At 39.4% G+C, this 144179-nt stretch overlaps 4 protein-coding genes and 2 long non-coding RNA genes across 14 annotated transcripts in view; 1 reads left to right on the top strand and 5 right to left on the bottom strand.

The window, feature by feature from the left end:
* gins4 (GINS complex subunit 4 (Sld5 homolog)) overlaps positions 1-11173 on the bottom strand; it is a 12496-nt gene extending 1323 nt beyond the window's left edge. Inside the window, exons 1-4 of the mRNA XM_061906720.1 lie at positions 10886-11173; positions 10692-10778; positions 4622-4735; positions 4443-4540 (exon numbers count right to left, since the gene is read on the bottom strand). Coding sequence (XP_061762704.1) covers positions 4443-4540; positions 4622-4735; positions 10692-10778; positions 10886-10978 — 392 coding nt within the window. The 5' untranslated portion in view covers positions 10979-11173. The remainder of the gene's footprint in view (positions 1-4442; positions 4541-4621; positions 4736-10691; positions 10779-10885) is intronic.
* Positions 11174-13729: 2556 nt separating this feature from the next.
* Positions 13730-43307, bottom strand: arid5a (AT-rich interactive domain 5A). The gene is given in 9 exon segments (XM_061906721.1): positions 13730-16774; positions 21650-21809; positions 21890-21987; positions 24616-24668; positions 24740-24769; positions 24772-24889; positions 40422-40480; positions 41510-41624; positions 43045-43307. Coding segments are annotated over 9 exon segments (1716 nt in total). The 5' UTR covers positions 43063-43307; the 3' UTR covers positions 13730-15709.
* On the top strand, positions 35603-41295 carry LOC133556614 (uncharacterized). The gene is made up of 3 exons (XR_009807555.1): positions 35603-35705; positions 38604-38743; positions 40433-41295. It is a non-coding gene; the product is annotated as an uncharacterized LOC133556614 (long non-coding RNA).
* Positions 43308-56462: 13155 nt separating the features above from the next.
* On the bottom strand, positions 56463-80068 carry dbnlb (drebrin-like b). Of its 7 annotated transcripts, none has more exons than XM_061906723.1 (15): positions 79873-80068; positions 73728-73783; positions 73390-73502; positions 73239-73313; positions 72898-73047; positions 71802-71879; positions 71469-71620; positions 71333-71387; positions 66092-66163; positions 65257-65380; positions 64947-65063; positions 64545-64700; positions 64318-64373; positions 64165-64249; positions 56463-57771 (listed from the first exon to the last, which is right to left on the bottom strand). In XM_061906723.1, exons 1-15 carry the CDS (start codon positions 79953-79955, stop codon positions 57635-57637), a joined length of 1509 nt encoding a protein of 502 aa, XP_061762707.1. In that variant the 5' UTR covers positions 79956-80068; the 3' UTR covers positions 56463-57634. The 7 variants fall into 7 exon arrangements, with proteins under 7 accessions (XP_061762707.1, XP_061762706.1, XP_061762708.1 ...); XM_061906722.1 differs by having other exon boundaries at positions 64318-64376; XM_061906724.1 differs by lacking the exon at positions 64947-65063 and having other exon boundaries at positions 64318-64376; positions 79873-80067.
* LOC133556616 (uncharacterized) lies at positions 66514-71326 on the bottom strand. The gene is made up of 2 exons (XR_009807556.1): positions 67682-71326; positions 66514-67387 (listed from the first exon to the last, which is right to left on the bottom strand). It is a non-coding gene; the product is annotated as an uncharacterized LOC133556616 (long non-coding RNA).
* A 3188-nt stretch (positions 80069-83256) lies between the features above and the next one.
* On the bottom strand, positions 83257-98837 carry ube2d4 (ubiquitin-conjugating enzyme E2D 4 (putative)). 3 transcript variants are annotated; one of them, XM_061906729.1, is made up of 7 exons: positions 98506-98837; positions 90564-90684; positions 90435-90466; positions 90277-90354; positions 90068-90173; positions 85965-86058; positions 83257-85867 (listed from the first exon to the last, which is right to left on the bottom strand). In XM_061906729.1, the coding sequence occupies exons 1-7, from the start codon at positions 98527-98529 to the stop codon at positions 85822-85824; spliced, it is 501 nt and encodes a 166-aa protein (XP_061762713.1). In that variant the 5' UTR covers positions 98530-98837; the 3' UTR covers positions 83257-85821. The 3 variants fall into 3 exon arrangements, with proteins under 3 accessions (XP_061762713.1, XP_061762714.1, XP_061762715.1); XM_061906730.1 differs by having other exon boundaries at positions 90621-90684; positions 98506-98833; XM_061906731.1 differs by lacking the exon at positions 98506-98837 and adding an exon at positions 95993-96048 and having other exon boundaries at positions 90621-90684.
* Positions 98838-144179: the final 45342 nt, after the last annotated feature.

Below are 144179 nucleotides of genomic sequence, written 5' to 3' on the forward strand. Positions count from 1 at the left end.
GTAAGAACCAAATAGATAATAGGCCCGGTCGATAAAAAGTACCAATGATTGTCACACACACACTAGGTGTGGCGAAATTATTCTCTGCATCTGACCAATCACCCTTGATCACCCCCTGAGAGGTGAGGGGAGCAGTGGGCAGCAGTGGTGCTTCGCCCGGTGATTGGTCGATCGGAAATCTCTTTTGCATATCTTTCATTACTTCCATTTTTTTTTGAGAAATCCAGTTATGTCCTTTTTTTCCTGCGTTTTACTGCTTCCGTTTTGCTACTGCAATGCTCAAGCCTCTGCCCGCAACACTCCGGAGTGTGGGCTCATCAAAGGAGCACTGTGAGTGTAGTGTTCTGTGGTTCCATCAAAAACAATGCCACTGAGACGGTTGCACATTAAGATGACTGAAAATATATCCCTGCCAAAAATCTTAACTTTGTGCATTCTAATACTTTCTGTAATATCCAGGAAGAAATTATGTAAACCAGCTTAAAACATGTTTCATCCATACACTACATGAAGCAGCCTAAAACAGATTTTATGTAAATGTTTGCAATTTTCCTTAGACAAACCTAATAAAGATGTTTGTAAAATGTCCTGATGTTTGTTGGTGCTAAATTAACCACAACATTAGAACCACAATAAACATTATGCTGCTACTGGTTTGACATTTCCTCAAAAATAATGTTAAAAAACCCCAACTTAAAGCACTGTCAAGCTGTTTACTGACAAGCTATTCATTCTTAAAAGGGGAACTGCACTTTTTTTTTTTTTTTAATTGTGCCTATTGTTTACAATCCTTATGAGAGACAAGAAGACAAAAGCTTTTTTTTTTGCATTGTAATTTGTAATAATCGGCTCGTTCTTGGTGGCAGGCAATGCTGTTGAAGCAATCCATTCTGCCTTTAAATCACTATAAACATGCATCCAAAAACCGCCAACAATACTGTATTTACATTCCGTAACCTGTGTAATAACCAAGCTGTAGCGACATTGTTATTGTGAGAGCGAACATGGAAAAACTCTTTCCACATCGGCATGCTCGGGCTCTATGGAGATGATGATTTTATTTTCCAGCATTATCTGCCAAAACCACCAGTAACTGGTGTACTGACCATGGCATTACTGTCCTCGATTGGCCTACCAACTCCCCTGACCTGAACCCCATTGAGAATTAGTGGGGTATTGTGAAGAAGAAGCTGAAAGACACCAGACCCAATAATGCAAATGAGCCAAAGGCCGCTATTGAAGCATCCTGGACATCCATAACGTCTCAGCAATACCACAGGCTGATTGCCTCAATGCCACGCTGCATTGATGCAGTAATCTGTGCAAAAGAATTCCCAACCAAGTACTGAGTGCATTATTTGACATTTTCAAATGTTATATTGTGTTTTGCTGTTATAAATCTTTTTTTCTACTTGGTCTGAGGAAATAGTCTAATTTTTTGAGATAGGATTTTTGAGCTTTCTTAAGCTGTATGCCATAATCGGCAATATTAAAATAAAAAATGGCTTGCAATATTTCAGTTGATGTGTAATGAATCCAGAATGTTTGACATTTTTATGTTTTTAGTTGCATTACAGAAAATAAAGGACTTTATCACAACGATCAAATTTTCTACGGCAGTCCTGTAGGTATCGGCCCTGAAAAACAACATATCCGTCTATCTTTAGTCAGTAACCCTCTCTTTGTACAGCAGATGGCTCCCTTATAAAGGTCATGTTAATTTTGGGCTCATATGGCCCTGAGATGAGATGGTGACATGTCCAGGGTGTACCCCGCCTTCTGCCTAAAAATAGCTGGGAAAAGCTCCAGCACTCCCCACGACCACGAGAGGGACAAGCGGTAGAAAAAATGGATGGATGAATTACTTGTATAATGCAAAGGCTATACTACATATTGTATGATACATTGAGAGTCTGACAGGTATCATGGGGGAAGGGCTGTCTTCTCTCTTTATTTAGAACCATCAATAAAAGTGTATACTTTGGGGTAGAGCTACACAATTAATACAATTTTAACTAGAATCCCGATTTTGGCTGTCACAATTAAATGAGTCTGATCATTGCCAATATTAATAATTAAAAAACCGGCCCCACTGCATCTGTGCATGCGTATGAATCAGGAGAGTGCATAAATGTAATAGCACATTGAAGGACCATTTTACATCAGTACAACACTAAATAACGCTATATTGTTGTATTTAATATACATGTTTCACACTACAAAATAACACGCAAGCCACTTTCGGAATGTGGCTATTTTTGTATGGCACTGGGAAAAAAAATATAAAAAAATGAAAAAATATGGAGGAGGAGATGAGGGGAGGCATCAAGTAATGAAAAAAAATATAGAATGTTCAGAATTAGAGAGGTAACAATAAACAGTATTAATAATAAAACTCCCAACGCTGAGTATTACTATTTAAAATTAAAATGATTGAAAAACCGTGATTGATAACAGCACTTTGATAAACTCACAGATAGACAGGTGCCAGCTCGCTAGCTTAAATGCTAACATGGAAACAAGAGACATGAACGTTTTTACCCATTAAGAAATGACATTGCCCAATCTAATCTTTTATAAACACATCGCTGTCTGAACAACTAAATAATATTCAATTTTGTACATTGAAGCTACAAATTGTACCCTCTTAGAACAGTGATCGTTCCATACTCAGAAATACGAGACAGAGGTATTTTACGGTGCGTTCAGGCACTGCTGAACTAAGTAGGATGCCACAACGCCTGCCAGAAATAATAAATAATAATAATAGATTTAATTTGTTATGCACTTTTCATTTAAATAAATCTTAAAGTGCAATACTACAAACCAATATTTAAAACAATACAAGCTTAGCCATTAAAAAATAAAAAATACTAAGACTAAAACACTTTCAGTAAAGCATAAGAAATGCAAAACATGCCAAATAGTGAGTGTTCTATGTGTCTTACGTAATTTAGTTACCGTATTTGAAAATATTTCAGTGAGTGTATGAATACTTTTTGAGCACTCTCGATACCGCAATAATGATAATCGTGATCATTTTGGTCACAATAACCGTGATATGACTTTGTCACATTGTAACATCGCTATAATGAACAAAAACTCCGAAGGTTTGTCTTTGCATGAATAGATATCCTTTATTTATCTGGCCTGTTACTAGACTTTTTCTTTACAATTTACACAATGACCTTACGTTCATGTTTGTTATGTTATCAGAATTATTGGTATAAATGCATATTTCTTCAGATCCACCCGATAATTATCTATCTGCCAGATATTTATTGTACTCTCCGACTATTTAACAGTTGTTTCCATGGGAGGACTTGTTTGAAGCAGCGTCCATGCGGCTCAAAGTGTAAGACAACCTTTTTTTTTTTAAAGTACATTCTCTCACTGTGGTGAATGTGCAGAGACTAAACAGAGGTGACTTTGCAGTGTGCATGCCATTTTTCTTCATTTAGAATTATCATAGCTGCTCACAGCTATTAGGGCTGCGAATCTTTGGGTGTCCCACAATTCAATTCAATATTGATTCTTGGGGTCACGATTCGATAATATATCGATTTTTTCGATTCAACGCGATTCTCGATTCAAAAACGATATTTTTACGATTCAAAACGCTTCTGTATTCATTCAATATATAGGATTTAGGCAGGATCTACCCCAGTCTGCTGACATGCTAGCAGAGTAGTAGATTTTTTTTTAAAAGCTTTTATAATTGTAAAGGACAATGTATTATCAACTGATTGCAATAATGAAAATTAGTTTTAACTATTAAACGAACCAAAAATATGACTTATTTTATCTTTATGAAAACATTGGACACAGTGTGTTGTCAAGCTTATAAGATGCGACGCAAGTGTAAGCCACTATTGTTCTTTTTTTTTTTATATAATTGTCTAATGAAGTTATAACTAATATTGATACTATTGTTGATAATATTAATTTTTGTTTCACTACTTTTGGTTTGTTCTGTGTCGTGTTTGTGTCACCTCTCAATTGATCTGTTTATTGCAGTTCTGAGTGTTGCCAAGTCAGGTTTGGTTTTGGAATTGGATTGCATTGTTATGGTATTGCTGTTTATTGGTTTGATAAAAAAAATAAAAAATGAAAAATATAATAATAATAATAATAATAATAATATATATATTTTTTTTTTTTCAAAGCGATTTAAAAAAAAATGAGAATCGATTCTGAATTGCACGACATATTCGAAACGATTTTTTCCCACACCCCTAGTAGCTATATTGAGCTTTTACATGACATGCTGAACCGTAATACGGTAACATCATCCGCGATGTCATGCATGGGGACAAATCGACCTACAGTTAAATGTCCGACTTTAAGGCATACTTTTCTTGAACGTTAGGGTGAAATCAAAATTGTACCATTTTAGGGGCATTCAACTTTGAATTCTGTATTTTAGGGGGTCTACCACTCACTCTTTGGCAAAGGCAAACTCCTCAGGCGAAAGCAGTGATGGTTCTCCATCGCTGCGAGACTTCTCTTTTTCAAGTACATGAGGGAAGAACTTTTCAATCTGCACGTACAAACAAACAAAATGCCATGAAATCAAACAGACCAAAGACCTGACAGGTGCTCTAATGACGGCCTGTCTGACCTTCTGCAGACGAGAGCGTAAATAGCTGCACAGCACAAAGCGGATGCGGTCGATCTCCATGCGATGGATGCTGGCTTTGGCGTCACCTTTCTTCACCCTCAGCAGATTCTCTTCCTGGCGGAGGAAAAATGATGAGGAATAACAGAAGAAGAGATGTCGTCATTCTAAAAACTCATTTTGCATCAAAAGTAACATCGGTTGACTATTTCCCCAGGCATCAATTGTGAGTTTGCTGAAATCAGCTGCGCTGTGCAGGCATTCACCAGTCTCTGCTTACCATTTGCATGCTTGATAAGAAACAAGCGAAATAGTGTCAACGCTTTAAAATTTGTCACCTGCAAATTAAAAGAATGGGTGACTAATCTAGGTAACCCTAAAAAAAGGAATCAGATCCAGAATGCTAACAAAAATAAAGCCAAATGTGCGGACGGGCATTTCTCTTTAAATAATATAATAATAAATATGGTTCAATGATGCTATCTGCAGGGAGAAAAGGTGTGCTGCAGCTATGAATCCAACTGAGGGCGATGTCTCACAGGTAATTTCACTAAATACTTTCCAGCGAGATGATGCTTCAAACAAACATAACGTCTAACAGTGTAACCGCATGTTTTTTAAGTAAACTACTCTATGCCTGTATTGGGTTCTTAATGTATATACACAAGGCTACTATATGGGGTGAAAGGAGTGTAAATGTGACTATATGGTGTTATTTCACATTCATCCATCCATCTTCTACCGCTTGTCCCTTACGGGGTCGCGGGGGTGCTTGAGCCTATCTCTGCTGCACATGGGTGGAAGGTGAAGTACACCCTGGACAAGTCGCAACCTGATGCAGGGCCAACACAAAGAGCTCTAATTATTAGGGGTGTGACTCTTTGGGCACCCAACGATTTGATCCGATTCCAATTCCTAAGGGTGACTGTTTGATTCATAATCTATTCTTGATTCAATCCGATTTTCGCAAAGTATTGTTTCGTATAACAGAATGACACTTTCTCAAAACATGTTATAGGTTAAAAACAACACTTCTGGTTGTATGGATATTACTAAAAATGTATTTAAAAAAAGTATTCATATATAAAAAAAAGTGTATATTTTTTAATCGATTTAGAATCGGAATGAATAAGAATCGCTATTTAGATCAGAGTCAATTTTTTTGTGCACCTCTACAAAGTATTTTAATAAAACGTGTTTACAAGGTTGTTAAAAGTTTTTTATGCTGTTGCTATGAAAATATATATGTATTAATAATCCTACTTTGCAGAAATTCATTTACCAAAGTAAACAACGGACGACTGTACAGCTTCATATTACCATACACATCAGTGGTATTCATCCATTATTTGATAATGATAACATTGTTTACTTTTAGTGTGCAGTGTAAAAACAGTATGGGTTTTTGGAATTATAACATTTTAAGACAACATTGTGCACTACAATAGGCTCCAGCCTCTCTGCGCCTCAGAGGGACAAGCAATAGAAAATGGATGGATTATGAGCATTTTAGGCTAATTCTCGGAACAAAATTCCATGCTATAAAAATTTGGGAGTAATAAAAGAACAGAAAAATCGTCCAAGTGTTCCTTCTACAAAGGTCCGTAATTAGTCTGTAAATGCACAGTGTTGTGATGAAATTGTACCATGTACACATGCATCAGAAAACACTTTTGATACACATTTAATGACTGCAGCTTCCTTTTGTGGGACAATTTGCTCCAAACCCAAACTATTATGTTCATTAGTTAAAGTGGACAACGCTGTAGAAAATACTATGTATGTATGTATGTTTATACATGTGTATGTATGCATGCATGTACAGTATGAATGTGTGTGCATGTATGTACAGTACAGGCCAAAAGTTTGACACACCTTCTCATTCAATGTGTTTTCTTTATTTTCATGACTATTTACATTGTACAGTTGTGATCAAAATTATTCAACCCCCACACAATTTTGGTGTTTTAGAAAGTTGGACATTTATTCCGTATTCTGTTCATAGTCATAGTCTTTGTCATGAAAACGGGACGTTTTTGTCATGAAAAAGGGAGGTTTTTGTGGTTGGTGCACTAATTGTAAGTGTATATTGTGTTTTTTATGTTGATTTAATAAAAAAATAAAAAATAAATAAATAATTTTTTTGAATAAAAATGAATAAAAAATTCTTCTGCGGCCCGGTACTAATCGGGCCACTTTACTGGGCCGTGGCCCGGTGGTTGGGGACCACTGACTTAAGGCATCAAAACTATGAATGAACACGTGGAATTATGTACTTTAAAAAAAAGGTGAAATAACTGAATACCTGTTTTATATTCTAGTTTCTTCAAAATAGCCACCCTTTGCTCTGATTACTTTTTCGCACACTCTTGGCATTCTCTCAATGCACTTTGAGAGGTAGTCACCTGAAATGGTTTTCACCTCACAGGTGTGCTTGAGGGCTGCACGGTGACGGAGGGGTTAGTGCGTCTCCCTCACAATACGGAGGTCCTGTGTTCAACCCCTGGCTCAGGATCTTTCTGTGCGGAGTTTGCATGTTCATTCAGAGAAATATGTTCATGCACCTGGGGATAGGTTGATTGGCAACACTAAATTGGCCCTAGTGTGTGAATGTGAATGTTGTCTGTCTATCTGTGTTGGCCCTGCGATGAGGTGGCGACTTGTCCAGGGTGCAGCTGAGATAGGCTTCAGCGACCCCCCGTGACTTTGAAAGGGACAAAAGTGGTAGAGAATGGATGAATGTAAGGTGTGTTTAAAAGCCTACTGAAACCCGCTATTACCGACCACGCAGTCTGATAGTTTATATATCAATGACGAAATCTTAACATTGCAACACATGCCAAATCGGCCGGTCTAGTTTACTAAATTACAATTTTAAATTTCCTGCGGAGTTACTTGTTGAAAACATCGCGGAATGATGATGCGTGTTTGTGACGTCAGCGGTTGTAGCGGACATATTAGCCCAGCACCACTTAAAGCTAAAAGTCGTCTCTTTTCATTGAATAATTACACAGTAATTTGGACATCTGTGTTGCGGAATCTTTTGCAATTTGTTCAATTAATAATGGAGATAATAAAGAATAATGATGTTGGTGGAAAGCGGTGGATTGCAGCTGCCTTTAGCACCGAAACACAGCCTGTGTTTCTTTGTTTGTTGTGAAGCTTTAACACAGAGCGGTCAAGCGAACATGTTTCTCTACGTCAACCAGCAAGTTTTTGGATGGGAAAATTGTGATATTAAGTCAGCTCTTACCGGAGAATTCAGTGGATTATGGGACCTCATCCTGCACCTCATAAAGGCAGCTTTGATCTTGGCTCCTCGGCTTATCTCAAAGACACTGGCGTTCACCGCAGCCCTCCGACTTTCAGGTATGACTTTACAATCTCACTAAAACACTATAAAAGCAATTAGCAGATTAGGGATCTTCCAGAATTAGCTTAGTAGTAAACGTGTCTAATTACATCTGAAACGCTCACACTGCTGCCACCCGGAGCAGGCGCCTTTTCTTTCTTTTTTTTTTTTTTAGTGCCTCACTCTAACTTTCCTCATCCACGAATCTTTTATCCTCACTCAAATTAATGGGGAAATCGTCGCTTCTCGGTCCGAATAGCTCTTGCTGCTGGAGGCTATTGTTATAAACAATGTGAGGATCCCTACAACCAGTGACGTCACACGCACATCGTCTGCTACTTACGGTAAAGGCAAGGCTTTTTTATGAGCGACCAAAAGTTGAGAACTTTATCGTCGTTGTTCTGTATTAAATCCTTTCAGCAAAAATATGGCAATATCGCGAAATTATCAAGTATGACTAGGGGTGTAACGGTACGTGTATTTGTATTGAACCGTTTCAGTACGGGGGTTTCGGTTCGGTTCAGAGGTGTACCGAACAAGTACATGCTAGCAGCGACCGGGCTAGGACAACATGTTAAAACCAGAGCTGGAAGACCCTCCTGCCTCGTTAAGATCTCCCGTTTGGGAACACTTTGGCTGCGCGATACAACAATGAAGGACGGAGGATTGTTCAGCAGCTGCTTCTGACAACACGTCAAACATGTGTTGCGCCTTTCCTGCTCCCATAGTGTCTCCCTTGCGCGCACAACCCTTCACTCTACCTGGCAGTGGGTCTCCACAGCTCCGGACTCCAGGGTAAATGAAGAGTCCAGCTATTAGTTGCAAATCGTGGATTTATTGAAGACTTGCACGCAGCCAATCCAACAAAACACCTCACACACTGACTGACGTCACATGCGTCACATAATAAAGGGCCACACACACACACACACACACACACACACACACACACACACACACACACACACACACACACACACGCTACTCTCATAACACAGTGGTTCTCAACCTTTTTTCAGTGATGTACCCCCGTGAACATTTTTTTAATTCAAGTACCCCCTAATCACAGCAAAGCATTTTTGGTTGAAAAAAAAGAGGTAAAGAAGTAAAATACAGCACTATGTCATCAGTTTCTGATTTATTAAATTGTATAACAGTGCAAAATATTGCTAATTTGTGGTGGTCTTTCTTGAACTATTTGGAAAAAAAGATATACAAATAGCTAAAAACCTGTTGAAAAATAAACAAGTGATTCAATTATAAATAAAGATTTATACAAATACAAGTAATCATCAACTTAAAGATATTGCTAATTTGTAGTTGTCTTTCTTGAACTATTTGGAAAGAAAGATATACAAATAGCTAAAAACCTGTTGAAAAATAAACAAGTGATTCAATTATAAATAAAGATTTATACAAATAGAAGTAATCAGCAACTTAAAGTGCCCTCTTTGAGGATTGTAATAGAGATCCATCTGGATTCATGAACTTCATTCTAAACATTTCTTCACAAAAAAATAAATCTTTAACATATTTATGGAACATGTCTATAAAAAAACAGCGGGCGGTGTTGATGAACGTGGACCCCAACTTAAACAAGTTGAAAAACTTATTGGGGTGTTAGCATTTAGTGGTCAATTGTACGGAATACGTACTGTACTGTGCAATCTATTAATAAAAGTCTCAATTAATCAATCAAAAACAGCACTTTATATGTAGAAAAGTTTTATTAAGAAACCATTCTGAGCCTTAACTTATTTAGTTTTTATTCTATATGTTATATATGAAGGGCTTCACAGTGGAAGAGGGGTTAGTGCATCTGCCTCACAATACGAAGTTCCTGCAGTCCTGGGTTCAAATCCAGGCTCGGGATCTTTCTGTGTGGAGTTTGTATGTTCTCCCCGTGAATGCGTGGGTTCCCTCCGGGTACTCCGGCTTCCTCCCACTTCCAAAGACATGCACCTGGGGATAGGTTGATTGGCGACACTAAATTGGCCCTAGTGTGCGAATGTGAGTGTGAATGTTGTCCGTCTATCTGTGTTGGCCCTGCGATGAGGTGGTGACTTGTCCAGGGTGTACCCCGCCTTCCGCCCGATTGTAGCTGAGATAGGCGCCAGCGCCCCCCGCGACCCCAAAAGGGAATAAGCGGTAGGAAATGGATGGATGTTATATATGTATTAAACCTGGCAATGGACCCTGTGGGTATATGTATGTTATGCCATTGTTTACAAATTTGGTAAATAAATAACCAAAAAATTTATATTTTGTTGTTTTCTTACTGTACCGAAAATTAACCGAACCGTGACCTCTAAACCGAGGTACGTACCGAACCGGAATTTTTGTGTACCGTTACACCCCTAAGTATGACACATAGAATGGACCTGCTATCCCCGTTTAAATAAGAAAATCTCATTTCAGTAGGCCTTTAAAGCTAATCGGGAGAATGCCAAGAGCAAAGTCATCAGAGCAAAGGGTGGCTATTTTGAAGAAACCAGAATATAAAACATGTTTTCAGTTATTTCACCTTTTTTTTGTTAAATACAAAACTCCACGTGTTCATTCATAGTTTTGATGCTTTCAGTGACAATCTACAATGCAAATAAAGACGACACATTGAATGAGAAGGTGTGTCCAAACTTTTGGCCTATTCTGTATATATGAATACATTTGTGTACGCATGTATGTATACAATATACATCTCTGTAAGGTATATAAGTGTACCATGTGAGTGAGCTGCTCCATGACACACTCCACCACCTCGGACTGGTTTGCCAGCAGCTCTGGTGAGAACTTCTCATTGAGCCAAGCCTGTGACAGACACAACCGTTACGATGGTGGCCATTTAGTCAAATATGTTACATTGCATTTTAGGTTTATTATTTGTATCTTTATGACAAAAGGCTGACGTCACTCACGTCCTCCAGCTTGGCGATGAGCTGGGCCGGAGTCATGTCGTCCTCCTGACTTTCTTCTTGGCTGACGTCGTTGTCAGCGAAGGAGTCCGACATGACTTCACTTTGGCGAAAGAGTCACAAAAATAAAGTCCTACGCGTACATTAATTGTTAGTCGGGTGAATTTCAGCCTGAAATGGAAGTAAGCGAGTTCCGAAATTTGTGTCACTTTTCGGTACTTTTGCACACCGGACTACTGTGTACAGCCCCTTGTTTATTCCCGCCACTGCAGCAGTTCTCGCGAGATGACAGACATCTCATTGTCCCTTTATAATGACTGCAAGGCAAAGTAATGGTTGTTCTGGTCCGTCGACAATTGACACATTTCAAACGTGTGTATCCTTATCATCTTAATATATTAAATTCATATTGTATGTCAATGTTTGCTATTGACATCAAAATTGGTGTCTTTGTGAAGAAAATTATTTACCCGTATCTTTCCTGCGTATCACAAATTAGGGCTTACTATACCTAAGGCATGTTTTTTTGGCCAACTTTTTAAAGACGCTGCTGGCTGCCATCGTAGTTAGTTTATTTATAATATAATTGTATGATGTAAAATATTATACAACACCCAAAGTAATTGTATACAATACAGTGAAAATTATTTTTTCCGTGTTCAAGTCAGTATCTGAATAGCTGTGATGGAAATTCTGGCTGTTTTTTTCCCTCGGAACTTTATTTCAAAAATAATTTCATACAAAACTTCACATCCAAAACAAACAGCTTCATACAGAACGGCACCAATATGAACATGAAGATGAACATATTCTTCTATATTTTTTCAAAATGTGTATAGACAAATAATTTCACAACACGTTGCGGACAATAATCCGAGATATTAAAAAAAACTACTTAAAAAACAAATTAAATTAGATAACTTATAAATAAGAAAACAAGGGAAAACACTTGACAGAGAACAAAACAAAAAAACAAATAAAAACATCATATTATGCATTACTTTTTAAATGTGTCTGTGGAGGGGGCCATGGCCTGCGGGCCTGCCACGGAACAGGGTGCGCCAGGACCGGCCTCAAAGACAGTGACAGGTGATCTAATGGCCCAGGTGGACCTCTGCGAGCGCCACCGCTGTGGCCAGGTTTTGGGGCCGGTGGTAACGGACCCAGGTCACCGTCCGCGCTGGGACCGCCTCCAAGGAACGGCTCCGTGTCCAGCCGCTCCATCACCTGGTTATCATCTTTTTTTGGCTGCAGCCAATGTGTCGCCACGTCCCGAAGTTGCTGTCCAAGCACGAACGAGCGTTCCTCCTTCCCCAGACGCCTCGCCCAGAACCGGCGTCGGTGGTCCTCGGCAGAGAAACCAGTCCGGTCCAGCACCGCCCTCCTCAGGTTTGGGAAATGCACGTGGGAGGCCGCCGGTAGGCTAAGCGCCGCTAGCTGCGCCTCCCCCGCCAGCAGCTGGCATACCTGCTTTTGGATCGCCTCCAGCTGTCGCTGACTGGCCGTCGTCACCGCCGCCAGAATACCCATTAATGCTGCCAGTGGGTCGGCTTCCATCTTCTCCAATGATCCGGCTTGTTGGGCGCCAAATTGTGGAGGTCGCCCTCCAGTGGGTCCACCACACACTGCCAGGACAGCCGGAATTCAGGGTATAACACTGTTTTATTTTCATAAATAGTACGAGTGTTTTGCTTTCCAGCAAAATGTTTGTCTGAGTTTTGTGTCTCTCTCACTCTCTCTGTTTCTCACACCAGCTCCAACAACGTGTCTCATACTGGCTGCTGCTAATAAAGGCGACAGGTGATTAGATAACAAAGCCCACCTGGGCCATCCACTCACTGTCGCTGTTTTCGAGGCCGGTCTTCGAGGAGTACATGATATTACTCCTAGTAGTTGGCGAGTGTTTATGACATTCTGACTATTGACGGAGAGATGGTTTACTACAGTTGGGCTCACAAAAAGAGTTTCTATTTCGGCTCCAAAGTAGAAAATTACTTTTTTAAAGTTAATTGTTGATTTATTAAGAACAAACAAGTAGTTATTTTTAAAATGAATAAATATTGGACAAAACATAAATTAGCGCTACGGGTTTTTTTTCTGTAAAAAATATATTGTGGGAAAAAAGTCAAACTCTTACTTTATGACAAAACTAAGGATTTCCAAAGTGTGGCATCGGGACCATTCGTGGTCCATTGTAAATATTGCAGAATATTTTAAAGATACTATGACTGATAAAACACATACAGAGTGGAACAGGTATAATGTGACAATACATTTTTAAAAGGAAGGCTGTATTTTTCTTTGAACAAATCTATATATTGTATTGTTTTTTAAAATGAAAAACTTGAAAGTGCATTTCATTTTTCAGTATGTGGTCCTCAGTGAAAAAAAGATTGGATTCCCTGGGGCTTAACATTTAAAAAAAAAAATTAAAACAAGGATTTTCCTTCTGAGTTACCAATAAAGGCTAATTGTAGTATAGAAAGCAGCTGAGATAGGCTCCAGCACCCCCCGCGACCCCAAAAGGGACAAGCGGTAGAAAATGGATGGATGGATGGAAAAACAATGGTGAAACTGAAACAAACATTCAGCAAAGTACAATTTATTGCTGTAAATTAGTTTGCACGTGTCTGTAATAAATATATTTTGGCGTATTAGAAGTATAATTTTAATATTTTCATACCTCGAACATGAAAAAAACATTTTTTTCTACATTATAAATATTATATACTCAAGACCAGTGCTTCTCGAACTTTACATTCTCAGAAAAAAACGTGGCTCTCCAAATTCCACAATTATAACCTACATTAAATCACATGAGCATAGTCGACATACATATTCAATACAAACAAGGCAGAGGTTTTTATTTAACAAGTATAATTAATATTTGTGGCCACTGTTACATTACAGTCAGTTTGTTTGAATACAGGAAAATAAAACACTGTACTTTATTTAAGGGATTCTTTGGCGTACCACGTCGTACACATACCACAGTTGGAGAATCCTTGCTCTGACCATAAAACAACACCCTTTAATCACCTTTACACATTTTTAATTCTGTATACTAATGCTGCTTGAGGATGAGCCAATCAGTGGATTCCATACTGAACCGCTTCACTATTATACCTAAAAATGCTTAATTTAGGGCAAAAATGTTGTGGAATCTGCACAATGTCAAGGAACCGCCATGTATGAAATGGCGAGGGACGACTATGTGCATTTTTTTATAAATTAAAATGATCATTTAGATCATTGATAGTCATTGAGATTTAATTCAGGTTTTATTCAGCATTCAGTCACACACTCGTTAGATTTATCCCCATTATGTCATTTTTTAATCAAAGTTAAAGTACCAATGATTGTCACGCACACATGAGGTGTGGTGAAATTATTCTCTGCATTTGACCCATTACCCTTGAGGGAGCAGTGAGCAGCAGCGGTGGGCCGCGCCCGGGAATCCTTTTTGGTGATTTAACTCCCAATTCCATCCCCTTGATGCTGAGTGCCAAGCAGGGAGGTAATGGGACCTATTTTTATAGTCTTTGGTATGACTCGGCCGGGGTTTGAACTCCCAACCTGCCGATCTCAGGGCGGACACTCTATACTTGCCAACCCTCCCGATTTTTCCGGGAGACTCCCGAATTTCAGTGCCACTCCCGAAAATCTCCCGGGGCGACCATTTTCCCGAATTTCTCCCGATTTCCACCCAGGCAACAATATCGGGGTGTGCTATAAAGCAGGGGTAAGGAACCTATGGCTCTCGAGCCAGATGTGGTTCTTTTGATGACTGCATCTGGCTCTCAGATAAAGCTTAGCTGACATTGCTTAACACGATAAGTAATGAATAATTCCGCTGGTAAATACAGTTGTGATTGATTGATTGAAACTTTTATTAGTAGATAACACAGTACAGTACATATTCCGTACAATTGACCACTAAATGGTAACACCCGAATAAGTTTTTCAACTTGTTTAAGTCGGGGTCCACGTTAATCAATTCTTGGTACATGTTAAAATATTAAAAACAACATTGAAAATATAAAACATTATCATGGATTTTAATCCATCCATCCATTTTCTACCCCACCTGTTCAAGAAGTCGCATTAATGTTAAGAAGTATTTTATTTCTTATTGGTTAGCTTTAGAATAACAATGTTATTAAAAAGAATAAGAGACTTACTATACTCTAAAAATGTTCGTGTTACTTAAAAATGAACGCATTTAGTTGTATTCAGTGTTAAAAAATATTATATGGCTCTCACAGAAATACATTTTAAAATATTTGCCTTTCATGGTTCTCTCAGCCAAAAAGGTTCCCGACCCCTGCCTTAGAGGCACTGCCTCTAACGTCCTCTACAACCTTTCGTCACGTCCGCTTTTCCTCCGTACGTACAGCGTGCCGGCACAGTCACATAATATTTGCGGTTTTTACAATCACACATGAGCGAAGGCAATGCACACTTGGTCAACAGCCATACAGGTCACACTGAGGGTGGCCGTACACACAACTTTAACACTGCTACACATATGCGCCACACTGTGAACCCGCACCAAACAAGAATGACAAACACATTTTGGGAGAACATCCGCACCGTAACACAACATAAACACAACAGAACAAAGACCCAGAACCCCTTGCAGCATTAACTCTTCCGGGACGCTACAATATACACCCCGACCCCACCCCATCTCTCAAATTTGGAGGTCTCAAGGTTGGCAAGTATGCACTGAGTAGGTAAGTAAGTTTAGCATTAACATAGTACACTACTAAAAAAAAGGAGAAATATTGCGTAAAATGAATCTGCCCAGAGGCAAAATGGAAAGAATCACAGTTTGTGAGTGTAAAATGTGCCCAGAGTGGGGAGGGCATATGCAGCGTGGGGCCCCCACAGAGGGATGGAATATGGGTATGGATAAATGAGAGTGGAAGGAGACGCGCTGCCAGAAACATGGCGGTACATGAGCTGGGACTGAGGTATTCTCACCCTGGGGAGGAAGGCTCGCTGGTGCAGCGTTGTCTGCTGATGAGAGTCTGATTTGTCCAAAAGGGGCGGAGCATAGGCGGCGTGGGTGGAGCGGGCTAGCATCTGCTGGGCGGCAGGAACCTTTGCGGGCGGCGGCCTGAGCGCGTCCCACTTCTCAGTCTGATAGAGCCACGGATGCTGAGGGATGTTTTTCAGAGCCGAAGCATTGCGATGCGTCAAAGCGGCCTGTTGGCTTCCGTAACCCGGTCGGATAGGGGCGGGCCGTGCGATTTGCGTCGACTTCGGAAGAACTTTGACGAAACCCGGCTCGGATGTAACTTTGATAGACGAGTAAAAAGGATGCATGAGGTTGATATCGCCTCGTTTTGTCTTCTTGTCTTTAATGTAAGCTTTGACTTTTTGAGGGCTGACAGGAGCTCTGCTTCTGTTCTCTCCTGCCGCGTCCTCGCTTAGGTTGAGTGTGCTGGAGGAGGTCAAGTCGGGTCGGCGTTCACCGCCTGCAGGGGCATCCTCTGATGAGACAGAGCACGGGGAGGCGCTCCGGGAGGACGAGGAGGAGGACGGAGGGTAAGGCGAGCCATCGGAGGAGATGCACTTGTGGCCGGAAGAGGACGGAGATCGGCGGATGACAGAAGGCCGGTCTCTCTCCTCTCTGTCCTCGCCCTGTGGAGTCCCTTGAAGGCTGGCCTGGGCTACTCGCTTCTTTTTCTCCAGAGGAGAGATAACCTCACCGGCCGCCGATGACAAGTTCGCCGGCCAGGGGGTCGCCGGAGGGCCATGCACCAGGCGGGGAAACGTGTAAGAGGTCAGGGGCCGGTCTGGCTGGGAGGAGTCCAAATGGTGTCTTTCAGCGGCACCCGGCCAGGGATTAGATTGATGAGGATGACTGGCGGCCTCTGGAATCCTCTGTTGAAGAACACACTTATCATTAGGGGAGGGATTCATGGCTCTCTCCAAGGATCTTTGAAGAGTGGTTCAAAAGACCGGCTCTTGTTTATTTATTGTGAGAATTTTGTTCACAAGTTACAAGGTTTTATCATCACTGTTAGCAAATATATCAAAATATTTTGGCTCCGAATAATTCTAATACCGTATTTCCTTGAATAGCCGCCGGGGCGCTAATTAATTTAAAACCTCTTCTCACTCCTGCGCTTATTCAAGGCATGCGGTAAAAGTAAGCAGGCGCTAATAATTTTAAAACCTCTTCTCAACCCTGCGCTTACCAATGGCATGCAGTAAAAAATTTAGTGTGATGTAAGGATACCATCATGAAAAGCACATTTAATTAAAAAAAACATTGTTATGGTTATTATTTTCAGCACCGAAGGGTTGGAATAACCTACAATCGAATATTCAACTTAAAACCCTTGTTACATTAAATGAGTTTAAAGCTTCTGTGAAAGGATTGCAGTCTACCTTGTCTGTATGCACATGTGTCATATGAGCAAGTTTTAATGTTGTAAATGTGATGTTTTATGTGTTGTTTACTGTTTTTAATGTAACCTTGCTGCTGCCCTCTTGGCCAGGTCTCCCTTGGAAAAGAGATCTCTGATCTCAATGGGACTTTACCTAGTTATAAAGGCTACCGGTAAATAAAAAATAATTGAAAAATGGTCTTACCTTTACTTATAAATGAAATCCATGCCAGCTCCTTCTGATCAAAAGCATTGATAACTTGTTTATAGAAGTATTCCTTATCTTTCTTCAGTTTTAAAAAGTCTCTCAGAAAACTGCTATCAGACCGCTGCTATCAGTTAGCTCAGGTGTGGGCGACTTCCCCTCTCGTTCTGCTCCGTGGGTGATCTCTTTATCCCAGGACCACCAAGAAAGGACATGGCTTGAGCAGTTTGACTTTGTTTATTTTTCAATAAAACCTCAGTCCAGGTCGCTCTTCCGCTCGCTCGCCTGTATCTTGGGCACGTCTGCTACAGCTAGCAGCTACAGCTAGCGTGCCCTGCCTGTCTGTCGGACCATCGGCTCCACAGGTGGTACCGGTATATTAATAAAACATAGCTGCTTACAGTAAGTAAGTCGAACACATTTCCAGTGAGGGTTGGACTCCGCCAAGGCTGTCCTTTGTCACCGATTCTGTTCATAACTTTTATGGACAGAATTTCTAGGCACAGTCAAGGCGTTGAGGGGTTCCGGTTTGGTGGCCGCAGGATTAGGGCTCTGCTTTTTGCAGATGATGTGGTCCTGATGGCTTCATCTGACCGGGATCTTCAGCTCTCACTGGATCGGTTTGCATCCGAGTGTGAAGCGACCGGAATGAGAATCAGCACCTCCAAGTCCGAGTCCATGGTTCTCGCCCGGAAAAGGGTGGAGTGCCATCTCCGGGTTGGGGAGGAAACCCTTCCCCAAGTGGAGGAGTTCAAGTACCTAGGAGTCTTGTTCACCAGTGAGGGAAGAGTGGATCGTGAGATCGACAGGCGGATCGGTGCGGCGTCTTCAGTAATGCGGACGTTGTACCGATCCGTTGTGGTGAAGAAGGAGCTGAGCCGGAAGGCAAAGCTCTCAATTTACCGGTCGATCTACGTTCCCATCCTCACCTATGGTCATGAGCTTTGGGTCATAACCGAAAGGATAAGAACACGGGTACAAGCGGCCGAAATGAGTTTCCTCCGCCGGGTGGCGGGGCTCTCCCTTAGAGATAGGGTGAGAAGCTCTGTCATCCGGGAGGAACTCAAAGTAAAGCCGCTGCTCCTCCACATCGAAAGGAGCCAGATGAGGTGGTTCGGGCATCTGGTCAGGATGCCACCCGAACGCCTCCCTAGGGAGGTGTTTAGGGCACATCCAACCGGTAGGAGGCCACGGGGAAGACCCAGGACACGTTGGGAAGACTATGTCTCCCGGCTGGCCTGGGAACGCCTCGGGATCCCCCGGGAAGAGATAGACGAAGTGGCTGGGGAAAGGGAAGTCTGGGTTTCCCTGCTTAGGCTGTTGCCCCCGCGACCCTACCTCGGATAAGCGGAAGAAGATGGATGGATGCTTACTGTTCTTTTTAGCATACCGGTATTCAATAGCTTGGACCTTAAATCGTACTGAATAGCTCTTACTCTTCTTCCCTTTATGCGATTTCAAATTGTTGAATTAAGCCTCCTCCAGTTTGAAAATGATGACAGGGGAAGTGTCACTAGTGACGTTACGAATTTGACCCGGCGGTAATAGTAAGCATGCGCTAATTATTTTGCGAAGCGAGTTTGACCTGGCAGTAATTCAAGGCAGGCGCATATTACATGCCCAGCGGCAATTCAAGGAAATACGGTACTCCAATTTATTCTATGTTTGTGAAAAATATGATTAGAATTTACCTGGATTCTGTTTTTATTGTAAACATTTCACAAGGTGGTACCTTTAACAGAGAGACAGGGCTCGGGGTGTCCAAGCTATTTTTTTTACCAGCCTGTACTACATTCTAAACATACTATTACAAAAAAAAAACATTAAACATAAAAAATTGGAACAAAAGAGCAAACTGGAGTTATGTAACAATAAAAAGTTGACGTTAATAACACAAAGCTGACATGCAAGCAGTTTTTTTTTTTTTAAATGTACAAAGTGTATTCTTTTTGAAAATGAAAAATATCAAAATGGCCCCCGCATGATTAGTGGGATAAAGTGAAGTGAATTATATTTATATAGCGCTTTTCTCTAGTGACTCAAAGCGCTCTAGATAGTGAAACCCAATATCTAAGTTACATTTAAACCAGTGTGGGTGGCACTGGAAGCAGGTGGTAGGGTATCTTGCCCATGGACACAACGGCAGTGACTAGGATGGCGGAAGCGGGGATCGAAGCTGGAACCCTCAAGTCGCTGGCACAGCCACTCTACCAACCGAGCTATACCACCCCATCTATCATAAGTTTGGACATCCCTGCAGGGAGATTATTTTGAAACTTTGTGGCACATTAAAATCTACAAACGATACAGATAACCTCCATATAAATACATTTTACTGAAATGAAAAAAAGAACATCAGCCTCAAAGACACTTTTTACAGGTTTAGAAAAAACAACAGTACAATAAAATACACACAAAAGGCACAGATAACAGAACAAATGCATGCAGAAAGCAGCGTTGAAAGATTATAACGTAATGTATTGCTGACTGTGAAAGTTAGGGACGTGCTGATACAGTGTCGGACAATTTTTTTTGAAAAAGTTGACTGATGCATTTTAATGTCGATCAAAAATACCAATCCCCTCTGGCGGACGCAGTTTTTATCTTTAGTCCCCCTGCTGACAAGCCACTAGCAGCTAATTATGTGTCTCAGTTGTTAAAATAATCATGTACATATATTATCACACAACTTTACTATGGTTAAAGTCTGCTGCTATAGTTATTAGCTATTGTGCTTAGGCTGCATTTTTTCTATCGGTGCAAGGACAAAACTTATTTTCTGAGGGGTGGCCTTAGCCGCAGATGTTATCTTTGTTTTAGCCCGCTAACAGCCAAGGACTTCAATGACCTCAACGAAGATAAGATGGCAGCAGGCAGTTGAAGCAGAAACAAGGAAATCACAAGGCCCAGCACATTCTGTCAAATATCGTGCGTACTGGATCTGCTTTGCATAATATATGTGACTACTCCTTTTAGAGGCGGCCTCAGTGATGTTGACTATGGAACTCCTGAATAAATAGAGGGACGCGGGAGCTGAACCTTAGATCGTAGAGCGAAACGGTGACTAAGTGTGCAGCTCCATGCTTTCTCCTCATGAGCTAAATTGAACTCTGTCTCTCCATGGTTCCTTGCTTCTTGTCTGATTAATAGATGTCATCGGAGTTTGAACCTGACAACAGTGTGGAGCCTCGACCTTAAACTAATAATGATCACCTGCATTTCTTTGCATATTGAGAATAATGTTCAAGTATGTTATCAGTGGAAGATGAGGCTAAACATGTGGGCGTAAGCCAAAAGCTAAGTTAAGAGCTGAACTAGCTTTAAACAACACCAATAAATAAGTTAGTAAAGTTTAAGAAGTGTAGATTAAAAAGTGGAAAGTAAGCATTTGTTAACATGAAGTTAAAGGGGAACTGCACATTTTTGGGGGATTTTTGCCTATCGTTCACAATCATGAAAGAAATGACAGATGGATTTTTTTTTTGTAATGCATCCTACCTCGTAAATAAACTTTTTATATGTATATGTATATATATATATATATATATATATATATATAAATATATATATATATATGAATAAATATATATATACATACATATAAATATACAGTATATACACACATACATGTATACATATATATATATATACATGCATACATATATATATATATATATATATATATATATAGATACATATAAATATACATGCATATATACATACATATACGTGTGTATATGTATATATGTGTGTATATATATATAAATGCATATATATTCATGCATGTATACATACATATATGTGTGTATATGTATATATGTGTGTGTATATATGTATATATTATATATACATATATAGTGCCATCCATCCATTTTCTACCGCTTATAGTGCATATATATAATATATGTGTATGTATATATATAAATATATATACATATACTATATATATATAGATATATACCTGCACGCCTACGTATATGTATATACATATACATACACATATACATACACACGAGTATGTAATTTTTTTACATTTGATTTTACTTGTTGGGGGAAAAATAGCATTTGATGTATTTGTGTTTACTTTTGTCAATTGTCTTGGAAAACCCAATTAAAAAAATGTTTAACAAAAACACAGATTATGAGCTGTTAATATAATACCTCACAATCGTTTCCTCTGTCGGCCAGGTTTCCTTTCCCCTTCCACTCCGCTTTGTTCATCTTCCCTTCCGAATTCCTCTTATAAGGCTTCCTTGGTTTGCTGAGAAGCAGAGGTTTGTCATCTTCTCCTTTGAGGTGCCTTTCAAAGGGTAACACCAGCCTGCAGCATGAACAACATTGTCTCATAAACCATTTTATTTCATGATATTTGTCGTCAGCTTGGAAGAGATGAATGCATACCTCTCGTAGTGTCTGCGGGTGCACGTAGCCGCACTGGTGCTACCGGGGCTCCCGCCCAGCTCATCGTACACTTTTTTCCACAGGCGCCGTGCCGTCACCTGTTGATGACATTACCTTGTCAAAAACGTCACCATCGTTATCAAATAAGCATTAGTGCAGTACCTGAATGCGCCATCATAAAAGTTCACTAATTTTTACACTTAGAATTTAATATTGCTTTAATATACATAAATATAATTTAATACACTTGTATCATGGCCTTCTTAAAATGCTTTTGAATGAAATGAAAGGTGTTAACAGTTTGATCCTCGTTTGGACTTGAATATAAATTCCCTTGGGAAAATTTGTTCACGGGAAAAAACAAAACAAAACAGAAAATCAACCGTCAAGGGAAGGATTGTGTTTGACCGTAAAGCTACTACTATATCTGTTGTGTACAGTACATGTAAAACTAATGTGCTCATTCAAATATGATATATAGTGTGTAAATAAATGCCTCCCAGCATTCAAATACACCAATAATTGATCATAAATGAAAGTGTAAATGCATATATATATATAGGTATGTCTCACTAATAAAAACCACAAGAAGCCATTTTCTACTTGCAGTACCCTTGTAAACCCAGCAGATGGTATTGTTGTAGCACAAACAAAGTACTTTTTTCTTTCAGCGTGTAAATAAACTAGTTTTGGAGGGAGGTGCCAGGTGTTTGTCCGTTGATTGATTAATTGATTGATTGAGACTTTAATTAGTAGATTGCACAGTACAGTACATATTCCGTATAATTGACCACTAAATGGTAACACTCAAACAAGTTTTTCAACTTGTTTAAGTCGGGGTCCACGTTAATCAATTCATGTCTGTGTCCTTTATCGTGTGAGGCAACGCAGCATTCCACCCTAAGTTACAAAAAGCACATAAATTGACTGCGAGAGACAAAAATACTGTTGTTGTTGTGGCATGTACAGTACCGTGCAAAAAGGCCACAGTGGACACATACAACTAGAGTGCAGACCTTGGCCAAGACCAAACTGTGGACAATGTGCAAAAACAAAACCAACAGTGAGTGTGTTTGTGTGTGTGTGAGTTAGTTGGCACACTACTTACTCATTTATGGAGATTGTGACATTTTAATTCTTGTAGCTGACACAAATAGAACAAACCGAATTCGCTACTTTTATAGGTACCGACCAAAGCCAGTCAGTACTACCGCGTACCGACTCACGTAAAATCTAATCATATTTTGGTACTTTTGTTTGTAAACTCGGCTCAAGCACTTGGCTGGGGAACAAGCTGCCATACACTCAAGAGCGGACTCAGCCAGACTGCCTCAAGGTTACCATTTTCCATGCCAACAAAGCAAGAAGAAGGCATTCAAAAGTACAGTAGGGCTCCACAAAATGTGCTAGCAGGATTTTAACTTACATTGAATTTGCCATATGCTAAATTAGTCATTTTATATGGCCAACACCAACAAATTTGGTAAAGAAAACTACAACAAAGATGCATTTTACTGTGTATTAAATACACACAGTTTAATCACTTGTAAGACTTAAGAAAATCAGAGAATGGCACATTCAACTTGATGGCAAAGACTACTTTCTGACTAAGGCAACACATTGTAGCTTATTCAATACTGCCATCTCAAGTCTTGGCATTGTAACTGCATGCAAAGTCTACAATATGATGCTGCACAATACAGTACTTGCACAGAAGTGTAAGAAAACAAGATGATAAATGGACAGTTGAAAACAAATGGAAAAAAATATATATATATTTTAGTGAAAAAGTAACATTTATTAGCACATTTAACACACTAATGTAGCGAAAATTCATACTGTTGTGTGCCGGTATCGATTCAAATGCGAATGGTACTCATCCCTGATTTCTAGAAGTATATTTATCCACATTCTCACTTAATGATATTGACTCACAAGTAGGTCGACCGGATCCTAATTCAGGATCTGACTACCAATGCAACAAGGTAGTCTAAAATAATTTTAAACAAATATACATTTCTATTCTTTTTAACCTATAAAATCACGATGCTTTGCGATGAATGTTGATTTAAAATCAACAGCAAAATCAACTAAAGTATATCCTATTTAAATGCATTTTTCTCAAGCTATCCAATGTAAGAGTCCAAAAAACAACTACAAAACAACGCTGAAGAAGACTGCAGATGATAGTCGAAAAATGTCAGGTAAAAATTCCATCTAATCTACAGAAATATTGTATGACTAATAGAACATTTGAAAAGTAAACAAAACTACTTTTCGGGGCGCGGCCACCGCTGCTGCTCACTGCTCTCCTCACCTCCCAGGGGGTGATCAAAGGTGATGGGTCAAATGCAGAGAATAATTTCGCCACACCTAGAGTGTGTGACAGTCATTGGCACTTAACTTTTTAACTTTAGAAACAGGAAGTACGGGATGTATAATATTGTAGCAATATGCATGTTCAAAATTAACTGGCTTTTGGTGAGTTGTCAGAAATAATGCATTTAAAAAAAAAATAGATGTTCCATAAATGTTTGAAAACAAGAAGTGGTTACTTGTCACCAAAACAGCAATGTCATGTTTTTTATGCAGACTATTCTGTTTAAAATGTGAGGAAATAAATACAACAGTACTCGCACATGGATTGAGAGGTGAAAATGTGTCCAAGGTTGTTTGCTGCAGAAAATGATACACCAACAGATGAGTGACTTTCATGATCTACTTACTGAATTGTAGCCACCGAGTTTCTCAACAGCCTTGTAGATCATCCAAAGGTTGACTGAAAGTATAGAAATACATAAGTAGGAACATAAGTATAGATTGTGTCTTTACTGTGTTGATCTGACTTACTTTGTTTGAAGCCCAAATGTGGGATCCTTCAATGGGCGAGCCTCTTTTCTTCATGAAGGAATGCAGACTCGATACAAAAGACTTCTCCTCCATCTGCTGCACGCTGCATCGCTCTTCTTCCTCACATCCGTCATCCACATCAGGAGGCGTCTAATTGGGAGAAAGCGTTAGGAAGTTTTGTAAAGTTTAAACAATGCATTGCACAATTTAAATAATAAAGGGCTTTGGCACACATTTCATAGTTCTGAACCTAAAAATCAGAATCAGAAATACTGTATTAATTCCCGAGGAGAGATTAATATTTTCAGCACAATCCCATTCAAGAGCAAGGAGACAGGACAGGATCGCTGACTGGTCTGCCAACTTCCGGCGGCCCTTACAAAAAAGGTGACAAACAGGTAAACACTTGGGGATTAAATAAAATTTCAGTGTAAGCCTGGGTCCTTGAGAAGGGGTCCAGACTGAGGCCAAGGGGGAAAAAAACTCATAGCCATTGCACACATAAACATGTGTGTAAGAGGGAAACATCAAAGAACACAAAGGACATTAAAAGAGTAGAGCTGATGCAACCAGACATTTCTACATACAGCTACAAAAGTAAAACAAAGACAACAACAAAAAAACATATACACTGTGGTGGCCTCTGCGGTGTTCCATGCCATCGTCTGCTGGGCATACTTGCCAACCTTGAGACCTCCGAATTTGGGGGAGGGAGGGTAGTTGAAGTGGGAGGGGGTTGAGGTTGGGGGGGCGGGGTTTGTATATTGTAACATCCCGGAATAGTTAGTGCTGCAAGGGATTCTGGTTATTTGTTCTGTTGTGCTTATGTTGTGTTGTGGTGCGGATGTTCTCCCGAAATGTGTTTGTCATTCTTGTTTGGTGTGGGTTCATAGTGTGGCGCATATTTGTAACAGTGTTAAAGTTGTTTATACGACCACCCTCAGTGTGACCTGTATGGCTGTTGATCAAGTTTGCCTTGCATTCACTTATGTGCCGAATAAATTATGTGACTGGGCCGGCATGCTGTTTGTATGGAGGAAAAGCAGGTTGTAGAGGATGCTAAAGGCAGTGCCTTTAAGGCACGCCCCCGATATTGTTGTCCGGGTGGAAATCGGGAGAAATTCTGGAGACTCGTTGCCCTGGGAAGGGCACTGAAATTCTGGAGTCTCCCGGAAAAACCGGGAGAGTTGGCTGGTATGCTGCTGGGGTGGGGGGGAGCATGGCCAGAGACAGGAGCAGACCCAACAAAGCAACCAAGAAAGCCGACTCCACCCTCGGCCGGCCACTAACTCAGCCAGTGTCCAGTCCGCATGGATGAGCGAGGATACGTCCAAGGAGACCGAGCGAGGTGTCCGATACCTGCTCATTCAGCCAAGATACAAAGAAGCTTGTCCGTCCCGGCGCTCAGTGCTAGCTCCTTAGCCCTGTCTCTTCATCCGCATCTCCTCCAGTCTCTCCAAACGGACTCTGGTGTGGCAGAGACTCAGCAGCTGGTCTCCATGGCCAAAAAGCTACCGGGAGGCAGATCCAGAAGCCCACAAAAAAGCACCGCAGAAGTCACAAAAGTGCCACTCCTTGTCACACAGTCCCCAAAGGGTAACCCAACCAAAAGGCAAAAAAAAAAAAAAACCTCATGAAAAGAAGAGGGAAACATCAGGAACACAAAAGGATGACACAAGAGCACAGAGCTTCTGCCAGCGGCGCAATTTTGGGAAAAAAATGATGTCTACAGACTTAGTAGGGATCTTAGGCTTTCTTTTTAACGATTTTCAGCACATTTTGGAACACCAGCTTTGAGCTCCAAAATGTGGGCGGGCATGCACCAGCCTCCTGACGTCACCTATAAGACTAGAAGGCAATATCCATCCATTTTCCACTGCTTGTCCCTTTTGGGGTCGCGGGGGGTGCTGGAGCCTATCTTAGGTGCATTCGGGCGAAAAGCGGGGTACACCCTGGACAAGTCGCCATCTCATCGCAGGGCCAAAACAGATAGACAGACAACATTCACACTCACATTCACACACTAGGGCCAATTTAGTGTTGCCAAGCAACCTATCCCCAGGTGCATGTCTTTGGAGGTTGGCTTTGCAATTTCATTATGCAATATGTCTGCCAAATGCATTGTTGCATGTTGTAGCATTACAACTAAAAAAATGGGTCAACCTGCATACATTTTCCAATACGAGGAAAGTAAGGACCACTCCAGTCAAATTCACCCTCACAAATTGGGACGGACCAAGCGAGAAAAGTGTAATTTGCAGATATTTCAATGATTGTGACTGCAAGAATAAGTGTTTCGGTCGGAGTCGGAATGGGAAAGTTTGAAGAGACTCAGGAGCATCCTCAAGGGGAGACAGACCGAGTCAGAACCTGTTGAAAAATTGTGAAAAAAAGAGCAGCAGGTAGTGAAGAAAGTAGTATTCTATTTTGCATCCGCTTCTCCTGACGTTTTCCTCAAGATGCTTGAAGAGATGCTGAAAGAGCGTGAAGAAACAGGCTAGGGTGTGTATGGAAGAGAAGATGGAAGGTGATTTTCTTACACTTTTTGTTTTGAAACTTGTAACTGTGAGCAAGTTGCAAAGAGCACCTTCAAGTGATTAAAATAATGTCTTTATTATTGTGAAAAATGACTGCCGGATTCATTTTTAGAAGGAAAAAAAACGCATAGACGCATCCGGACACAATAGGTCCTTAAAGGCCTACTGAAACCCACTACTACCGACCACGCAGTCTGATAGTTTATATATCAATGATGAAATATTAACATTGCAACACATGCCAATACGGCCTTTTTAGTTTACTAAATTGCAATTTAAAATTTTGCGCGAAGTATCCTGTTGAAAACGTCAGTATGATGACGCGTGCGTGTGACGTCTCGGGTTGTAGCGGACATTTTTTTTCAGCCCGATCCCAGCTATAAGTCGTCTGCTTTAAACGCGTAATTACACAATATTCTGGACATCTGTGTTGCTGAATCTTTTGTAATTTGTTCAATTAACAATGGAGACGTCAAATAAGGATGATGTAGGTGGGAAGCGGTGTATTGCGGCTGGCTTTAGCAACACAAACACAGCCGGTGTTTCCTTGTTTACATTCCCGAAGGTGAAGCTTTATTATGGAACAGAGCGGTCAAGCAAACATGGTTCTCTACCACATATCAACCGGCAGGTTTCGGTGAGAAAATTGTGGTAATAAGTCAGCTCTTACCATAGACATGAGCGGAGCTTGCGTCGTTCCTCGTGCACCTGTCAAAGAGGCAACTGCGGACTCTCTTGCCTCCTCCGACCAGCCTCCCCCGAACGTGGGATGCTTCCACCGTGGAGGAAGGGAAAAAAAAGCTCAGCCCGGCCCGACTGGCTGCCTTCGCCTCGCCTCGTCGAGAAACGTGGCTTCCCTCAGAGACACTGGCGGTCACCACACTCGTGGCCACACCCCTCCGACTTTCAGGTACGACTATATAATTTCACTTAAACACTAGTCACACAATAAGCAGATAAGGGATTTTCCAGAATTATCCTAGTAAATGTGTCTAATAACATCTGAATCGCTCCCACTGCCCTCGTCTTTTTTTTTTTCTTCTCGTCCTTCACTCTCACTATCCTCATCCACGAATCTTTCACCCTCGCTCAAATTAATGGGGAAATCGTCGCTTTCTCGGTCCGAATCGCTCTTGCTGCTGGTGGCTATGATTGTATTTTAATAGCGACCAAAAGTTGCGAACTTTATCGTCAATGTTCTCTACTAAATCCTTTCAGCAAAACTATGGCGATATCGCGAAATGATCATGTATGACACATAAAATGGACCTGCTATCCCCGTTTAAATGTGAGAGAAGAGTCTATTAAAAAAAGATCTTATTTTTCTATATTATATTCTTGCTGCATCTGTGACACATTTTTACGGCCCTCAATTCTGGGTACTAAATTTACAATGTCACTATTTGTGGTGCGCAAGAAAGGAGAAATGAAACAAGGAGATCTTGCAGAAAATAAAACCCTCTTCCTTGAAGAGACGCGTCTAAATGAAAGTGCACAGGTCATTCCGAATGTGAGGCGGCGGCAAGTGTTGCCGGGCAGAGATGAGCATCTTTGACCGTCAGTTATGTTGCTATAGTGAAAAAAGATGACAATATTCAAACACGAAACCTCACATCGCAAATCAGACCGTCACTTTCGATTGATTGGATGTCTGAAAAACCGCCGGCGATATTTTTGTTTGACTCAGCTCATGCAGACTGTTTTTTTTTTTTTTTGTCTTCTATGGCAGCTCAAGGTGGTTTCATCTTGAATCAAGTTCCTCTCTGTGGTTCCTGGTTCCGAGAAGTCGGCCTGTGCAGTGAGTAATAGCGAAGGTGCGGGCCGCTGGCCGTGCTTCGACTGAGTCAGCCGTCATCTGCTGTTTCCAGCTTTGACGTTTCACTGTTTGAACCCTTCGGCGGTGCTTTTCTCTCACGGCAGATGAAACCTTGTCTGAGAATTTTCTGCATTGCTGCACCACTGTGGTCTGCTCGCGAGTGTGGAATAGTAGGCTATGAAACCATAATTGTGTGTATTTGCATGTGCTGCACCAGGGGGACTTCTGTTTCCACTCATTGATTTTCTCATCAGATTCACAACGCGTTTCCTGTCATAGCGCTCCTTCATTTCCCGTCCGTTTATCAATCCATCTATCTGTTGCTGCTGCATCATACTTCACTTTCAGTTGATGCATGTGCATACCGAAACAAATTGTTCAATTATCTTTTATTATTTGCACATCAGGATTTGATCCCAGTACGACGGTATACCAGCCCGACAGTAACACTGTGCGCCATTTTTTGGGGAAGTTTGACATTATTTTTTCTACCAGTGATGGAGCAGGAAGGAGCTGAGAATATGTTTGCAGTTAAAAACAATAAGCGCACTGTCATTCATTATTGACATTTTACAGGCGCTTATTCTCGCAAAAAAAGGGAACCTCACAGATCGCCGTATCTGTCCATCCATCTATTACGTTTAGGAATGATGACCGAATTTGCTACTAAAGTAGGGACTAGTGTTTTCCCGATATTGATATTTTGGTACCGGATACCAGTACTTTTCTAAATAAAGGGGACCACAAAAAATTGCATTATTGGCTTTATTTTAACGAATACTCTTAGGGTACAATAAACATATGTTTCTTATTGCAAGTTTTTCCTTAAATAAAATAGTGAACATACAAGACAACTTGTCTTTTAGTAGTAAGTAAACAAACAAAGGCTACTAATTTAGTCTGCTGACATATACAATAACAAATTGTGTCATTTATCATTCTATTATTTTGTCAACATTATTAAGGACAAGTGGTAGAAAATTAGTTATTAATCTACTTGTTCATTTACCTTTAATATCTGCTTACTTGCTCTTTAACATGTTCTATCTACACTTTTTAAAAAATGTAATAATCACTTATTCTTCTGTTGTATGATACTTTTCATTAGTTTTGGATGATACCACAAATTTGGGTGTCAATCTGTTACGTTCCACGTAGTGGTGGTTTGTGTTTGTGTTTTTTTCTTCTTTTGTTTGAACAGGTCACACTCAATCATGACCTCTGCTGCCAATCAACCGGTTCCTGTTCCCAGCTGCTCCTCATTTCACCTGTTGATCAGCCAGCCAATCCCGGTCCACCATTCATTCTCCTGACCTGCTTAAAACCACCTTTTAGCCACTGGATTGAGGGAATTCTTTTTTGGGGATTGGACGATCGGAAAAACCGGAAGCGGAAGTGTGAGTTGGTGAGCGGAAAAGTTGGCGGAACTACCAAACATTTGGAGTGAATTTGGCGGCGGCGAGAGTATCTAAATCTGTTTTGGCGGTTGAGCATAAGCTGTTTTGTGACTGGATCGAGATGGAAGGGGATAGTGACGGGATGTATGAGGATAGTATGGAAATGGATAGGACTAGAGTGGAGAGAGGAAAGAAGGGGAGAGGAGGGAGTGAAGGAAAGGCGAGTACTAAAAGAGTGCATGAAGACGATGAAGAGGTTGATAAGAGGAAAAGGGTTATGATGGATGAATATAAGATAATTTATACATTTAAATCAAACCAAGATATGAATGACATTAGTTTGATGACTCTGGTTAAGGGATTAAAGAAGGACATTGGAGAGGTGGAGATAGCGAAGGTGCTCAGGGACGGACGGCTGTTGATTAAATGCAAAAATGGAGAGCAAAAGAACAAAGCAATGCGATTGCAAAAACTGTGCAACAAAATAATAAAGGAAAAAATCGAAGTGGGAGAACGGAAGGGGGCAAGAGGAGTCGTGACAGGAATCCCAAGAGGAGAAAATTTAGATGATCTGAAAAGAGAAATAAAAGGAGGAACTGTCACTACGATGAAAAGATTGATGGCATTTAGGAACGGTGAAAAGACTGAGAGCGAATCCGTGCTAGTGCAATTTGCAGAGGAGGTCCTACCAGAGAGAATCATGATTGGGTATCTAAGCTTCTATGTTAGAGCTTACGTGCCACCCCCAGTACGTTGTTTCAAGTGCCAACGCTATGGGCACATAGCTAGTGTGTGTCATGCTAAAATGAGATGTGGAAGGTGTGGAGGGGAGCATGAATATGGACAATGTGGAGAAAATGAACAGGTCAAGTGTTGTAATTGTGGCGGGAATCACACAGCAGCGTATGGGGGCTGCATCATAAGAAAACAGGCAACAGAAGTACAGCAAATTAGAGTTGAACGAAATATTACTTATGCAGAGGCAGTTAAAATAAGAAATCAAGAAAGTGCAGAACAGGACAGAAGTGAAAATAGTTCAAGAAATAAAAAACAAGAGGCAGCAAATACAGGAATTTCCATGGATAAACTAGTTGTATTCCTGGCTTATGTAATAAATTGTACAGAACAGGCTAGAAACAAGACTGAGAAAATCAAAATAATTGTCAAAGCAGCAGCAAAGTTTTTAAATTTAAAAGAATTATCCTGGGAACAGGTGCAAGGTGAGCTACAGAGAGTAGACGAGACCGAGTCATGTTACCACAATCCAACGCCATGTTAATTGTTCAGTGGAATGCCAGAAGTCTGATAGCAAACGGACAGGAATTAAAGGGATATATTAATAATATGAAAAATAAACCACATATAATATGTATTCAAGAAACATGGCTGAAGCCAAAATTAAACTTTATAATAAAAGGATATATAACGATACGTAAAGATAGGAATGATGGGCAAGGAGGAGGATGTGCCATATTTATTAAGGAAGATATGCATTATTCAATATTAAAAGTAAAACAAGAACTAGAGATAGTAGGAGTAGAAGTATGGAATAATAAAGAAAGATACAAAGTACTAAACTTCTATAATCCATGCAAGAAATTAGAAATTCACCAACTAGAAACAATAATGGAGCACTGGAGTGGCAATATTATTTGGTGTGGTGACTTTAATGCACATAGCACAATGTGGGGTGAAAGGGATGACTGGAATGGGGATACATTGGAAGCACTTTTGGAGGAAAAAGAACTGGTGTGTGTGAATGATGGGTCGGGAACAAGGTTAGATGTCGTCACGGGTAAAGAAACAGCAATAGATTTAACACTAGTGTCACAAGGGTTAGCAGGAAAGGTGGAGTGGGAAGTAAATAAATACAGCACAATGGGAAGTGATCACTATCCAATCGTCATTCACATAAACATAAATCATAGGACAGAAAGCACTAGGATAGAAGGAAGATGGAAGTATAATCATGGTGACTGGGAGAAATTTAGGGAAATTACCGACATAACTTTAAAGGAAGTAGATATAAATCAAGATATTGAACAATTAAATACAGATATTACAAAGTGCATAATAGAAGCAGCCGAACAGAGCATACCAAGGAATAGTATAGGGAGAAGAAGGAAGATAGTGCCGTGGTGGACACAAGAGTGCACAGATGCAATACAAGAACGGAATAGAGCATTTAGAATATTGAGAAGAACACATAATTTCCAAGACATGATCCAGTATAAAAGGCATCAAGCTAGAGTAAGGTATGTTATTAAAAAAACAAGAAAACACCATTGGAGAACTTTTTGTGAAACACTAAATAGAACTACTCCTTTAAGCCAGGTGTGGGGAATGATCAAGAGAATGTCAGGGCTCAGAAAAGAACATAAAAATCATGTGATGAAAGATGGAATGCGGAGTGTGGTAGGAAATAAAGAAAAAGCAGAACTTTTAGCAAAAACCTTTGTTAAAGTGCACAGTAATGATAATTTGAAAAATGTAGAAAAACAAAAGAGAGAAGAAACAATTAGTGTAAATATTGAGGAAATGAAGGAAGACAACGATAATAGTTTTATCAACACTGTGGATATGACATTTTCTTTGGATGAAATGGTTCGAATTTTAAAAAAAGTTAAAAATACGACGGCAGGGAAAGACCTGGTGAGTTATCAAATGATCAAAAATTTAGGTAGCATCGGCAAAGAAGTGGTCTTGAAATTATATAATAGGGTATATGAAGAAGGAAAATTACCAGATGAGTGGAAAACAGCTGTAATAATTCCAATATGCAAGCCAGGGAAAGATCCGGAAGAGGCAGGAAATTATAGGCCGATTGCATTGACCTCAAATTTGGGCAAAGTAATGGAAAAAATGATTAATGAAAGATTAATATATTATTTAGAGTCAAAAGAAATTATAAAAAACTACCAAAGTGGTTTTCGCAAAGCAAGAAGCACAAATGACCCAGCAGTGCAGCTGGAAGAGGAAATTAGAAAGGGACAAATAAATAAAGAAAGTATAATTGCGGTATTTTTTGACATAGAGAAAGCGTATGATATGTTGTGGAAACAGGGGTTGCTGATGAAACTAAATAGGATTGGGATTAGAGGAAGAATGTACAGATGGATAAAAGACTTTTTAACAAGTAGAACATTATTAGTAAAGATAGAAAATGAATATAGTAGAGAATACAAAGTGGAAAATGGGACCCCACAAGGGAGTATAATAAGTCCAGTACTATTTTCCATCATGATAAATGAAGTTTTTAGTGAAGTGGAAGGGTTAGTGGAGGTGGCATTGTTTGCTGATGATGGAGTGATGTGGAAGAGAGGTAGAAATACAAATTATATAGAAAAGAAGATTCAAAAAGCGGTAAATAATGTTCAAGACTGGGGGACGGCTTGGGGTTTAAGATTCTCTGTTGGAAAGACAAAAGTCATACATTTTACGAAGAGGAAAATACAAAACAAGCTCCAAATAAAACTCTATGGAGAAAACATAGAAGAGGTACAAGTTTTTAAATATTTAGGAATATGGTTTGATAAAAATATTAACTGGTCAACCCACATCAGCAAGATAATGGAGAAAAGTAAAAAGGTGTTAAATATAATGAGGGCTTTGAGGGGTAAAGATTGGGGGGCTGATAGGTTAACATTGAAAACAATATATATCACTTTAATTCGGTCTGTTATCGACTACGGATGCATTATTTATCGATCTGCTTCTAAAACTCTACTTGAGAAAATAGACCGGATCCAGTCGCAGGCGTTAAGATTATGTTGTGGAGCTACTAAATCTACTCCAGTGGCAGCATTACAAGTAGAAATGAATGAAAAACCTTTGGACATGAGGAGAGATCAACTCTCAGCAGTTTATTGGGCAAACTTAAAAGGATCCAAGCAAGGACATCCAACCCGTCAAGTGCTAATAAATTGCCAAGAAAAAGGGAAGAAAAAAATGAATAGTTTTGGGTGGATAATAGGAGATATATGTAAAAAAACACAAATTGACAATATTAAAGTGAGCCCTACAGTACCAATTCCTGCAATACCACCGTGGATGTATGAAAACCCAAAGGTAGACATGCAGTTACTGAAGAATAGACATTTAAATAGTTACCAAATAGAACAACGGATTGAGGAAATGTTTTTTGATAATATTATGATATACACAGATGCATCAAAAACTATAAATAGTAAAGTAGGAGCTGCTGCAGTTATCCCACAGAGAAATATAGTGTTGAATAAAAGAATTAGTGATAAACTATCTGTTTTTACGGGGGAATTGGTAGCAATTTATATGGCAGTTAACTGGATAGAGGAAAACAAAGCTAGGAAAGTAGTCGTGTGCTCGGACTCCAGCAGTGCATTGACGAGCATAAAAAACATAACATCAGAAACAAGACTAGATATAGTTTATGAAATAGTTCAGGCAATCTACAGAATAAATAAAGCGGGAGGTGTGGTAACATTTCTCTGGGTTCCTGCTCATGTAGGAGTTGAGGGAAATGAGTTAGCTGATAGATACGCAAAACAAGCAACCACTAAAACAGAAGTAAACATGGAGATTAAGCACAGTAAAGAAGAAGTGAAGAGCATAATTAAGATAGAACACAATAAAAAGTGGCAGGATAATTGGAATAAGGAAACAAAAGGTAGAGAGTTTTACAAAGTCCAGAGGAAAGTAGGTGTAATGAGAGGAGGGGGTAGAAATAGGAAGGAAGAAGACATTATGACTAGAATGAGATTAGGGCATACATATCTAAATAGTTCACTAAAATTGATAGGCAAACATACTACAGGGCTGTGTGATTTTTGCCACCAGATAGAAAATGTTGACCATGTCTTAATACAATGTAGGAAATATAATAGAGAAAGAGAAATACTGGAAAATAAGTTAGCAAAAGAAAATATTAGGTTAGAAGTGGGAGATATATTAGGATTGCATTCAGAAAACATAGGATATAAAGCAATATACACATATTTAAAAAACACTGGGTTAAGTAAAAGAATATAGAGTAGGGATCCACCTCGGTCCACACTCCATTACAGTAGGTGGCGGTAATGCACACCAGAAGGTTGCTTGCCAACCGCCATAAAAACAAAAGAAGAAGAAGGAAGAAGAATTCTTTTTTGACATTCTGTCTGGAGTTCTGAGAGACCCTACTTTGTCTTTGGCGACACTTTTTTTCTCTTCAGTTTTTTTTTTTGGACCTTTCAACCTTTGTGAGTATCTGCAGCCTAGTCTTGGGAAAGGTTAGACAGAGGCCTCAATACATTACACACGTAGGATAAATGTTTGTGTATAGAGACACCAGGCTTAGTGGTGACTGTCACCCTTGTATGTTTTGGAGCCCCTCTTTGGTTAGAATAGTTAGGTAGGTTTTTGGTTTATGCTAATTAAATAGCTTTAGTTAGTCAGCTTACCTTTCTTTTCTAGAGGTGTATTTTGGTATGTTTTGTTAATTTCTTTGACAGCACCAGTAGTCCCAAGCTAGGCTAGCGTTGTGTCCTTGTTGTACCCGCCCCACCACCTGGTCACTTTTCAATACACTAGTTTTTCTTTTCAATTCTAGGCTTCAGTGTCTTTAATTTACAACTCATTTGATTTATACACTTTTATGTTGCGTTCTCCTATGATCCCTAGACTTCGAGCCATCTGGAACGTAACACAATCCGATACCAAGTAGTTACAGGACCATACATTGGTCATATTCAAAGTCCTCGTGTGTCCAGGGACATATTTCCTGAGTTTATAAACATAATACAACAAATTTAAAAAACAAAAGATTTTGTGATGCTAAAACATATCAACGTAATCATAGTAGTATCAGACTAGATATGCTACTGTACTTGGTATCATTAGAGTGGATGTTAGGTGTAGATCCACCTATGGTCGGAAGATTTGGTGCTGTATGGAATTCTGGGAATTTTTTCTGTAGTGTTTATGTTGTGTTGCGGTGCAAATATTCTCCGAAAATGTGTTTGTCATTGTTGTTTTTTATGGTTTCACTATATGGCACATGTTTATGACAGTGTTGGTGTTTATACTGCCACCCTAAATGTGACATGCATGGCTGTTTACTAAGTATGCCCTTCATGTACTTGTGTGTGTAGTGTAATTAAGTTATAATGGTTATTTTGATGGTTAGTGGTCAGAGATATTGTGTTCTTGTCTTGACTTTATCAACCAGTGACCATTTCTACCACAGCCAATGTTATGTCTGGTATGCTGTTTTCAGTGTTATAACTTCACCTTATCAGTTTTTAAGCCAAAATGTTTTCTTTCTCCTGTTTCTGTCTACATACTCTGTCTTCTTGTAAGTACTCCATGATTGTGCACGCATGATGCAACGTGACGACAACAGGTGGGGGACTGTTACTTTTTAGAGGCGGTATAGTACCGCATATGATTCATTAGTATCGTGGTACTATACTAATAACAGTACACCGTATAACTCTAGTATAGACCAACCGATCAATTCAACATAAAATTAAACGGTGCCATATTTCGAATAGTCACGTCCTACTCAGTGGCCTCGTGGTCAGAGTGTCCGCCCTAAGATCAGTAGGTTGTGAGTTCAAACCCCGGCCGAGCCAAGCAAAAACTATAAAAATGGGACCCATTACCTCCTTGCATGGTGGTGGTAATATTGTGATCTGGGCCTGTTTTGCTGCCAATAGAACTGGTGCTTTACAGACAGTAAATGGGACAATGAACAAGGAGGGTTACCTCAAAATTCTTCAGGACAACCTAAAACAGTGGTTCTTAACCTGGGTTCGATCGAACCCTAGGGGTTCGGTGAGTCGACCTCAGGGGTTTGGCCGAGGTCAAAACACATCAGACTCTTCGTGAAAATACAAACTTCTCCCTGTTGGCATATTATGGATACGGCAACAGCTGACTGATTGGCAGGTGCTTAATTTGTTGTGAGTTTATGCACTGTCTAGGTTTTGTTGTTTGAACAAGGTGATGTTCATGCACGGTTGATTTTGTGAATGTGGAAATACTGTCATAGCGCTTTGGGCTCTTTAAAAAGGGGTAAAAAGCGCTATACAAGTACAACCATTTAGTATGGGGAACATATTCACCATTAATACATTGCTTATTAACATGCAAATTAGTAACATATTGGCTCTTAACTAGTCATTAAGTACTAATTAATGCCTTATTCGGCATGGCCTTATTATAACCCTAACCAAATAACTCTAAATTAAATCTTTATTACTTAGAATATGTAGTAGTGTCCAAATAACTCTAAATTAAGTCTTTGTTACTTAGAATATGTCCCGCTATACTAAAGTGTTATTAAAAACATACATCTTTGTCTTGAATTTGAAAAACATTTTATTTTTCACTAAATAATGGTTCGGTGAATGCGAATATGAAAATGGTGGGGTTTGGTACTTCCAACAAGGTTAAGAACCACTGACCTAAAATCATCAGCCCGGAGGTGGTGTCTTGGGCGTAGTTGGGTGTTCCAACAGGACAATGACCCCAAACATACGTCTAAAGAGGTAAAAGAATGACTAAATCGGGCTACAATGAAGGTTTTAGAATGGCCTTCCGAAAGTCCTAACTTAAACGTGTGGACAATGCTGAAGAAACAAGTCCATGTCAGAAAACTAACAAATTTAGCTGAACTGCACCAATTTTGTCAAGAGTGGTCAACAATTCAACCAGAAGCTTGTGGATGGCTACCATCCATCCATTTTCTACAGCTTATTCCCTTTGGGGGCGCTGGTGTCTATCTCAGCTACAATCGGGCGGAAGGCGGCGTACACCCTGGACAAGTCGCCACCTCATTACAGGGCCGGATGGCTACCAAAAGTGCCTTATTGCTGTGAAACTTGCCAAGGGACATGTAAGCAAATATTAACATTGCTGTATGTATACTTTTGACCCAGTAGATTTGGTCATATTTTCAGTAGACCCATAATAAATTCATAAAAGAACCAAACTTCATGAATGTTTTTTTGTGACCAACAAGTATGTGCTCCAATCACTCTGTCACAAGAAAATTAAGAGTTGTAGAAATCATTGCAAACTCAAGACAGGATGACCTTATGTTCTTTACAAGTGTATGTCAAATTTTGACCACGACTGTATGTAATTCTCTACAGGTAACTCTTGCTTTCCTGTTACACAATATTGTCCGAGGTTGTGTATTTAGGGGGAACCACACACACAGGTGATGTCAGTGCGAAAGGTGGATGCCACTGACAGTTCAGATGTCGCCACCGAAACCACCTGCCTGAGAAAGGTAACGTACTGTGTTTCTCACATTCAGTCATCAAAAAAAAAAAGTGGTATTGCTAATCAAATTGTTCAGTTTCAGTTTATTCGGAACATGCATACAATAGTGCATCTCACAGTTCCGGTTGTTTCATTACAGCACGTCCGAAAAGGAGTAGGCAGAAGCAGATCTTATTTAATCCTACCCCTTTTTCCTACCGTAGCAATTTTATCCAATTTTCTTGTTCTCTGTAACAGAACATACATAAATAATATACTATTGTAAGCATAATATAATTAAATACATAATCTCGCCCGGAAGGTTGGGGAGGAGACCCTGCCCCAAGTGGAGTTCAAATACCTAGGAGTCTTGCTCACCAGTGAGGGAAGAGTGGATCGTGAGATCGACAGGCGGATCGGTGCGGCGTCTTCAGTAATGCGGATGCTGTATCGATCCATTGTGGTGAAGAAGGAGCTGAGCCGGAAGGCAAAGCTCTCAATCTACCGGTCGAGCTACGTTCCCATCCTCACCTATGGTCATGAGCTTTGGGTTATGACCGAAAGGACAAGATCACGGGTACAAGCGGCCGAAATGAGTTTCCTCCGCCGGGTGGCGGGGCTCTCCCTTAGAGAGGGTGAGAGGCTCTATCATCCAGGAGGAGCTCAAAGTAAAGCCGCTGCTCCTCCACATCGAGAGGAGCCAGATGAGGTGGTTCGGGCATCTGGTCAGGATGCCACCCGAACGCTTCCCTATGGAGGTGTTTAGGGCACGTCCGACCGGTAGGAGGCCACGGGGAAGACCCAGGACATGTTGGGAAGACTGTCTCCCGGCTGGCCTGGGAACGCCTTGGGATCCACCAGGAAGAGCTGGACTAAGTGGCTGGGGAGAGGGAAGTCTGGGCTTCCCTTTTTAGGCTGCTGCCCTTGCGACCCGACCTCGGATAAGCGGAAGAAGACGGATGGATGGATCTTTGTCTCAATTAAAGCAAAAAGGGTTTAAAAAGTTAATCATAATTCTTGTTCTGTGTACTTTGTGAACACTTGTAGTTTGAACAGTCTCTTAAACTAAATCACATCGGTGCTTTGTTTGATTTATTTACTTAATCCATTCTGTAATATAATTCTACATACTGATATACTAAAGGTTTTAACTGTTGTACGTGCATACACGTTTTAAATGAGATTTAAGGTTATATTTCTCTTCTGTTGAGAAGAATTGTTGTACATTCTTGGGTAGCAGGTTGTTTGCTTTGTGTATCATTTTAGCTGCTTGCAAATGCACCAAATCGTTGAATTTCAATAATTTTGATTTATTAAGTAAAGGGGTTTGTAAGTTCTCTATTATGTATATGCAGGGGCGCCGCTAGGGATTTTGGGCCCCATGAAAAGAATCTTTACAGGGCCCCTCTATTATAATTTCATCATCATTAGGGGCCTCTCTGGGCCCCCCTCCATCATGGGCCCCTAGAATCCGTCTCCTTTACCCCCGTGTATATGTGTCATCAAAAAATAATCATTCTCATTTTATAAGATGAACCAAGGCGTACGGTCAGCGCTTCGAATTTGGACACTTGAAATTGGGCAAAAAGGGAAATGAAAATGTGTGTCATGTCTGCTACACACACACACACACACACGCATACACATACACACCAACTGTAACCGATAGAAATGAGGAAAACAGAAAAAAATTTTGTTTTGTTTACCTTGTCTGCAGTCCTGTTGTCTTCTTCCCTGACCACCGTGGCACTGGGGTCCTCGGGAGCTGAAGGACAACAAGCACATGCAATAATGTCAGATGATACAATATAAGTTGTCAGAAAATCCCGATGGCTGAAGTATGAACATATTGTCGAAAGCTTCTGATATGAAACCACATGTAGGAAACCACTTCCTGCTCTTGAACACTGGCGCTAATGTGCAGCACTGCGTGATATTTTGGATATTCATGCAAGGCAGCACATACACAATGGATTATGAGTCAATACCTTTATCTTTGACACTTTTAGTTGTTTTATTTGACATTTGTTTTATCGTAGTTGTTTCTTGATCAGACATGCAGACTATTCAAAATACCAGTGGACCAAATTAAGGGATACAGAAACAATGTTTTTCTTTGGATTTTAAAACAAATACTTTTTTTTTGTTTTTGAAGAGTCACCTCCCAGCTCTGCATGCTGCGGTATTTATCGTTTGTGCGTAAAACCAATATGCTCTTGAGATCGCTTGCTTCCTGTGCTGCGGCTTCAAATTCAAATTCTGCTTTCAATATAACCGCCGACTTCTCTATTTCATGCATACTTTATTATAGATACACTAAATATATTTCACGTGCTGACAGACGACTTGTACTTAAATGAGAGAGACCAATTTCAATCATCTATTGTATACTGTAACAAACAATGTCAACTTTTTGGATTTATTCTTGTACTTGGTGTTATCAATTCGTTAAAGGAAATTAATAAATGCGTTCATTAAATAAGCTCTGCTTCTTCCTACTCCTTTTCACACTTGTTGAAATGGGGAACTGTAAATATTTGATGTACTATATTCTAATTACGTACATGTACTTTTTTTTTAATAGATACAACTTTTACATTGTGTAGAATTAGTATACTTTTTTGTATTTATCCAAATATTATTTTTTTTAATAAATACAGCACTCATGACCAAATGTGTACACACACATTAATATATCATACAGTGTAAGAAGCTTTTCTTAGTATACAAAATGTTGTGATAATGATATTTACGGTTCATTAGTAATTATAGTTCAATTCAAAGTGATTCTTACCCATCTCCAGAGGTCTTGTAATGGGCGGCGTCTCTTCGTATTGTGACAGTAATTCAAGTTGCAGCATTGACAGACGCACAAAAAAAGTGCTTTCCCCAAGGCTCACTCCCATTGGCTGACAGCACACATACAATGTGACATATTATCTCATGACATGATTTCCTGATATTCGAATTCCTGTACTCTCTATACACCAGTGACGTGCGGTGAGGTTCATGGCTGGTGAGGCGCTGACGTGCACAGTCAGATTTATAAACATATGAACCTTAAAGCAGTGGTTCTCAAATGGGGGTACGCGTACCCCTGGGGGTACTTGAAGGTATGCCAAGGGGTACATGAGATTTTTCTAAAATATTCTAAAAATAGCAACAGTTCAAATATCCTTTATAAATACATTGATTGAATAATACTTCAACAAAATATGAATGTAAGTTCATAAACTGTGAAAAGAAATGCAACAATGCAATATTCAGTGTTGACAGATTTGTTGTGGACATGTTCCATAAATATTGATGTTAAAGATTTCTTTTTTTTTGAAGAATTATTTAGAATTAAGTTCATGAATCCAAATTGTTCTATATGTTGTGTTTGTATTCTCCCTGACTCCTCATCTGGTTTGTCAGATTTTTCCCCCAGTCTATTTGCCCTCAACTAGGCACACCTGATGCCAATCATGTCCCGGTAGTATTTAAGCGCTTCACCGCCAGCTGGTCCCTGCCAACTATTGTTCCTGAACTCCGTTCTGACATGTGCTTCTCGTATTCAGCTCCCCTGGTATGTTGCTCTCGTATATTCTTGTATTTTGACCTTGTGTGTTTGTTTTTCCTAGCCTCCTTGTTTTAAGGACTAGTTTTGCCACGCTGTGTGCGTCCTGGCCTTTTCCCTGCCAGCCTCTGAGAGAGACCACCTTTGTTATATTTCCCATGGTGTGCACGTTTGCCCCATCTTCCTTAGTTACCATTTTGACTTATTAAATATTTTATTTTAACTATCGCTAGCCTTGCCTCCATTCTCTGCATCTCGGGGTCCACCCTTGATTTATATATATTCATATATAATCGTAACACTGTTACAATCCCCAAAGAGGGCACTTTAAGTTGATGATTACTTCTAAGTGTAGAAATCTTGATAATTGAATCACTTGTTTACTTTTCAACAAGTTTTTAGCTAGTTTTATATATATTTTTCCAAATAGTTCAAGAAAGACCACTACAAATGAGCAATATTTTGCACTGTTATACAATTTAATAAATCAGAAACTGAGAGTGCTGTATTTTACTTTATCTCTTTTTTTTTTTTTTCAGCCAAAAATGCTTTGCTCTGATTAGGGGGTACTTGAATTAAAAGACTGTTCACTGGGGGTACGTCACTGAAAAAAGGTTGAGAACCACTGCCCTAAAGAGTATCTTATTCACCATTTTATTGGCAGCAGTTAACAGGTTATGTTTAAAAGCTCATACCAGCATTCTTTACACAACAAACTGTAGCACACAAAAAAGCACATTTAATAAAAAACAACGTTGTTATGGTCTTACCTTTACTAATAAGTCCATGTTCCGCTCCTTCTGAAAGCATCGATAACTTGTTTATAGAAGTCTTCCTTATCATTTTTCGGTTTTAAAAGTCTCTCTGTCACGATGGAGATCACTGTCTGAAGCTAACCTTTTAGCTTCGGCCGTGGTCTTCCTTTAATTATTACCTCCGGCTGCGATTGAAAGTCCAGTTTAGAAAACAGTTTTATTTTAGATATGGATTCATCCATGTTAAAAGAGGACAAAATAAACGATCGCTCCAGCTGCAGGGTTGACTTGCTAACTGTACTTTGTTGTCACTTCTTCTGAATTTGCAAGAATGATCACTACCGCCCTCCACCACCAGGAGGCGGGATTACTGCGAGCCTCACACAGTCCGTCTTCGCAGGCGTTTTATGATTGCATAGCACAAGAAATACGTTACACACAACATCCATCCATCCATTTCTACCGCTTATTCCCTTTTGGGGTCGCGGGGGGCGCTGGCACCTATCTCAGCTACAATCGGGCGGAAGGCGGGGTACACCCTGGACAAGTCGCCACCTCATCGCAGGGCCAACACAGATAGACAACACTCACATTCACATTCACACACTAGGGCCAATTTAGTGTTGCCAATCAACCTATCCCCAGGTGCATGTCTTTGGAAGTGGGAGGAAGCCGGAGTACCCGCATGGAACCCACGCATTCACGGGGAGGACATGCAAACTCCACACAGAAAGATCCCGAGCCTGGATTTGAACCCTTCGTATTGTGAGGCAGACGCACTAACCCCTCTGCCACTGTGAAGCCCTACACACATACAGTTGTTGACAAAATACACTGTACATTATATACCTCAGCTAACTAAACTATGGAAATGTATAATAATTCATATAGCAATAGGTTTCAGTGAAACCTATTGCTATATGAATTATATTATACATTTCCATAGTTACCATGGCAATGATTTGCTGCTGACTGCTTTGCTGTGCAGTGAAACCGTTTCACTGCACAGCAAAGCAGTCAGCAGCAAATCATTGCCATGGTAACCGGGAGGCTTAACTAGCTGCTGACTCACCTCAAGTAATTTTTGAACAGCAAATGTGCAAATTCAGCGATTTTGAACAAAAATGATCTAAATCTGGTGAAGCTAAATGGAAAATAACTTTATAAAGTATAATCACTGGACACATGTAACAATTTCATTTTTTTTTTTTCTTTTTACATTTTTTTTTCTTTCCACGTCACTGCTATACACCGACATGCTGAGATAATTTCCTTATTTGTATTTCACATGCTTTCGGTAAAAAATGACAGTATGAAATTCAATAATTAATAATAAGGCCGTGAATTTTCGTGCAGAAAACGATTTGATTCTTGGCGTAACGATTCGATTCAGAATCAATTCTTGATTCAAAATCATCCATCCATCCATGTTCTACCGCTTATCCCTTTCGGGGTTGCGGAGGATGCTGGAGCCAATCTCAGCTACGATCAAAATCAATACTTTTTTAATAACATTGGGTGCCAGTTCTATGATTAACTACTTTCCTCCATAAAATAAACAGCTGTGATGAATGTCTATATTACTAACACAACTTGTTTTGTTTGATAACATTCTACCCAAACATTGGCTGGAAGGGACACATTGTACTTGCTTGTTTTATATATATACATACACACACACACACACATATATATATATATATATATATATATATGTGTGTGTGTGTATATACATATTAGGGCTGTGAATCTCTGGGTGTCCCACCATTCAATTCAATATCGATTCTTGGGGTCACGAATCGATAATATATCGATTTCTTTCGATTCGGTCCTCGATTCAAAAACGATATTTTTCCGATTCAAAACAATTCTGTATTCATTCAATACATAGGATTTCAGCAGGATCTACCCCAGTCTGCTGACATACTAGCAGAGTAGTATATTTATTTTAGAAAACTTTTATAATTGTAAAGGACAATGTTTTATCAACTGATTGCAATAAAGTACATTTGTTTTAACTATTAAACGAACCAAAAATATGACTTATTTTATCTTTGTGAAAACATTGGACACAGTGTGTTGTCAAGCTTATGAGATGCGATGCAAGTGTAAGCCACTGTGACACTATTGTTCTTTTATTTTTATACATGTCTAAAGATAATGTCAATGAGGGATTTTTAAACACTGCTATGCTGAAATTATAACTAATATTGATACTGTTGTTGATAATATTCATTTTTTTTTCACTACTTTTGGTTTGTTCTGTGTCGTGTTTGTGTCTTCTAAATTGTTCTGTTTATTGCAGGGTCAGGTTGGGTTTTGGAATTGGATTGCATTGTTATGGTATTTCTGTGTAGTGGTTTGTTGGATTGATTAAAAAAAAAAAATCGATTTTTTAAAAAATGAGAATCGATTCTGAATCACACAACGTAAATGATTCGATTCATGTTTTCCCACACCCCTAATACATATACATATACATGTATGTATGTATGTATGTATGTATATATATATGTATGTATGTGTATATATATATGTGTATGTATATATGTGTATGTATATATGTGTATGTATATATATGTATGTGTGTGTAAATATATACATATGTATATACACACACATATATATATATATATATATATATATATATATATATATAACATAAACATATACTGTATATACACATTTAAACACACGCATATATAACATATGCACGGATATATATACATACATAAACATATACTGTATATACATATACACATATATATATGTATATGTATATATATGTTTATGTATATATATGTGTATATATATATATATGTGTGTATATATATATATATGTGTGTGTATATATATATATATATATGTGTGTGTATATATATATATATATATATATATGTACATATATATATGTATATATATGTATATATAGGGCTGGCAAACAATTGAAATATTTAATTGCCATAAACGCATTTTGTTCATAGTTAACTCAAAATTCATCGTGATTAATTGCAGATAGGTATCATTTTTCATCAATAAGTGTACCCTATTTTTAGATTTAAAAAGGAATAACATTTAATTGTGATTAATCTGATTTAAAAACATTTGACAGCACAATTATTAACATTCTGGTTGTTTACTGGTAGTTATAATCTGCAATTAAAGAGCTGGATAAATATAATTTGTTGGTTTGACAGTGACTAGACTACAATTATTCAAATCCTGGGGATTTTTAGTAGTTTGTTCTGTCTCGAAAAGGCAAAATCACTGTGACAACATGCATTCATTTTGTCGCCTTCACAAGCTCTGTTTGACACTGACTGACCGCTACCAGAATTTATGTCTCCTATTTTTAAGGAAGAGAAAATGATCACTTCTTTAAAAAGTCTTTCAACAGGCCTTTGTCCAAATGCTAAAAATATGAGCTCAGGACAATGCAGAAGCAGCAATTTGTAATAAAAGCATTTTCACTGTAGGGCCAGCAAACCTGCAAGGATGACAGCCTTCAGAAGAAGCAGGTCATTTCTGGCAGGCCCTAATGTTTTAAATGCAGATTTTTCTCAAGACCACATTGAGCTAAGGCACGCACGAACGCACAAAAAAGCACATATTTCCTTTGCATGCATTTGATCTGTGACAGAAAGGGGATGCCCTCTACTGCAGATACTCAGTGACATTTCAAATTAATCATATTAGTCAAAACTATACCAAATTTGTGTTGTATCAACCGTCTTACAGGAAAATGGGTTTTTCCTTCTCACTTGTTTTGGTGATATTTTCTGCACAAGCATGCTTTTATCTGACATTCTTCTTGACGCAATAGAAAGTGTATTTTAAATTGCACATGATATGCATATGGATTTTCCCACTATGCCTATGTTTTAATCACTGCTTCATGATATTTGCTGGAAATACACAACTCTTTTTCAACTACTAAATGACTCTGGTGTTGCGTGCGAAGATATTGAAGAACGTATTGAACACTTAACTGGGTTCTTGTCTTGAAGTGAGTCACCTTCTTGGGAATTGAAAGCACTGTATTTCATATTCCTGTCAAGGCCACAAACTGACAATGTTTTTTTCCACGATAAGACCTATTATATGGAGAATAAAAATATTTTAAAAAGTCTTAAAGCTCTGGTTAGGCCGTAGGACTTAAAATATTTCAACAATGTAGTTTGTAATTATTTTGGTGATTGCAGTTTATAGTCGTATTTTTAGCATCTCATTAAATTCGAAAAATGTAACAAATCTCAATATCGTGAACAAACGGTTCACGCTCTGTTACCTGAATACTAAAGATTCACTTTTTTTTTTTTTAAATCAAGAAGTTTTTTTTAATTTTCTCTGAAAAAAAAATGAATCATGCATTTAATTTAGTCTTGCAATTTAATCATCTTCTAGAAGAATACATATTTGAAAGTACAGTTTTTTAGGTCACATGTATGCAGCCAAGAGGAGCTTTGTAACCTGAATGTCACGTGGATGCATGCGGCGTCACCCCAGGATGCACGAGGACCAAAACAGGCAGGAATTGCAGGTAAGAGCTTGGTTTAATACAAAATTATAAAAGAACACTGACACAAAAGGCAAAAGAAAGCGCGTGCCAACGGACTTGGGGAGCTAGGCTAACACTTAGCACTGAGACAAAGTCCAAAAAGTGGCGTGCCGAACGCACGAGAAGCTAAAACGAAACTTAACACAAGTATTGACATTGAGAATATACTACAGTGAGTGTTGCATAAAGCAAATAACGGCTCAAAAAAGAACTGAGGTAGAAGGCAGGCTTAAATACTAAGGCAGAAATCAAAACCCAGGTGAGCGTCAAAAGCAGAGCAGGCGGAACAAATGTGAAACCATGGTAACAAGAATAAAACAAGGAAGTGCACAACTAGGGATCGTAAGAGTCCAAAAATAATCAGGAAAAACAAAAATTAGATTAGATAGATTAGATAGTACTTTATTTATTCCTTCAGGAGAGTTCCTTCAGGAAAATTACAATTTTCAGCACAATCCCATTCAAGATCAGACCAACATTACAGGGAGACAGAACAGGATCGCTGACGGGTCTGCCGGCTTCCAGCGCCCCTTACAAAAAAGGTGACATACAGGTAAACAGGAGGGGTATGGGAGAAAAGAATAGAAGATTAAAAAAAAAAAAAAAAAAAAAAAAAAAATCGGTCTTAGCCTGGGTCCTGGAGTGGGGGTGCAGACTGAGGCCAGGGGAAAAAAAAAAAACAACAACAACTCAGACTTAAAAACTTAAAAAAAGACTTAAAAACCAAAACAATGTATGATCCGGGCGGCGGATCATAACACTGAAACCTTATTTTGAAAAGGTTTAATTAGAATTTGTATACACATTTATATCATAGAATTGTTTTGAATCGAATCAGAATCAAACCGTGAATTGTAAAAAAAATAAAAAATACTTTGTATGGTTTTGCTGCCATTGGAGCCTAATCTCCTCAGCGACACGCCCTGGGGGTCAATACAATTCTATCTATTGTAATTTACTGAGATGTCTGAGTACAAAACAAAATTCAAATCGGTTGCTATATTTCAATCAGTCACAATTTATTTATAAAGCCCTTAATGATACCCGGGCGCGGCCACCACTGCTGCTCACTGCTCCCCTCACCTCCCAGGGGGTGAACAAGGGGATGGGTCAAATGCAGAGGTTAATTTGACCCCACCTAGAGTGTGTGTGGTACTTTTACTTTAACTTTAATCACAAATGACTAAAAGGGCTTCACAAACCACATTCACATTCAATAATCTGAACCCATAGTTCACTCAATAGAGTCGTTTGGAAAAACTCGACTCCTTCCCAAATGGCACATCCCTACCAAACTAAGACCTGGGTCCACGACCCCAGTTAGAAATCGCTATTGTAAAGGTTCATCTTGGCCAGGGGTGTCCAAAGTGTGGCTCGGAGCTGGATTTTCATTCACAGAAATACGACAGATACACTATATTGCCAAAAGTATTTCACCACCCATCCAAATGATGAGAACCGGGTGTGCTAATCACTTGGCCCGGCCACAGGTGTATAAAATCAAGCACTTAGGCATGGAGACTGTTTCTACAAACATTTGTGAAAAAATGGGCCGCTCTCAGGAGCTCAATGATTTCCAGCGTGGAACTGTCATAGGATGCCACCTGTGCAACAAATCCAGTCGTGAATGTCCCTCGCTCCTAAATATTCCAAAGTCAACTGTCTGCTTTATTATAAGAAAATGGAAGAGTTTGGGAACAACAGCAACTCAGCCACGAAGTGGTAGGCCACGTAAACTGACAGAGAGGGGTCAGCGGATGCTTAAGCGCATAGTGCAAAGAGGTCGCAGAATTTCTGCACAGTTTGTTGCTACAGAGCTCCAAACTTCATGTCACCTTCCAATTAGCCCACGTGCAGTACACAGAGAGCTTCATGGAATGGGTTTCCATGGCCGAGCAGCTGCATCTAAGCCATACATCACCAAGTCCAATGCAAAGCGTTGGATGCAGTGGTGTAAAGGCCGTTGCCACTGTACTCTAGAGCGGTGGAGACACTTTTCCATCTGGCAATCTGATGGAAAAGTCTGGGTTTGGAGGTTGCCAGGAGAATGGTACAATTCGGACTACATTGTGCCGAATGTGAAATTTGGTGGAGGAGGAATTATGGTGTGGGTTTGTGTTTCTGGAGTTGGGCTTGGCCCCTTAGTTCCAGTGAAATGAACTTTGAATTCTCCAGGATACAAAAACATTTTGGACGATTCCATTGCTCCTAACCTTGTAGGGAACATTTTGAAATGGGCCCCTTCCTCTTCCAACATGACTGTGCACCAGTTCACAAATCAAGGTCTATAAAGACATGGATGACAGAGTCTGGTGTGGATGAACTTGACTGGCCTGCACAGAGTCCTGACCTGAACCCAATAGAACACCTTTGGGATGAATTGGAACGGACACCGAGAGCCAGGCCTTCAGTGTGTGACCTCACCAATGCGCTTTTGGAAGAATGGTGGAAAATTCCTATAAACACACTACGTAACCTTGTGGACAGCCTTCCTTGTAGAGTTGAAGCTGTAATAGCAGCAAAAGCTGGACTAACATCATATTGAACCCTTTGGATTAGGAATGGGATGGCACTTCAAGTTCATATGTGAGTCAAGGCAGATGGCCAAATACTTTTGGCAATATAGTGTATATTTGTTAAGATACTACATGAGCTGATTTGTCACCTCCGGCACAAATCCAAGTTGTGGACTATTTGTTCAGTGAGTTTAGCATATATTGATTTAATATTCAGGGGCAGACACAACCCGTTGACATTTCTTACAATTCTTTATTTTTTTGTCCTAATTTTTGCACTTTAAAATACACAAAAATTCCGGGTCAATCATGATCGTTTAGACAGCTCCTTCCTCCTTTTCTATTCATCCATCCATTTTCTACCGCTTGTCTCTTTCTGGGTGGCGGGGGGTGCTGGAGCTCATCCCAGCTGCACTCTGGCGGAAAGCAGGGTATACCGTTAGACAAGTCGCCACCTAGTCACAGGGCCAACACATATAGACAACATTCACAATTACGTTCACACACTACAACCAGTTTCAGTCAATCAACTTTTCCCCAGGTGCATCCGCGCAGACTTGAGTCCGAACAACAAACCCTGAGAAGCTTTTATAAAGACATAGCAGAGTTACCAGTGATGGGCAGTAACAAGCTACATGTAGCCAAGCTACGTAGCCTAACAACATTCCCCAGTAGCTTAGCGGTAGCATAGCTACTTTTTTTAACAAGTAGCTTTTCCTTTAGCTTAGCTTCTTTTAGACCCATGTAGCTTACATCAAAGCTACAAGCTACAAAGAGAGAAAACGGTTTACAACCCAGATCAAAAAATAAATAAAAGTACCTGGATAAATGAGAACATCCATGATGACTGGTTGGTGTTTGTATGATGAGTCACAATTGGCTAAGGTTAGGGCAAAACACTACAGACCGACCAATCAGAGACAAGATAAGGCGGTTCATCTAAACGAGCAAGCAAAATCATAACAGTTGTGCACTTATTGTCACATGACAACGAGGGAGACCCAGGTACGCTTTAAGTGAGAGGTGTCAAATTAATTGGAGCTCAGGGGCCGCATGGAGGAAAATCTATTCCCAAGTGGGCCGGATTTGTAAAATCATGGCATGATAACTTAAAGGCCTACTGAAATGAGATTTTCAAATTCAAACGGGGATAGCAGGTCCATTCTATGTGTCATACTTGATCATTTCGCAATATTGCCATAATTTTGCTGAAAGGATTTAGTAGAGAACATCGACGATAAAGTTTGCAACTTTTGGCCGCTAATAAAAAAGCCTTGCCTGTACCGGAAGTAGCAGACGATGACGTCACCAGTGTGAAGGCTTCACACGTCCTCACATTGTTTATAACGTGAGCCTCCAGCAGCTAGAGCTATTCGGGCCGAGAAAGCGACAATTTCCCCATTAAATTGAGCGAGGATGAAAGATTTGTGGATGAGGAAATTTAGAGTGAAGGAATAGAAAAAAATAAAAAAAATAAAGGCGATTGTATTGGGAGCGATTCAGATGTTTTTAAACACATTTAGTAGGATAATTCTGGGAAATCCCCTATCTTTCTATTGTCTTGCAAGTGTGTTAGTGAGTAGTACCTGATAGTCGGAGGGGTGTGTTGACGCCAGTCTCTGAGAGAAGTCACAAAGCTGCAGCAGGACAGAAGCTCCGCTGATCTCCGGTAAGAAGCGACTTTTAAACCACAATTCGCTCACCAAAACCTGCCGGTTGACAAGTGGTCAGGAACCATGTTCGCTTGACCGGTCTGATCCATAGTAAAGCTTCACCTCCGGGAATTTTAAACAAAGAAACACCGTGTGTTTGTGTGGCTAAAGGCTAAATACTTCCCATCTCCATCTTTCTACTTTGACTTCTCCATTAGTAATTGAACAAATTGCAATAGAGTCAGCAACACAGATGTCCAAAATACTGTGTAATTATGCGATGAAAAGAGACGACTTTTAGCCGCAACATGTCCTCTCCAATAACGTCACAAACGCGTCATCATACATGTCATCATTCCGCGACATTTTCAACAGAAAACTCCACGGGAAATTTAAAATTGTAATTTAGTAAACTAAACTGGCCGTATTGGCATGTGTTGAAATGTTAATATTTCATCAGATATATAAACTATCAGACTGCGTGGTCGGTAGTAGGGTTTCAGTAGGGCTTTAAAAATATAAACAATTCCAGGTTATTTTCTTTGTTTTACTTTGTCCAAAAATAGAACAAACACATCCTGAAAACTTACAAATCACAAATAATCGTCTGGACAAAACACTTCAAGTTTGTTGGAAATTTTGAGGAAATTGGTGCAGCTTCAAAAACACAATGAGCTTAGACTTTGTCTCAGTGTATCTAGAAAGCCAGGATTAAACTTTAAGTCAATCTTTCTGGGATTGAACAAAAAACACATGTAAACTCTTTGAGGTATCAAATACTTCCTTATCAACCCTCTGCTAACTCAACAAATCGTAAGAAACGGATGTAAAAACTATTCAAAAGGGTTAAGTTCACTTTTCTCGTGTTTGACAGAGACATTTTAGGGGAGTGATGTTGCCAAATAACGAAGTGTTCGAAGCAGAAGACATAAAATGGCAGGTTTTAAGTTTGATATGTGTCAAGGAGGAGGAGCCACAGTCACCCTTTACTGTGACTGTGGCCCTGCTTGGCCCCGGTACAAACTGTTTGCTTGCCTAACAGAATTGCTATCGTGACACCCAGTGGACACATTTAGAACAGCAGTTTCTTTCGTTAAAAAAAAACCCCAGCTCATTTTAATACTTTGCAAGCTCATCACGCGGGCCAAAAAAAAAAACCTGTTTGCGGGCCTTATCCGACCCGCACGTTTGACACCCCTACTTTAAGCTGACTAAAAAACAAAAACATTCATGAAAATGGCAGAAGAATTCTCTACCGCAGAATAGATGTTTCCTTCAGTGATGAAGACGACAATAAGGTGTGTCCTTGGCCATATTTACACAAATGTATGCGTTAAGAGCAAACAATCCCAAAACTTTAGTTTAAAGAAATCATAACCATAGCTGCTCTCTTTATCTAAGGCAGGGGTGTCAAACATACAGCCCGAGGGTCGGATCAGGCCCGCGAACAGGTTTTATCCGGCCCGAGGGATGAATTTGCTAAAGAATAAAAATTATCCTAAAATTTTTGAATGAAAGTTACTGCTGTTCTAAATGTGTCCACTGGATGTCGCAATAGCAATTCTTTGTATCTTTGTAGATGAAGCTATATATGTACAAAATAAACCACATGATGTTAGTACATCAGTCAAGAAAAATGATCAATCTACATAAATAACATACTGTAATTTTATTTTGATATAATTTTTTTATCTTGATGGATTGAAAATGAACACCAATGAGTTGACTGATGATCATCACATGTTTTCAGAAAATATAAATAACGACAAATAAAGATAGAATACTATTAACCACAACATGTAAGTGTAAAAAAAAAAAAAAAGAATAGTTGCCTTTATTTTTAAGTTATAGTGCCGTGATTTTACCAGTTTGGCCCATTTGAGAGTAGATATTTCTCCATGTGGCCCCCGATCTAAAATGAGTTTGACACCTCTGATCTAAGGCGTCCAACACATTAAAGAGAACACAAATAAGGTGAGTTGAGTTCATGAAAGGTTTTACTGCACATTGCCATGTTCCCAAACATTGTTTTTTTGTCAAGATATAGATACCGTAGATCAGGGGTCACCAACGCGGTGCCTGTGGGCACCAGGTAGCCCGTAAGGACCAGATGAGTAGCCCGCTTGCCTGTTCTAAAAATAGCTCAAATAGCAGCACTTACCAGTGAGCTGCCTCTATTTTTTAATGTTTATTTATTTACTAGCAAGCTGGTCTCGCTTTGCTCGACATTTTCAATTCTAAGAGAGCCAAAACTTAAATAGAATTTGAAAATCCAAGAAAATATTTTAAAGACTTGGTCTTCACTTGTTTAAAAAAATTCATTTTTTTTTTTTACTTTGCTTTTTATAACTTTCAGAAAGACAATTTTAGAGAAAAAATACAACCTTAAAAAATGATTTTAGGATTTTTAAACACATATACCTTTTTACCTTTTAAATTCCTGCCTCTTCTTTCCTGACAATTTAAATCAATGTTCAAGTAATTATGTTTTTTTATTGTAAAGAATAATAAATACATTTTAATTTAATTCTTCATTTTAGCTTCTGTTTTTTCGACGGAGAATATTTGTAAAATATTTATTCAAACTTATGATTAAATTTCCCCAAAAATATTCTGGCAAATCTAGAAAATCTGTAGAATCAAATTTAAATCTTATTTCAAAGTGGATTTTAAACTATTTAAAACATGTTATCAAAATTCTAAAATGGATCTTAATCAGGAAAAATTACTAATGATATTCCATAAATTATTTTTTTTCTAAAAGATTCAAATTATCTAGTTTTACCCTTTATTTTTTTCAGTTGAATTTTGAATTTTAAAGAGTCGAAATTGAAGATAAATGATAAATGGGTTGTACTTGTACAAGATAAATTGTTTCAAAATTTAATTATTTTTTTTTGTGTTTTGTTCTCTTTTAAACCATTCAATTAAGTGTTTTTTTCATCATTTATTCTCTAAAAAAAACCTTCCGTAAAAGGGAAAAAAAATGTACAACGGAATGACAGACAGAAATACCCAATTTTTTTTTATATATATATATACAGTATATATATAGATTTATGTATTAAAGGTAAATTGAGCAAATCTATTTCTGGCAATTCATTTAAGTGTGTATCAAACTGGTAGCCCTTCGCATTAATCAGTACCCAAGAAGTAGCTCTTGGTTTCAAAAAGGTTTGTGACCCCTGTTGTAGATGCTGTTTCTAATACTGTAGGCAGAGAAAATGAATACCATGATAGAAGTGGGCCAAAGAAAATGCAAACTAAATATATACAGTGGGGTGCGAGGATCCCTAGAGATGGTTGTAGGGTATCCCCAGCTAAATGATAAGATACTTAATAGTAATGGATCCTTATTGGGACCATTTGTACACCCTCTGTTACATTAAAACTGATATTATATATTTGGGCTCATAGATATGTGGTTAAATGCAGCTTTGAAGTAGCAAGCTACTTTTTCTGTGTAGCTTCCCCTTTACCTTAGCTACATATAATGGAGAGTAACTTGTAGCTTAGCTTAGTACGTTTTCCAAGTAGCTTACCCATCACAGAGTTACCCAGGTGGAACCAAGAAAGCAAATAGTTTTTCTTAAAAAGGACCTGTTATACAAAACCAACTTGTCTTACCCATTGGTACCTGCTGTTGTGTCTTTGGAATCTGCAGATGAGCTGCAAATTTGAAATGAAATGGAGGCATGACAGAGATATTTATAAAACAATCTGGCTTTCCTTCATGCTTTCTCCAAATGAGCCATATGAAATTTGCAAAATTTGTGACAACATTGGATATTTCCATATTTGGTAGAAGTTAACCAGAAGAGCTTTGCGAGAGTTCGCCATTGTAGTCTGACGCTATAGTCAATGAGCTCTTTCTTTATCTAAATCCTCTTGTGGGGCAGACTGGCTCATACATGCACATGCATCCTCCGCTGTTGCCACTTCTAAAACTAAGTAGCGTGCAGTTCTAACTTAACTCGCTATTGAAGCGCTTAAGTTTTTAATACTTAAATGCAGTGATTCTTAAACTGTGGTACATGTACCACTAATGGTACACCGAAGAATACCTTGATAAAGTACAGTGTTTTATTTTCCTATATTCAAACAGTGTTACTGTTCAAACTGTGTATTGTTTCAATGGCCAAAACTATTAAATATACTTGTAAATAAAACATCTGCCTTGTTTTAATAAAAATATTTAAATGTAATTTAATGTTGGACATTGTGGTGGTGTTTTCAGGAGGTGGAACCACGGATTTAATGAATGGGAAGAAATAGGCACATTTCTCATACAGGGCACTTGAGCACCACTAGGATGTATGTGCCCTGATGTATGTGGTTGGAGTTTCATTTGCAAGAAATAGGATGAAAGTGTATGTTGTAGAGTAAGTGTTGGAAATGTGCAGCGTTCTCATGCACATATACTGCTAGTTGATCAACATGAGGATGTGTGGAAAACACCATGACATTGAAACAGGCACACGCTCGTTATGTCGTATTCAAGTACTTCAAAGCAGGTAGTAGAGGTAAAGAGTGTATTTCAAGTGAAATGAAACCAACTCACTGCTGGGTAAAGTCCCCAGGTCGTATTTCATTCCAGGAAGCTGATTGAAGAGGTTTTATCTCAACAGCTGGGTTCCAGTTAACTTCTGAAAATCCCTTTTATTTATTTTGTGGTAATCTAAAATGTGAAAAGATATGACCACAAAGTGTATTTGTTTGTTTTATTACAAAGGATGCATCACAATAGACTTTTCATGATAAACAATGCTATAGTCCAAATGTGGTTTCTTTTGGTCAGCAGATCGCAAATCATACTTTCAAACGCTACAATGTTGTTTCAAAATCAAATACATTTTGTGATCTTCTAAAATGTCACAGAAGGCTTTTTTTTTTGTTCCCCTTAGTCAGAACTGGCCTTATTACCGCAACGAAACATCTACAGATAAGCCTAAAATGATTCATGCACGGCAAATTTAGGGTTAAAGTGATTTCTTTTATATTATATGAACGGGTATCTTTTAGATGTACGAAGTTGAAATATGGAAAAAATACATGTTTTGCATTTTGAAAATATATTCTAAAATGATCCAGGCAACTTCTAGCATACACTAAAACATTATTACATTTCTCCAGGACATTGATTAAGTCTGTATTGAGAATGTGGTTTTAAAAAAAGCAAGATATCAAAGAGATATAATTCACTTTAACTCAAAATTTGGACGAATAATTTAGGCTTAAGTGCATGAAAAAACATCCTGATTTAAACATGTTTGTCTCATAGCTCATCTTAGAAAAGATGATTGAAAGGAAAGGACACAAAAGGTAATTAGGTATTCAGTCAGCACCACCTCACGTCAAAACAGTCAACTACCCAAAGGAAACCATAAAATGTCTTTTTTTTTGTCCTTTAAATATTCACTTCAATCAGTCTGAAAGTTTGAAATGCATACATGATCTAAGGTCAGTCACATCAAAGGAACATTTGGTCTTGTGAAGAAAAAAAAAGGCAACAATAAAAAAAAAAAAAAATAGGATTAAGTTCAATTAGTACCTCCATTTTTGAATATGTTTTCCTGTATCACACAGGAGATGCTGATGTTGCTACGACAAGAATCAAATAATACCTGACTGATAAGTCACTTTGAACGGGATGTGGAACGGAAAAACAGTTTATGCTGACAACTGTTTCAGGTATCAAAAAAAGGCTAAAGTCACATTTAGAGGTAAATTGATAAGGGGTCGTTTACCTTTTTTAAAACACGTACATAGAGCTGGCTTGAAATGATCATCAATTTGAAATGGTCTGGCCAAAGTTTGCTGTCCATTCGTTGGTCCGTCATGTGGGAAGTTCCCTGTGTGATCTACAGACGTGTGCAGGCTTACACCAGCTCCACATAGTTGGCTGGGAACATTCCAAAATTGCCATCAGGGCCGTAACCTCTCCACCATCCCTCGTCTATCATCTCGATGCCTGTGATGATATCATCGGGATCGAAGGAAATCTCAGTGTCGTCCGCTGGGAAACAAGAAAAAAAAAAAATAATTTCAATGTTTTCTTTTTTTTAAATTTGTTTCTCATTATCTTTAAAGCCAAACAACATTGGTGTGATTGGCAAAGGACAAAAACGTAGGAAAATGTATGATTAGTGGATGTTGAGAACAACTCTCCAATGGACATCATGAGAACATTTCTCTTATTTACCTCACTGTGGCGCCACACCGGTAAAACATGACGGACTGCTACAAATAAAAACTACATCTGACCATCCATCCATTTTCTACTGCTTGTCCCTTATGGGGCTGCGGGGGGTCCTGGAGCTTACCCCAGCTGCACACAGGCGGAAGGCGGTGTACACCTTGGACAAGTCGTCATCTCATCGCAGGGCCTAGATCTGACCAATGTTGACTAAATATCAAGGCTGACTTGGACATGGAGTGTATGATTGCAACTCCACCTCCCCTTGACAAAGATAGTAGATGACAGGAGGGCTCACTCCATTTAATTTTATTTTCGCTTCGGAACAAACGCTGCCGGGTGCGAAACTCGATGCCCCGAGTGAACTCTTAAATGCGACTGTTTAACGGCGAGACACGAGGACAACAAACATGCATGGTCCTTATTGAGGCCTATATACAACTCACACAAACTACCATTTTGGCCTAAAAAACAAACAAAAAGTAATGTCTTTAAATTTTTAAAAAATGCAAACACATTTTGGTTTAAATATTAATCAATATTTTTTTAATTAAACTTCAGTCCTAAACAAATATATTAAACATTCAGTTTTATTTTGATTTTGACTAGGGTTGCACAAAAAAACATTTCTTGAATCAACAGTGTTTCGACAGGTATCAGCCAATCTAATTTAATGCTTATTAATGTTATTTTTAGTACCACTTAAAAAAAATTGGATGCCCATGGTTAAAAGCCTACTGAAATGACATTTTCTTATTCAAACGGGGATGGCAGGTCCATTCTATGCGTCATACTTGATCATTTCACGATATTGCCATATCTTTGCTGAAAGGATTTAAAAGAGAACATCGACGATAAAGTTCGCAACTTATGGTCGCTAATAAAAAAGCTTTGTCTTTACCGGAAGTAGCAGACGATGGGCGCGTGACGTCACGGGTTGTGGAGCTCTTCACATCCTCACATTGTTTACAATCATAGCCACCAGCAGCTAGAGCTATTCGGACCGAGAAAGCGACAATTTCCCCATTAATTTGAGAGAGGATGAAAGATTCATGGATGAGGAAATTTCGAGTGAAGGACTAGAAAGTAAAAAAAAAGTAAATAAAGGCGATTTCAGTGGGAGCGATTCAGATATTAGACACATTTACAAGGATAATTCTGGTAAATCCCCTATCTGCCTATTGTGTTGCTAGTGTTTAAGTGAGATTAAATAGTACCTGAAAGAGGGAGGGGTGTGGCCACGGGTGTGTTGACGCCAGAGTCTCTGAGGGAAGTCACGGCAACTGCAGCAGGATGGAAGCTCCGCTAATGTCTCCGGTAAGAGACGACTTATTACCACAATTTTCTCACCAAAAACTGCCGGTTGACATGTATTCGGTATCCATGTTCGCTTGACCGCTCTGATCCATAGTAAAGCTTAATCTTCGGGAATTTTAAACAAGGAAACACCGGCTGTGTTTTTGTGGCTAAAGGCTAAAAACTTCCCACCTCCATCTTTCTACTTTGACTTCTCCATTATTAATTGAACAAATTGCAAAAGATTCAGCAACACAGATGTCCAGAATACTGTGTAATTATGCGATTAAAGCAAACTACTGATAGCTTGGATCGAGCTGGAAAATAATGTCCGCTACAACCGGTGACGTCAAACGCACGCGTCATCATAACGCGACGTTTTCAACACGACACTTGGCAGGAAATTTTAAATTGCAATTTAGTAAACTAAAATGGCCGTATTGCTATGTGTTGCAATGTTAATATTTCATCATTGATATATAAACTATAAGACTGCGTGGTCGGTAGTAGTGGGTTTCAGTAGGCCTTTAAAGTTATTATATATAGTCAAAAGCATACATTTGACTGTATACACACATAATTGTAACCAATTGACAATAATAGAGTTGAATAATTAAAAAGTTTACATGAAATGTTACCATCTAGTGAGTTTTGACTGGCTCGCAAGACTGTTTTATTTGAGAATGTGTTTTTATTTATTTATTTTTCTATCATGACTTCATGCACAGCCGTAGACAATTGCCAATTAAAAAGTTATGTCTGTCAATAATCACACTGGGCATTCAAAATTATTAAAGAGGAACTGCACTTACGCCTTCTAAATAAACATTCAATTTTGAATTAGCTGATCAATATAATATACCGTATTTTTCGGAGTATAAGTCGCACCTGCCGAAAATGAATAATAAAGAAGGAAAAAAACATATATAAGTCGCACTGGAGTATAAGTCACATTTTTGGGGGAAATTTATTTGATAAAACCCAACACCAAAAATAGACATTTGAAAGGCAATTTAAAGTAAAAACGAATAGTGAACAACAGGCTGAATAGGTGTATGTTATCTGACGCATAAATAACCAACTGAGAAGGTGCCTGGTATGTTAACGTTACATTATGGTAAGAGTTATTCAAATAACTATAACATATAGAACATGCTGTACGTTTACCAAACAATCTGTCACTCCTCTTACGTGAATGAACTAAATAATATTATTTGATATTTTACGGAAATGTGTTAATAATTTCACACATAAGTCGCTCCGTAGTATAAGTCGCACCCCTGGCCAAACTATGAAAAAAAAATGCATTTTATAGTCCGAAAAATACGGTAAACCGAAGCAACATTTCGTCAGAAGGTGCGCGCTTGTGCACTACTGATGAGTCTTCTGTGCACAGTAAATCTATGTCGCGCACAAATTAAAATGCAATCCGAACTGTAAACAAAATAAATATTTGTTCTGTACTATTTTGCAATGGAACTGTGAGTGACAGGTGATGACAAGCGGCCCTAACAGATAAAACAATTATCGTCAACACTGTTCATTGTGACGTCTTTCAAGACGCTTTAAAGAGGACGTCAAATCCATCGATGACTTTTACGGAGCAAAAACTTTTTATTTTCGGCCGTAACCAGAACAATAGCATTAGTACAAAATGTAAATCGAGCAAAATTGGTCATTTTGTGTTCTTATTCTACTGTCATTTATTAAAAATGTTGATTTAGGGATATTATTCATGAAATGCTGTTACTAGATTACAGAAACGCTCATAAAAAGATATATCTTAGACAGAAAGTTACAGGAATGTACACTCTATCCCATGTTTACATTTCATTGTGCAACATGAGAATGTTTTAAGGGGAATTAAAATGAGATCTCTGAAAGGGGTGAAGATTATTTCCAAAGTAGGACCCCCAGCCAGACAAGCTGGTGCATACTAATGAAAAACAAGATTTTTTTGGTTATTTTCATTGTAAGTGGGCCAAATCACTTAAATTAGAAAATAATCTCATGAAAATGACTTCTGTTTCATTTGATTATCATAATAAGAGATTTGATTTATTAAGTCAGGTTTGGGACAGGTGTGAGGCTGGTGTGGCCACGGTATGCACATCTGTTCACACTGTGTTCCTGAAGTTCTTGCATTTGCTTAGAGACAACAAAAATTAGAGGGAACATTGCCCAGAAGCCATTTTTTAAAAACTTTAAAAATGTGCTGTAAAAATTGGTATCTTCTAAAATATGTCTTTAAATAGCCACAAACTAGAAGACATTTTTTTTTCAGGATACCATTTATTTAAATTGTTAAAATGTTTTATGTAATAATAAATGAACATCATACTAGGAATGTAGTAAATGATGCATGTGTTTGGAGAAGGATGATTAACATTTTTTTTTTTAAAGACATGTCATGGAATGATATTTGGAAAAATGCCAATACAACCTTAAGATGCATTAAAAATAAACTGAGTTAATTTATAATCTTGAATAGATTGTATTTTACACTGTCACAGTTGTTTAAAAGGGAGCTGAAGGAACTCTTTATTTACAGTGGAAATCTCAGAAAATAGCAACTGTGCTCTATTGTGCTAGGTCACGTGAGGTGTCTGTCACTAGAGTTAGCAAAGTTATCTCATGTGTGTTGAAGTGGAGACGGAAATAAAGAAGTTGTGTATGAAACAAGCTCAGCTTCCTCATTAACATGACATGATGTAATAGTTAGAATAGAATAGAAAGTACTAAGGACTACAGTTAAGGACTACACGCCTACGGTGGCGAAAGAATGACAAAGTTTGGGCCCCCAGAACTCTTTGATTTTGCCATCCAGCAAAGTGTCCGCTATGGAGGCAACACTTTTCTCACTTTTTACCTTAAACAACCTTTTATCCAGAAACACACAAAGATGTAGCAATTTATCAATGACCGCAATGTTACTAAGTTAATTTTCATTGAATAGGCCAAGTCCTACAATTGCATTACATTTTTTAATGCCTATGGACATCATATTTAAGGCTTTTTAATGCCATCTGAGGCCTTAATTTTAGCAAAATCAATTTAATGACTTCTAACTATATTATTGCCCCGCAGAAACCCTGATCAACTAATCTGTTGATTTTATTTATTTTTATATCCGTTTTTAGTGTAGTGGAACGACAAATTCTACAAAAATATATCCGCCAAAATACATCAACAATTTTCTTGCATGTAGAAACTTTAAATGCATGTACAGTCGTGGTCAAAAGTTTACATACACTTGTAAAGAACATAATGTCATGGCTGTCCTAAATTCCCAATAATTTCTACAACTATTATTTTTTTGTGATAGAGTGCTTGGAGCACATACTTTTTGGTCACAAAAATACTGATGAAGTTTGGTTCTTTTATGAATTTATTATGGGTCTACGGAAAATGTGACCAAATTTGCTGGGTCAAAAGTATACATACAGCAATGTTAATATTTGGTTACATGTCCCTTGGCAAGTTTCACTGCAATAAGGCACTTTTGGTAGCTATCCACAAGCTGCTGGCAAGCTTCTGGTTTAATTTTTGACCACTCCTCTAGACAAAATTGGTGCAGTTCAGCTAAATTTGTTGTTTTTCTGACATGGACTTGTTTCTTCAGCATTGTCCACACGTTTAAGTCAGGACATTGGGAAGGCCATGCTAAAACCTTAATTCTAGCCTGATTTAGCCATTTGATACCACTTTTGACGTGTGTTTGTGGTCATTGTCCTGTTGGAACACCCCACTGCGCCCTAGACCAGAACTCCGGGCTGATGATTTTAGGTTGTCTTGAAGAATTTGGAGGCAATCCTCCTTTTTCATTGTCCTATTTATTTACTCTGGGATTAAAGGTCTCACCTTTTCTCCTCCAAACATATTGCTGGGTATTGTGGCCAAACAGATCATTTTTGTTTCATCCGACATCACATGGACAAAGATAAGACCTTCTGGAGGGAAGTTCTGTGGTCAGATCAAACTAAAATTTAGCTGTTTGGCCACAATAACCAGCAATATGTTTGGAGGAGACATGTAGACAATGCTGAAGAAACAAGTCCATGTAAAAAAAACAACTATTTTAGCTGAACTGCACCAATTTTATCAAGAGGAGTGGTCAAAATTTCAACCAGAAGCTTGTGGATGGCTACCAAAAGTGCCTTATTGCAGTGAAACTTGCCAAGGGACATGTAACCAAATATTAACATTGCTGTATGTATACTTTTGACCCAGTAGATTTGGTCACATTTTCAGTAGAACCATAATAAATTCATAAAAGAACCAAACTTCATGAATGTTTTTTGTGACCAAAAAGTATGTGCTCCAATCACTCTATCACAAAAAAATAAGAGTTGTAGAAATCATTGGAAACTCAAGACAGCCATGACATTATGTTCTTTACATGTGTAGGTAAACTTTTGACCGAGACTGTAGTTGGGTCTGGGATACAAATGAAAATAACTTAAAGAGCCATTTTACTTCCTCCACTTGGATTGGATCGATTGGAACACCACAGGTGGAATGTTTTTGTCCGTCTGCGGCCATTTCTTCTAAACGATTTGATACGGGGTACATGGTGTCAACTTCGTATTTCTGTCACTATTGACAAATCGTCCCGGCCCAAATTTTTAACCTTTTGATCAGATAAGTGGCAGGTTTGAAATAGTAAAATAACTCAGGTCATGCAAATGTATATTAACTGCAAACTGACATAATTTAGTATAAGGCCTTCAAAATGTTAAATAAAAAAATTTAATGTTTAGTGCTGAAGTTAAGTAAGCGATCTGAGCAAAAAAAGTAAAAAACAAATACTGAATGTTTTTTTTGCTAATAAAAAGAAATACAGCAAAAAAAAAAAAATGACAAAAACGGCAGCATTTGTCCCAAGATGGGCAAGATGAAATGAGAATTGCCGCCTACCAGCCTGGTAGTCGTACAAGGCCCGAGCAGAGATGCTTTTCTCGGACGACTCGTTAGCAGTCACCTCGGAGTTGTTCTCTTCAACCTACAGGATAACTCAATGAGGTCATTGCCTTCATAATATACTTTTTTTTGTGGAAAAAATATAAAGACCTGAGCAGGCTCTTCATATACAGGGTCCTTGGCACAGACAGCGGCAGCTGGCATCTCCTCTGTTTAAAAAGGTAAACAAATATTTCTTGTTACGTGTGTCTACCACAAGATGGCAGCAGATCCTAACAACTGCCAGAGAGGCTCATGAGAGGAAGTGCGGATGACAAATGTTTATAAAGCCAATGAGAGGCACGGTTTAGTGGTGAAGACTACAGCTGGTGCCCCACCTTTCAAGTGCTCCTCAGGGGCCGCCTCCTGCACTTCATACTCAGGGGGCGCCCCCTGTGCTTCATATTTAGGAGCCGCCTCCTGCTCTTCAAACTCAGGGGCCGCTTCTTGCGCGTCATACTCACACCTGGACTGTCCATCATCCACATCTGGTTCTTATCGCCCAAAAACACAAGCACAGACATGCATGGACACTCAGAAACTCACACAGGATGGAAACCACCACCAGTAGAAGACGTGAGGGCATTGATGGCCAACAAAAATGTCCGATTGATTGAAATGGGAAGTTGATTGTACAACAATGACATGAAAATGACAGAAATAAAAAGCAACTAAAAAGCAAGGAGCTGGAGTATGGTGAGTTTGTGTGCGTGTGTGTGTGTGTGTGTGTAAGCTCACACCTGCGGCATGGACAGGGGACGCGGAGCCTGCCGGCACAGGGGAAGGTTGGCGCTGAGGAGAGCTGGCCTGCTCAGGTTGGTACGTTGGCTTAGAAAGAAAAGGGCTTTGCAGACGCCCTGAGTGGGTACATCCCAATCATGCACAAGTGCAGGAGAAAAAAAAAAGGAGACACATGATGGAGACAGACACGTAATCATGGACAGGTAAGAGCTCTACAAAAGAATACAGGTAGAAGCCTCCACTACTAGAGAGTGGAAAAGAAGGAATGACTGACATTTAAAGCAATGGCGGCGTATACGGTGGGGATACCTGGGTGGGCGCTCGCGGGGGCAACACAGGGCACATTTGACTCATCGGGAGTTATTCCTCTCTCTCTCTGCTTGAACATCTCTCTGGGGTTCATAGCTCGCTGAGAGATGAGAGAGGCTGCCTCCTAAAGAGAAACATGGCTATTAAGAAAAACAATAAAACAAGGGTGTACCCCGCCTTCCGCCCGATTGTAGCTGACATAGGCGCCAGCACCCCCCACGATCCCAGAAGGGAATAAGCGGTAGAAAATGGATGGATAGATGGATAATACATTTACAGTGGAACATCTCAAAACCTTAAAATGGTTGAAACAAACGAGAACTTAGAAAGTGGTCGTGCATCACAAAAAGCGAGATGTCAGCATGTTTTAATGAATTACCTTGGCTTGTGTGTGCTTGGCCTTTTCTTTGACTCATACTACAAATGCCAACACAAGTAATAATAAGCCAAAGTAAAAATATGAGGGCTAGGGAAGTGACTTTTTTGTAAGGTGGTACACAGATCCTTTGTCCTCGCTGTTTAGCACAATATGACAAAGTAGAGTTCTCTTTTTCCAATAGTGGACATATGTTTACACTGATTTAAAACATTGTCTGTACAACCACCAAAGGTTTTATATAGCAGTATAATCAATACACTTTCTTAATAAAACTCAATACCCCGTGACATATTATTGTTGTTTACAGAAAATAGTACATTTTCTCCACCAAAAGCCAGTTTCTTCAGAGGTTCCACTGTACATATATTTGTTCCACAAGAAGAAAGTAGTAGTGAGAAAAGCCCCTTTGAAAGATAAACACAGAAGAGAGCACTTTTGAGGCAAGGGGCGACTCACGTTGGCTTTTTCCCCTGATTCATCTCGCCTGACTGCATTCTTCTGGTCTGCCTGGTTCTCTTCCTGCTCCTCCTGATGGTGGCGACATTCATGTTGACTCTACTGATATTTTCATGAAAGCCCATGCACAACTTGCACAGATTTAGTTACAAAGTCCCCTAATATGTAGGGAGCCACCGTCCTCTTCAGTGGACATTTGTGTGTTGCGTAAAAAGACCATTCCCCCCCCCCCACACATTTGTAACAAATTTAAAAAAAAATTTACACTGCAAGAGATGGTTGTTCTAGGACTGGGTCACACCAAGGTACCTTTTTGTTATGCCATTCCAATAATCAGTGTCCTTAAGCTTGTTTTTGACCACCAAATGAAAAAAAATGGATCCCTCAGTTGTGATTTTTAAGGATCATGGTGTCATAAAGAATTCAACTTAGACAAACTTTAATGATCCACAAGGGAAATTGTTTCACAGAGTAGCTCAGTTACAAAGGATGGAAAGGATAATGCAGGTGTAAAGTAGACTAAAATGTACTGTAGTAGCAATATAAAATATGTAATAATTACATATATAGTATTAGATAGACAGATAATAAAAAGGGTTTAACCTCTTTCCTCATGGACATATGGCCTCTGACACGCCCATAGCTCGATGTACCTAGCCCATGTATACGCCCACTCCTTAACAGAGGACAACTTTGTTAGCCCACCCAAAAAAGCCAGGCTTCGATAAACATCTTAAAATAAAGCCTGGAGCTATGTCAGCTATAGGTGTGGAAGCTGTAAGTTTTATCTTTTTTTTTTTGTGTGAATATGTTAAAATTGGGGCTTCACGGTGGAAGAGGGGTTAGTGCGTCTGCCTCACAATACGAAGGTCCTGCAGTCCTGGGTTCAAATCCAGGCTCGGGATCTTTCTGTGTGGAGTTTGCATGTTCTCTCCCCGTGAATGCGTGGGTTCCCTCCGGGTACTCCGGCTTCCTCCCACCTCCAAAGACATGCACCTGGGGATAGGTTGATTGGCAACACTAAATTGGCCCTAGTGTGTGAATGTGAGTGTGAGTGTTGTCTGTCTATCTATGTTGGCCCTGCGATGAGGTGGCGACTTGTCCAGGGTGTACCCCGCCTTCCGCCCGATTGTAGCTGAGATAGGCGCCAGCGCCCCCCGCGACCCCGAAAGGGAATAAGCGGTAGAAAATGGATGGATGGATGTTAAAATTGTGTGATTTACCAATGTGACTAAGTGTGTGTCCTCGCCCTTTCCCGAATGTTATGTTGAATGTAATAGTCCAAGGGTCGGCAACCTAAAATGTTGAAAGAGCCATATTGGACCAAAAATACAAAAACAAATATGTCTGGAGCCGCAACGAAATAAAAGCCATATGACATACAGATAGTGTCGTGAGATATAAATTAAATCAAGAGGATTTAAAGGAAACCAAATGAGCTTAAATATAGCAACAAATTAGGCATAATGATGCAATATGTATATGTAGCTAGCCAAATAACATGTTAGCATCGATTAGCTTGCAGTCGTGCAGTGACCAAGTATGTCTGATTATCACTCCACACAAGTCAATAACGCCAACAAAACTCACCTTTGTGCATTCACGCACAGCGGTAAAAGTTTGGCGGACAAAATGAGACGGAAAAAGTGGGATAAAACACGTCCTCGAAAGTCGGAGAACGTTATACATGTAAACAAACTCCGGTGAGTTCAAGGACCGCCAAAATTAATAGGACAAAACGGCGCTCGCCAAATACTCGAATCAGTGAGGCATGTTTAAAACAAACAGTGTGCTTTATAACAATTAGGGAGGTTTGTGTCATGTTTGTCCTCCTATAGAAACTATATTAAAACAAAAAATATATTTTTTATATTTTATTTCCTCTCATCTTTTTCCATTTTTCATACATTTTTTAAAAAGCTCCAGAGAGCCACTAGGGCAGCGCTAAAGAGCCGCATGCGGGTTGCCGGCCCCCATAATAGACGCTGTATGGCGTCTATTACATTGGACAAGTGCAGAGTTGTGTGTATATGTAGACACACAACTGTACACAACTGAGCTGTGAGAATGAGAGGATACATACAAGTGCGCAAAAGTGCTTCTCGTACTTTCTGACAAACACCACACATTAGCAAAAAAGCTACACACAAAAAAATTGCATGTTTTTGGTAGCGCCGACTACAATCACTTTTAAACAATTGTCCGCACGCAATGAATACTCTACTGTTGGAAATTTAACAACTTGAACATAGTGTCAAACTCAAGGCCTGGGGGTCACATCTGGCCCGCCATTTTATGTGGGTCTGTGAAAGCCTGCAAATGATGTGCGACAAAGGTTGGGCAACGACCATCAAAGAAAAACGGATCTTAAAATCCGATGCCTGACAAACCGTCCAAATTCTTAAACATCAATTTCTATTTATGATGCACATTCTATAGAGGCGGCTTAGCACGTATCTATCTCCATACATCGTGTGGAATTGCTCCCTTAAATCAATAATTCTCGAATGATGTAAAAAAAAGTTTCCTTTTTAAGGCACTTGTGTGAAACTCATGGCCTGTCACATTGTTTTATGTGGGCCGCGAAAGCATGGACAATTATGTGAATAAATAAAGCACTTTTTTTTTTAAAACAAATTAGGGTTTTTGGACAGAAAAATTGCATGCACTGTGTAAAATGCATGTCTTTTAAACTGTAATATCTGTTCACGGCAAAAAACGTAATATTAACGTATATTCTCCCCAAAATTTGTCTAGATAAAAAAAACTAAATATCTGCTTATGATTTAAAAGCAAGTTAACCATTTTGTTAAACATAATCAATAATCAAATGCATAAGCAATTGTGTAATATCATTAAGCAATGATTTTTTTTCCTGAGGGAACTCTCCTGAAGGAATCAATAAAATACTATCCATCCATTTTTTGAAAATCATTTGTTAGAGGCGGCCCTCTGAGAGCAGCTATTTCTGTAAGGTGGCCTTCAATGAAAATTTGTTTGATTATAGTCACTGGAGGACGAGGCTAAACAATTTACAAGCATTAATCTATTTGTTCATTTATTGTTAATATCTGGTTACTTTCTGTTTTAACATGTTCTATCTACACATCTACAGGCATGTGATTTGACCACAATGAAAAAGACTGAAAACATTTCCAGGGGTCTGGGGGCCTTCATCCCCCAGACAGCTCCTGGTTTTTCACCAATTTAACATGCTAAAATTAACAAAGACAGCACCATTTGAAGAAAAATATTTTAGTGTTTAAAGACATGAAAACATCATTAATAGAACATACATACCCCAATTATCCTAATGAATCACTGTATATGGTTCAGTCCCAACAGTATTTAGTCACTAATATTTACATCTTGTGTTCATTTCACATCCACAGGTGTCACATTGATCAGTGTTATTATCTACAGTTTATTTACAGTATTACCACGGTACAGATCGATTGTCTGGATAAAATCGCCGAACAAAGTCGTAACTTCCTCCTTCCCAACAGTATCAGTGATTTCCCTTTCCATCCAGTGCCATCGAAACTTATTTTTGAAATGTTTATCAATTTCTTTTACTCGTGAAGCGTCCTTTCTCTCGAGAACCGACATCGTTTACATTTAGAAAATGCCGGTAATAACGTCATCGTTCATAACAGATGTCCTGATTGGTCACAAGGAACATGTCGACCAATCAACTATGGCGTAATATAAGCTACGTCTCGATTACAAAAGACGAATCGGCAAGTAAACGAATCTTGTCTTAGGGTCGGAAAAAAAAAACGGAAAAACGGAAGATTATTTTTTTCCCCCCCGAGATTAAAAAAGACGGAATTCCGACTTTAGATGGAAAAATCACATGTCTGCTTCTATTAAAATGTAATAAGCACTTATTCTGCTGCTGTTCGGATAATTTACGTTTTGGTTGATACTAAAAATTTGGTTATTGATCCAATGCAAGTAGTTACAAGGTCGTACATTGGTCATACTTTAAGTTGTGCCGTGTCCAGGGAAATATTTTCTGACTTTATATAGAATAAAAAAATAAAGACAAAAGTTTTGTAATGATAAAAAATATCAGTGTAATCATTGTAGTATCGACGAGATACAGCTCCTGTACTTGTTATCATTACAGTCGATATTTGTATCGACCCCCTCATTCGTTTACATTTAGGACTGCTAGCTTGCTGTGAGCGGTTAGCTACTGTGTCCTCCTACCGTGTGTAATGAAGCATGTTTAGCAGGTCCTCGTCTTATGTAGGGAAGATACTTGTAAAAAATGTAGTTTATTTGAGGCGTGGTTTAGTGATTTAGAAGTAGCTAAACACTGTGGACGGATGTTAACTACTAGCTAGCTACCGAGCAATGTTTTAAAGCACCGCAAGCAGAGTGGCGCCTCAGTGTTTATAGCTTCACCTTTCGTCGTTAGTTTTAAAGCCAAAATACGTCCATTCTGACTCTGTCTTCATGCTGTATCTGCTTGCAAATGTTGTGTGCGTGTATGTTGACTAACATGTGCTTCGGCTGATATTACCAGCAATATCACCACAACGTGCTGTCATGGCATGAAAAAAAAAAGTATATTTGCAAAAAGGTATTTTTCAAAAGGCAGCATATTTGTAATTCATATATACTGGTATACCTTACAACTGTAATTTATATAATACTTGAAAATAGCCTCGTGAGAATTGCATGTATACTTTTGACACTGCTTCTTAATAGAACGGAATCGAGAATCACTGGGAACCAGAATTGAAACGAGGAACAGGGATCGGAACTGTCCAAATTCAGACCTTGGTCAATCCTGTGTGTCAATAAAGCATTTCATCTTTCTTGATAAATGCATTTGAATCTTGACAGAAAAACAGATGTACTGCATGCAAATGCAACTCGATATTATTTAATGCTACAAGCTATTCCAAGATTTTTTTTTTTGTTATTGGAACCCTTCTTGATATAAATTCTAAACTAGTTGAACTTTAATATCTTCTTGTTATTTTGACATGTGATTCCAAAGCCAGTTTTCTGTCAGTTTGTTGGTAAATTGTGTAATAATATCATTAAACGACGCTTTGAGGGCTACCGTAATTGCAATGTGGCCCACGGAAAAATGAGTGTGACGTCCCTGCCCTAGAATATATAAAAGATTAACTGCTGCGGTCATCCAGTTGAAATTTTGGTTCGGTTCCTTTTTTCACATCCAAGAGCATTTATTGCCTAAAGTAAGAGCAGGCTGAGACTCACCCTGCGTTGTTTCTGTTGCTCTCGGCTCTCCACCTCCTGCTTCTGCTGGTACTTCCTGTAACACAACAACCGTTTTAAAGTAGGCCCAATTTAGATTTTAAAAAACAATCAATTCTCTCACTGGGTTTCTCCTTACTTTTGTTGCTCAATTTGAACAGCCCTCTCTTTGTCCCGTTTGTCCCTCTGTACTGCCTCCTTGACTTCCCGGTCTTTACGCTCTTTCTCCAGGTGTTGGCGCTCCTCCTCCGCCTTGCGCCTCTCTTCCAAGCGACGTCTCTCCTCCTCTTTCTGGAAGGCAAAAGAAAAGACATGGACAAATTATTCCTGTTCTGGGAACGACACTTCTTGTTACAAAGGACAAACAAATGCAATCTGAGACATGATGTATTTTATGCAGTATTACAATACCGTTGTCTAAACACGTCTCTGATAAAGAGGTTGTAGGTGAACACCCGATGAGCAACAGTACCTCTGCCTGTGCCCAGAATGTATCCTTGTTGGTCTTCCTGATTTCTGACATAGCGTTGGTCTTCTGGTACACAGAACCCTAGAACAAGCAGAACTAACGTGAGTGAAGAAGGGAAAAAACACATTGGAATGCAACCTATTCTGTTATCAAGTTTAACTGAACACATATCAGGATGCAGTACACATTTGTGATGACCACCTAAACCTTATTCCAAAAAGGAAACTATTCCACCAACTACACTTTCAAACACAGTGCGTAATTAATAAAGTGGAAAGACACAAGCTCAGAGGCGCACCAGACAGATCTGAGCTAAATGTTTTCAAATACAGGTGCACACACCTGTAACTGTAACAGTAATGGATACAGATAGACACAGATACAGACAGATCAAATTAATGTGTATTATATTTATCCATGACAGCATTTTTGTTGTAAATTGTGAGGTGTGTGTGTTGAAATCATGGTTGTTTTTGTTGTTTTACAAATGATGACAGATGTGAACAAGAGCATGTATTGTCTGTGTGATGATGTAAATGAGATGTGGTTGTATTGTATATTAAGTATGTGTCCATGAAAGGGCATTTTATGACTTTTTAAAAATTTGATTATGTGAAATGGTATGATTTTATTGTAATTATTTTATTGCATGATTTTTGTAGCTCTTTAGTCTAGGTAGCCAGGGACTGTAGATGGAAATTAGCTATAATCTGTTAAAGAACATATCTGTCTTTGAACTTAATGTTTCTGTGCATTGTCCCTTTAAATAAAGACTAAACACATTACCAAAATAATTGATAGCTGCAACCCTAATTGCTTAATTTAAAATCAAACCAAACTTTACACTCCTTTAATTTCTCCTTCAGTCAATGTAGCCTGCAAACGGTAACCCCTTTTCTACTCGATAAGGCCAAGAGACCTCCAACACAACCTTTTGATTCATAATAAATAAATTAACAATTGTTTTCAACACAAAATCAGCAAAGCAGTCGTGTGGAATGTTGACGCCCATTAAATTGACTAACACAATTAAATGTGTTTAAGTGTAAACATGCTAGCATGTTAAAGAGGTTAGAAGAGATGGAGGCATATGCAGTACCACGGGACCCTGAGGGCCGCTGTCCTGGAAGCGGCCGGAGGCTTCTTTGTGGAAACTGTAGTTGGCTCCTGAGGCTTTGGCCACCTTCTGCATGATCACCTCAGGTTCTACATCCTCTTCGGCACGGGCGTTTACTGTGACGTGGGCCCCCTGAAATGCATAAGTGCAATTCAATATTAAACAAATAGTCGCTGGGCATATCCATCCAAGCGCTTGTTCTATGAAATATATGACACATGGATGAGTCCCACAAAGCCTTTTTCCACAAATGCCCCTCGAAATGTTAAACTCAGCAAGTTTTAAACACAAGCAGATGTATATTTAAATAAGCGCAGCATTACCTTAAGAAAATTTGCCATGGAGCTCACATGATTCGCACAAAGTCCTTTCCTGGAATCATTCACGCCTTCCCCAGTCTAAGACACAGAGAAGCAATTTGCCATGACAGGTTTGTGTACAGGACAGGATAAATGCTGGGAGTACGGCACTGACCCAATTGATGAGGACATATTTAGGCAGACCAGAGTTTGGATCCTGGACCCGGCAGAAAGCATACATTATTTTTCCACTGTTTAGCTCCTCCACCAGCTCCTCCAGCCCTCCGTCTGATACACAAACATTGTGGGTATAGTCAAATGGCTGCTGTGGTTGGTTGTGTAACAGGGAACATTTTTTCCCTTTGCAAATGATGGTTGAGACAGCAGAGGCAAGCGGATCCTTTGTGCTGATCTTCCAGCACAGCGGTTGCACGCTGACAGAGACATTTCAGCACAAAGTTGATAGTGTTGATTTAATAGGAAAGCGATGACAACATAAAAACGGCTACTCACCTCCCTTATCTGCCAGGCGGATGTCATTACTGTTTCCCTCATAGGTGAACAAGGCCCTGAGGAGATGATGTTGCAATCAGCTGTTAAGTGCTGTTCCTACGCCTCCAAAAAACAAGTTGTCGCCAAGTTTGTTGTACAAACCCCGTTTCCATATGAGTTGGGAGATTGTGTTAGATGTAAATATAAACGGAATACAATGTTGCAAATCATTTTCAACCCATATTCAGTTGAATATACTACAAAGACAACATATTTGATGTTCAAACTGATAAAGTTTTTTTTGTGTGCAAATAATCATGAACTTTAGAATTTCATGCCAGCAACACGTGACAAAGAAGTTGGGAAAGGGGGCAATAATTACTGATAAAGTTGAGGAATGCTCATCAAACACTTATTTGGAACATCCCACAGGTGTGCAAGCTAATTGGGAACAGGTGGGTGCCATGATTGGGTATAAAAGCAGCTTCCATGACATGCTCAGTAATTCACAAACAAGTATGGGGCGAGGGTCACCACTTTGTAGGCAAATTGTCAAACAGTTTTAGTACAACATTTCTCAACGATCTATTGCAAGGAATTTAAGGATTTTACCAACTACGGTCCGTGAAATCCTCAAAAGGTTCAGAGAATCTGGAAAAATTACTGCACGTAAGCGATATTCCAGACCTTTGATCCCTCAGGTGGTACTGCATCAAAAACCGACATCTGTGTGTAAAGGATATAACCACTTGGGCTCAGGAACACTTCATAAAACCAGTCAGTAACTACAGTTGGTCGCTACATCTGTAAGTGCAAAGCCATACCCATTTATCAACAGCACCCAGAGAAACTGTGGACGTGGTGTCCTCCGGAACAAGGAGGAAAATAACCATCCGCATTGTTATAGGCGCAAAGTTCAAAAGCCAGCATCTGTGATGGTATGGGGGTGTATTAGTGCCCAAAGCAAGGGTAACTTACACATCTGTGAAGGCACCATTAATGTTGAAAGGTCCATACAGGTTTTGGAGCAACATATGTTGTCATCCAAGCAACGTTATCATGGACGCCCCTATTTATTTCAGCAAGACAATGCCAAGCCACATGTTACAACAGAGTGGCTTCGTAGCAAAAGAGTGCGGGTACTTTCCTGGACCGCCTGCAGTCCAGACCTGTCTCCCATCGAAAATGTGTGGCGCATTATGAAGCGTAAAATACTCTACATAAAACAAAAATGGGAAAGAATTCCACTTTCAAAGCTTCAACAGTAAGTTTCCTCAGTTCCCAAATGTTTATTGAGGGTTGTTAAAAGAAAAGGTGATGTAACACAGTGGTGAACATGCCCTTTCCCAAATACTTTGGCACGTGTGCAGCCATGAAATTCTAGGTTAATTATTATTTGCAAAAAAAAAATAAAGTTTATGAGTTTGAACATCAAATGTCTTTGTAGTGCATTCAACTGAATATGGGTTGAAAATAATTTGCGAATCATTGTATTCCGTTTATATTTACATCTAACACAATTTCCCGACTCATATGGAAACAGGGTTTGTATGTTTCTCCTGCATGTGCATTGATTAAAAAAAACTACATGTACCAATAGGATAGGAGCCAAGTACCACAATAAACAAAAACATAACTGACTCACGCTGTGTGCTGTATGGCGTCCTACAGTGCAAATACACAACCAATGCATCATGGGAGTGTGAAAGGGTGGCAGCGCCGACTCTTCTCACATACTAGTGGTAAATGTTGTGCATGTGCATTTTACAGTTCTTATGTCACGCAATGAGTTGGAGGTATGTTGACAGCCAGATACTTCCTGTCAGAATGAAGCCAATTAAATCATTCTGCCATCTGCTGCCGAGATGATGCAGGAACGGACACAGTCCGATAGATCGTCTACCCACAATTTTGGATAAGACAAGATCAAGCAGATTTACGTGTGGTGCACTACGGATGGCTGCTAGTGTGGCTGTACGATGATAGTATGTTGAGTAAATCTCACTTCCCACTTGGGGATGGGTACTGATTCTCAGTAAGTGGGAATTCTGTACGTTTGTGTGTGTTGATAAATGTTGTTTGATGGTAAAATTTTATTTCTTAATGTGGAATTTAAAAACTAGCTGATTATGATCACTTTGCTGTGAATGAAGTTGGTATTTCTTGTTTTCTTTTGACAAATTTATTCTCATTTGCAATGCAGTCTCAGTGTTGGCACTAGGAATCTCCAAAATGGGGTCCCAAGGAAATTTCACCTGCAGTGTACATCCATCCATTTTCAACCGCTTGTCCCTTTTGGGGTCGCGGAGGGTGCTGGAGCCGATCTCAGCTGCGGAAGGCGGACTACACCCTGGACAAGTCGCCACCCCATCGCAGGGCCAACACAGATAGACAATATTCACACTCACATTCACACACTCGGGCTAATTTAATGTTGCCAATCAACCTATCCCCAGGTGCATGTTTTTGGCGGTGGGAGGAAGCTGGAGTACCCGGAGAGAACCCAAGCAGTCACGGGGAGAACATGCAAACTCCACACAGAAAGATCCCAAGCCCGAGATTGAACTCAGACTACTCAGGACCTTCATATTGTGAGGCACATGCACTAACCCCTCTGACACTGTGCTGCCCTGCAGTGTATAATATCCAGTATTTTCCTACAGTCACACTGGTTGAATGTTCCATCCATCCATTTTCTACCGCTTGTCCATTTTGGGGTCGCTGCAGCCTATCTCAGCTGCATTGGGGCGGTAGGTAGGGTATGACATGGGTATGGGGCGGTATAGCTCGGTTGGTAGAGTGGCCGTGCCAACAACTTGAGGGTTGGAGGTTCGATCCCCGCTTCTGCCATCCTAGTCACTGCCGGTGTGTTCTTGGGCAAGACACTTTACCCACCTGCTCCCAGTGCCACCCACAGTGGTTTAAATATGTAGATATTGGGTTTCACAATGTAAAGCGCTTTGAGTCACTAGAGAAAAGCGCTATATACAGTCAAGAAAATAAGTATTTGAACACCGTGCTATTTTGCAAGTTCTCCCACTTAGAAATCATGGAGGGGTCTGAAATGTTCACTGTAGGTGCATGTGCACTGTATGAGAGATAACCTAAAAAGAAAAATCCAGGAAACACAATCTATGATTTTTAAACAATTTATTTGTGTGATAAAGCTGAAAATACATATTTGAACATTTGGTAGAGTAGCCTTTGTTGTTTGTTTGAGGTCAAATGTTTCCTATAGTTCTTCACAAGGCTTGCACAGACTGCCGGAGGGATTTTGGCCCACTCCTGCACACAGATCTTCTCTAGATCAGTCAGGTTTCTGGGCTGTCGCTGAGTAACACAGACTTTCAGCTCCCTCCAAAGATTTTCAATTGGATTTAGGTCTGGAGACTGGCTAGGCCACTCCGCAACCTTGATATGGTTCTTACGAAGCCACTTCTTGGTTTTCCTGGCTGTGTGCTTTGGGTCATTGTCATGTTGAAAGATCCAGCCACGACTCATCTTCAATGATCTGAGGGAAGGAGGTATTTGTCCAAAATCTCACAATACATGGCTGCAGTCATCCTCTCCTTAATACAGTACAGTCGCCCTGTCCCTTGAGCAGAAAAACACTCCCAAAGCATGATGCTACCACCCCCATGCTTCACAGTAGGGATGGTGTTCTTGGGATGGTACGCTTCATTCTTCTTCCCCCAAACACGCATAGTGTAATTATGACCACAAAGGTTAATTTTGGTCTCATCTGTCCACAAAACTTTCTCCCATGACTCCTCTGGATCATTCAAATAGTCGTTGGCAAACTTATGACGGGCCTTAACATGTGCTGGTTTAAGCAGGGGAACCTTCCGTGCCATACATGATTTCAAACCAGGACGTCTTAGTGTATTACCAACAGTGACCATGGAAACAGTGGTCCCAGCTCTTTTCAGGTCATTGACCAAGTCCTACCGTGTAGTCCTGGGCTGATTCCTCACCTTTCTTAGCATCATTGAGACCCCACAAGGTGGTATCTTGCATGGGGCCCCACTCCGATTAATATTGACAATCATGTTTAGCTTCTTCCATTTTCTAATGATTGTTCCAACAGTGGACCTTTTTTTTACCAAGCTGCTTGGCGATTTCTCCAGAGCCCTTTCCATCCTTGTGGAGTTGTACAATTTTGTCTCTGGCGTCTTTGGACAGCTCTTTGCTCTTAGCCAAGCTGAATGTTTGGGTCTTACTAGTTGTATGGGGTGGACAGGTGTCTTTATGCAGCTAACGACCTCACAAAGGTGCATCTGATTCAGGATAATACAGTGGAGTGGAGGACTTTTAAAGGGCGGACTAACAGGTTTTTGAGGGTCAGAATTCTAGCTGATAGACAGGTGTTCAAATAATTATTTTCAGCTGTATCACTCGAATAAATTGTTAAAAAAAAAATCATAAATATTGATTTCTGGATTTTTCTTTTTAGGTTATCTCTCATACAGTGCACATGCACCTACCGTGAACATTTCTGACCCCTCCATGATTTCTAAGTGGGACAATTTGCAAAATAGCAGGGTGTTCAAATACTTATTTTCTTGACTTTAAATATAATTCACTTCACTTCACAACACCCTGGACAAGTCGCCACCTCATCACAGGGACAACAAAGATAGACAGACACACTAGCGGGAACTCTCATTCAACCCTTCTTCGATTACGCTTGCACCTCCTGGTACCCCAGCACCTCCAAAACCCTCAAATCTAGACTCCAAACATCCCAGAATAAGCTAATCCGGTTACTTTTAGACCTCCACCCCAGATCACACCTCAATCCAACCCACTTCTCCAAAGTGGGCTGGCTCAGGGTGGAGGACAGAGTAAAACAACTTGCACTGAGCCTAGTCTATAAAATCCGCTACACCTCCTTGATACCGAAGTACATGTCAAATTACTTCCTTAACGTAAATGACCGCCATAACCACAACACCAGGGGGAGCTCCACAAACCACGTTAAACCCAGATTTCGATCTAACAAAGGTCTTAACTCATTCTCTTTCTATGCCACATCAATGTGGAATGCACTCCCAACAGGTATAAAAGTAAGTGCATCTCTATATTCCTTCAAAACCGCTCTAAAACAACACCTCCAGGCAACTTCAACACTTTACTAATACCCTCCTCCATTCACATCCCATCTGCCCGGATTATAAACAACTCAAATGTACTTCTAATGTATATACTTGTTCTTATGCTATCTGAACTCACTATGTTCTCTGCTGGCTGTACATATCCTACTAAATAAGACCTACACTGTTTCAATGTCCACATTTCTCTGTTGATGCAATTGTTGATGACTGAAGTACTGATATCAACCAAAGCTCCTCATCCCACCCCCCGGATTGTAAATAATGTAAATAATTCAATGTACATACTATGATGATTAACTTGTGTGATGACTGTATTATGTTGATAGTATATATTTGTACCATGAATTGATTAACGTGGACCCCGATTTAAACAAGTTGAAAAACTTATTCGGGTGTTACCATTTAGTGGTCAATTGTACGGAATATGTACTGTACTGTGCAATCTACAAATAAAAGTATCAATCAATCAATCAATAGGGCCAAATGGGTTTTACCAATCAACCTATGTTGTTTGTTAAAAAGAAAACTGAATCATTTCGGACCGTATCGTTCGAGGAAAAAAAAAAGAACATCGTCCCTGAATCGTATCGGCAACCACAAAGTGTGAATCGACTCGACTCGCTGTTAAAACTAGTAAAAACGCTGACGTTCACATGCACGTCAGGTTGACAAAGACACCAAACTGTGCAACAGGAAGTGGGTAGCGGGCTGTAAAACAATCGTCAAATATTTCATTTTTCAAAATAAAACAAAAAGGCAACACCCAAAGCAAATTTACAAAACGTGAAGTGAAGAAATGTACATCCAAAAATGTGATTAACTCAGCCTCCCCTACCCTTTATCGTCGAGTTTGACAGCAGAAATGATATAACAAAACCACACCTTTGTTGACAAAGCAACGTAAACAGCAAAAGTAAATATTTGCTCGACACAGCGGACAACTTCCCGTTACTTTGACGACTAAAGTGCTCTATAGTGGTCTTTGCTAGCCAGACGAGATAGCGGACGCAATGTCCCCCTCACAGCTGCGGCGTGTTAATGCTCCTGCTTACCAGTTGGTGTCGGATTTTTCATTCACGACTTCTTTATACGCCGCTGTTAAAGCAGTGCCGTTTTTGCTGAGGTTAACTGTCATGGTGATGCGGCGTTGAGCTAGCCAGCTAGCTCGCTATCCTATCCGGGATGCGCCCTTCCTGGTCGGAGGCGTGTGATGACGCGCTTGCTTTCAGCCGCCTGGAACCGCACTGCCAGACGGGAAATGACTCATTATCGTACCGGAAAGCGTCAACGCATGTAGTTTTAAAGGCCTACTGAAATGATATTTTCTTATTTAAACGGGGATAGCAGGTCCATTCTATGTGTCATACTTGATCATTTCGCGATATTGCCATATTTCTGCTGAAAGGATTTAGTAGAGAACATCGACGATGAAGTTCGCAACTTTAGGTCGCTAATAAAAAAAAGCCGTGCCTGTACCGGAAGTAGCGGACGATGTGCACTTGACGTCACGGGTTGTGGAGCTCTTCACATCCACACATTGTTTACAATCATGGCCACCAGCAGCAAGAGCGATTCGGATGGAAAAAGCGACAATATCCCCATTAATTTGAGCGAGGATGAAAGATTTGTGGATGAAGAAAGTGAGAGTGAAGGACTAAAAAAAAATAGACAGCAGAGCGATTCAGATGTTATTAGACTAATTTACTAGGATAATTCTGGAAAAACCCTTATCAGTTCATTGTGTTACTAGTGTTTTAGTGAGATTATATGGTCGTACCTGTACAGCCTGAAAGTCGGAGGGGTGTGGCCACTGGTGTGGAGACCGCCAATGTCTCCGAGGGAAGCCACGTTTCTCGACGAGGCGAAGGCAGCCGGCCGGGCCGGGCTGAGATTTTTTTTTCTTTTTTCTCTCCAACAACGGTGGAAGCATTCGACGGTCGGGGGCGGCCGGTGGGAGGAGGCAGAGTCATCGCTGCCTCTTTGACAGGTGCAGGAGGAACGACGCAAGCTCTCCGCTCATGTGGTGTCATGATGTCAATAGGTGGGGCGGCATGGCGTAGTGGGTAGAGCGGCTGTGCCAGAAACCTGAGGGTTGCAGGTTCGCTTCCCACCTATTGACATCCAAATCGCTGCCGTTGTGTCCTTGGGCAGGACACTTCACCCTTGCCCCCGATGCCGCTCACCGGTGAATGAATGACGAATGAATGATTGGTGGTGGTCGGAGGGGCCGTAGGCACAAACTTGCAGCCACGCTTCCGTCAGTCTACCCCAGGGCAGCTGTGGCTACTGATGTAGCTTACCACCACCAGGTGTGAATGAATGATGGGTTCCCACTTCTCTGTGAGCGCTTTGAGTATCTAACAATAGAAAAGCGCGATATAAATCTGATCCATTTTTATTATTATTATTATATCTACGGTAAGAGCCGACTTATTAACACCATTTTCTCACCGAACCCTGCCGGTTGACATGTGGTAGGGAACCATGTTCGCTTGACCGCTCTGTTCCATAGTAAAGCTTCACCGTCATCTTTCGGGAATGTAAATAAGGAAACACCGGCTGTGTTTGTGTTGCTAAAGGCGGCCGCAATACACCGCTTCCCACTGACATCTTTCTTCTTTGACATCTCCATTATTAATATAAAAAATTGCAAAAGATTCAGCAACACAGATGTCCATAATAATGTGGAATTATGCGATGAAAAGAGACGACTTATAGCTGTGAACGGTGCTGGACCAAAATGTCCTCTACAATGCGCGACGTCACGTGCACGCGTCATCATACCACGACGTTTTAGCATAATACTTCCGCGCAAAATTTAAAATTGCAATTTAGTAAACTAAAAAGGCCGTATTGGCATGTGTTGCAATGTTAATATTTCATCATTGATATATAAACTATCAGACTGCATGGTCAGTAGTAGTGGGTTTCAGTAGGCCTTTAAAGCAGGGGTCTCAAACTCAATTTATCTGAGGGCCATTGGACACAGAGTCTAGGTGAGGCTGGGCCGCAAGAAAAGATTTCTTAAAAAAAAAATGTTGAATACTCCTCAGCATGTCTTGTTGTATGACGTTTCAAATTGTATCCCTTGTGCACCACAACTTTCTCTGTGCAAATAAGACACGTCGGGGTTCCCCTGTGCTCAACAAAGAAATATTGCATCTCCCACTTTTCCTGGAATTGTCTTTGCTCATCACTATAACCTTTCTCTTCACTGCAGGCTTTGAAAAAGACATGTTTGGGGTTGTGGAATATATTTGTATTTTGCCGACACACAGAGATTAATGTTATTTCCGCAATGTGTGTCGCTCTGTTTTTTTCTCCCTACAGCAACACGGCGGTTGGCGGATAATAAAAAGTACCGGGATAGCGAGCGCAAAAGTGAGGTCTCCCGGAGTGTTATCCGGCGTCATTTAGAAATAAATGTAGTGTTCATCATGTGAGGTAATGCAAATTAAACAATAAAAAAATATAAATAACGGTTTGAATTGGTCCAGGTTATCAGGGACTGTTATTACTGACGGACAGGTGTTGCGGTGTGACTGCAGCTAGGCACGCCTCGTTTCCATGGCAACGTCTCTGTCGCTTTCACCATTTTCCGCTTTTCCACTAATGCAGGGGTAGGCAACCCAGAACGTTGAAAGAGCCATTTTGGAGCCAAATAACACAACACTGTCAGGCGCCATTCATATTAAACTTGCGGGTGGCACTAAAGTTAAACTTTCATATTAAGGCGTGGGCCGCAAAATAACGTCTCGCGGGACCACAGATCGTGTTTTGTGTTCTTAATAATGCAATTTTACCTTTAAATAAACAGCACTGTTGGACAAAAGCGGCTACAGAACAGTGCCGCCGCTGGCAGTAAGAAAAACACTAAACACATTGCATCAGTGGGTGCAGTGACGAATGCATAAAGTTTATGTTTAGTAATATTGGCGGGGTCAAGTATTATTTTAGTCACTTATTGAGCGGACGTGGGTGGAAGTAATTGCACAAATACCGTAGTTACTGTACGTCTGGCAACGCTGGCTGGGCAGGAAGCTCGCGTTGCTATTGGCTTATTGGCTACAGCCAGGTGGCGTCATCCGTCCGTGGACAGCGCGGGGAAGCGGGGCTTGTCTGCCTTTGTTGGCGTATAAACTATGACAATACATTGGTGCAAGTCTGTGTTTCTAGTCATTTAACAAATCGATTAAACATGTTCGGGATGGTTGTAAAATAGTTTGAAGGCCCGAGCTTCTCTTAACTACATCAAAAGCTCTGACTGAGTGAGCATATCAAGCGCACCCATGTATGCCCTGCAGCTGTACCGCTTCCATGCACTTGACTGAACTTGTTACAAAAATTTTGCAGCGTCATTTCCAGTTATGCTACTTTCATGCAGTGTCATCATTTCCAATTACACTGCTTGCAAATACACACAAACGCCAATCGAAAACAGTACATTGCTGTATTTTATTCATGTCAATAGTAAAAGTGTAGATGTGGATGCTTAAGATTACAGTTCAAGCACAATTCCATAATTTAAGATGCAGCCCTGAATTAATAGAAAAAAACCTTTTTCAGCTTCACAAAGGAAATTGATCAGTAATAATTGTTTTGACACTTGATATTTTCCTTCTGAGTGTGTATATGTATATATATATATATATATATATATATATATATATATACATACACACACACACATTTATATATATATATACAAATATATATATATATACATACATACATATACACACACAGAGACGTGTGTGTATATATATATGTATATACATATATACACCGTATTTCCTTGAATTGCCGCCAATTAATTTAAAACCTCTTCTCACTCCTGCGCTTAACAAAGGCATGCAGTAAAAGTAAGCATGCGCTAATTATTTTGAAACCTCTTCTCACTCCGGCACTTACCAAAGGTATGCAGTAAAAATTTGAGTGTGATGTAAGCTTGGACCTTAAATCCTACTGAATAGCTCTTAATCTTCTTCCCTTTACGCGATTTCAAATTACTGGTATCGAAATCAGCCTCCTCCGTTATGAAAATGATGACAGGCGAAGTGTCACTCGTGACGTCACGAGTTTGACCTGGCGGTAATACTAAGCATGTGCTAATTATTTTGGGAAGCGAGTTTGACCCGACAGTAATTCAAGGCAGGCGCATACTATATGTCCTGCGGCAATTCAAGGAAGTACGGTATACATACATATACACACACAGAGACGTGTGTGTGTGTATATATATATATATATATGAATATATATATAAAAAGACTATAAGTTTCATTTTAGGCAGATGAATCCCTGATACCTGGCAAGTGGCTGAGAGAAAGTTGTCCTGTGTGCAAAGCACGCTAAGCTGCCTACTGAGCACAACAGTAATGGATTTAGGCTGCATCGTATCTATTGGTTAGTGGAGCTTTAAAGAAAACAGCCAGATTATAACAATGTACACAAAGTCTGGACCGAAAGAATGACCTTTACTTCAGTGTAGCTTTTCAAACCGTTATACTGCCATTTGGACAATTTTTCATAAAACTACCAATGAGAAACTATATTTGCAATCTAAAATCTAATAAAGCTACTATAGTTTCATGCTTTGCTATGGACCATTTTGGATGGGTTCAATGATGCATTTCCCCTTTTATGCTATTAAATAATTCCCTTTATATTGGCAGCATCAGCACATTGACAAAAACAAAAAATAGCACATCCTAACTAGTTTATCCAACAGTAACATTGGTATTATAGTCAAACTAACGTTATTTTTTTGACACATTCCAATCATGTTCAGATGACACGAACATGAAAAGGCTAAAACTAAATATTTTAAAAAAGACAACACAAATGTTGCAACCAGACAAACTGCTGAGGTTTACCACAAAAAATATACTTGTGCAGATGAGTAGTTATGATTATGATCTTTAAATCACCTGAAATGTAAAAAAAAAAATAAGTAAAACTAAAATTAACTTACCCTGAAAAAGCATTACTTCAGTTCCACTTTAGAGCATCAACAACACAAAAGCATCAGTAGCATGTACTTTGTAAAGTTTTGTTCATAAAATAAATGTAAAGGGTGCTAGGAGCCAGTGGTGGGCCCCCTGCCAACAAGATGAATACTTTCGTAAAACAACAGATATCAGGACTGATCATTACATTATCTTGATTCATAAAGGTTGCAGTGAAACTGTAGTAAAAGTATTTTCTCTCAACACAGGTCACTGCTTATGAGAGGCTGATGATTGAGTTTGGCTACCTGAGTAACTGTACTGAGGAGGAAACACATAGCTTGGCCATGTGCAGGAGGATCCAGCAATATGAAATATGTTAGGGTATATGAGCAATGACACTGTGTGAGAAAAATCCCAATTGTAATCTGAGCGTTGCAGTGCCTGCAATTACACTACAGGTCGTAATTCCACACAAAAGGGTGATATTAGATCAGTCCTTTGTTGTTGCATTTTCACATTGTTTTGGGCTAGATAAGAGTCAGTATGTGCCATGTGATCAGCTGCTGGTAATGGCACTGCACCATTAATGTGTTGAACTGGGAACATTCTGTCTCAATTGCACGTAGACCGAAACATTAGAACACAGAAAGGCCACCAAATACATGGAGATACAGTAATAGAAGACATACAGTGGAACACAGGCTGTACCCCAAGAATCAAGGCGGTAAAACTTTGCGAAAATCCATCCGACATGTTGCTCATTGAGCAGTAAAACAAAATGACAATGAGTAATGTGTGTGATGGCGGCAATAATAATTGCAGGAGTAACAGTTTAAAAGTCCAGGCTGTGAGTTAAGTGTCCGCTATTCTGTAAGGGAGTGCTTCCAGGAGCCCCTTCAAGTCCTGATGGCATTCATACACGCATAACTTATCCACAAGGTTGGCTGTTGTCAAGCTTGTTTGGTACTCCTTCGCTGTTCATTTGCCTCTGGTTTCAAATTAAACATGTTTTTCCTGTTCTCGTTTTGTATTTCCATTCCACAGGCAACCTCACATTGCATACTTCTGTGTCCATTCTCTTGCTAATTTGTTGTATCTGAAAGGACAGACAGCGTTTGGAAAAACAGGTCTTGCAATCAAAGAGCATAAACAATATGGTACATTTGTCATTAATGTGAAAAAAGTGCACTTACTTTTCCCTGTCGGCCTTGTATGTGTGAGCTATCTCTGGTACCAAAGGGTCATCAGGATTTGGGTCACAAAGAAGGGAGCAGATGGACAACAATACTGCGGAAAAATCGGAATTTTAGTTTGATTCAAAACTCAGTCTACCCCATAATATTGCGAATGACAAACGGTAAAACTAAGTAGCGTTCGGTGTAAACTACGGCTGATTATGACTACATCAGATGTGTTCAATTATTTATTTTTCAAGCATTTTCCATATATTTTTGGCCTAAATAAAGTCTTGAATTAGCGTACTTTATGGCTGATATGGTGCACCGGATTATAAAACGAATCAGCCGATGAGCAGGTCTCGTCAGGTCTATTTTTATACATAGGGCTCACCAGATTATAAGGCACATTGAAGGGCATATATAATGATTTTATTTCTACATTTAAAAAACTTCCTAGTGGTTTACACTACATGTATTGGTGATTCTTTGGCAAATTGTTGCATGGGTTATGTTTTACATGCCATCTTAAAGCCGCTTTCTGATCATATCTTCAGGCTGCACCTTTTAGTGGGCCGTCTCATTCACGCACCCACATATTTGGGACTTATGCAGATCCCAAATACACATCGGTAGGCACCAATAGGTAAGATAAGTTGGTTTTGCATAATATTGCAGTCTATTTGCCGGATTGTGGATTTAGATGATGCTTTGCACTGTGGTGTGACATTAGCCGCTATTGAGGACGCTACATTGCATTGAGGACGCGTTGGTTCGCTTGTCGCTAAGGAGGGGAATCCAAAACCGCTCCCAGTGTATTCATTCCTTAGAATTGTTTGCCAATTTTTCCAAAGATTCCCTTAACAATCCCTGTGGGCGGGAATGATCAATACGCAACATGCGTAGTGACGTCAGGCAGCCGGAAACATGGCGCCAGGCGGCAGAAACGCTCCAAAGTTTAGCTGGGTTTTACAAGAAAAGATGGCAACAACGCTACTTGCAATAAATGCACAGTTGCTATTTCATCAAAAAGAGGACATACAAGTAATATGCTGAAGCATTTGAACACAGCATGCAATAACTATAAATGAATGTCGCATCATCCAAGCAGCAATAACGCCAGCCTGGCATCTGTCGCAAATACAACAGATACTAACACCGCTTGTCATATAAGCCCAATTTCCCTAATTGTCACAGCTGCTATTAACTGTTAAATTTGAGTGAATGCATTCTCATTCAGATTAGCAAAATGAGAGACAGATTCTGACAGGCTCTGAGTCTGCCAGTAGTAGTCTACTTATGGCTTTTTTTTCCTTTCACCACAGCAGGCGGGAGTACAATGTATCCATTTGCCACAGTAGATGCTCCTGATTTTCAGTAGGTGAATGTTCAATTGTTGTCAGAAAAAGTTGCATGTTTTCCTCTAACCAGATTTTTACTCTGTCATTACCATTATATATTTTCTAGAGCAGTGGTTCTCAAACTTTTTTCACCAAGTACGATCTCAGACAATATTTGGCTCTCCAAATACCACCATAATGACATTGAAATAGAATAATGGAGTAGGCATAAATATTCATTAAAAACAGGGCAGAAGTTTTGTTTAACAAGTATATTTAATATTTTTGGCCACAGAAACCTTCCACACTTAGGTTCGAGAAGTGGCTGGTTCGGCCATGCCAATTACAGTCCCCTCAATCGATAAGGTTGAGTTGTGAATATTTAGGTCAATTGAGTGTAAACGTTATTGCACCAAACTACAAATCAATTCTCGTTTTTTGTTTTTAAAACGACACGAACCAGGATTGTCCTTGAAGATTGACGCGCTTGTTACGTTATTTAAATAACTGGAGACAACAATAGACAGACACATGGTCCGCATGTCGCGCAAGACTAGCAATCAGACAGTTTATCTTTAAAACAACACGAGACTCATGGCTGCCCGCTAAATAATTACCAACAAGATATCTAACGTCAACAATGCTGACCCATCAATATTATACCTCAGATTACAAGTTTGTATTTCTTTATTTCCCAAAATGCAACCTTCTCGTACAAAGGCCTCAATCTCAGTGCTTTCCTCTGTATCATGACAGAGAACATACGCTGTATAGCTCGCTGTGTACAAACAAAATATGAAATGTAAGCAAATACTTTACAAAATCAAAAGCGTTTCATACTGACGTAGACGCTAGCTTATCTCTTGCCGTAGTTAGCTTTTACGCCTAATACTGAAGCACGACGTTACTACGCTGGAAAGTATTAGTGACGGTTTTTGAATGCATTATTAAAGTGATTTAGCGGTAGAAATGATAGCTCTCATCAGCTGCATTGCTAGCCACCTAGAACAAGACGTTTTTTACATGTTCGAAGGCTAAAAAAACCCTTTAGTCTTCTTGTCTCTCATAATAATGGTGAACGATTAGCAAAATTCCAAAAAAAGTGCAGTTCTCCTTTAAGACCTGGCTGTTGGCTTTGTAAAGTCATGTTACCGCTAAACTAAACAACGTTAAGTCTAATCCAGATGTTTGTTCTCCTTTAATCCAAAAGAGAATCAATAAGAGAACCAACAAAGAATCGAATCACTGAGCAGCATTAGAAAGTGGACTCGGAAACGGGAAAAAGCTTCTTAATTCAAATCCTTACCTGTTGCTGTCAAATTTGTAGAAAACAGCCAGAACCTGTCATCTACATGCATTATCACGATATAACGATAGTATTAAAAGCACTAGTCCAGCGTTTGCGTCCTACGGCAATGGTGCATTGAAGGTGTACACTAAAGTCAGAATTTTAATCGGAGTCCTAAGGAGGAACTGGTAGCTGTGCCAGTGCCTGTCGAGGTGATCGGACTACAATTACAGTCGCACAGCTCCTACTACGATGTGAGAATATTGAACATTTAATGAAGTGATAATCGCGTAATCCAACAAACCACGTTTGTAGATAAAGAGAGAAAGAGCCACCAAATCACATCTAATCGCTTTATTACAGTAATTTGTGCTAAGAATCTTTAAGCAAATACGAAAGTGGAAAAGAACCGCAAAAATCTTACCAATGCCCTTCCCTACATGTCACTGTCATACTTGTGGGACACCGCAAGAATGTGTCATCAACATGCATTATCACATTATAAAAGTAGTATTGTCTGCCAAATATACACCATTTATGGTGTATGTCGTTTAAAGGACGCAACCCTAATCTATGAAGTGGTTTATCTAATTACAGGTAAAGTTTGATACAACGCGGTCCAATATAAATAGATGTTCTATAAAACGCGTTCGTGTCATGAACCCTGAATTTTTGCCATTTTTTCCCCCTACCAGAGTCATTTGGATTTGCACCAAATTATTGACCATCGATACTGTATCAACCCACTAGTGTCTAGTGCCCGCCCCATTCTGTGATGTGGGAGCACAATCCACTATTCATGTCACTTCATGTCTGTGGCTATCCACAAAACATCATAGTTATCGTCATTAACCCTCGCCGTTTGCCGGCAGTGTTGTATGTTGTTTATACGATTGGAAGTATTTAAATCATGATACTGTTCAACTTGCATGTCATCAAATACATTATATGGAGAAAAGTAATAAAACACGTTAATTAGTTTCAAAAACCTCTTTACTTCACATTAAAACAAGTGGTATAATTTACGACAGTCAATCTGGTTTGGACCCTTACAAATTCCTTACACTGCATACATAATAATAGGTGTGAAAACGTATGGTCATTAAAATAAAACAGTAAGTCAAGATGCATTTAGCATTTCATTCACTCTGGATTAAGTAGGCCAGCCTGGTCTTTGATGACTCAAATGAGTTCAAGTGAGTTCACAGTATTTACAAGATGATATTCTATTTCATTTCATAAACCAAGGGCGTACATTACAGTTGGACTGTGTTAATTAGTCAAGTGTACATTTAGATGCCAGTTGAGTGTCTAAATTAATGCAGGACAGACTATCTAATAACAATCATTAAATTCAAACACTATGAAAGTAATCTGAAGACAGTGAAGGAAGTGTGGATTTAAATGCGCAACACAAAGATTAGTATTTTTTGTTTGAATAAGTCAAGAAAAAATTATATTTTATACAAATACATAAATATATATTCCCTTACCTTTTGATACCGTTAGTGCAGGTGACCACTGTGATCTCAGTATGTCCAGACAAATACTGCCATTGCTGTTAATATTAGGGTGATAGATTTTTGTCGTAAATGCAACCTATAATGTAACAAGAAAATTGTCTTTTTACAACAACACCAGTAATGGTAAGAATGTACAGTCAGCTTTAATAATAACTACGTCATCCTCTAAATTTACTCACTTTTGGTGGTTTGAAGGGATAATCGGTGGGGAAGTGGATGGTGAGGAAAAACACTCCATTCTGATATGGGCTGTCACTCTATTGACAAAAAAAACAAGAGCAGTTATTTTCTGTGAAATATAATGAAGACATTTCAAAAATACAGCGGTAGCACTTACTGGACCCATTATTGTCGCCTGCCAATGAAACACTAAAAAGACAAAACAATCACAATACCGTATCAGCGTATCTGAAATTGTAAGTATAATAATAATTTGACAAGTCACATTTTGATTTGGATACAACACCTGATGGACGCATATACAGTATTCCTAGATATATTGGGACAGCAATTGAACTCTTACAATCATCTCCAACTGGTCCAGCTGAGCACTGAGCAGGAGGGTCCCTCTGCAGGTCCGACAGCTCCTAATGGCACACAATTTTACAGTGGCAAGGCCATTAAGGTACTGTAAGCTTCAGTGTACACATAGTGTTTTTAGTTAACAAAATAAGATTTATTTGTACATACAGCAGAACCTCAGTTTGCGTACAACTTTTGTGTGTTTCTGTGTTCTACAAAAGTTTTCGCAAAATGTTTGGTCAAGTTTTGGTATACACAGACTGCATGTAACATACTAGCCTGACTAGATTTTGGCGGACCCTTGGAAACGGATTACTGAGGAAAATGAAGGTATCACTGTTTGGAGATGGCTGATATTGCCTAAAATCTATATTGCAGCCTCCGATGATATATTATTTGTTGTGTAAATGATAATAGATGTATTTAAAATTGTGTTATAAAGGCTCCTAATTTGGTTGCTGATGTATGCAGTAACATATTGCATCATTTCCTGTTGTATTATTTTGTCAAAAAATGTTAAGAATCTACTTCCTATTTTACTTTAATAGCTGGTTACTTTTTGTTTTAACAATGTTTCTACCTACACTTCTGTTAAAATGTTATAAACACTTACTCTTCTTCCTTTGTTTAAATACTTTACATTAGTTTTGGGCGATGCTACAAATTGGATATTGCTCCGATTTTTTTTCTCTTCTCACTATGATACGGCGTAACCATCCTTGCCCAGGCACACCCTCCTGGTTTTTTGGGGTATAAATATTTTGGGATTTGGCACCAACCGTTGGGACTTAATCTGAACAATCTAAGTCTATGAGCACAAATTGATGAAGCCTATTCGGATGAGTGGCAAAATGTCTTCTAAGACAAACCAAGCAGTCCAATTGAACACCCTGAGATTACAACGACCGGGATGAATGAAAATCTTCATAGGTATCCAATACTAAGTAGTTACAGGGGCAATATCGTCATACTGATGCTGATATTGAAACTTAAAATTTGCAAGATCAATAAATGATTCATTTTTTTATCACAATTATAATCGGACAAAAAAACACAGAATGGAGGTGTAACACTATCAGTTTTTTTCAAATTATTTCCTATTAGTGGCTCTGATTTAAATTTGTTTTTGCCCTTAGGCCTCCTGTGCCCAGAAATGTATTTCCTGAGTTTGTAAACAATAACAAAAAAAAGTTTTTGATAGTAAAAAATATCGATCTGCAGCTTAATTTTGATGCAGTTTATTTCTGTGTCACTTAATGCAAAACAAAATCACATTTTAACGAATACCACAGACAGTGTGAGCATTATCATAATTTTTTTACATTGTTGCCATCGATCAATGTTTTTCAACCACTGTTTGCCGTGAGATACAGTCTGGTGTGCCATCGGAGATTTTCTAATTTCACTTATGTGGGTTAAAAATATTTTTAGCAAACAAGTAATTATAGTCTGCAAATTATGGGTAGTTGTTGAGTATCGGTGCTGTCTAGAGCTCGGCAGAGTAACCGTGTAATACTCTTACATATCAGTAGGTGTCAGCCAGTAGCTAAATGCTTTGTAGATGTCGGAAACAGAGGGAGGCATCATGCAGGTAAAAAGGTGTCTAATGCTTAAATCAAAAATAAACAAAAGGTGAGTACCCCAAAGAAAAGGCATTGAAGTTTAGGGAAAGCTACGCAGAAGTGATGAGTTTTTGATTGATTGAAACTTTTATTAGTAGATTGCACAGTACAGTACATATTCCGTACAATTGACTACTAAATGGTAACACCCGAATAAGTTTTGCGCTGCTGATCCGCCTCCGCTTGGGATGGTTTCCTGCTGGCTCCACTTTGGACGGGACTCTCGCTACTATATTGGATCCACTTTGGACTGGACTCTCACGGTTACGTTAGATCCACTATGGATTGGACTTTCACATATTGCCCACATATGCGGTCCTCTCCAAGGTTTCTCATAGTCATCATTGTCACTGTCACCGACGTCCCACTGGGGTGAGTTTTTCCTTGCCCTTATGTGGGCTCTACCGAGGATGTCGTTGTGGCTTGTGCAGCCCTTTGAGATACTTGTGATTTATGGTTATATAAATAAAAATTGATTGATTGATTGATTGATTGATTTTTCAAATTGTTTAAGTCGGGGCCCACGTTAATCAATTCATGGGGGGTGGTTAGGGCCTTGCATGCCAGCTCCCGCCATCAGTATGTGAATGTGTAAATAGTGTCAAAGCGCTTTGAGGACCTTGAAGGTAGAAAAGCGCCATTTCACTTTTTACTGCCAGCCGAGTTTGTTTTTTTTAATGATTTTTGCTGGTGGTGTGACTGCGGGGTTTTTCAACGCAAACAATGTGTCTCGGCTCAAAAAACGTTGAAAAACACTGTCATAGATTGTGCAGATATCGCTCATGAAAACAACAGCCGAAAGGAAAAATTACTCTAAACTTTTTAAAACGCAAAAGCAAACAGAGACACCTCTAGACCAGTGGTTCTTAACCAGGGTTCGGCGGAGGCTTCACTCAAGCCACACCCGACTAATCGTGCACATAAAAATATATTATGTGGGATACGGCAACAGCAGAACCCAAACTGATTTGCAGGTGTGTAATTTGTTACGAGATCATGCACTGTGTTGGTTTTGTTCTTTGAACAAGGTGATGTTCATGCACGGTTGTGCACCAGTAAAATATCATATAACTTTGTCTTGAATTTGAAAAACAATATATTTTTGACTAAAGAAGGGTTCGGTGAATGCGCATATGAAACTGGTGGGGTTCAGTACCTCCAACAAGGTTAAGAACCACTGCTCTAGACCAGTGGTTCTCAACCTTTTTTCATTGATGTACCTCCTGTGAACATTTTTTTAATTCAAGTACAGAGCAAAGCATTTTTGGTTGAAAAAAAGAGATAAAGAAGTAAAATACAGCACTATGTCATCAGTTTCTGATTTATTAAATTGTAGAACAGTAAATAATTTTTAGTGGTCTTTCTTGAACTATTTGGAAAAAAAGATATCAAAATAACTAAAAACTTGTTGGAAAATAAACAAGTGATTCAATTATAAATAAAGATTTCTACACATAGAAGTAATCATCAACTTAAATTGCCCTCTTTGGGTATTGCAATAGAGATACATCTGGATTCATGACCTTATTTCTAAAAATTTCTTCACAAAAAAAGAAATCTTTAACATCAATATTTATGGAACATGTCCACAAAAAATCTGTCAACACTGAATATTGCATTATTGCATTTCTTTTAACAGTTTCTGAACTTACATTCATATTTTATTGAAGTATTATTCAGATTTTTTTTTTAATCTCACGTACCCCTTGGCATACCTTCAAGTAACCCCAGGGGTATGCGTACCCCCATTTGAGAACCACTGCTCTAGACCAGTGGTTTTCAAATGGGGTATTTGAAGGTATGCCAGGGGGTACATGAGATTTTTTTTAAATATTCTAAAAATAGCCACAATTAAAAAATCATTTGTAAAATGTATTTATTGAATAATACTTCAACAAAATATGAATAGAATATGAAAAGAAATGCAACAATGCAATATTCAGTGTTGACAGCTAGATTTTTTTGTGGACATGTTCCATAAATCAATCCATTTTCTACCGCTTATTCCCTTTCGGGGTCGCGGGGGGCCTGGCGCCTATCTCAGCTACAATCGGGCGGAAGGTGGGGTACACCCTGGACAAGTCGCCACCTCATCGCAGGGCCAACACAGAGAGACAGACAACACTCACACTCACATTCACACATTAGGGCCAATTTAGTGTTGCCAATCAACCTATCCCCAGGTGCATGTCTTTGGAAGTGGGAGGAAGCCGGAGTACCCGGAGGGAACCCACGCATTCACGGGGAGGACATGCAAACTCCACACAGAAAGATCCCGAGCCTGGATTTGAACCCAGGACTGCAGGACCTTCGTATTGTGAGGCAGACGCACTAACCCCTCTGCCACCGTGAAGCCTGTTCCATAAATATTGATGTTAAAGATTTTTTATTTTTTTTTGTGAAAACATTTTTTAGAATTAAGTTCAGGAATCCAGATGGATCTCTATTACAATCTCCAAAGAGGGCACTTTAAGTTGATGATTACTTCTGTGTAGAAATCTTTATTCATAATTGAACACTTGTTTATTTTTCAACAAGTTTTTAGTTATTCTTATATCTTTTTTTTTCCGAATAGTTCAGGAAAGACCACTACAAATGAGCAATATTTTGCACTGTTGTACAATTTAATAAATCAGAAACTGATGACATAGTGCTTTACTTTACTTCTTTATCTCTTTTTTTCAACCAAAAATGCTTCGCTCTGATTAGGGGGTACTTAAATTAAAAAAATGTTCACAGGGGGTACATCACTGAAAAAAGGTTGAGAACCACTACTCTAGACCAGTGGTTCTTAATCTGGGTTCGATCGAACCCTAAGGGTTCGGTGAGTCGGCCTCAGGGGTTTGGCGGAGGTCAAAACACACCCGACTCATCGTGTAAATACGAACTTCTCACTATCAGCGTATTACGGATACGGCAAAAGCTGACTGATTTGCAGGTGCGTCATTTGTTGTGAGTTTATGCACTGTGTTGGTTTTCTTGTTTGAACAAGGTGATGTTCATGCACGGTTCATTTTGTGCACCAGTAAAAAAAACATGGTAACATTTAAGTATGGGGATTATATTCACCATTAATTAGTTGCTTAATAACATGCAAATTAGTAACATATTGGCTCTTAACTAGTCATTATCAAGTACTTATTGATGCCCTATTCAGCATGGCCTTATTATAACCCTAACCCTAACCAAATAACTCTAAGTTAAGTCTTAATTTTTAGAATATGTTCCCCTAGTGTCCAAATAACTCTAAATTAAAGGCCTACTGAAACCCACTACTACCCACCACGCAGTCTGAGAGTTTATATATCAATGATGAAATATTAACATTGCAACACATGCCAATACGGCCTTTTTAGTTTACTAAATTGCAATTTTAAATTTCCCGGGAGTTTGGTCTTGAAAACGTCATGTAATATTGACGTGTACGCAAGACGTCACGGGTTTTTAGGAAGTATGAGCGCTACGCACACACACAGCTAAATGTCGTCTGCTTTAACGGCATAATTACACAGTATTTTGGAGATCTGTGTTGCTGAATCTTTTGCAATTTGTTCAATTAATATTGGAGAAGTCAAAGTAGAAAGATGGAGTTGGGAAGCTTTAGCCTTTGGCCACACAAACACACGGTGATTCCTTGTTTAAAATTCACAGAGTTGAAACTTTCCTATGGATCACAGCAGACATGGATCCCGACCACTTGTCAACCAGCAGGTTTCAGTGAGAAAATTTTGTTTAAAAAGTCGCCTCTTACCGGATATCAGCTGAGCTTGCGCCTCCCGTACAGCTGCCGTCGACTCCACCAAGACACTGCGCGTCAACACCCGGCCGTGGACGTACACTTCCGACTATCAGGTACTGTTAAACTCACTAAAACACTAGCAACACAATAGAAAGATAAGGGATTTCCCAGAATTATCCTAGTAAATATCTCTAAAAACTCTCTGGCACTCACCGAGGGTAGACGCTCCCCTTTCCTATCCTTTATCTCTCCTGCTTGCTTCTTTGTTTTTTCTTGTCTTAGCTTTTTTGTTGCCTCTTTTTGCACTGCTCTCCAAACCTTAACAATGGAACTATTTAACTGGCCTCAACAAAATTGACAAGATCTTGGGTTTGGGGAACCTGCTGTCGTGACGAAGCGGTTGTTGCTGGATACACGACGGACTTTTGGGAGAAGAAGGAGGGCCGCGTGCCTGGCGACCCTTTTCTGTCAAGGACGTGAAGATATCCACCTATTCGGAATTATGACAACAGGACATTTGCTGATTGGAATAAGCGTTGCTCTGGTTTGTCGACAAATTGGGAGTTGCTGGCAGTCTTCAAAGTACCCCAAAGCTGCCACAAATGATTGGAGGATGCGGGAAGAACTGTGGATTACATCGGACGGTCTACCCCGCAGTTTTTGAAGACCAGTCATAGACAATTTTAGAGTTAAAAGCAAATTATATTTTCACTCGCATACAAATCATTTTAACTTGGATTTTTTCCCTGGCTTCGAGACTCTCCCGAAGATCACTGCAGGAAGACACAACAAACTCCCTTTTGTGTCTCTCATGGACACACACCTGATGTTGTGAACTTTGGACTAGCGACGGCAAATACATCAACGCCGCGGAACAGAGACACACTATGGGCTTATACACACACACACACACACACACATCCACAAAAAATATACGCCACACATACAACCTCCTGTCCCCCAATCAGACGCCCTCTACGCAATCCCGTAGGGGTGATGAATGGATGGTCAGCGCCTCAGAGCTGCAGCCTACCACCATGACCTTGAACTACCTTCCCTCTGTTGCTAGATATCTCGAGATGTATGTTGTAATATGTATATGTGCTTTGCAATGGAGGTTTTTTTCTCACTCCGAACTGGGCGCCCTTAGGAGCCCAGTCTGGATTGTATTTTTTTACTCATCCTTCCCCAGCATTAACCTTTTTCCTATCTTTTACGGGGCGCCTCATTGCGACCCATCAGCGTTCTTGTTCTGTAACCCTGTACACTGTTTTTTTGTCTAATCTTGAACAGGTTTGTGCTGAAAACAAAGTTTTGTTGTACTTGTTGCAATGACAATAAAGACCTACCTACCTACCTATGAATCTGTCTCAATGCAACGCGATTGAAATCGCGTTTTTTTTTTTTTCTAGTCCGTCGCTATCAATATCCTTAAACACGAATCTTTCATCTTCGCTCAAATTAATGGGGAAATTGTCGTTTTCTCGGTCCGAATAGTACTTTTTTTTGGAGGCTCCCGTTAAAAACAATGTGAATATGTGAGGAGCCCCCACACGTGTGACGTCATCGTCTGCAACTTCCGGTAGAGGCAGGGCTTTTTTCCAGTTGCGAACTTTATCGTTGATGTTCTCTACTAAATCTTTTCAGCAAAAATATGGCAATATCACAAAATGATCAAGTATGACACATAGAATGGCTTGCTATCCCCGTTTAAATAAGAAAATCTCATTTCAGTAGGCCTTTAAGTCTTTGTTACTTAGAATATGTTCCCTATTCTAAAGTGTTACCAAAAACGTATAACTTTACCTAGAATTTGAAAAAAAAACATTTTAGTTTTCACTAAAGAAAGGTTCGGTGTATGCACATATGAAACTGGTGGGGTTCGGTACCTACAACAAAGTTAAAAACCACTGCTCTAGACCAAAGTTGACCTTTAATTCAAGTGGATTTGTGTAGTCTGCGACAGAGTTCAACACAACTATCCGGAGGTATAAAAATATACACACCTTGGCCAACCGCACTGGCCCACTTGCCAGTCCATAAATGGAAACAGCCACACTGGGGTTCAATTTTGGCAACCAGCGAGCAGCTGTCATTCAAACAACACTTGATCGTGCGGATTACTACGAAGTAACGGAATAAAAGTCACATTCTGCGCAAATTGTTCATTAACAAAATAACCAAACACACTATTATATTAGCTGGTGCATTACGTGGAGCGAATGAGGGACAGACCATAGCTTGATTAGCAACCATTAGTTAAAACCTGTATGATAAGATGAATATCGGGGTACTAGTTAAGGCTAGTTACTGTGCGTTGCTATGGCAACACATACACCTTACCAGGCCATCACTGGTTAACTTTACGCTTGCCTTTGTTTGTGTATTAAGAGGAGCGCAGCTATAAGAAATGGACCTGGCGGTGGGAAAGTCACTCAGGATACTTGAACGAGCAGATATCCGAAGCGCCAAAGTAAGGTTGCAGATGAAATATACAACTAGAAGGAAATTTAAAAAAAACTCACCTTCTGAATTCTTTTCAGCGCCATTTGCCCCAAAGGCTGTGCTAGCAAGGTAGCCTGGCAGCTAACCGTTAGATATCAACATATACACTTTGGCTTCCGTGGTCGCCTAATTCCCAAATTACACTTTACAACGGGATGCGGAAAATCTCACCCAAACTAAGACCGCCTTTGTGTTTTGTTTTCCGGAACAACTTAAGTATCAAAACATTGAAAAGTACGGTTTTTTTGTTGTTGTTGTGTCCAGCTAGTCACGGAATTGACGAGGTATTTGCTAGCAGCGCTGCTAGCATTCTCGACTTCTCGCCCTCCTGCAACCCACCAGACACAAGGCAAATATCGCGAGACTTGACTTTGCGCCGCTCACATAATTTAGTTGTCGATTTAAATTATGACTTAAATCAGAGTAATAATTATCACCTTGTAAAATAAATTATATTACTTTCACTTCCAATTGATAGCTCAGTTGTCGATTATTTTGCAAATTCAACATCCGAGTAATATTGTTGCTTTTTTTATCCTGCACTACCAAGAGCAAGGAAATTTCGTTCTTATTTGTACTGTAAAGTTCAGATTTGAATGACAATAAAAAGGAAGTCTAAGTCTAAGTCTGAGTCCAAGTCTAAGTCTGAGTCCAAGTCTAAGTCTGAATTATAATTTTTTTCATTTTTATTATTTTTTTCATTTAACGCTTAAATCTCGAGATCAATTTTATAAAAAAATTTTTTTTTATGTTTATGGCTTTTATGTCAAAATCCCTAATTATATGGCATACACACAAACTATGCAACATTTTCCCCCAAAACATTTCAAAGTGGAATATTTGACGTGAAGTAATTGGAACCCAAAATAGGTCAATAATTCATAACATTAAAAAAAGAATAAGTGTTGAACATAAGCCAAATGTGTATTTATATTTTTTTACTTTTAACACTTAAGTCTGTAGTAGTAGTAGTCTTGATTATAAGATTTTATAATTTTTTTCATTCCTTTTTGTTTGTTTGATGCCCTTTTTTGAAAGAAAACTTTTTTTTCCGCACAAAATGCAATATTATCTCCCCAAAATATTTGAAAGTGAAATTGTTCTAGCTTTTGATTGATTGATTGATTGGAACTTTTATTAGTGGATTGCACAGTACAGTACATATTCCGTACAATTGACCACGTACAATTTTTCAACTTGTTTAAGTCGGGGTCCACGTTAATCAATTCATGGTATGGGTGTTACCATTTAGTGGTCAATTGTGCGGAATATGTACTGTACTGTGCAATCTACTAATAAAAGTTTCAAATCAGTCATTCAATCAAAGGATAAAAGAGCAACAAGGTGCAGAGTGTTTGCATTTACAAAAAAAAGGTGCAGATATAAATAGATTACTGTACAGATAAATATATTGCACTTTTGTATATGCATTTACGTTTATGGATGTAAGTTATATATTGTCTTTATCGTTCAGTGAGTTTTTACATTTTTTTGGTCGGAATTAAGGGGATTATTATGATGTGTTCAATAGTGTTATGGCATGAGGGAAGAAGCTGTTCGACTGTAGAATAAAATAAAATAAAGATGGTGACTTGTCCAGGGTGTATGCCGCCTTCCACCCGATTGTATCTGAGATAGGCGTCAGCGCCCCCCACGACCCCAAAAGGGAATAAGCGGTAGAAAATGGATGGATGGAAATAACATAAATCGTATTATTTTCACATAATAGAAAAAAAAACTTTATTTATATACTACTTTTCATGCAAAGGCAAGTTGCAACAGACTTAAACCAAGAAAAAAAAAAGAATAGAATAGAACAGAATATAATCACTTTACTGATGTCTTACAGACAGCGGAATCAGATGTTTTTTTTCATCTGCGTATAGGTAAACAAATATATTTTAAATATGTAAAAAATAAAATGTAAAAAATTCAATAATAAATAAATAAAAAAATAGTGAGAATATTAGAAATAGTAGTTGCAACAGACAAAATAGAAAACGACAAAATGAAAATTAGAGACCTGAGAAGAGTTTTAACATGATCAGTAAAAAGCCTGATATAAATATTCGTTGCATCTTAATTTTTCCCCCCTCCAAACATACATTATAATAATAATAAAGAATATCAAAAACGCATAAAACATGTAAAAATAGACATTTCAAATAAATTAAAAAAATTATATAATACCTAAAATGTTCATCATTTTGGTGCGCCATGTCATTTTTGTGTAGCCAAAAGCAACCGCTAGATGTCAGTGTTTGAAAAGAACACAGAGATTAACGCAAACCAGCGTTAAATAATACACTTTGTCGACAATTGTGTGTATGTATTAGAGGTCAAAGTTGCGCCACACTGATACGCCATGAAGTCAGTTATATATTTTGTATTATTCACATGTATTTATGAACCACTGACCATGCAGTGGCTATAATTCAATACTCATTCATTATAGGCATATTAATGTGAGTCAGCTGCATGCTCTGGTTTCTGCAGACTCTTGTTTTTGTAAAGACCCATGAGTTTCCTTTATATGTGTTAAACAAGGGTGAAAAAAGAGCTCTCATTATTTTAGTGAGCGTGCATGAATGGGCCACACTGTTCATTCTTCTTAAATGGCTGATTCAGTGTCAGGTTGAGGATCCTATCGTCAATGTGACACTGAGAGGGACCATTTTTCTCCCTTTGGAAAGCTGAAGATTCCTTCAGATAATATCGTATTGTTTGCTCATCTTTGCGCTCTCAATGACCCGCCTGTCCTCGGGGGCCTCGCTGTAATCAGATTCAACAGGCAGCAGAGGTAGCACTTTAGAAGGCCTTGTGTTGTAAAGTTTTGGAGCAGCTGTTTATCTGGTTTTCAGGCACACTTTGCTCGCTGCAAGCCTCAGTTCACATTGTCTATCCACACTTGTGCCTTCTGGAAGCTTGGTTGTGAATATTTAAAACAATTTATTTACTTCTAACTGATAAAGTATGTTTGGCCCTCGTGGGGAATTTCCCACCAACACCCAGAAAGTAACTTGAGTGTTCAGTTCTTAAACTGATGTATGAGCCAAGGTGTGAATGTGTCGGGACCAGGACGATACGGGTGGGGGTGAGAGCTCAGACGACCCCGTCTCATGATGGATATAGCCCGTAGTCTTGAAATGTGATACCACGTCTTTTTGGTCACATGAATCGTAACCAGCTTCACTGGGTAACAGAAAGCTTTTTCACGTTTTCAGCGCGAGTGTATTCTTCTCCCAATAGCACTTTTCCCATGATCGACCATGACAAGGCGTATATCTCTTTTCCAAATTAACTTAAATCGGTCTTGTTAATGCTCAAATTATCCAATAAAAGCAGAAACAATTAATTCCGAGCACAAGCTCGGGCTCACAGTCCCCAGAGGTGTTCTACCTTGGACTAGTGTATCGGCTTTCTGAGGGCTCTCCCACAGAACAAAGATCCATTGTTGTCCCACACTGAGAGATATTTGTTCACTCCTCGTATCAATGGTCTTGATTTGATTATACACTCAGGGTATATGTGCAAGCAGCACTCATGTTTGCAGTGAAGTCAGCACTCTGCACAATCAAATAATTATTGGGCTAAGCAAGGGGGGAAAGGTCATTATGTATGAAACAATCTGTTTCATGGCTCATTTCCGCGGCTGTGATTTGATTTTGATTGTCTGTGTTAAGGCGCCCTTTGACCCGACAACATAATATCGCTCCTTTAAATTTAACTTTGTTTATGTGATTGTGTGCGTTTCATAATATAAACCGTGGACCCCGATTTAAACAAGTTGAAAAACTTATTCGGGTGTTACCATTTAGTGGTCAATTGTACGGAATATGAACTGTACTGTACAATCTACTAATAAAAGTTTCAATCAATCAAACCCTGGCAAATATTATGGAATCTTCAAATCTGGAATTACCAGATTTTTACTCAGCTGCTTAATTTTGTAGAAAAAAGCAGATAGCAGACTTGACACAAAAAAATTATCATAAGGATGGCAACTTTATGCCTTTAAGAAACGCTGAAAAAACGCTGAAAAAAATCAAGAATATATCTGTTTAATATTTTGATCACAATGGCTGAGATAGGCGCCAGCGCCCCACACGAACCCTAAAGGAATAAGCGGTAGAAAATGGATGGATGGATGGATGGAAAAAATATGGAATCAGTCAATTCCAAGAAAATACTTATGCAACCCTTCTGTACATTTTCATTTCTCAAGCGACTTGTCCAGGGTGTACTCCGCGAGATATGTTCCAGCGACCCACTCCTGCCCCCCCGGAGGGAATAAGTGGTAGAAAATGGATGGATGGATGGATGAAGTTTACTCTTGCATCAGATTCAATCGATTTGTTAGTTGGTCTGCAGATAAAAAGAAGTGTTTACACTTGAGGAGCTGTTGCATCAGGTGGATTGACATGAATCATGACTGCAAAACGAAAGATGTCAATCGAAACGAAGGAAAGGCTTGTCAAACTTCTTCAAGAAGGTAAATCATCAACGCAATGTTGCAAAATGTGTTGATTGTTCACAGTCAGCGGTATAAACAACATGGGATGGTAGTAAAAGGCAAGCATATGGGTAGACAAAAGAAAACATCAAAGCGTCAACACAGAAAACAAGGTTCCAGTGGTCTAAGGAAACGTAGTCGTAGACTGTGGATGACTGGATGAAAGTCATATTCAGTGATGAATCGCAAATCTGCAGATTTACGAAGACGACTGCCTGAAGAAAACATGCAAATATCCACTCACAGTCATTGATGATATGGAGCTGCATGTCAGGTAATGCCACTGGTGGATGGCTGTCATCACATCTTCAATAAATGCACAACTTTACATTGACATGTTTAACACTTTTCCTATTCCATCAATCAAACAGATGTCTGCTGGGGGATTTTTTTCAAGATAGTTAATCTTGCCATAGAGCAAAAACTGAAAAAAAAAGTTCCTTGAAGAAAGTGACATAAGTTCAATGTCATAGACTGTAAATAGTCCGAAACTAAATCAAATTAAAATCTTTGGTGGAAGTTGAAGAAAATGGTCCATGGCATGATTCCAACCTGCAATTCTGATCCGACAACAGCAAAGAATGTTGGAGCAGGGTTGTAGAAGAGTACTTTTTGTTCCTTGCCCCGGAGACTGCAAGCTGTTATACTTAAAAAAAAAAACACAACTTGAATTTAAATTGATGCATGTTTCGTACTAAAACAAATGCATGGGAAATAAATTGTACTTTTGTTTGTGTGCAAAATGTAACTCTGAACGGGATTTGAACAGTGGTGTGCCGTCATGGCCTGCAAAGCCTTCTCTGCTGGCCTAACATAACCAGAAATCCTGATCGTATTTAAAGATACAAGTACATTTTTATTTACTTTACCTAAATATCTAAAAGTATTCATAGTCTCTTCATGTCATATCCTTCCAGCTCTTTTGTTTTTAGATTATAGAGTTTTTATCCAATCAGAATTCAGCTAGTTTATGTTGCCATGCTGTCTGTATGAATTAGAATTAATGCGCTGTAAGCGATCGGATACATACAGTTGATAGACAGTTGTGATAGCCAATCAGATCACAAGTTGTTGTCAGTAAGGCCTTCTAGCTGGCCTAAGGCAGATTTGTGTATTGTGATGTTATGAGCTAGGCAGCATAAGAACTCCATTACCCAGCATGCCACAGTAGTGAAGTGCATGGCAGTAGCCCCGTTTAGGTTAAACGTACACTTGCCAGCAGCTGGATGTTTTTGATGAGCACGCTGTGTAGTAAACTTTAAGAACTCAGCCAACACACCTCGTCTGCATCTTTTATGATTAGACAAGACAACTTATATATTTGCAAGGCCATTTTCAAGAAGGATATTTAAAGGAAAAACTACATCTTGTGAGACCTTGTCAGCCAACCCCGGAAGCTTGAATTGGTTCTACAAATTGAGAGTTTAGATATTTATTTTTTTAATTTTTTCACCTTTAATATGTTTTTTGCCATTTTAATGTTGACAGTACCACACAAGACATGTTTTAATTGCTGATGCGGGTTTAATGATTTTTACATGCGCCAGAAAATAACCTGTTTTGTACACTGTTGAGGTGATTCAATGATCTGTAGTGCATAAATGTGTTTCTGCATACTACTTCCCCGGCAATGCTCATGTGGTGACATCAATTATGGTATTCCATCCATCCATTTCCTACTGCTTATTCCCTTTAGGGTCGCGGGGGGAGCTGGTGCCTATCTAAGCTAAAATCGGGCGGAAGGCATCGTACACCCTGGAGAAGTCGCCACCTCATCGCAGATCAATTATGGTATTTTAAGAGGTAATCTTTGGACACAGGACATCACTGAAGCCCTAGGAGGGAAACACACAGGATTTGAACCTGGTACATTCTGCATTGTAAACTAAGAGGGTAAAATGCTTGTGGAAATGTAAAGTAGACACCTCTAAATATCATACTTGCCAACCTTGAGACCTCCCATTTCGGGAGGTTGGGGGGCATGGTTGGGGAGGGGGGCGTGGTTAAGAGGGGAGGGGTGTATATTTACAGCCAATTCACCAACTCCAGTATTTCATATATATATATATATATATATATATATATATATATATATATAAAATAAATAGTTGAATTTCAGACGGCACCTATCAAATACACAGTAATAAAAACACAGTTGTTCTACTAACTGTACTGTGCTTGCTGGTTACTAAAAAAACAACAACAACACTTACCTTTCACTATTTGAGTAACGTCACTTCTGAGTTTCCAGAAGATGGCGCGTGGCCTCCAGCTCCTGCTGAATTTCGGGAGAACATTTTTTCTGGGAGGTTTTGGGGAGAGGCGCTGAATTCCGGGAGTCTCCCGAAAAATCCAGGAGGGTTGGCAAGTGTGCTAAATATGCCACAAACTGTTTTACCCTAGTCAAATTCATACACGCTTCTGCACACACACAAAAAAGTCAACATGAGGTAGCAATCATCCAAAGACAATTAGTGGAGAGAAGGGAGTGTGTCTCATAAGTTAACACTGGAATCAGTGTGATTTTAGTTTTTGGAGAAATGTAAGATGATTTACACTTCACTTAAAGAGGAAATAGTCACTATATAGAAATCAGTTAAAACAGGAGCTCTAAACTGCAGCAAAGGAATGATATTTGCACACTTAAAACAAAACAAAACAACTCACCGTTGTAGCAAATTTGTCTTTTAGCCATGCAGGAATTTTAAGGCATTGAAAAGTTAATTCATTCAGTCCCTTTGCCACTACTCTCCTCCATCTGATCATATGGAAAGCAGACAAACCACACATTATCATCATAAGGAAGTCGTATTCCATTGTGGTGAAGTAATCCTTGCTGTCACTGCACACTGACTGATGGCCTTTTAAAATGTTTAATTGTGCTGTTCATGCAATATTGTGAGTAATCCCCAGGGCTGAGCCACAAGGCTGTCTATATAGCGTTGACTCACACATCTCGTGGTTATCAACCATCATCAAATATGCTCCAGCTGTTGGTTTTCCAAAGCCAACTTCAGGTTTTCCTACGGAGCTGAGCTTCCTTGGGAAACAAAAGAGGGATTTCCTCCGAAACAGACCGACTTTAGCAGCAGCACCGGCAAATAGTAGTGTTATTTAAACAGAACGTCTTTCTAAATATGAACTCGTCATCTGCAAGACGAGTGCTGCAGACAATGAGGGAGGAAGAGAGACAGCATTCAAACATTTGTTTTTCTCTCTTGTGAAATACACGTTGAGTAAGGCACATAGTAAAACTGTACCTTACAGTAAAAAGAAAAGCTAGGCCAATAAAAAGCAAGCAGTGGAAGTTTTTAAAGAGAAAAAACAGCAAAGCGTGTACTACAAAAAATAATAAGCCTCTAAAGTTGAACCAAGTTTGTATGGCTGTCAAGCATGACGTCAAATGTCCAAAATATTGCGTAAAGCTCACAAGATCTCATGACAGATTAAATAAATAATTCTTGTGTAGCTTTGCTTTTTTTTTGCAGAAGTTTTGTGTCTTCGGGCAAAAAGTGGGTAGAGAAGAGTATACAGTATGTACTCTTTCATCCTCTGAAAATAAAATGTATAAATGCACAATAAAATTGCATGTACAATATATATATACATATATATATATATATGTATATATATATATATATATGTATATATATATATAGCCCTTTGAGACACTAGTGATTTAGGGCTATATAAGTAAACATTGATTGATTGATTGATATATATATATATATATATATATATATATATATTTTTTTTTTTTTTTCTTTAAGCAATGTGCTCCACATTGATCTGATTGCATATTTCATCAATTTAATTTAAAATACTGGAAAAATAATACTTGTTGCTTGTCCCCACTTTAAAATTTGACCTTGCCATCAAATCTAAACATATAAATCCTTTGGAAAAGTTATTTTATATATATATATATATATATACATATATATATACATATATATATATATTTGAATTGTGTTTATCCCAACTGTACTTTAAATTTTATTTCAACATATTTTTCAAATGAGGGATTTACACTTAAAATCTCAGCATGCCTATTTCAGTTTTTTTTTTTTTATGAATTGTTTCTGATTATCTATATCAGTGGTTCTTAACCTTATTGGAGGTACCGAACCCCACCAGTTTCATATGTGCATCCACCGAACCCTTCTTTAGTAAAAAATAAAATGTTGTTTTTTTTCAAATTCAAGACAAAGTTATATGCTTTTATACTGGTGCACAAAATGAACCGTGCATGAACACCACCTTGTTTAAAGAACAAATCCAACACAGTGCATGAACTCACAAAAAATTACACACCTGCAAATCTGATGGAAAATTAGAGGGAACAATGTTTGGGGGTATCCATAATACGGCGATAGGAAGAAGTTTTTATTTACACAATGATTAGGATGTGTCGTGACCTCCGCGGCAGAGACTGCGCCGAACCACTAGGGTTTGATCGAACCCAGGTTAAGAACCATAGTATTCATAGAAAATCTAATTGGATTGTGCTTGTCTTTTTAAAAATCAGATTAACACACCTGGCTCATGCTATTGGAAACCCCTTCTCTTTGGCATGTCATAAGCGAAAGTCATACAACCAAATACGGAAGCTGAAATAGGTTAACATATAGTATACAATGAAATAAAAACCTACCTGTTTACATGTCAAAAAGTTCTTAATAATGCATTAAAGGGGAACATTATCACAATTTCAAAAGGGTTAAAAACAATAAAAATCAGTTCCCAGTGGGTTGCTTTATTTTTCGAAGTTTTTTTCAAAATGTTACCATCCCGGAATATCCCTAAAAAAAGCTTTAAAGTTCTTGATTTTCGCTATTTGCGATGCGACTGTCCATTTCCCTGTGACGTCATACAGTGCTGCCAATACAAACAACATGGCGGTTACCACAGCAAGATATAGCGACATTAGCTCGGATTCAGACTCAGATTTCAGCGGTTTAAACGATTCAACAAATGACGCATGTATTGAAACAGATGGTCGGAGAATGGAGGCAGATAGCGAAAACGAAATTGAAGAAGAAATTGAAGTTATTGAGCGAATAGCTATTGACGCTATTCGGCCATAGCATGGGTGTACCTAATGAAGTGGCCCATAGCATGGCTGCCCTATTAGCATCGCTGGTAAAATGTGCGGACCAAACGATCAGGACTTTCGCATCTGGTGATACTGGAGCAACTTAAATCCGTCGATTGGTAAGTGTTTGTTTCGCATTAAATGTGGGTATCTAGTTTTAAATGTACATACAGCTGGCGTAAATGGCATGTTAGCATCGATTAGCGTAGCATGTTAGCATTGATTAGCTGGTAGTCATGCCGTGACCAAATATGTCTGATTAGCACATAAGTCAACAACATCAACAAAACGCACCTTTGTGATTTCGTTGACTTAATCATTGCAAATGCATCTGCAGGTTATCCATACATCTCTGTGCCATGTCTGTCTTAGCATCGCCGGTAAAATGTGCAGACACTCTGGCAAATTCAATGGGGGTCTGGCGGCAGATTTCTGGCGGCAGATTTCTTGCCAGTGGTGCAACTTGAATCCCTCCCTGTTAGTGTTGTTACACCCTCCGACAACACACCGACGAGGCATGATGTCTCCAAGGTTCCAAAAAATTGTCGAAAAAACGGAAAATAACAGAGCTGAGACCCGGTGTTTGTAATGTTTTGAAAATGAAAATGGCGGGTGTGTTACCTCGGTGACCTGACGTCATCGCTAAAAGACCGATAAACAGAAAAGCGTTTAATTTGCCAAAATTCACCCATTTAGAGTTCGGAAATCGGTTAAAAAATACATGGTCTTTTTTCTGCAACATCAAGGTATATATTGACGCTTGCATAGGTTTGGTGATAATGTTCCCCTTTAATATTGTGACAACCCGGGCACATGGTGATGCGGGGCTCGTTCTCCCAGAAATGCAGACGGGCTTCGGACACAGCGTGCAGGTAGGAAAATGATTTATTAAGTAATAAATCAGACAGAACAAAGAAAAACGTGCTTATAGCACTTAAGGCAACAAACCAAAAGGGCTAGTGTGTGAGCTAGCAAAATAGCCTAGCGTGGAAACTAGCAGGTATTAAGCAGGAATCAAATGTCGTCATCTGTAGCATAAAGCAAATTAGGAAGCAAGACAGAGTGAGGCCAGGACAAAGACTAAATAGCCCTCTGATTGGTGCCCGGATAACAGGTGAGTGTCTCGAACACTAACCAGATGCAGCTGAGTGCAATCTGCAGTCATGGCAACAGAAACAAACTCAGAGGTGCTTAAACAGGAACTAAACAGAGTCCAACATTAACAGAAAAACACAAGTGACCCGAAAAAACCCAAACAGAATATGATCCATGCAGCGAATCATAAAAAATATATTTTTACAAATCAAAAAAGAATTTATTTTGAAGGAAAATAATGATAAACCACTAATTGTAATGGGTTACATTGTCCAAGTTTGTTGGTGACCAACCCCAAGATGCAGAGAAGGAGGCAGGCATTGCGTAAGAAAACATAATTTAATTTAACACTAAGACAAAACCGAACAAAAGGGTACAAACAAAAGGCGCGCTCAAGGCGGATAACAAACTTGGCTAAGAACAAAAACACTGACTGTGACACCACGGAACTATGGCATGAACAGAGTGAACAGAAGTAGACACAGCTACAAGTGACAAAACAGGTAGTGGTGACATCAACACGACACCACACGATACGACAATAATCCAGCATCTGACTGGAGGACAAAACAGGCTCAAATAGTGGCTGGCTGATTGACACCAGGTGTGGCCAGGTGCCAATCAGCCACAGCTGAGGGGACACAGCACTCAGGGAGACAAACAGGAAACAGAAACAAAATAAGAGTGCTGACAGGAACTAAAGACAGGAAATACTACGCACACACAGAGGAAAAACTAAAACACAACCAAACTGTCAGGGGCAAGCCTGACATACATATTTTGCTTGAAAAATGTTACTATGAGGAAGTTGGAAACGGTACCTTTGATGAAGGTAGTACTTGGACTGAGGAAGATATTGTACCCTAAAACAGACAAACACACAAACGCAAATTTTATTTCCTTCTGAGGAAATTGAAAAATTACTAGTTAGTCTTATCACAGCACTTTACAACAGATGACAATGCAGAAGTGCATGTGTGTGTGTGTGTGTGTGTGTGTGTAAGTGCCTGGGACATGGGGGGTGCCCATCCTGCTGCACAATAAACAGTTTGTTTCCCATGAGCACCCCTCATGTTCCTGTTGTTGGCTCCATCGCTGCTCACTGGGAAACGTCCTGGCCTCTATTGTCCAAGAGGTCAGGGGTCACAGGATGCTTCTAAAGGCCCGAAAGGGTTGGTAAGAGGTTGGATGGAGGCGTGATCGAGGGCCCTCCTACCCCTCGGGCACATATGTACCACTTAATAAACAAAACATTAAAATGACTACCGTCTCTTGTCCCACAAAAGTTCCAACAGGACAATCCTGTCTCAAGTTGTCCTTGTCTAAATCTCCCCAAATTTTGTGCCAATCGTTTAAGCTGTTACAGTTTTGAAGTTTGACGAGTGATTCAGCCCTCTGCACTTTGTCCAAATCACCCTAAACTTCTTCTATTTGTTTGCGCTGGAAATCGTCTTTTTCTCCCCTGCTTTCCTCTCCCTTGTGGAAGGGGGTTGGGGGAGGGGGGGGCATAGGTCCAATGGCCATGGATGAAGTGATGGCTGTCCAGAGCTGGGACTCGGGGGCGGACCGCTCGCCTGTGCATCGGTTGGGGACATCTCTGCGCTGCTGACCCGTCTCCGCTCGGGATGGTCTCCTGCTGACCCCACCATGGACTGGACTCTCACTATACTGTTAGATCCACTATGGACTGGACTTTCACAATGTCATGATCCATGTCTTGGATCATGGCATATTCTGGTTTTGGTTCTGTTATCACATTCTGTCTAGTATTTGTCTTCCTCAGTTCTTTGTGGCACTTCCTGGTTTTGTTCCGTTGTCATAGTTACCCATTTAGTGTCACCTGTCTCTCCTTTGATCACGCGCACCTGCCCTTGATTCGTTATCTCCCTATTTAAGACCGCCTTTGTTTGACATTCTTTCTTGGACTCTTGTTTGCTTCACGCTACAGTTGACGTCGCTCTTTCCAGCATTGTGGTAACTACCTTCATGTACATTAGCTTCCATGCTATTTCAGTTGTTTGTCCCTAGCTCATGCTAGCGCTTTCTGTTTTGTTTGTTAGTGCCTTCGAGCAAGTGTTTTTGGTTCTTAGTCTGTTTTAGTTAATATAAATAAATTATTGTTCCTACCTCACACTGTGTCCATCTTCGCTGCACCCACGAGAGAACAACTCGTCACCACAATGCCATCAAGACGTCACACACAATATTATGTTAGACCCACTCGACATCCATTGCATCCGGTCTCCCCTAAATGGGGCGGAGGGTCACCCACATCTGCAGTCCTCTCCAAGTTTTCTCATAAACATTCACCATGACATCCCACTGGGTTGTGACTGTTTTTCCTTGCCCTTATGGGGGCTCTGAACCAAGGAGGTCGTAGTGACTTGTGCAGCTCTTTGAGACACTCGTGATTTAGGGCTATATAAATAAACATTGATTGATTGATTGAAGTGAGTAACGTTTCAATAGGCCCTTTTCCACCAAAGGTTTAGGAACTTTTGATTCCTGGAACCTGTGGTTCTTGAGGCGTTTGTTAAGGACAATCTGCGACGAGCACAAAAGTCAAATAACAAAACACCAGCGCGGTTCAGATCCGGACGGCCATTTCTCGCAATCACACCTCTCCAGGTTTCACTGTCAAGTTTCATTGCCAATGTGAGCATTGAAGTCACCCAGCAGAACAAGGGAATCACCTGAGAGAGCACTCTGCAGTACTCCCTCCAGGGAATCCAGAAAGGATGGGTACTGATATCACAGACTATACACACAATCCCTTTATGTCCTATAGGCCATGTACTCATCACTATATGAATACATGGCGGTATGGCTCGGAAATACTTTAGAGCGGCCATGTCGGCAACTTGGGGGTTACAGGTTCGATCCCAGCTTCCGCCACCCTAGTCACTGTCGTTGTGTCCTTGGGCAAGACCCTTTACCCACCTGCTCCCGGTGCCACCCACACTGGTTTAAATGTAATTTAAATATTGGGTTTTACTATGTAAAGCGCTTTAAGTCACTAGGGAAAAGCACTATATAAATATAATTCACTTCACAATTCCAGCAATACCTCAGTTTTTATTAGTCCCTTCCAAAAGTCATGCGACTGATTTTATTCACTGATTCTCAAACCCATTACTTCTGCTGGGTTATTCATGATATCACAGACTATACACACAATCTCTTTATGTCCTATAGGCCATGTATTCATCACTATATGAATACATGGCGGTATAGCTCGGTCGGTAGAGTGGCCGTGTCAGCGACTTGAGGGTTCCAGGTTCGATCCCCGCTTCCGCCACCCTAGTCACTGCTGTTGTGTCCTGCTCCCGGTGCCACCCACACTGGTTTAAATGTAACTTAGATATTGGGTTTCACTATGTAAAGCGCTTTGAGTCACTAGAGAAAAGCGCTATATAAATGCAATTCACTTCACTTCACTACTGTTTATAAACTCAGGAAATATGTACCTGGACTTTGAATATGACCAATGTATGATCCTGTAACGACTTGGTATCGGATTGATACCCAAATTTTTGGTGTCATCCAAAAGTAATGTAAAGTATCCAAAAAACAGAGGAATAACTGATTATTACATTTTAACAGAAGTGCAGATAGAATAAGTTAAAAGAGAAAGTAAACAGATATTAACAGTAAATGAACAAGTAGATTTATAATTCATTTTCTACCGCTTGTCCTTAATAATTTTGACAAAGTAATTCGTCAGCAGCTAAATTGTTTGCTTACTTACTACTAAAAGCCAAGTTGTCTTGTATGTTAACTATTATATTTAAGGACAAACTTGCAATAATAAACATATGTTTAATGTACCCTTAGATTTTTTTGCCAATAATGCAATTTTTTTGTGGTCCCCTTTATTCAGAAAAGTACCGAAAAGTACCAAAATAATTATCGGGACAGCACTAGTTGGGAGTCTAGTTATGATTCATAACATTTAATTACATGTTAGTGTTAATAACATAAAAGCATAAAACGGTAATAATTTAAAAACTATAGGATTTAGACCAAAAATTGTTGCAGCACAAACAAGCACAAAAAAATGGAACAACACATTTGGGGATAAGTTGACATAGTTTGGGGGGTGGACAGAGGGAGGGATATATGATTAATAAGATGGTAACTACACATCAACGACATGAAAACTTAATAACTTAAAAATGTCGACGGCACAAATTAACATTTTTGAAACGAATCACCAACAATTGGCACGAGTTCGGGGAGATTTGGCCAAGTTGGGGGAGCCTATTTCACACACTTGAATCACAAAACATATAACAGTTAGACCAAAACAGTTTTGCAGCACAATCGAGCACAAACTATTGGGAGAAATTGACATAGTTTTGGGCCTAGTTATGATAAGTAACATGGTCGTCGGCGATCACTCGAAACGAGTATGATCGTCCACCTGTTGATGGGTCTGCCTTCAGGACAACGCCTGTGCGTGGAATCTTTTAAAGTGGGGAGACTGGTGCACAGACAGCCACCACACCGTCCTTGGCAAAGAGAAGGCCAGGGTCCAATGGCATGGAGACAAGACAATTGGGGGCCCATCCTTTCTGCAGCCTTCTTCCGCCTTTGTGACCATTGTGGAGCTCCTATGCAACCATCTGAGGTCCTTTTTGACGAGGTAGACGCACAGACTCCAACGTCACTTCTTCGCTGTGGGGAGCTGTGTCCGGTGGCAAGGGAAACCCAGGATGACCGGCACTCCGGTCTGTCAGAGGACCGCCTGTGGTGCGCCTACCAGCACTTAATTTTCTCTCAGCGTGTGCTCCCTTAGCCTTTTGGTCTTCCCAGACTAACCCACAAGGACACGGGGCAGTGTTTGGGTGATGCAAGGGCGTGTCCACAATGTTGGGCCAATGCCTCACGCCTCTGGGGACCACTGCAGCTCCGAGATCCCCTGCCACGTTTGCCTTGGGCCGCGGGGCCCGAGTTACCGTGTGTGGCCACGTGGAGGCCTGACAGGAGTCTTGGTGAAGGAGAGGCAGTGGACTGGCAGGAGAAGACTGACGCACAATGCTGCTTCTCCGTTCACCACAAGGGCTTGCCAGTGGCAGGGTCTGTAAGCGAGAGGTTAGCAAGCAGGTGGGAAGCAGACATGCAACTTTCCCTCTAACTGCTGCACTAGACGCATCACAACACCCTGTAGGCTGGGTCAACACACACACTAATAACACGGTAGTTACACAATGACAACGTAACACCTTAATAACCTACTGTAATGGCACAAATAAAAACAAACCAGCACAAAAGGAAGCACCAACAATTGGGACAGGTTTGGGGAGATTGTTTCATACTTGTGGGCGTAGTTATGATTAATAACATGTTAACTATTAGGGATGGAAATCAAAAACCGGTTCTTCTTCAGAACTGGTATCCAACAGTATCAATTCCTCGGAATGGCTTGGCATTTCCTCCCAAAGAGTTCTCGTTGATTTTTGCGGGTGGAGATGGCGTCATTACGCAACATGTGTAGTGATGTCAGATCCCAAAATGGAAAAGCCCGGGCAGAACAAACACTTTAAAGTTGACTACATTTTACAAGAAAGGAAAGCAACAGCGCTACTTGTAATAATTATAAGGTTGCTTGCACATCAAGAGGAGGACATACAACAGCTACCAACTAACACCGCATATCTTGTCAGCGCCATTATTTGTCAAATTGAAATGAATGCCAGATTCTGACTGGGGAAGATCCCGCGCTAGTTCACCTCTGCCGCGAAACCAATGTCACCGAGCAGCGGCTAAGGTTTTGGCAGGTGAATATTCAATTGTGGTCAGAGAAAAGTTGCATGTTTTCCTGCAACCAGATTTTCTCTCAGTCATTATCAGAATCAGAATCAGAATCAGAAATACTTTAATTAATCCCTGAGGGGAAATTGAGATTGTATACAGGTGAAACTCATTAAATTAAAAACAAGGTTTCACTGAAACTGCCAAGATACCTGTGGCGGAGGGAGTGTGGTTATGGGCGTGGTCACCATTACGTCATCGAGTAATTTACATAATTTGATGTGATAATATGATTTTCTTTAAAAAGGCTCAAAAAATGAAGAAGTGTGCCATTTTTTTATTATAAGATTGGTGCTCAAAGTTAAAAATAGCGTCAGATTTTTTTATTTAATCTTGGGCCTACAATACATTATAATACTTTGATTTGTTTTCAAGTAAAAAAAAAACCCAGTAAAGAATATGCTTTTGTGGCATGCTTTTTGATTTATTGATTGAGACTTTTATTTGTCACATTTGTGAGGCATTATGATGCGCGAAGATGTCACCCCCAGATGCAACAGGACCAGACAGGCAGGATAGCTGGTAGGAGCTTGTATTAATATAAAAATGACAAAAAGAACACTGACAAAAAGGCAAAGAAACGGTGTGCCTACGCACAGGAAGCTAATGCTAATAGTTAGCAAGCATCAAGTCCAGGAGAAAAAGACGTGCAGAGCGCACGCGAAGCTAAGACGTGACTTAGCAGAGAAAATGCAAAGCAGTATAACAAAAGTGACTGTTGCTTACCGCAAACTATGAACCAAGACCGAACAAAGGAAGGAGGCAGGTTTAAATACATAAAACAAACAATTACCACAGGTGTGCGTAAAAGGCATGGCAGGTGGAACAAATGAGGAACCACGGAAACAGAAATAAATCAGGAAGTGCACCAAACAAACTCAAAAGTCCACATAACACACGATCCGGGCAACAGATCGTGACATTATTAGGAGATTGCACAGTACAGTACATATTCCGTACAATGACCACTAAATGGTAACACCCGAATAAGTTTTTCAACTTGTTTAAGTCGGGGTCAATTCACGCCACATTCAATTAGGGGTGTAATCGTCCAATCATGTCAGCAATTAACTTCAAATGGGAAACTAATATGTGATATTAACTCTTTACATGCAAAGTGAGATATGTCAAGCCTTTATTTGTTATAATTTTCATTATCATGGCTTACAGTTCTTGAAACCTTACAATTTCTGCGATTTTCTATTTAATTGTAAGCCATAATCATAACAACTATAACTAATAAAGGCTTGACATATCTCACTTTGCATGTAATAAGTTAATATCACATGTTACTGAAAGCTACATTCTTGTGTAATTTACACATGATTACATCATACACAAGAATACTAATTTATTACATTTATTTACAAAAAAGTTATTTTTTTTCTTCTATGCTACGTATGTGCCTCTGAAGACCCCTTTTAAGGTCATGTTACCTGTAAATAAACACAATTGATGCTAAACTACCCTTTTTTCTCTTTTCCCCAAAATGTAAATCCAAAAGGGAACCATCAAGGATCCAAAATCGAAATGAATTGGAACTGGAAAAATCTGATAAATTCCCAACCATGGAAAATACACAAAAATAATATAAAACTTCAATAACTTAACTGAAACGGCAGCACAATCGAGAACAAATGAAGCACACATGATCATGACAAGTTTGGGGAGATTTTAACATATTTGTGGACATAGTTATGATTCATAACATGGTAATTACACAGTAATAACATAAAACCTTATTAACTTGAATATATCTATGGCACAAATGAACATTGTTGCAGCACCAATGAAGCACAAACGATTGGAAGAAGTTTGGGGAGATTTTGACAGCTGTGGGCATAGTTAGGGTTAATAACTTGATCATTACACATTAATAACATATCACCTCAATACCTTAAAAACTGTAATAGCACAAATATATATATATTTTTTTGCAGCACAAATATATATATATTTTTGCAGCACAAATGTTTGGAACAAGTTTGGGGAAAATTTTGACAGTTGTGGGCATAGTTGTGAATGATAACATTGTAATTACACAATAATAAAATAAAACCACGATAAATTAAAAACTGTAATGGCACAAATTAACATTTTCACAGTATAATCGAGCACAAATGAAGCACAAACGATCTGGACAGGTTTGGAGAGATTTTTAACATAGTTTTGGGCGTACTTATGATTAACAACATGTTAATTACACAGTAATAACATAAAAGCTTAATAACTTGAATATACCTATGGTACAAATTAACATTGTTGCAGCACAAATGAAGCACAAACGATTGGAACAAGTTTGGGGAAATCTTGACAGCTGTGGGCGTAGTTATGGTTAATAACTTGGTAATTACGCAACAAGAATACAAAACCTCAATAACTTAAAAATTGTAATAGAACAAATGACATTTTTTGCAGCACAAAAGAAGCACAAATGATTGGAACACGTTTGGGGAGATTTTGACAGCTGTGGGCGTAGTTATGAATAATAACATTGTAATTACACAATAATAAAATAAAACCACAATAACTTAAAAGGTGTAATGGCACAAATGAACATTTTCACAGCATACTCAAGCACAAATGAAGCACAAACGATCTGGACAGGTTTAGGGAGATTTTGACATAGTTGTTGGCGTAGTTATGTTAATAACATGGTAATTACACAGTAATAACATAAAACCTTAGTAACCTGTATGTATCTACTGCACAAATTAACATTGTTGCAGCACAAATGATTGGAAAAAGTTTGGGGAGATTTTGACAGCTGTGGGCATAGTTAGGGTTAATAACTTGATCATTGCACATTAATAACACAAAACCTCAATACCTTAAAAACTGTAATAGCACAAATATATATATTTTTTTGCAGCACAAATGATTGGACCGTTGTGGGCATAGTTATGAATAATAACATTGTAATTACACAATAATAAAATAAAACCACAATGTAATGGAACCAAATGAACATTTTCACAGCATAATCGAGCACAAATGAAGCACAAACTATCTGGAGAAGTTTGGAGAGATTTTGACATAGTTGTGGGCGTAGTTATGTTAATAACATGGTAATTACACAGTAATAACATAAAACCTTAATAACTTGAATATATCTATGGCAAAAAATGACCATTTTTGCAGCACAAATGAAGGACAAATGATTGGAACAAGTTTGGGGAGATTTTGACAGCTGTGGGCGTAGTTATGGTTAATGAAACGGTAATTTTACAACAATAACACAAAATCTCAATAACCTGAAAACTGTATTAGAACAAATGACATTTTTTGCGGCACAAAAAAGAAGCACAAATGATTGGAACACGTTTGGGGAGATTTTGACAGCTGTGGGCATGGTTATGAATAATAACATTGTAATTACACAATATTAGAATAAAACAACAATAACTTAAAAGCTGTGATGGCACAAATGAACATTTTCACAGCATAATCGATCACAAATGAAGCACAAACGATCTGGACAGGTTTAGAGAGATTTTGACAAAGTTGTGGGCGTAGTTATGTTAATAAAAGTTAAAAAGTTAAAGTACCAATGATTGTCACACACATACTAGATGTGGAAAAATTATTTTCTGCATTTGACCCATCACCCTTGATCACCCCCTGGGAGGTGAGGGGAGCAGTGGGCAGCAGCGGTGCCGCGCCCGGGAATCCTTTTATGGTGACTTAACCCCCAATTCCAACCCTTAATGCTGTGTGCCAAGCAGGGAGGTAATGGGTCCGGGATTTGAACTCACGACCTACCGATCTCAGAGCGGACACTCTAACCACTAGGCAACATGGTAATTGCACAATAATAACATAAAACCTTTATAACTTGAATATAACTACTGTACAAATGAGATTTGGACAGCTGTGGGCGTAATTATGGTTAATAACTTGATAATCCCACATTGATAATTAAATTTTTTGCAGCACAAATGAAGCACAAATGATTGGGACAAGGTTGGGAGGTTTGGACCAGCTGCGGGGAGAGGGGTTGACGTCACACAGGTACAGGACAATCCTGTGACAAACCTGGTGGTGTTGAACATCCTGATTGACTCGAATGCGTGCTTTTATTTGAAATGTTGCGCCCTAGGAAAATGAAAGCTTTTCTATCCAAATATGGTAAAGTCAATCCAAAAACCATATCATTAAAGTAAAAGAAAAGAAACAGCCAAAAAAGAGTGGTTGCATTGTACCCCTTTTTTTTTTTACAAGACAAAACCACAGGCTGACGCGAGCAATGAGCCTTTTAACAAGAAGATCACTTAAAGGAGGCATTTAAGTGCTATGTTGCTGCGTGAATAAACATATGAGGTTTATGGAAGTTAAACAGACACTTGGTGATCCTACACTGGAATCTGCACGTGCCTCTAAAATGGAGCAGGCTAACTTTTTGTCTGTCAGTGTGCAAACCTTTTTTTTTTCCTGTCATTAGTTTTCTGTACAACAATTAAAGCCTGGATTTAAAAATGTGGGTCAGGACAGTTTTGGGCCTGCAGCCTTTCCTATAACACCAGGTGCTTCAGAAGTTGGACGAGAACACATGCTTTTCCACAAAAAATTCACAAGGAAACATTTATCTTTTTTACGGAGCCAACCTTGAGCAATAATTGATATCCCAGATGTTTGTATCGTCCTATTACCTTTTCCTGCAAAAAGGCCATGAGAAGTAATTTAATATTCGCATGTGATGTATTTTTCGGACTATAAGGCGCACTTAAAATCCTTTAATTTCCTCAAAAATCGACGGTGCGCCTTATAACCTGGTGCACCTAATGTATGGCATAGTTGTGGTTGTGCTTACTGACCTCAAAGCAATTTTATTAGGTACATGGTGTAATAAGTGTGACCAGTGATGTAGTCATATATAAGAGATACGTGTAGACTGCAATATGATGGCAGTAAACAACATTAAAACTTTAAAGGCATACTGAAACCCACTACTGCCGACCACGCAGTCTGATAGTTTATATATCAATGATGAAATCTTAACATTGCAACACATGCCAATACGGCCGGTTTAGTTTACTAAATTACAATTTTAAATTTCCCGCGGAGTTTTTTTTGTTGAAAACGTCGCGGAATGATGACGCGTATGATGACGTGTGTTTGGGACGTTATTGGTTGGAGGGGACGTATTAACTCAGCACCACTTACGGCTAAAAGTCGTCTCTTTTCAACCCATAATTACACAGTAATTTGAACATCTGTGTTGCTGAATCTTTTGCAATTTGTTCAATTAATAATGGAGACTATAAAAAATAATGCTGTTGGTGGAAAGCGGTGGACTGCAACTGCCTTTAGCACTGAGACACAGCCGGTGTTTCTTTGTTTGTTGTGAAGCTTTAACACAGAGCGGTCAAGCGGACATGTTTCTCTACGTCAACCAGCATGTTTTTGGATGGCAAAATTGTGATATTAAGTCAGCTCTTACCGGAGACTTGAGTGGAATATGCGTCCTGCTGCAGTAGCTGTCAAAAAAGGCAGCTGTGAGCTTGGGTCTTCGGCTTCTCTCTGAGACACTGGCGTGTTCACCGCAGTCATCTGACTTTGAAGTATGTTTTTACAATCTCACTAAAACACTATTAAAACAATAAGCAGATAAGGGATCTTCCAGAATTATCGTAGTAAATGTGTCTAATTACATCTGAAACGCTCACACTGCCGCCGCCTGGACCCGTCGCTTTTTATTTATTTTTTTAATTTATTTTTTTCTAGTCCTTCACTATCAATATCCTCATCCACAAATCTTTCATCCTCGCTCAAATTAATGGGGAAATGGTCGCTTTCTTGGTCCGATTGGCTCTTACTGCTGGAAGCTCACATTAGAAACAATGTGAGGATGAGGAGCCCTCACACCGGTGACGTCATGCGCACATACTTCCGGTAAAGGCAAGGCTTTTTTATTAGCCACCAAAAGTTGCAAACTTTATCGTCGATGTCCTCTACTAAATCCTTTCAGCAAAAATATGGCAATATCGCGAAATGATCAAGTATGACACATAGAATGGACCTGCAATCCCTGTTTAAATAAGAACATCTCATTTCAGTAGGCCTTTAGATGTTCAATTGAAGAAGATAGAACATTACACATGGCGCTCAAATATCTGTCAAAATGTTTTTAGTGCGACTTCGGTAAGCTATGACAGTATTTTTCCAACCACTGTGTCGCGGCACAGTAGTGTGCCGTGGGAGATTATGTAATTTATTATTTAAAAATATTTTTGCAAACATGTCATTTTAATCCGCAAATAATGTGCCGTTGTTGAGTGTCGGTGCTGTCTAGAACTTCGCAGCGTAACAATGTAATACTCTTCCATATCAGTAGGAGGCAGTTGGTAGCTGAATATCATACCCTGGTTGGGGCCTGTTTGTAGCATTGGACATGTTTGTTAGCCCCAATTTACAATTTCTAGTTATTGTTGTGATGCTATTTACCTTCTATTACTCATTACATTACTTAGGGCTGGGATGTTCAAATTCTGTGCATTTATGTACATGTGTATACGCAGCTAAGTGATGTGCATTGTGGTCACTTTAGTTTATTTATAATGATTGTATTTGTTTCGTATAGGAAACCACGCACATGCAAACAACCATTCTCCTGAATTTCTCACGATTTCCACCTGGACAACAATATTGGGGACGTGCCTTAGAGGCACTGCCTTTAGCGTCCTCTCTCACCTGAAAAGGGAACTATTATATATGTCTCCGTTATCCATAGGTTTATCTATAACCCATAAAATAGGCAGGCATGGAGCTATTTCTCAGCGTGTGTTTATTCCAGCCGGCACGTTAACACACTGACACAAAACATCCGGATTCCCATCATGCATTGTTTCAAAAATACAGCAAGTAGTAATGTCCAAAAACATAAACAGAGATGAAGCAGAAGAACGAAGAGACATGGCGACGACGAGTAAGAAGAAGAAGTACGCTTGCAAGTTCCAAAATGATTGGAAAAAAATATTTCAGTTCATCCAGGAAAGCTCGAAGGGGAAGAGGTATGCTGCCTGCAAATTTTGTAGAGCAAACTTCTCCATTGAACACGGTGGCCGAACGGATTTACTCATTCATGAATGGATTATATATATATATATATATATATATATATATATATATATATATATATATATATATATATATATATATATATATATATATATATATATATATGTATGTATGTCTTGATTGGATTATCCAGAGAATAGTGCTCGATACCGTGGTAGAGCGCAATATGTATGTGTGGGAAAAATCACAAGACTACTTCATCTCTACAGAACTGTTTCATGAGGGGTTCCCTCAGTCATCAGGAGATGATCTCCTGATGATTGAGGGAATAGTTTGAATCGGTTGAAAAACGCGGAAATGGTGGAAGTTTGAAAAATGGCCCATTCAAATGGCCCATAAAAAAGTCAGCACTTTAATGTTAGCATGCTAACATGAGCATCTAGCCGTTAACAAATGTTACATACCACGTTATATGACTCTAAGGTAAACGGTTGCAAAACTAGCTCAAAAAGTTAGCACGTTAATGTTAGCATGCTAAAATGCTAACGTAAACATGCATACAGTTATTCAATTATATACAATTAGCGCCCTCTAGGCATCAGCGTAAAAGTTGCAAAAAGCCTCTTTAACAGTAAACAACAGTGCTATATATTTGCAACTTGCACAACAGCTCTCCAACATCTTCCACACTCACTGCCAGCCATTTTGAGCTTCATAATTTAAAAAAAAAAATCATATTGTACCGCATGCATTGGTGCTATTGCTGTTTTACTTATTTTATGGTGTGTCAGTGAGGGGCCCTAACTTAGTTGTCCGAACTTGACCCAACATAAGTGATGTAACAGGCAAACACATACATTTGAAATGCACTTTTACAGATATTTGAAGGTTTTTCCAAAAAATACTTCCTGAAGGAGCAATTCTATTAATAATTCAATACATTTTCTGGGAAACTAACTAGTAAATATTAATAATCAATGGTTTTAAACGTAATATTCATAACACTGAGGAAATCAATAAAGCAGTTTCAATATTCCCACACAAACTAAAATTCAACAGTAGCAGTCTCTTTTTGCAGACATGGAGCTGTATATAAAGTGGCATTGTTATATATTTGTTTGAATATTCATCATTGTAATAATATCATGTAGATTAAATATTTGTTGATTATGGAACAGTCCACCCAGAGGCAATTTTACTTCTTGTAGTTCTTTATCAGGAACAAACAGCGGCTTTTTCACGACCACAATAAACTGCCAAATTTTCCATTTCCAGGTACTGTTTTCTTGCTAACTACTTTTGTGTGTGCAAAAACATGTAATTCTCACAATGTTTTGTCTTGAATATCATGCTATCATCTTATTTTCAGTGTTCTGAAAGCTGGACAAAAAAGTGACATTTAATAAGTGTAAGTGTCCATTCAATACGTAAATTCATTCCCATTTTGCTCGAACATTTTTACAGCATGTCATGCTGAGTGAAGACAAATATCTTCAGGATGACATCAATTATTATACGGTCCGTTGTGAATTCACCACTGAAGTGTAAATAAGAAGGCAGAAGAGTACTAACTTACATTATTAATATTCATTAAGACAATATATGAGTATTATGATGAGATCATTTTATTAGCCGGATGTGCCCTCAAGTGACAAAAGAATGTTAATTTTAGTATTACGGATGTGTACAAGTAGAATTCTTTTTCAGTTTTATTAGGCAAACTGTGGTAAAGTTAATTACAATATTTAAGCACATTAGTTTCTCACCACGTCAAGCTTTGAATATTATAACTTCACTATATCTCAGATTTTTTATATTTTTAAAAAACATATTTGACATATTGTGGCCTAATCTAAGTATCAAATGAAGTGATATTAATGTTGTCTATCTATTACAGTGCAGAATTTGTCTTATTTTCTATCATATGTTGTAACGATCCGTGGAGATAATCACCAAGCGGGATGTGGAGAGGGGGGGCCGTGGCCTGCAAACCTGCAGCGAAACGGGGTGTGCCAGAACCAGCTTTGAGATCAGCAACAGGTGCGTAGATGGCCCACCTGGGCTTGGTTATCTAATTACCTGTCGCTCTGTTATGCCCAGACGCAGATGAGGAATAATCTCACTTTTATTTATTATTATTATTCATAATTTTTTAATTTGTATTTTTTTTCTCCATTTCTCTCTCCTTTCAGCCTCTGTCTGTCTCTGGCCTCGTATGGGTGTGTGTGTGTGTGTGTGAATGTGTCTGTTTTTGTCGTCTTACTTTTTATATGTCTGTGCCATATGTCCCTGGTTGGTTTGACCTGAGTGGGGTGGGATGGTGGAATCGGGTGGTTTGGGTTTTAAGGGAAAGGGTATGAAGAATTTACTGACTTTAAAATTGTACTGTTTCGACTTGCACTTTTTTTCTGTCAATAAAAAGAGTTGGATTAAAAGGCAGCAGCCCAGAGGAGAGAGTTTCCCGGGTTACAGGTGAACATCGCTAACAACAAAACTTAGCGCTATCTTAACTCCAAAAATTAAGTTGACCAACTTTTGTCGGAATAACTTTTTGATAAGACTTCATCTTTGACTCCTGCCTCATCAACATACCTGCCAACCTTCCCGATTTCCACGGGAGACTCCCGAATTTCAGTGGCCCTCCCGAAAATCTCCTGTGGGCAACCATTCTCCCAAATTTCTCCCGATTTTCCACCCGTACAACAATATTGGGGGTGTGCCTGAAACAAAAATAAATATTATAAACAACAGTATCAATATTAGTCATAATTTCAGCATAGCAGTGATTGAAAATCCCTCATTGACATCATTAGACATTTATAAAAAAACAAAAAAAAAACAATAGTGTCACAGTGATAAATAAATGATAAATGGGTTGTACTTGTATAGCGCTTTTCTACCTTCAAGGTACTCAAAGCGCTTTGACACTACTTCCGCATTTACCCATTCACACACATTCACACACTGATGGAGGGAGCTGCCATGCAAGGCGCTAACCAGCACCCATCAGGAGCAAGGGTGAAGTGTCTTGCTCAAGACACAACGGACGCGACGAGGTTGGTACTAGGTGGGGATTGAACCAGGGACCCTCGAGTTGCGCACGGTCCCTCTTCCACACACTTGCATCGCATCTCATAAGCTTGACAACACACTGTGTCCAATGTTTTCACAAAGATAAAATAAGTCGTATTTTTGGTTCGTTTAATAGTTAAAACCAATGTACATTATTGCAATCAGTTGATAAAACATTGTCCTTTACAATTATAAAAGCTTTTAAGAAAAAATGGACTACTCTGCTCGCATGTCAGCAGACTGGGGTAGATCCTGCTGAAATCCTATGTATTGAATGAATACGGAATCGTTTTGAATCGGAAAAATATCGTTTTTGAATCAAGAATCGCGTTGAATCGAAAAAAATCGATATATAATCGAATCGTGACCCCAAGAGTCGATATTGAATCGAATCGTGGGACACCCAAAGATTCGCAGCCCTAATATATATATATATATATATATATATATATATATATATATATATATATATAAAGAATTTATTGAACACATTTTTCATTGATATTGATGACCTGTCCATTGCAATATGTATTGATATTGTCAAAAACCTACCCCTAATTAAGAGTAATATTGCTACTTAGCGGACATTCCTTTAACACGGTTAGGCCTGGACAGTCCCCAATGCAATGTAACCAGTTACACAACGTGACAGCACTTCTGTAAAGTACATTTCGATTGTTGTTCTCTTTGTATTCATGAGGACTTGTGTCTGATGTAACGTGAGAAGATATGCAAGGTAATATGAGCGACAACAGACAAAGACTATGGCAGTTGTCACTTTTTAACCACAGGCAATTATGTTCATAACGCTGGTAGTTTGAGTTACATGTCATGAATCATCCGCCAGGGTCTGACCCTCACCTTGTCTTTGCCCTGTCATATCAAGTTAGGATGCACGGGCCCAGGGACGTGACAGCTGGAACTGCTTGGAGGCTATCTAGTATAGATTGTTTCATTTGAGACTGCAGAGACACGTGTTGCCTCGCAGTGTTGAAGTGTTTCTGTGAATGAAGTGCATCAACTTGGTCATCTTAAAAGGGGAACTGCACTTTTTTTTTAATTTTACATGTCATTCACAATCCCTATGTGGGACAAGAAAACATATATTTTTTTGTTTTTTTTAAAAAGCATTCTAAGTAGTAAATAAATGTGAATAAAAGTTCACTTACAACAGAGCCTATTTGAGTCAACCTATTCTGACTATAAAGTGCTTTGAAAACATCCAAACACCTCCATTAAGGTTTTATATACACGCGGTAAGTATATATGTACTGTAATAACAGGCACATTCATAACAACATGAATTATTTACGTATTTTGATCATTTTAAGCATTCGGCGGCGCATTAATTTAAAAAACGTAACATAATAAGACATCACTTACTGCACAATGTCTGCTGTCACCAGGATGCCGACTGTTAGGATGTTGATATATTCCCGTTTGGATGAAGAATGACTCAATAGACCCCGACTTAAACAAGTTGAAACATTTATTCGGGTGTTACCATTTGGTGGTCAATTGTATGGAATATGTACTGTACTGTCCAATCTACTAATAAAAGCTTCAATCAATCCTCCATAATAAAAAAGCCTCCTTTCGTGTCTTTCCCGCCATTTCGGTGTCTAAATTGGATGTAAATTGTAGACCAACTCGTTGGATTATGCCCTCTTCTTTCTACTATCAAGGTGAGAGGCATTATTTATGATGTAAAATAAACTTTCACCTGCTCAGTGGCCTTGTGGGTAGAGTGTCCGCCCAAAGACTGGAAGGTTGTGAGTTTAAAACCCCGGCCGAGTCATACAAAGACTATAAAAATGGGACCCATTGCCTCCCTGCTTGGCACTCAGCATCAATTAAGAAAAAAATATAATGCCTTTTATTGTCACTATACACAGGTACTATGAGATCAAAAGCAACTTCAGTATCAGTGCGACAGTCTACGAATATGCAAAACATAGGAAGGCAAGAAAAAGAAAAATAGTGCAAAATGAAGTGCAAAGTCCAGTCCTGAGAGCGAATGTTCTGAATGTGTTGTTTAATTATTATATTATATACATATATACAGAAGCATTTAAACTGTGGGTGGAAAGTCAAAATTGCACACAGAGAGGTGCTAAACTGTAAAATCACTGCCTATGAGAGTTCAATTAGTGCCTATTGGGGGTTAAATCACCAAAATGATTCCCGAGGGCGGCCACCGATGCTGCTCACTGCTCCCCTCACCTCCCAGAGGGTGAACACCGGGATGGGTGAAATGCAGAGGATAATATTACCACACCTGGTGTGTGTGTGACTATCGTTGGGACTTTAACTTTAACTCTGAGGCGAGAAAACAGCTCATCAGCTGATGATGTCAACATAGCAGCACGATGATGTTAGCTCCCGGCCGCTAAAAATAGTTTGTCTGCGTCAGCGCTTATAATAACAATAACACTAATACTTGGTTAATAGTTAAGTCACGAAATGTAATTGGTGCATTGTTGGATGGTTTTTAAGCGTGATTTATGGGAGGAAAAGAGGACCTCCCATTGGCTGCATTGTGATCAGATTTTTATTTACGTTTAGTTACGAGTTAGAATGCGTTAAATAAAGACATCAATCGTCATGTATTTCACAACAATTGTGAACGATAGGCAAAATTCCCCAGTGCACAGTGACCTAACAAAACTTCTTTTTTTCCCAAATGACTGCTGGCTTGAATTGCATTGAACTCCTGCTTCTCGGTCCTTCTCTCCTTTTGTATGACCAAATAAATCTGACCGTTGCCAAAGGACAAAAAAAATGGATTAAAATTCCCCTTTCGCTGTATTAAGGAGCCCAGCTGCACTATGCAGTTTGTTTTCCACAGTGCAGCTGCATAGAAAGGTGGGCCCAAACAAAGCATATCCTTCAAGTTGCTGAGTTGAAAACAGCATTCAGACACTCTCGTTTCGGCCTCTTGATCCCCAAACTGACTTTTTCATCCAACTAAACTCTCTACGTGTCGATTCCAGAAGACACACAGCACTTGAGGCATGTGCAGTGTGATGCCAGAGCACAAACAATTACGAACTCAACAGCAAATAGTGCAAAACAAACACAAATAGTGACTGTTGCCCAAAGCCAAAGAATAAAAATGACGCAAGGAAAGGTGTTGACACCCCAAACAAGAGCCTTCCACAGCGGAATCATTATGGAATATTCAGTCAAAAGTGGTAGTGCAGCTATTTTTCGAACAGCTCATCACTCACTCAAAACGTTCGGGAGAACGAGAGCAGTGTTTACTCACGGTAAGCTAATACAAGGAAATGTGGTTCAGCAGGTAGGACATGTTTTGGAGCAAAAATTATCTGGGCCATGGCATCAGACGTCTGCAAGCATAATTTAGTAAGAACTGTCCAGACTCAGCTCCTTTCGCCACTGAATGTGCTCATTCACTCTTTCAACCAGACACTATGCACTACTTCTAACTTAATTTTCAAAACTACGCTGTATCATTTTTAAGTGAATTGGAATTCAGACATTAGAATCAGAATAAACTGCATTCATTTCATTATTTGCTTTGATAGTTCTATATGCATTTAGTACAACATGTTAGTGAATAAATCTTTCACTTGGTGGTACAAGCACCAAAATCGGTACATATCTGCTCCAGGACCTATTACCTCAGAAAAGTACCTTATCCACTTTGAAAAGCTAAATGGACATTTATTTTTCAAGTTGACTGCCTTTTGAAGTGGTTTTTAAACCACGTTGAAGGTAGGTCAAAAGTAGAGATGTCCGACAATGGCTTTTTTTGCCGATATCCCGATATTGTCCAACTCTTAATTACCGATTTCGATATCAGCCGATACCGATATTTACAGTCGTGGAATTAACACATTATTATGCCTAATTCTGTTGTGATGTCCCGCTGGATGAGTTAAACAATGTAACAAGGTTTTCAAAAAAAAATCAACTCAAGTTATGGAAAAAAGTGCCAACATGGCACTGCCATATTTATTATTGAAGTCACAAAGTGCATTATTTTTTTTAACATGCCTCAAAACAGCAGCTTGGAATTTGGGACATGCTCTCCCTGAGATAATCCTGATACCCACTACAATTATGGGAAATACTGTACTTTGACTTTCACAAAGTGCATTTTTTTTTTTTTTTTAACATGCCTCAAAACAACAGTTACAAAAACTATGAAGGCACACAGCTCCAGTCCAGGGTATACTAGAGTAATAAAGTAAACAATAACATAGTCCTCATTTAGTGCAAGACTGTGTGGTAATACTTTTTTTCGGTGTTTGCTTTTCATCAATCTTCCGCTTGTATTCATCAAGTATCTCCCTGTGATTCTTGAAGAGGTGGGAGATCAAATTGCTCGTATTAAAGGAAGACGTCTTGGTTCTTCCTCGCATAACCAACTTTTTGCAGTCATTGCAAATTGTCAGTTTTTATGGACCATCCTTCCATTTATTTGCTATATTACTTATACTCACAAGCATCACAGGTAATCTGGAACCTATCCCAGCTGACTTCGAGGGAGGGACGGGTTACACCTTGGATACTTATTGACGTACAACTTAAAATACATATTTTTGGAATGTGGGATGAAGTTGGAGTACCCGGAGAAATCTCAGGCACGCACGGGGAGAACATGTAAACTCTACACAGAGATGCCCAAACAGAGATTCAAACCCAGATCTCCTGATTGTCTTTGGTCACCGTGTGCCCAAGAGGTCATGGGGCAATTTCTACGAGGTGTTTCTTCCTTGTTTTAATGTGAACCGACATCCCTATGTAGATCGGAAATGGGGTTTCTCCATGCCTGGAATGCTTTTATGTTGCAGCATCTTCTTTCTATTTGGCAAAGCTGTTGTCTTAAAGAAGCTGAGCCATAGCCAGGTCAGTTGTACATGCTCCAAACCTCAGCTGGGACTTTATGTCTGCTCCACGCTCAATCATGCAGATAAACTGGAGCAAAGCTGGCCGCAACAAATCATATACTGAATGCTCATGGAGATTGCCCTCAAACTTACATTTGTGATCAACCATGTATTTACACAATATTTTGGCAGCTTTAGTGAGAATGATGGTATCAGAGTACCTTAGGTAGATTCTTCTGACAGGACTGGACCAACATTCTTGAATGCCAGGAAGACATGACGCCAATCCTTGACTTTTAACCTTGGTATCCCTGCCAAAAGCCTTTCTTTCGGTCTGGTAGAGCTTACATTCGGTAACGTGGTCCCAAACTTAAACAAGTTGAAAAACTTATTCGGGTGTTACCATTTAGTGGTCAATTGTAAGGAATATGTACTGTACTGTGCAATCTACTAATAAAAGTTTCAATCAATCAATCAATGTTCCAAATTGTTCAAGTCTTCCCTTGTAAAGACTTACCAAGTCAGCAAGTAGAATCAAATGAGGCCCATCACTGTTGTTTTTTGTTTCAATGACATAGGTAAGAAGTTCAGAGAACTCGGAATGACTGGAATTTTTCTTTGTTTTTGGCTGCAAAGTGTACCCTCTCTTTCTGATACAGAGCTGTTAAAAAAACACATCTCTACCGCTCAATACAGTCAAAGGCTTGCAGTTATTAAGACTGCGACCATTAAAGGCCTACTGAAATCCACTACTACCGACCACGCAGTCTGATAGTTTATATATCAATGATGAAATATTAACATTGCAACACATGCTTTTTTAGTTTACTAAATTGCAATTTTAAATTTCCCGGGAGTTTCTTGTTGAAAACGTCGCGGAATGATGACGTGTACGCGTGACGTCACAGACTTTTAGGAAATATTAGCGCTGCGCACACACAGAGCTAACTGTCGTCTGCTTTAACCGCATAATTACACAGTATTTTGGACATCTGTGTTGCTGAATCTTTTGCAATTTGTTCAATTGTCAAAGTAGAAAGATGGAATTGGGAAGCTTTAGCCTTTAGCCACACAAACACACGGTGATTCCTTGTTTAAAATTTCCGGAGGTGAAGCTTTACTATGAATCAGAGCGGTAAAGCAAACATGGATCCCGACCAAATGTCAACCAGCAGTTTTCGGTGAGAAAATTGTAGTAAAAAGTCGCCACTTACCGGAGATCAGCTGAGTTTGAGACGTCCATACAGCTGCCGTCGACTTCCATCAGACACTTGCCTCAAGACACCCGTGGATACCCCCTTCCGACTATCAGGTACTATTAAACTTACTAAGCCCTGGTGTACCCCGCCTTCCGCCCGATTGTAGCTGAGATAGGCGCCAGCGCCACCCGCGACCCCAAAAGGGAATAAGCGGTAGAAAATGGATGGATGGATGGATGGATAAACTCACTAAAACACTAGCAACACAATAGAAAGATAAGGGATTCCCCAGAATTATCCTAGTAAATGTATCTAAAAACATCTGAATCTGTCCCAATGCAATCGCGTTTTTTTTTTAACTTGATTTTTATTTTATTTTATTTTTTTGTAGTCCGTCGCTATCAATATCCTCAAACACGAATCTTTCATCCTCGCTCAAATTAATGGGGAAATTGTCGTTTTCTCGGTCCGAATAGCTCTTTTTGTTGGAGGCTCCCATTAAAAACAATGTGAGGATGTGAGGAGTCCTCAACGGGTGACGTCCTCGTCTGCGACTTCCGGTAAAGGCAGGGCTTTTCTGTTAGTGACCAAAAGTTGCAAACTTTATCGTCGATGTTCTCTACTAAATCCTTTCAGCAAAAATATGGCAATATCGCGAAATTATCAAGTATGACACATAGAATGGACCTGCTATCCCCGTTTAAATAAGAAAATCTCATTTCACTAGGCCTTTAAGCCTCCCATTTAGCGGCACAGTCATGGCTTGTTCCAGCTCTGACTTTGGGTCTATCTTTTCACACTGTTGCACATCCATGCGAGTTCTTTGCATTTTTGGACAGCCCTTCTCGTGGATCATTCTTGAATTTCAGTTGCCCTTTTAGTGGCACACTGGAGTTTGTCATTGTTGGTACTTCGCACTATTTCGCCTCAGTGTTCCCTCAATACCGCCTCCTTCATCCAATCTGGATGGGTCAAACCTGATGGGTAACTAGCTGAATGTCTGAAATTGTACCTGAATCAAGAATCTATCACATTAAAGCCATTGTGACTACACTTATAACTTTTCTTTTGTATGTCTGAGAGAGGCAAATCTTCCTGTAGTCTGTTTGAGGAGTACAGATTATTACCACCTGACCCTAAACCCATTGAGCTTTGGTATACGAGGTTTAAACATCCAAGTGCTCTTCACCTAGCTCGGCCGTTCATCCAGTGCCATTTAAGTCCGGTTCGATCTGTACACCTTGTAGATAACTGAAGTATCGTTACCCTTGGTTTGGGTACACCGGCACATCCTGTCAATTCAGGCAAAGGCTAGCTAATAGCGCAATAGTACAACTAACTATAGTTCCAGTTTAAATATACAAACCCTGTTTCCATTTGAGTTGGGAAATTGTGTTATATGTAAATATAAACGGAATACAATGATTTGCAAATCATTTTCAACCCATATTCAGTTGAATATGCTACAAAGACAACATATTTGATGTTCAAACTGATAAACATTTTTTTTTTTTTTCCAATAATCATTAACTTTAGAATTTGATGCCAGCAACACGTGACAAAGAAGTTGGGAAAGGTGGCAATAAATACTGATAAAGTTTAGGAATGCTCATCAAACACTTATTTGGAACATCCCACAGGTGTGCAGGCTAATTGAGAAAAGGTGGGTGCCATGATTGGGTATAAAAACAGCTTCCCAAAAAATGCTCAGTCTTTCACTAGAAAGGATGGGGCGAGGTACACCCCTTTGTCCACAACTGCGTGAGCAAATAGTCAAACAGTTTAAGAACAAGGTTTCTCAAAGTGCAATTGCAAGAAATTTAGGGATTTCAACATCTACGGTCCGTAATATCATCAAACGGTTAAGAGAAACCAACTTGAATGACCTTGACCTTCGACCCCTCAGACGGCACTGTATCAAAAACCGACATCAATCTCTAAAGGATATCACCACATGGGCTCAGGAACACTTCAGAAAACCACTGTCACTAAATACAGTTCGTCGCTACATCTGTAAGTGCAAGTTAAAGCTCTACTATGCAAAGCGAAAGCCATTCATCAACAACATCCAGAAACGCCGCCGGCTTCTCTGGCCTCGAGATCATCTAAGATGGACCGATGCAAAGTGGAAGAGTTTTCTGTGGTCTGACGAGTCCACATTTCAAATTGTTTTTGGAAATATTCCACATCGTGTCATCCGGACCAAAGGGGAAGCGAACCATCCAGACTGAATGGGGGTGCATTAGTGCCTAAGGCATGGGTAACTTACACATCTGTGAAGGCACCATTAATGCTGAAAGGTACATACAGGTTTTGCAACAACATATGCTGCATCTAAGCGCTGTCTTTTTCATGGACGCCCCTGCTTATTTCAGCAAGACAATGCCAAGCCATATTCAGCACGTGTTACAACAGCGTGGCTTCGTAAAAAAAGAGTGCGGGTACTTTAAGCCACATTCAGTACGTGTTAAAACAGCGTGGCTTCGTAAAAAAAAGAGTGCGTGTACTTTCCTGGCCCGCCTGCAGTCCAGACTTGTCGAAAATGTGTGGCGCATTATGAAGCGTAAAATACGACAACGGAGACTATCCGGACTGTTGAACGACTGAAACTCTATATAAAACAAAAATTGGAAAGAATTCCACTTTAAAACCTTCAACAATTAGTTTCCTCAGTTCCCAAACGTTTATTAAGTGTTGTTAAAAGAAAAGGTGATATAAGGCAGTGGTGAACATGCCCTTTTCTAACTACTTTCGCACGTGTTGCAGCCATGAAATTCTAAGTTCATTATTATTAGCAAAAAAAAAAAAAAAAAAGTTATCCATTCTCCCAAATTTCTCCCGATTTGGGGGCGTGCCATAAAGGCACTGCATTTAACGTCCTCTACAAGCTGTCGTCACGTCTGCTTTTTGTTCATTCAAAAATGGTGCCGGCCCAGTGAGATAATATATGCGGCTTTTACACACACACAAGTGAATGCAAGGCATACTTGATAAACAGCCATACAGGTCACACTGAAGGTGGCCGTATAAACAACTTTAATACTGTTACAAATATGCGCCACACTGTGAACCCACACCAAACAAGAAGGACAAACACATTTCGGGAGAACATCCGCACCGTAACACAACATAAACACAACAGAATAAATACCCAGAATCCCTTGCAGCACTAACTCTTCCGGGACACTATAATATACACCCCCGCTCCCACCAAACCCCGCCCCCCAATCCCCCCACACCTCAAACCCCTCCATCTCCCGAATTCGAAAGGCCCAAGGTTGGCAAGTATGATCATGTGGTTTATTTTTTTTTACATATGTAGCATAATCTACAAAGATACAAGTAATTGCTATTTCGACATCTACTGAACAGCAGTTTCTTTCATTCAAAAATTTTGACTCATTTTTATAAGCAAACTCATCCCGCGGGCCGGATAAAACCTGTTCGCGGGCCTGCTCCGACCCACGGGCCGTACGTTTGTCACCCATAAACTACAGCTTCAACTAGTACACTACAGGCCGACGCTAAACCCCATTCTGAGTCTCACAACAACGATGTCACCAGTGTGGCCTGGTTAGTGCTTAGACATCACTCTTGATCATATAAAGTAATCGTGCTCAGCCATAGTATTCCAATAGATGATCATGAATATTGCACTGCAAGAAAGGACTGATTTCTAGTCAAGTAACAGCGATCCCGATAATCAGTGACCATTTTGGAATATAATGGTCAAAAATATTGTTTCCCCATTCAAGTACTTTCGACTCAACGTTTGGTTCAATAGCATGTTTTCATTTGCACACACTTTACATAGAAAACAGGTTTTTTTTTTCAATTTAAGAGACGGCCATATTGTAAAATCAATCAATCAATCAATCAATGTTTGCTTATATAGCCCTAAATCACTAGTGTCTCAAAGGGCTGCACAAACCACCACGACATCCTCGGTAGGCCCACATAAGGGCAAGGAAAACTCACACCCAGTGGGACGTCGGTGACAATGATGACTATGAGAACCTTAGAGAGGAGGAAAGCAATGGATGTCGAGCGGATCTAACATGATACTGTGAAAGTTCAATCCACAATGGATCCAACACAGTCGCGAGAGTCCAGTCCAAAGAGGATCCAAGACACAGCAGCGAGAGTCCCGTTCACAGCGGAGCCAGCAGGAAACCATCCCAAGCGTAGGCGGACCAGCAGCGCAGAGATGTCCCCAGCCGATACACAGGCGAGCAGTACATGGCCACCGGATCGGACCGGACCCCCTCCACACGGGAGAGTGGGACATAGAAGAAAAAGAAAAGAAACGGCAGATCAACTGGTCTAAAAAGGGAGTCTATTTAAAGGCTAGAGTATACAAATGAGTTTTAAGGTGAGACTTAAATGCTTCTACTGAGGTGGCATCGCGAACTGTTACCGGGAGGGCATTCCAGAGTACTGGAGCCCGAACGGAAAATGCTCTATAGCCCGCAGACTTTTTTTGGGCTTTGGGAATCACTAATAAGCCGGAGTCCTTTGAACGCAGATTTCTTGCCGGGACATATGGTACAATACAATCGGCAAGATAAGATGGAGCTAGACCGTGTAGTATTTTATACGTAAGTAGTAAAACCTTAAAGTCACATCTTAAGTGCACAGGAAGCCAGTGCAGGTGAGCCAGTACAGGCGTAATGTGATCAAACTTTCTTGTTCTTGTCAAAAGTCTAGCAGCCGCATTTTGTACCAACTGTAATCTTTTAATGCTAGACATGGGGAGACCCGAAAATAATACGTTACAGTAGTCGAGGCGAGACGTAACAAACGCATGGATAATGATCTCAGCGTCTTTAGTGGACAGAATGGAGCGAATTTTAGCGATATTACGGAGATGAAAGAAGGCCGTTTTAGTAACGCTTTTAATGTGTGCCTCAAAGGAGAGAGTTGGGTCGAAGATAATACCCAGATTCTTTACCGTGTCGCCTTGTTTAATTGTTTGGTTGTCAAATGTTAGAGTTGTATTATTAAATAGAGTTCGGTGTCTAGCAGGACCGATAATCAGCATTTCCGTTTTTTTGGCGTTGAGTTGCAAAAAGTTAGCGGACATCCATTGTTTAATTTCATTAAGACACGCCTCCAGCTGACTACAATCCGGCGTGTTGGTCAGCTTTAGGGGCATGTAGAGTTGGGTGTCATCAGCATAACAGTGAAAGCTAATACCGTATTTGCGTATGATGTCACCTAGCGGCAGCATGTAGATGCTGAAGAGTGCAGGGCCAAGGACCGAACCCTGGGGAACTCCACACGTTACCTTAACGTAGTCCGAGGTCACATTGTTATGGGAGACACACTGCATCCTATCAGTAAGATAAGAGTTAAACCAAGACAGGGCTAAGTCTGACATACCAATTCGTGTTTTGATACGTTCTAATAAAATATTATGATCGACGGTATCGAAAGCAGCGCTAAGATCGAGGAGCAGCAACATAGATGACGCATCAGAATCCATCGTTAGCAATAGATCATTAGTCATTTTTGCGAGGGCTGTCTCCGTGGAGTGATTTGCCCTGAAACCGGATTGAAAGGTTTCACATAGCTTGTTAGACGCTAAGTGTTCATTTAACTGCTCCGCAACAATTTTTTCAAGGATTTTTGAAATAAAGGGAAGGTGAGACACCGGTCGGTAATTTACCATGAGGTCAGGATCGAGGTTAGGTCTTTTAAGGAGAGGACGAATAACCGCTTTTTTGAATGCTAGGGGAACAGTGCCCGAGGAGAGTGATAATTTTATAATATTTAGCACTGATGGACCTAATAATACAAAGAGCTCCTTGATCAGTTTCCCAGGAAGAGGGTCAAGTAAACATGTTGTCTGTTTTATTCCATTTACACGTTGTAACAATTCCTCTAATGTTATTTCCTCAAAACGAGAGAAACTATTTTGGAGGGCAGTATCCGCCGTATATACAATTGTGTCAGTGTTAATAGAACCCCGTTGTAGCTGGGACGCATTGTCTTTAATCTCCTTTCTAATGACTTCAATTTTCTTACTAAAGAATTGCATAAAGTCATCAGCTGAGTGGGTTGAGCTACTGGAAGGAGTCCCTTGTTGGGTTAGCGATGCTATTGTACTAAACAAAAATTTAGGATCGTTTTTATTACGGTGGATGAGATTTGAGTAATATTTAGCTTTAGCTAAGGTAAGCATGTGTTTATAAGTTATTAAACCATCACTCCATGCTTGATGGTGCACCTCAAGTTTAGTCGTGCGCCATTTGCGTTCCAGCTTTCTACATAATAATTTCTGAGCTCTAGTTTCTTCTGTAAACCACGGGGTGCGCTTTTTTGGAGCCTTTTTTAACTTTAGCGGTGCTATGTTATCAATGGTTTCGCGCAGGGCGTCGTTAAAGTTGTTAGTGAGGTTATCAATAGAGCCCACATACTTTGGGAATGGTGCCATTACCGAGGGCAGTAGGTCAGCAAGAGTTGTCGTTGTGGCTGTATTAATGTTGCGGCTGCTATAGCAGTTATTATTATTATTAGTTTGACGAACATGCGTCTGAACCTCGAATTTTATAAGGTAATGATCAGACAATACTTTAGTATACGGGAGTATCGTAACTTTGGAAACGGTGATGCCCCTGACAAGCACTAGGTCTATCGTATTACCGTTGCGATGCGTGGGTTCATTTATTATTTGTGTGAGACCACAGCTATCAATTACAGTCTGGAGCGCTACGCACGGTGGGTCCGATGGGGTATTCATATGGATATTAAAGTCCCCCATTATGATTATATTATCGGCGTGTGTCACTAGATCAGCAACGAACTCTGAGAATTCATTAATAAAGTCCGAATAGGGCCCTGGGGGGCGGTAGATAACAGCCAGGTGTAGAGGCAGCGGTGTGACAGACCTCATAGTAAGCACCTCAAACGATTTATATTTATTATTTATGTTAGGACTAAGGTTAAAGTTTTCGTTGTATATTAGTGCAACCCCCCCACCCCTTTTGAGCGGACGGGCAATATGCGCATGTGTAAAGTTAGGAGGACATGCCTCATTTAGCGCAAAAAAGTAGTTTGGTTTAAGCCAGGTTTCGCTGAGACCGATGACGTTAAGATTGTTGTCTCTGATAATATCATTAACTAACAACGTTTTAGGAGACAATGATCTTATGTTTAAAAAACCTATATTATAGGTAGTGGGCTGTTTTAGGGAGTTTTTGATCAAATTATCCGTAGTAGCAATATTAATAATGTTGTGTTTATTATGCCCGGTGCATTTAGTATAGTTACGACCATATCTAGGAATTGATACGACAGGAATTTTCCGATTGTTTGATTGTTGCTTTGATAAACTGCACGCATCATGGTTAGCCACCTCAGTAACGGGGATTTTCCGATTGTTTGTTTGTTGCTTTGATAAACTGCACGCATCATAGTTAGCCACCTCAGTAAAACACATGTCCAACTCTGAAACACTCAAAGCAGAAAAAACTTGTTCTAATTTAACTGACTCCTTACCCAGACCAGTAGTCTCGCATTTTCCATCTAAATCCGTCTTCGGGATGGAGGAAAGTGGTGTTCTGTGGGGATTAGCCTTCTGCTTTGTTTTTAGCCCCGCTCGGCATCCGCGTTTCCGATCACACCGCTGGCGTCTGCTCCGTAGACGGCCCCCGCTGCTACTAGACTCCCCTGCTTCACAGGCCGCTGGATGTAGCCGCCGATGTATTCCCATGCTAGTTAGCAAGTCTAGCACGCAAGTGTCTATCGGTCCAAAACGGCCCGATGTGTCCGCATCCAGAAGTGTCTGGCGGTCGTACGTGATCACGGAGTGACCACGATGTGAGCCAGCCATAAAGTTTGTGGAATTGTCCGGTATTTCTGCCAAATGTTCCATCTTTAGCAGCAGCTCCGCAATGTTCCATTTAAGTAACGTCCATCCATCGAGGGTGGCTGGAGCCTATTCTAGCTGTACTCAGGTGGAAGGTGGGATATACCCAGGACAAGTCGCCACCTCATCAATATTTTGCTAATTCATGAAGACGGACACATATGGCTTGTTCTCCTTATTTGTCCATCCATCCATTTCCTACCGCTTATTCCCTTTTGGGGTCGCGGGGGGCGCTGGCGCCTATCTCAGCTACAATCGGGCGGAAGGCGGGGTACACCCTGGACAAGTCGCCACCTCATCGCAGCTCCTTATTTGTGCTTTTCCTAAATAATAGGTCCTATACTTCATGTGTGCCAACTTTGGTGCTTGTACCCATCCATCCATTCATCCATTTTCTACCATTTTTCCCTTTTTTGGGGTCGCGGGGGGTGCTAGAGCCTATCTCAGCTGCATTTGGGGGAAGGCGGGTAAACCTTGGACAAGTCGCCACCTCATCACAGGGCCAACACAGATAGACGGACAACATTCACACTCACACTCACACTCACACACTAGGGCCAATTTAGTGTTGCCAATCAACCTATCCCCAGGTGCATGTCTTTGGAAGTGGGAGGAAGCCGGAGTACCCGGAGGGAACCCACGCAGTCACGGGGAGAACATGCAAACTCCACACAGAAAGAACCCGAGCCCGGGATTGAACTCAGGACTACTCAGGACCTTCGTATTTTGAGGCACATGCACTAACCCTACCATCAGGTGAAATTTTCTTATGGAATTATGACTTATTCTGCCTCACTATTTGAAAAACAACATACTAACATAACATTTATTGTGCACGTATTCCAATATCATAGTTAAGGTGAATTAAAAATCATTAAGGCAAAGGTCATCACAAGTGTTTTAATTAATTTAGTGCTGTCAAATGATTAAATCATATGAATCACACTTTTGAATTTTGATCAATCATTATATAAATTACTTGCTTGCATAATTCAAATTAAGTTTTATTGTCAGAATGTCATACACAATTTCCAAAAAGTTTCACGAAATGCACATAATTTTTTTACTCCAAGCTGGGTAAGAGTATTATCTAAAGCAGACCTGGGCAAATTAAGGCCCTAAGGCCGCATGCGGCCCGTTGAGCTTTTCAATTTGGCCCGCCGGATATTCCCAAATAATTGTTTTAGATGTTTAAGATGGAAAGTGTAACTGCCATTATAATGTGCAGTGATGTTTTTCTAATGTCCGAAGGTCTTCAACTATACTAAGTCTTTCAATACTTGGAATCTGCCTCATATACTAGTTACTATGGTCATCTAATTAGTTACTATGGTCATCTCATGAGTTACTATGGTCATCTCATGAGTTACTATGGTCATCTAATTACTTACTATGGTCATCTAATGAGTTACTATGGTCATCTAATTACTTACTATGGTCATCTAATGAGTTACTATGGTCATCTAATTACTTACTATGGTCATCTAATGAGTTACTATGGTAATCTAATGAGTTACTATGGTCATCTAATGAGTTACTATGGTCATCTAATGAGTTACTATGGTCATCTAATTAGTTACTATGGTCATCTAATTACTTACTATGGTCATCTAATTACTTACTATGGTCATCTAATGAGTTACTATGGTCATCTAATGAGTTACTATGGTCATCTAATGAGTTACTATGGTCATCTAATTAGTTACTATGGTCATCTAATGAGTTACTATGGTCATCTAATTACTTACTATGGTCATCTAATGAATTACTATGGTCATCTAATTACTTACTATGGTCATTTAATGAGTTACTATGGTCATCTAAATACTTACTATGGTCACTATGAAATATCTCAGATTGTAGGTGGGTTTTTTTTCACTATGTTTGTTGCATTTTGGTTGCGTTTCGGTTGATTGTAAAATATGTTGTCAATATTCAGTGTTTTATCATTCATAATTAATATTGTAAATCTCACATTCTTTATGTTCATGTACATTCTGGGTGTCTCATTCTGTAAAAAAAAAAACAAATCTAATTCCATTCCATTTCTTAAGGCGGTCTGTCATATTGTTTTAAGCTTTCAATCATTATTGTGATGTTTTGTATTAGTGTTCCTAAAAATAGATATACCAGCCCCCAAATACACTTTTTTATCTAAATCTGGCCCCCAGGGTAAAATAATTGCCCAGGCCTGATCTAAAGTATCATCGAGGTGTATTCTGAAGTGAAATTTGCATGAGCACACTCTTCGAGTCTCTTCATTCATCTTTGCAATTGTGTATGCTTTGACCTGATCAGTGACCGCATAACAACCCACGCCGTTTTTCAGGTAACCGTCCGCGGTTAAAGTAAAGGACCACATGCGATCACAATAAATTGAGTGAAAAATCTGCGTTGATAAATTATTAATGGGATAATTGTTTGGGATGACTCACTTGCATTAACTCGTTAAATTTGACGGACCTAAATTTAAATAAACAGTTCCAAAAATTTTGCTTTTTCATGTAATTCCCTCTAAATAGTTTCAGCTTAAAATACAAAACCTTTTGATACAACAAAATAAGAACTAGAAAAATGCAGACCTCGGCCAGGCACAATCATCCAATAGTAAATAATCCGATGTTGAAGAAGTTCATTTAGCCTACTGACGTGTATTTATAAATGGTTCATTTATATAACTTGTCAGGTACAACACTTTACCTTACTGGCCTATATAAATCAACCATTTATAAGTAAATAATCTTCAAAAAAAAAAAATCCTGAATCCACATGGTGATATGAATCCTCCCCAAATCTAATCCCTTATTCCAATTCGGACATTTTTTGAAAATGTTATCAAAAAAAATTTGCTATTGCGACATCCAGTAGACACATTTCGAACAGCAGTTTCTTTCATTAAAAAATGTCGACCAATCGTTATACTCATCCCGTGGGCCGGATAAAACTGTTTGCGGGCCTGATCTGGTTTGACACCCCTGATTTAGACATATTATTGTCTCCTGTGATCACAAAAGTATTTGCTCAAATCAAGCACTATAGATTAATTAAAAAAAATACAAGTAGTGCAGTAAAGTGCGATATATGGGAGCGTACATGAACATATACAGTCGTGGTCAAAAGTTTACATACACTTGTAAAGAACAATGTCATGGCTGTCTTGAGTTTCCAATCATTTCTACAACTCTTGTTTTTTTGTGATAGAGTGATTGGAGCACATACTTGTTGGTAAAAAAAAAAACATTCATGAAGATTGGTTCTTTGATGAATTTATTGTGGGTCTACTGAAAATGTGACCAAATCTGCTGACATCACATGGACAAAGACATGACCTTCTGGATGAAAGTTCTTTGATAGATGAAACACAAATTTAGCTGTTTGGCCACAATACCCAGCAATATGTTTGGAGGAGAAAAGGTGAGGCTTTTAATCCCAGGAATACTATGCCTACCGACAAGCATGGTGGTGGTATTATTATACTCTGGGCCTGTTTTCCTGCCAATGGAACTGGAGCTTTATAGAGAGTAAATGGGAAAATAAAAAAGGAGGATTACCTCGAAAATTTTCAGGAGAACCTAAAATCATCAGCCTGGAAGTTGGGTCTTGGGCGCAGTTGGGTGTTCCAACAGGACAATGACCCCAAACACATGCAAAAGTGGTAAAGGAATCCCAGTGGGTACAGAGACGTTTAATCAACATTGAAACAACGTTACTTTCCCCTGTTGAAATAACTTTGGACTTAGGTTGAAAATGAAAGTTGGATCAACATTTAAATACCGATGTTGAATCAGTGTCAATGTTTCAACGTTGATTCAACTTTCAGTTTCAACCTAAGATCAACCCAATATCAATCAACCAATTATCAACGTAATATCAACCAATATATCAATATAATTAAAGACAACAAAACAGAGTGCATATATAGCTGCAGGCTGAATCTTGTTTATGAAAATTTAAAATTAAGTACAAAGAAAATCGAGAATGTCAATCAATATTATTATTTATTTAGCCTGTGATGCCCATCCTATTCCTCCCTTCCGTCCTGGGGCATATTTGAGTTTATTTTTTATGACATCATGGACCATTGTTTCGGTCCCCTTCTGGGTATCCAAGACACTAGCTGTAAACAGGCAAAAAGAATACAAATAATTAAGGGTGCATGTGATTTACCCAAATATTATTATCTTGTGCAATATTCAGAGTATACTTGTTTACAAGTAACTGCAATACAGAGTGATCCCTATCTCTATCAAGTTAATGTAATTATTAAACACACACACAAACTCACCTGTGACTACATCGAGCGTTGAGAATAGGCGTGAGATAAATTTCTCGTTTTCCTGCATCCCTCTTGTGAACGGGCCAAAATTATATCGATATAAATAACTAATATGATCTCAAGGTACAAACCTGAATCTTTATGGACGTCGATGGTTTGCTTTTGTAGTGAAATAGTTCGATTTCAAATTCAAATCTTCAAAGCTCTTTGTCTTGCTTGCTGGATTGGAAAGGAAGTACTTCAGCACGCATGCGCACAAGCTTGGCTAATAGTTCACTGTGATACGCTAGGTGGTGTGTGTGGTGCAGCACGCTGCCATCAAGCAGCGGTTTTGTTGAAAACTGTCATAAACTTCAGTGGCAAATGGCCGATGCGTGCGCAGAATGGTTGGCAAGTTGAATTGTATACGTTGAAATGACGTTGAAACGACGATGTCCCCCAATGATGAAAACAAACCAGATTTGCAACACATGGTGTGGTGGGGTTTGTTGGTTATGATTTGGTCGGGATATGGTTGAGTGACGTCGCAACGTAATTTCAACGTCACCTCCACGTTGAACTAAGGACGGGTGCCCACTGGGATGGCGCTAGAATAAGGTTTTAGAATGGCCTTCCCAAAGTCCTGACTTAAACGTGTAGACAATGCTGAAGAAACAAGTCTATGTCAGAAAACAAACCGATTTAGCTGAACTGCACCAATTTTGTCAAGAGGAGTGGTCAAAAATTCAACCAGAAGTTTGTGGATGGCTACCAAAAGTGCCTTATTGCAGTGAAACTTGCCAAAGGGACATGTACCAAATATTAACGTTGCTGTATGTATACTTTTGACCCAGCAGATTTGTTCACATTTTCAGTAGACCAATAATAAATTCATAAAAGAACCAAAC

The sequence above is a fragment of the Nerophis ophidion genome, linkage group LG07 (assembly GCF_033978795.1).
Source record: "Nerophis ophidion isolate RoL-2023_Sa linkage group LG07, RoL_Noph_v1.0, whole genome shotgun sequence".
NCBI lineage: Eukaryota > Metazoa > Chordata > Actinopteri > Syngnathiformes > Syngnathidae > Nerophis > Nerophis ophidion.

Bases quoted from the DNA above. Each gene is read 5' to 3' on its own strand.
- dbnlb (XM_061906722.1), bottom strand. From the start codon at position 79,955: ATGACAGTTAACCTCAGCAAAAACGGCACTGCTTTAACAGCGGCGTAT. The intron at 64,377-64,544 runs GTGGGGCACCAG...CTTTTTAAACAG, and splicing joins CCCTGAGGAGCACTTGAAAG to AGGAGATGCCAGCTGCCGCT. The intron at 64,250-64,317 runs GTCTTTATATTT...GTTATCCTGTAG, and splicing joins TATATGAAGAGCCTGCTCAG to GTTGAAGAGAACAACTCCGA.
- ube2d4 (XM_061906729.1), bottom strand. From the start codon at position 98,529: ATGGCGCTGAAAAGAATTCAGAAG. The intron at 90,355-90,434 runs GTAAGTGCTACC...TTTTGTCAATAG, and splicing joins AGGCGACAATAATGGGTCCA to AGTGACAGCCCATATCAGAA. The intron at 90,174-90,276 runs GTGAGTAAATTT...GTTACATTATAG, and splicing joins ATCCCTTCAAACCACCAAAA to GTTGCATTTACGACAAAAAT.